The sequence below is a fragment of the Sarcophilus harrisii genome, chromosome 3 (assembly GCF_902635505.1).
Source record: "Sarcophilus harrisii chromosome 3, mSarHar1.11, whole genome shotgun sequence".
Lineage (NCBI taxonomy): Eukaryota > Metazoa > Chordata > Mammalia > Dasyuromorphia > Dasyuridae > Sarcophilus > Sarcophilus harrisii.
Genome location: NC_045428.1, coordinates 269,493,297 through 269,637,475, shown reverse-complemented (window position 1 = coordinate 269,637,475; position 144,179 = coordinate 269,493,297). Strand labels below are relative to the sequence as shown.

The window sequence follows — 144,179 nt, the reverse complement described above, 5'->3', positions numbered from 1 at the left end:
CTATTTAGATTATCTCCTACCCAGTTTATTGCTGTTGTTTGTCCTTTGTTCTCAGAGATGGCCATGACATCAGGGAGATGATGACATGACATGCAAATGAAATGGATTTAAGTGAGGGAGGGCTGTGCAAGGTCATCTGCCTCACCTTCTCCTCCAGAGCCATCTAGGTCCAATGGCCAGATAAAGTACAAGATCCAATCCATTTAACATATCACCATTAAAATAATTCTTAATGTCTGATCAGAGATATGTTGGGATGCCATAAACCTCCCACTGTCAGATCCCTTAAAGAAAGAGGTGATATTATCTCTACACTTAGAACCCAGTATCTTAAAAATAATCAGAATGTGATCATGCATTACTTGAAATAAGGAAGAGAATCCTTAACTGAGTTAATTTACTCTTAACTGAGTGAGGATTGAGGAAAGAATAAAAAGAATAATACATGAGTATTTGTTGACCATAATCCAAACAGGAAATTTATTTGAAGTCACTGACAACATAATTATCAGGAAATATAGTACAAAACTATTCATAGAGCTTATCTGATAAACCACTTTAAAAAGGACAGGGACCAACAAGTTGAGTTCAAAACCATTTTATTAATTTATTCACACTCCTTATAAGAATATAAAGTTGAAAACCACACAGGTTTAGCCAAGCAAGAACAAGTTTAAAAAAAAAAAAAAACCCAAACCAAATCTGTCACATCATCTTCTTACTAGAAGAATTCCTTTTGGAACCTGTCACACCCCTTCTCAAAAGCTTTTGGTGGCTCCATGGATCTTAGATATTGAGCCTTTAGGATCTGAGCTATCCCCTAGACAATGCTTCTCTCATTTTGCAGATGAGGAAACTGAGACCAAAGGAGATGAAACAACTTGCTCAAAGTCACACAAATAGTTTCTGTCTCTGCTAGAATTTGAACCATTATTTGAATGAAGCAGCTGATGACATAATGAATATAGCTGTAGTCCTGAAATTCAGGAAGATCTAAATTCAAATTCAGCCTCAGATCCAAACTAGCCATATAACCCTGGACAAATTTCTTTTTTTTTTTCTTTTTTTTTATTATTAAAACTTTTTATTTACAAAGCATATGCATGGGTAATTTTTCCAATATTGACCCTTGCATAACCTTTTGTTCCAAATGTTCCCCTCTTTTCCCTCATCCCCTCCCCTAGCTGACAGATAGTCCAATACATGCTAAATATATTGAAATCCAATATATGTATACATATTTATACATCTTGTTGCACAAGAAAAATTAGATCAAGAAGGAAGAAAAAGAAAAACTGAGAAAGAAAACAATTCCCACAGTCCTCTCTCTAGGTGTAAAAGGCTATCTTTGTCTTTGGACAAGTAGAACTGGTTTGAATCATCTCATTGTTGAAGAGAGCCATGTCCATCAGAGTTGATTGTCATGTAGTCTTGTTGTTGCCGTGTATAATTTCACTTAGCATCAATTCATGTAAGTCTCTCCAGGCTTCTCTGAAAACATCCTGTTGGTCGTTTCTTACAGAACAATAATATTCCATAGCATTCATATACCATAACTTATTCAGCCATTCTCCAACTGATGGGCATCCACTCAGTTTCCAGTTTCTTGCCACTACAAAGAGGGCTGCTACAAACATTTATGCACTTGTGGCTCTCTTTCCCTCCTTTAGGATCTCTTTGGGATATAATCCCAATAAAGCTTTTTGAGCATAGTTCCAAATTGCTCTCCAGAATGGTTGGATTCATTCACAGTTCTACCAACAATATAGTAGTGTCCCAGTTTTCCCACATCCCCTCCAAAAGTCGTCATTATCTTTTCCTGTCATCTTAGCCAATCTGACAGATGTGTAGTGGTATCTCAGAGATGCCAGGACAAATTTCTTTTTTTTAAAATTATAGCTTTTTATTTACAAGATATATGCATAGGTAATTTTTCAGCTTTGACAATTGCAAATCCTTTTGTTCCAACTTTTTCCCTCCTTCTCTCCACCCCTTCCCCCAGATGGCAGGTTGACCAATACATGTTAAATATGTTAAAGTATAAGTTAAATGCAATATATGTATACATGTCCAAACAATTATTTTGCTGTACAAAAAGAGTCGGTCTTTGAAATAGTATACCATTAGCCTGTGAAGGAAATCCAAAATGCAGGTGGACAAAAATAGAGGGAGTGGGAATTCTATGTTGTGGTTCATAATCATCTCCCAGAGTTCTTTCCCTGGGTGTAGCTGGTTCAGTTCACTACTACTCTATTGGAATTGATTTGGTTCATCTCATTGTTGAAGAGGGCCATGCAGGACAAATTTCTTAACCTCATTTTCCTCAACTGTAAAATAAGGACAATAGCAGCTCCTACCTTGAAGGGTTGTTGTGAGGTTTAAAGGAAATAATATTTAGCAAGTGCTTAGCATGGTATCTTGCATGTGGTATACACATACACACACACACACATACACACACACAAATATATGTATAAATGCTTGTTCCCTTCTGAATCATCTGACTTCAAATCCAGTTTCAATGTCTTCTAAAGAGAAAGTAGGAGCAAGTTGTTTAGTTTCTTAGAGGTGACAAAATGTGATCCTTCATACTTAAAATGAAAAAAAAAATGAAAATATGATAGATTTTAAACTAAGGCAAGTAGCCTGAAACAATGTTTTCAGACTGACCTTTAAGTTAGTTCAATGGTATACTCTACCTCCTATACCTCCCATTAGGAAACAGCTACATAATATTTTTTAAATTGCTTACTGTGTTCAATTATATATTCAAAATGTGTTTTGAAGTTTTAGAAAAAAAAATGAAAGGATTGGCTTTCTTTCAGAACTTCAGTAAAGAGGGAAAAAAGAGTCAGAAGTGGAGAAGTAATAAAATGTTAAATGGCTTACTGATTAAAAGGAAAACTTTAAAGCAGGTATGCAGCGGCAGGGAGACTTACCAGAAATCCCAAGGTGAAATTGTTTTTATGTCTTTTCAGATGAGACCTGAGTTGAGCTGATTTTATAGCTGCCTTCTTCAGAGAAAATGGAACCTAATAAAAAAGAGGGAGATACATAAAATTTAGCAGCTGGACCTTGGGGAAAGGATCAGAGTTCATATTAACAGCCAGTTAAAGCCCTTTTGTTGTTTAGTTGTTTTTCAGTTTGTTATTTCCTTCTTCAGCTCATTTTTTTAACAAATGAGGAAACTGAGGCAAAGAGAGTTAATGCACAGGATCACATAGCTAATAAGTATATGAGCCTGCATTTGAACTCAGATCTTTCTGATTTGATGCCCAGCATTTTATCTACTAAGCCATCCAGCTGACAAAGCTTTTGATAAAGTGTCATCAGCTATTGATTGAGGACTTCTGGTTTTAAGCAGAGCTATATACATTAGGAAAACTACCTTCAGAGTAATGTGCCAGATGGATTGGATGGGAGGAGATTTTGGAAGTAAGGTGACTGTTTTGGATGTCATAGATGGAATTTCTGTTCAGAGAGGGTTGGACTAGATGAATTCTGATGTTCTTTCCAGCTCTGAAATTTTGTTTCCGGGGAGCCTTAATAGAGGATGTGAATTAAATTAAAGGTATTGGAATAGACAGGAATGGATATTAGAGATCCTAGGTATAGAACTGGAAGTAAATTAATCTAATTTCCTCTTAACCAGAAGTCCTTAATCAATAGCTGATGATTAATTTGTCAAAAAAAATATGATAGAAGGAATTCTTATTCAGGTCTGAATTGGAGTAATAGGCAGCTGGATGGCTCAATGAATAAAATGCTGGACATGAATATATAGCATACTGTTCAGAGTCCTGACAGTTATCAAGTTTAGAAAAGGTATAACATCTTTTTTGGAACTTACAATCTTTTTGAAGAATAAGATATATAGATACAAAAAACTATAACACACAAATAAGTGTTAAACTTATTAGAAAGTTATAAAGCAAAGTGCAAAGTTTTAAAACATGAAAGCCAAGCAGAAAGGTATTTACTGACCAGAAGAATGAGACAGACTTTCTAGAAAAAAATGGCATTTGAGTGGGCTTTAAAGGTTGGACAAAAATTCAGCACATAAAGATGGTAAGGCATAGAGAACAGTAAAGGCATGGAGGAAGGAGAATATAGGGCATATCTGAGAGCCAGAGAAGTATCCATGAAGGAGACCAATAGGAAATTTGGGTACATATACTATATTGCAGAAAAGCTTGAATCCAAGGCATAAGAATTTGAATTACTTCCAGTAAGCAATAAGAAACTATTCAAGTTTTTGAGCAGAGAGGTCTGTGTGTGCCTAATATTTATCAGTCTGTATGGGCATGTTTTCCTTATATATTTATTGTCTTTCCAGGAACATACACAAATGGCAATATTTTTAGTGTAGAGTACTGGATTTAGAATCAAGTTGCCTTCTGAATGATGTCCACCTCATTATTTTTTTTTCTTTTAATCCTGCCCCTTAGGGGCAGCAAGGTGGTGCAGTGGGTAGAGCACTGGCCCTGAAGTCAGGAGGACCTGAATTCCAATCTGGTCCCAGACAGTTAATACTTCCTAGCTGGGCAAGTCACGTAACCCCAATTGCCTCAGGGGGAAAAAATCCTGCCCCTGACATTTATAAGATGTGTGATCCTGGCTATGTCATTTCACTTTCTTTGAAAAATTAATTTTCATGACTTAAAAAATATTTTCCAGTCTTTCTCCCTTTTCTTCCTTCCAGAGTCATCCCATGTAAGAAATCATTTTTTTTTTTTTTAAAGAAAAAAGAAATAAAAAAATCAGGAAAACTGATTGGGGATTGGAAGTAAGGGGACATAATACATGGGGTGGGGGTGGGAAGGAAATATGTGCAATGTATCACAGCCATGGATTTCACAGTTCTGCAAAAGAGTAAGAGTAAAAGTTATCTTTTATATCTTCTTTGGCGACATGCCCATTCTTTGTAATTGTGTAATCTTCCTTTTTACTTGTTTGTGATTGTTCTTTGCAGTTACATTGTTATAATCATTGTATATATTGTTTTCTCGGCTGTGCTTGTTTTATTTGGCTTTAGATGGAAAAAATCTTTCAATGCAGTCAATTCACTCAACCTTCATGTATTTCAAGTCTTACCTATTAAATCATCAGGTTGGATCTGGGCTGCGATTTGCCTTTATGGTAGAAGTTCTCACACTGGGAATCAGTAAAGAAACTTTGCATGTTCTTTTCACTCACCCACACCTTCACCTCAAAATAATTCTATGCACCTGACCTTATCAGCGATATGTGAAATCAGAGCCCCATATGTCGGGAAGGTGGGGGAGGCAGGGAAAAATAAAGAGAAAGAAGAAGACATTCTTATCCCTCCACCAGGTTGTAAAAACAAATGCAAGCCCAATTCTTCTGATCATTTTGCTATAGAAATTTTGCTGTAGACATTTTCTTTCCTGTGGACTTTTTTCCTTATTGTAGACACTTCCCCAATAAGATGGCATTCTAGCTATTCTTCCTGTCTGGGAAATGTTATCCTCCAAACTCAGATAAACTTGTGCCCTGATCATGTAGGAAATTTTAACAATATCATTTTAAAAACCACTGCAAAGAAGACATCCTCTATCCATATTGTGGGAGTCATAAAATGTTTTCAATTCTTTAATACAATCCTCCTTTGGTGCCTGAATGAGTGGAGGTAGCCCAGGAAATGTAATCACTATGCCATTTATTACACAAGCTCTGGCAGAAACTACCAGGTTGGAATGGCTTCAAATAGGAACCTGGCAGTGGATTCTGTGAGTCTGTTGTCTGAAAATCAGCCCCAAATTTAGAGAAGCTCAACATCATAATGTTGGCCACCAGATGAAGGCTTGGTTTTTTGTTTTTGCTTTTTTTGCCATAGTAACTGTTTAGTTAGAGTCATTATTTACAGGTACTTGGAAAAGTTTCAGGGAGAGGTCAGGCAAGTCCCTGCCTTTATTCTGCCATCTTGCTATTAAATTATATACAAAGGCATACATGAGTTGAATTTGGGGTCAGTAATGTTAATAGCCATCAAAGGATGTCAACATAATGCCAAAGTATATTTTCAACTTAAAAGTTCTTACAATGAAGCTTGAACAGATTTTTCTTTTAATTTTGAAAATACTATTGTCAATGCTATTAATGTAAAAGCTACTGATTTCTACAGCTGACTTACCATGATTATGAAATCAGAAATGTTTTTAGTCAGAAAGAAACTCAGCAACCATGTAGTCCATCCATAACTGGAAAGGAATCCCCATTACAACTTACTTAAGTGGCCATCCAATCTCTGATCAAGAAGTTCGAGGCTTCACATACAATTCTATTTTTAGTTCTTAGTGTATTGGGGTGTTTGTGCTTGATGATGGTTGTTAAGTTTGTGATTAAAAAAAAATAAAAAATTTTAAAACCCTCTAAGACTTCTAGTGAAGGAGTATGTACTAACTGAAAAAACAATTCACTCTACTTTTGACACAGTTCTAATTAGTGAAAAGTTTTTCTTTACATCCAACCTAAATTTTCTACTTTTTCCCTCTTTTTTCCATTCTTTTTTAAATGGTTAAATAAAAAAAGTCAAATCCCTCTTCCATGTGACAGTTTTCATGTACTTTTCATGTCATTTTATTCAAGCTAAACATAGTTTCCTCCTTCCTCAATACCTTTAATTGAACTCATATGACATAGACAAGCTGATGGTCCTTCACTATGCTGGAAGCCTTCTTCTGAATTTTTATTCAGTCATTTCATTCATGTCTGATGCTATATATAGACTTCATTTGGGCTCTTCTTGGCAAAGATATTGGAGTGTTTTGCCATTTCCTTCTCCAGCTCATTTTACAGGTGAGGAAACTGAAGCAAGCAGGATTAAATAACTTGCCCAGGATCACACAGCTAATAACTGTCTGACAGCAGATTTGAACTCAAGAAGATGCCTTTCTGACTCCAGGCCTGGCAATCTATGCACTATGGCACCATTTAGCTGTCCTCCTCTGGATATTTTCTGGTTTATCAGTGCCTTTCTTAAACTCTGGTACCCTGGAGTTAGCAGAATCCTTCAAATTTTTGTAAAAAAAAAAAAACAAAAACTTTTATTTGTAAAAAAAAAAAAAAAAAAAAAAAAAAGCTTTTTAATTTTGTATCATCCTAATTTTGGGGTTTTGTAATTTCCTCTGTGTCTGGTAACAAATTCTTTCCCTGGCTATAGGAAAAGTAAATATGCCTTTTTATTCCCTTCTGATTTTTTTCAGGACTTGATTTTTTTTTTTGGGGGGGGGGGAGGAGGGATATCTATTTGGAATTTGTTGTGGTATATGGCAGTCAAGTGTTTGCATAAATAATAATAATAGCTAATAATTATGCAGTATTACAATTTGCCAGACACTGTTCTAAGATTGATTGTTTTACAAAGATTTTTTTTCAATGATTTTTTTTTTATCCTCGCCACATCCTTGGGAAGTAGGTGTTATTATTATTCCCATTTTACAGAGGAAATTGAGGCAAATAGCAGTTAAGTGACTTCCTGAGGACCACTAGTAAGGGTCTGAGGCCAAATTTGAATTCATTTCTTCCTGACTCCAAGTCTAGCACTCTTATCATTGTGCCACTACCTATATTACTGATTCATGTTGTGGCTTGTACCCTAGAGGGCAGATAAGGTTTAAGGGTAGAAAAGGTTTGTTTGGAGTTTCCAAGCACTATAAACCCTGGTGGGGAGATGATTTAAATCTTCTTGATGAATCCTTATCCACATGACACGAGTTCTTTTAGTGTTATTTATGACAAGAATCTGGATTTGGGGATTGATGGGGGAAACAGTAAATAGAGCACTGGCCCTCAGAAGATCCTGAGTTCAAATTCAGCCTCAGATACTTAGTATCACTAGCCAAATCACTCAAGAAAAAAGAAAGGAATTTGGATTTGTTGATTTTAGAAAAGGGCCAAGGCAAAGGGTTTGGACATTAATCCAACAAGATGAAACAAATTAAAAGGAAGGGAAAGGATGTTTATACAGGAGTTATATATGGGGGTGAGAGAAAATAAAAGAGAAAAGGTAGAGAAGAAAGTAGGGAAAGTGTACTGCCTCACCCATTCCTCATCACTTATGGTATTCAAATGTTGGCTTGAGACCCCCTATAAAATCGAAATTTTCCTGTACAACCCTTAGAGCTCTTCATGCTGCAGTTTTAGCCTATCTTTCTATACCTTTGCTCCAGTCATGCTGGTCTACTTGCTCTTCTTCCTTCCCATGCTGTGTCCCATTCATGATGTTGGATCAGGACTTCAGAGATTAGTTTCTTCTGGCAGATGTAAAGATGTAAAGTAGCCTGGCTGGCTATTTGAACCTCAGGGGAATCTAGGAACAGTGTGAATCTTAAAGAGACAATGTTGCCTTCCCCATTGGCCTAGAAGGAAAATATCCCTTAAAATGTACATGTTGGCCTAGGTTGAGTGGAGTTAGATTTGAGAGAGTACAAGAGCCTAGAGACAGGTTTGGCCTGGTGACTAAGCAGCAACCAGGGCTGTCAGATGGAAACTAGATAGGTTTTTAGAAGGGTGTAAACCTTCCTTCATCTTGTTTTGAACATTCATCTCCACTTCTCTCATAAGTCCAAAGCCAAGAGATTGGCTCCATAGACTTATACTGATTTTTCCCCTCTGAGAGACTTGATACAATATAGTAATAACTACCTCCAACTCCTCCACTATCTCCTCAAAAATATGTTAAATCTAAGGTTTATCTGTGCATTAAAATTTGTTTACTATTTGTTTAATTAATACTGAATGCTAGCTCCTGATTTATACATGGTTTGCTCTTGAAAATAAGGATCCAGAAAGAAGAATAGTAACAGGGTAACACAGAGAAAAAGATAAAAAGAGAGAAAAATAGACTGTAATTTTTGGTGTTTTTTGACTGAGGGTTCTGGAGGTAAATGAAAGAGAATTGTATTAATTTTTAATATTTCATGCCTCTCACCCAAAACAAAAAAAGTGTCAAGAGATGAATAATCTAATTTCTTCCTTGCTGGCATAGTGTGTGTGTGTGTGTGTGGGGGGGGATTGCTAATGTTTTTTTTTTTTTTTCTAATTGGGGTTAAGTGACTTGCCCAGGGTCACAGAGCTAGGAAGTGTTAAGTGTCTGAGGTCACATTTGAACTCAGGTCCTCCTGACTTCAGAGCTGATACTCTATCCACTGCATCACCTAGGTCTCCTAGAGAGAGTTAGTCTTGAAACCAGAAAGACCTGGGAGCATTTCTGGTAGGCTGTATGATCCTGGGCAAATCAGTTAAATCCTTGGCATTTACACAGAACCCAGAAATTATGCTAGTGAAATATAAATCCACACCTATATACCTATGATATACCTATCTTATAGGATATATCTATCCTATCTAATATGTGAGCACAGTGACTTTAGGAGGGAAAAATTTACTTCATAGGTAGAGAAAAAAGCCAACTGCTTCCCTTAGTGGGAAATTAGGCCCAAGAGATGAAATGACTTGCCCAGTGAAACAGATAGTTACAAAATTATGAACCAGAGGCAGGCTTTATCACTGCCAACTAGATTTACTATAATATGCTTGCTGTCTCTCTTACTTTTTCTGTTATTCAAATCCTATTCATTCTTCAAGGAAAATCCTCAAAATTCTCTCTAGTCTTCACTCTCTTATGTGAAACCCCTTATCATTTTCTGTCCATTAAATTCATTTTTAGTACTTAATAAATATTTATTAGCATCTATTATGTAGTAGGAAGGGGGCTATACAAAAGCAGAAATGAAACAGTTCTTACCCTCAAGAAACTTACAGTCTTCACAGACACAGCCTTCTATACTATTTATTTCAAGTGTATTTTTGTCCTATTGCCCTAAGGATAAACTCCTTAAAGAAAGAGACATCTTCCCTCAGTGCCTAGCAATGTGCAAAGTACACGTAATAGATATTTGTTAGACATCATTTTTTTTTCTGTAAAGAGAATATAAAAACCCATGCTGTGTTTTTTTTTAATTAGCAATAATAGCAACACCTTCCTGCTACAAAAATAGCAAAGTATATATAGCATAGCCTACTAGGAAGGGCCCTATACTGGCACTGTTTGTTACTAACTAGTCCTGTGACTTTGAGAAGTCCCAGTCTCTTGAGACTTCTGTTTCTTTTTCTGTAGAATGGAGTCAAACTATGTGATATGCTTTCCAAACCTTAGAACACTGTATAAATGTGATTTATTATTACGAAAGGCTCTTTTCAGCTATAATGGTCTATGATTCTATTTTGTTTCCCTTTCTCCCCATCTCATTTCACATCCTCTCTAAAATTAACCAAGCACATACCCAGCAGGCTTACGCAGTGCTTAGACACAAACCCTGTTTCAATTTGGTTAGACGAATTTCCGGGCATCAGAAGCATGTGATTCAGCACAGGAAGACTGTCTACTCATTCATAACCTCATTCAGTAGATTTAAAAACAGCTCTTCCTCTCTGAAGCCTTCTTCCGCAGGAACTTCTTTTATGGGCAAATATTCATCCAGAATGATGCAGCAGACTTAGCTGAGCTGGAGTTTTTATTTCTTTAGACTATTTTGGCATTTTATATTGGAAGATTGCAAACAAACGTGAATAAGCTATGGTTTACAGTAAAGGCAGAAGGGACAGGGGAAGCTAATAGTAAATAAGAGGCTAGGTATTCCAACAAGCCCAAAAGGGTGAGTGAGCAGCACAAGAGTTTTATGAAACTCTGAACTTGTCTTATCTTAGCTTGTACTGAAGTTTTAGGGGAGTATTGCTTTTGTCTTCTTGCTAGATTGTAAATTCTTTCTCTTCATTCACATAGTCATCATTTTAGCTCAGTCTCACCTTTTCTTGCTTGGACTAGTATAATAGCTCACTTATTGGGTCCTCCACTTAAAGCCTCTCTCCTGTCCAATCCATTCTCTATATAGCTACCAAAGTAATATTTCTAAAGTTTGACTCTGATTTTGTCACTCAACACAAAAAGTTCTAGTGTTGCCCTATTGTCTCTAGGATAAAAATACAAATTTTTGCACCATTTAGAACTCTCTACAATCTGGCTCCAGTCTATCTTTATAGACTTATTACACATGATTGTCCTTTATGCATTCTATGTTTCTGCCAGACTAATCCACTTACTGTTTTTCATACATAATATTAGGCTTCCCAACTGCATATCTTAGCAGAGGTTGTCTTTCAATACAGAAACACCTTCTTTCCTCACCTTGATTTCTTTAAATTCTGAGCTTCCTTCAAAGCTGGCTTCCAAATGAAGCTTTTTCTATTTTGTTCAGCTCTACTGTCTCCTTCTCATTAAAAATTACTTTGAATATCCTTTCTATATCTAACACAGAGACTGGCCAGGTACCACTTGTTGACTGAGGTCTGTCTTTTACTCCTGTTTGTGGTTTGACCTGGGTTCAGGGGTGAGTTGGAGCCAAATCCTACTAGTTTACAAGGATAATTGTTAAATTTCCAGTGGGAGTATTTATACCTTGGAAAAAGCTGAACATTGCAAATTAGGGTTTGATTCATTTTATAATTGATTTTCCAAACTTAAGAAAGTGATGGGAAAATATGTTAATATGCAGATTAAATTGAAATGCTTCCTGCAAGCCTGCTTCCCCTTCCCCACCATCCTAAGAATTGATTGTTAAATATTTTCTAGAACATCCCTTTCTGGTTTCACTTTTCTGGAGCAGCCTATCTCCTCAATAGGAGGGGAACTAAGCTCCTGTTCTGTCCTATTTCAAAATCCTGAGGAAAAAAAAATTATTTTTGGATTTACAGTAGTTCTAAGAGGAATGAGGACAAGGAAGATGATGGTGGGGTGGGATTAAGAAGTCAACCAGAATAGAGATATAACCCAGGTATTATATCATCAAACATGAATTGATTTTGTGAGCCCAAAAGATTTAAAACTGGAAAAAACCTTAGGGCTAATATAATCTAACTAAAACCTCATTTTACAGAGAAATACACTGGAGGAGGAAACTAAGGCATAGATAGTGACAGTAAGATAGTGACAGTACAAGGATTTGAGCCCCTATTCCCCAACTTCAAAATCCAGTGTTCTCTCCATTACAATACAGACATAAATGTATGAATAAATCCCACTGACTAACATTTATATTATGTTTTTTATCTGAAGGATATGTGATTTAGGGGAGTTCTGCTTCTAAAAACAAGAACTAAGGGTGCTAAGGGCAAGATGGGTACTCTGAGAAGGAGCATCCCCTAATGCCCCAAAGCCATTTTTCATGAGTCTGGACAAAGATAGACTGGCTTAGAATGTTCCCTTCATGAGGCTTGTTTTGCTAAGGCTCTCATTTGTCTCGAGGGTTTATCTACATTGTTGTTGTTTGTCCTTCAATTATAGGCACTGGGAGGCAGCCAAGTGCTGAACTTGGAATCAAGAAGACTCATCTTTATGAGTTCAAATCTGGTCTCTGACACTTACTAGCTATGTGACAAGTCACTTAATTCTGTTTACCTCAATTCCTCATCTATAAAATGATCTGGAGAAGGAAGTAGCAAACTCTTCCAGTATCTTTGCCAAAAAACCTCCAAATGGGGTCACATAGAGTCAGACATAACTGAAAAACAATTGAATAACAATAAATGAGTATATAAAGAATACTATCTGCTTATATATTCTCCTGTTATAGAAAACTTTCATCTGCCTAAGGGTATGATTATAGTATGTCTCCCTTACTCCCAGTCTTTCCTTTTTTTTTTTTTTTATCTCAGCTGTTGCTGAGAAAAGTATCCTGTATCCCTTTAAAAGGAATAAAATCAGAGGCAGATAGGTGGTGCAGTGGACAGAGCATGGGCCCTGAGACCAGGAGGACCTGAGTTTAAATCTGGCCTCAGACACTTAATACTTACTAGCTATGTGATCCTGGGCAAGTCACTTAACCCCAATTACTTCAAAGGGGGGAGGGGAAGAATCAGAATCTCTTCTCAAATCTCAATTCTTGCATCAAAGAATTTCTTCAGACTTCACAGAAGGATACATAACAGAAACTGGCCTTTGATGGTATCTCCCCATAGAGAAGGGCCTACTTCTGGCAGTCATAATGACATATAAATGGAAGTGCATTGGAGAGATGTTGAAGCATCTGTAGACATTAATTGGGTCTAGCCTGCTAATCATATAATGAATGGTAGATATCCAGTCAGAAGTAGGGAAGTTTTCAAAAGGTCCTAGTCTGCCTCAGCCTCTCAATTTGGCAGCTCTTTTGGTTTGACTTCTCTGATTGAATCAGAATATGAGCTGACCACAGGCTGAGCAAAGATTGATTGAGCTCTGGGTCTTCTTTAAAAGCTAAATATTACCCAACCCAGAAGAAGTTCAAGATATTTGAGGCAGGAAGAATCATCATGACCCCTGTGCCTCTGTCAGATGGCTGTAAGGTCAGAGAGAAGATTTTCTCCTATCTTCCCAATAAGAGCAATTCATCTAGTAGGATATCATGAAACCAGTTGGGAGCAGAGAGAGACATATTACAGGCACAGAGTCAGAACCAAGCTTCAGGAACTGAGGATTTTGGCAGAAAAAAAGGTGATTAGAAAGTCAATATGAAGAAAGTAGTAAATCCAAGGAACCCATGAGCAACTGACTCAGAAGAGGATGACCCAGGTGGTCATGGAACAAGGATACTATTCCAAAAGGGAAGACATTAGGACCTTGAAGTATCATAAAAATTAGTTTTTTTGGTTATTTGTGTTCTCCACATTTATGCCTCACTACTAGTGGACTTTGTACTAATAATAATGGATACTGCATTTATTTGTGGGAGAGTACATCCCAAGCCATTGGAGGGGGTAGGGTGCAGTTCTAACCATATCATATTAGTAAATGTCTTTGTTCTAATTCTGATTGTTAAAGTGAGAATTTGTGAGATTTGGTTTTAGGGGTACAAACCTAGAGAGTACCTTTACATCTAGGAATATCGCTGTCCTTTGGGAGTAATAGCCACCCTCCTGGGAACTCATGAGTGTTGATGTGGGAAGGTTGCTAGCTCCCATAGCTATCCATATGCTACCCTTTAAAGTGGGATGCAGGTAACCTCCAGAGGTTTTATTTGTAATCCTGCACAGAGACACACAGAATAATTCAAGGGAGAACCTGATCATGAGGTAAACAACACAAATGAGTATTAGCTGCCTTTGCCTAACAGCCAGGAGGGTTAGGCCTTTATTTTTCCTTCTGTCTCTTTCTTCCTTAATGGAATGGGAAGAAAGGTAAGTCTAAAAATGAGCATCCCCTCAATTTCAATGACCACAATCTTGTTAAGTAACATCCTGATAAAAGTCTAAGAGGAATGGAACAAGGGATTAGACATAAAAGTCAGACAGAATACTCAACCCTGCCAACCTCATTTTTATTTGCATCATTCATGAGAAGAACATGCCCTTCTGGTTTCTTTCTCCCACACATCTCCAAGGCCATCTTCAAAAAGAAGTTACCAAATAACTGAATTCTTGGAGAGTCTTCCATTTCTGGAAGCTATAGCAGTGCTTTGTGGGAAGTAATCTAAGGTTATGCTTACATAGTATTTATTTTATCTTTCCAAAGGAAAGAAAGTTCCTTGAGGAAAATTACTACTTGTTTGAGATTTGCATGTTTCTGTTTATTTATTTGCTACTCTATTTTTCAGCTCTTAAAATGGGCCATGAACTGCCCCGTGGCATTGAAGCTTTAATAGAAAAGGGGTTATTTGCAATTAATTGTCTACATACAAAAGAGAAATACTTCATGGAAGCATTTTAAAAGGTGCAAAGCACTTTACAAATATTATATTTTATTCTTTTGACAACCTACAGAGTAGGTGCTATTATTATTCCCAACTTATGGATGAGGAAACTGAGTCAAAAAGCGTTTAAGTAACTTGCCCAGGATCACACAGTTAGTAAGTGTCAAAGGCAAGATTTCAACTGTAAGTTTGACATGCACCTAACTGGAATGGTTAGGAAGACCTGTGTTCAAATCCAGCCTCAGACATTTACTTTGTTGGTCCTGAGCAAGTCATTTTACCTTTAGGATTTTCAATTTCTCCATATTTAAAATAGGAATGATAACTTCTCAAATAGCTATTTCATGGGGTTGTTGTAAGGCTTAAGTTGGATAATTTATGTAAAAGTGTTTTTACTAATTCTGAATTTTTATATTAATGCTGCTTGTTATTTAAAATTTCTGGTGCCCAACTTTAAAAAATGGGAATTTCCTATCCTTCCTTTTTTAGTAGCCTGGGACAGTAGCCTGAGAAAGAGAGGAGATATCTCAGAGATACCTGTGAACCAGGCATAAAAGGAAATCCTATTATACATCCCTTTGCTGCAGTACCTTCACAACAGATAGCATCTGCCCTTGGCTCAGGCTGCCAGCTTCATCAAAGAAAACAAGTAAAACCAGATTATTCAACACAAAGTTTCTTCAAGGCCAATTTTTCATCATTTAAAAAAAAATTTTTTAAAGGCAATGAGCCCTTTCATCTGATAATTATATCAATTCCAGGCAATGTGTATGCCTTATCTGGAATAATACTATTTTATCATGATGAACATAAGTATGATACAGGTCATGTTGGTAGTCAGCCAATACACATTTATAAAGTGCTTAATCTGTGCCAGGCATTGTGCTAAGTGCTAGGATTTAAAGAAAAGGTAAAAGACACAGAGGACTTCAGATGCAACTCATGATGTACAAATACACTATAGATAGGATCAATAGGAAATGACTGACAGATGAAAGAATTAAGAAGAATTGGAAGGAGCTTCATGGGTAAGGTGAAACTGAGGTAGAGATTAGAATGAAAAATATGAGAAAGGCATGGGGAACAGCCCAGTCAGGGGAAAATGCTGGATATTATTAGGAGTATATTATATCTAGTTGGAGAAGTGGCAAGGAGTCAGTCTTATTGAATTACTCAGTATGAGTATGAGGTGGAGGGATGTAAGGATATAAGGAATAAGCCTGAAAAGTTCTATGAGGAGCAAAGAAAGAAGTTCCATGAAGGCCTTTGAATGTTAAACTGAGGATTTTATATTTGATCTTGGAAGTTATAGGGAGCCACCATGGTTCATTTAATAAGAGAATGATGTGATCAAACCTACATGTTAGGAAAATCACTTTGACAGCTGAGTGAAAAATATACTAAAGTAGGGAGAAACCTGTGGCAGGAAGGCCAGCCAGTAGGTTATTGTGAGAATCTGGATTCTCATGAGGTGAAGAGGGTCTGTACCAGGGTGCTATCAGCAGCAGAGGAGAAAAGGGGGCATAAGGGAAGAGATTTTACAAGGTAAAATGAACACGCCTTGGTCACAGTTTAGCCCAATCACAAACAAGAAGCACATTGTTAAGTATGATTCATTTTAGACATTTAAGTGATTATATAATTACAGTGGGCCTGGAACAGTTTTGATTTTTATCATATTTTATTTTCTCTGCCCTTCTACTAAATGAAATTTGAAGACAGGAGAAAATAAAGCCATGATCCTTCTTCACAAGGGAAAAATTCATTTTATGGAAGAAGAGATGCACAAAGTCGGCAGGAATTTGTAAAGATCACAACTGGAGAAGTGTTTCAGTTAATTTTGTTTCTTGTTCCAAAAGGAAACTGACTCTCTAATGACTTGTACCACCATTCTGATAAATGCAAGCTTAAATTAAACTTCTTGGAAAACTATTTGAGAGGTTCCCCCTTCCCCAGTTAGTTATACTACAACATGCCAGATTCTCTTTGCTATATGAGATATTTCATTCATTTGCAAATATACCAGGTTGGGACTTTATTATTTTTAAGGGAAAAGAGAAGTCTTAAAAATTTGAGAAGCATGTACGCTGATACCTAAAAAAGGAAACAAACAGTCACGTTATTTCAGATGACAACACAATAAAAGGCAGAAGAGAAGTAGACTCACCCCTCCCCAAGGACTTTCCTTTGTGGTTTGTGTGTTTTGATTTAAGTGAACTCAAGGTTGCATGAGTCAGGTTTCATTGTATAGGGCAATGGTCCTTCTTTGGTGGGAAATCAAAACAAATTGATTCAGAATGAATTTTTTTTAATGTTACACAAAGAGAAATAATAATATAGACTGTGAGAACTTAAGTGGAACCCAAATCTCAGCTGGAAAGGAATTGCTCATGAGAACAATGGATAATAATTCTGATATTAAATAATTTATTCTCAGCTCAAAATGCTGGTCAGATTAGGCAGCTGTAGTCAAATGGGAAGAGTTTCTCAGAAAAAAAAAGAGAGAGAGTGAGAGAATATGGAGTGTTAGGTGAATGGAAATCAGCGAGAAATTGTGGAAAGAACAATGGATGACTTTGAATCAAGAGGCCCGAGTTTGAATCCAAGTACTGATAACTGCTAGCTAATCATCTGGTTGTTCTTCCCATTTGAGATAGTATTCCACTTCCATGTCTTTTTACAGGCCTCTATACATGGAGTACACTCCCTCTTCACCTCTGCCTCCAAAAATTCCAACATCAAAACTCAGTTCAAGAACCATCTCCTACATGAAGTATTTCCTGATCTTTCCAACTGGTAATACCCTACTCCTCTAACTAAATTGTCTTATATTTACTCTATATATACTTATGCATAAATAAAATTTACTCTGAAAAATGTTGTATTTCTCTATTAGATCATAGCTTTAGACAAACATCTCATGTCATGTTCCACAATAAATTCCAAATAATTATATGATCTAAAGAAGGAAAAAGAAGAGGGAAGAGAAGAAAGAAGAAAGGGAGGAGGGGAAAAAAAGAGGAGAAAGATGAGGAGGAGGAAGAAAAGGAGGAAGAAGAGGAGAAAAAGAACAAGAAGAAAATGATGATGATGATGATGAAGAAGAAAAGAGGAGGAAAAATTTATTAACCACTTATATATAAGGCATTTAGTAACCACTTATTATGTGTGGAATTTATTAAACATTATATATAAGGCATTTATTAAACACTATTTTAAAAAACTATATATAAGGTACTTGACTATATATAAAATTTAAAAGAATGACATAATCCCTACCCTTAAGGATTTTACATCCTTCTCTTAATATTTAGGTTTGAAGTGAGGAAGGACAGAAATCTCTACAATGTCCAATTCCAAATTTTTCCTTTTAAGCTAATAATGACTTAGGTAATTAATAAAACCCCAGAGTTGGAGGAGGGCCAAAAAGTATCAGTACAAAATTCCCTAAACAATTTTGTTGTTTTTATTATTAATCTAGCATTTAGCACAGTGCCTGACACTTAACAATAGGTACTTAATAGATGTTTGTTGACTTCATTAAGAAAGCTAGACTTTCTAAATTCTAAGGACAGGCAAAATTATTAATTAAATGTTTAATATTTGTTGTAGTCATCATACCAATTTTGGATTAAATTTATGATAACGTAAAATATATTTTATATGCTTTGTAGCACATTGAAGACTCATAAAGGCTTGGCATACAACATACATATATCTATTTTATTTATTATTTTAAATAACATGGAGATTTACACACGGTTTAGCTTTGCCTTTACTGAATAATGTTGGTCATTGCTATAATGTTTTAGTTGTTATTGCAGCTGAATTCTAGGTTAGGGATATGGCCCTCAATTATAACATTGCTACTCTAAGTAAATATGGTCCACTTTCTGTGTTTTCCCCAAAAAAGCAGGAAAGTAGGGCTTAATATACAGTTAATCCTGAAACTGAGTTCATTCTTGTTGCCAAGGGGCAGCAAACATCACTAACTTTCTCTTTTCAGTGACTCCTTCTTTGCTATCCCTCCAATTGGGGATCCTGTGGCATCAAAGGAAGAAGGGGAAATGACTTCCCTTTACTGATACTTTGAAAGCATCATGGCATTGGTCTTTCCTCCCTAGTATGAGTCACTAAGTAGTTAGTGTTGCAACTGAACGAAATAAACCTAATTTGAGGTGAATGGATTCCTAGCAACACCTAGCATTTACCTTCTGTCACCACTTAGTTTTTCCTTTGGAAGAATAGCTGTTCTCTTTGTGACTGATGGTCTATACTCCATTGATCATTCTGCATGATCTACATCACTACTCATTTATCATCATCATGGAAAAAGATTTGACAGAGATATAGTTGATGCTTTTATCTAAGTTTTGTCTTCAGTTTGCATATACTGATAAGTCTGTTTTTACTTTCCCCTTCTGAATAATTGTCTCTCCCCCCTTAAAAAAAGAGGTTAAAATATAGGCAGGAATATTAGATATTGATGTTTGATTTAATATTAATCAGTAAATACTGATTAAGCACCCTATTGTCAACAAAACTGTAGTAGATGGCCATGGGAGATGAGGAGGAAAAAAATAATAAGACACAAACAGACAGAAAAGACAAAGAGAAACAGACACACACACACAAACAGAAACAGAAAAACACACATATACACACACACACACACACACACACAGAAAAAGAGACAGTGAGAGAGAGAGTGAGAGAGAGAGTGAGAGAGAGAGAAAGAGAGAGAGAAAGAGAGAGAGAGAGAGAGAGAGAGAGAGAGAGAGAGAGAGAGAGAGAGAGAAAGTATTTGGCTCCCATTCTTAAGGATCTTAAAATTTAATTAGGAAGACAATGCAAAACACTTAAAATGCATTTTAAAAAACAGTATCACATTTCCACATGTAATGCAACGTACAAATTAGCTAGATTTGACAGAACCTGGGTTTGGACATTCAGTGATTCTAAAGTACCTGAGAACAAATATTTGAATTTAGTGTATCTAAGATAAGAAGTCTTTTAATTTTTGGTTGTATATTAGATTTTTTCCTTTCATCCCTTCTCTTTACCCTCATGGAAAACTAGGTCTCCTTTGAAGATACAATCTTGACCACACTCTGCAGTACCACATGTACTTTCTGTACTTTCTATCCCACTGTAATATTGGACCAGAAGGGGGAATAAATATGTTTTTTGCTCCTTGTTGCCACTTCCAGTTCTGTTCCACTTCCCTTCAATTAGTGACTTTTCTTTGCCACTATGCTTCTATAATTCCCCCCCCACCCCCCACCCCTCTGCCTCATCTTTGACCTAGAACTTTAAGAACTTACCTTGGGATTCTGGTAAAACTGAAGAGCATTCACCATACATGCTTTGTTCCCATCAGAATACTGTCCCATCATCTTCGTGCCATTGTACCCTGAATATACTTTTCTTGTTACTCCCACACTCTACTTTTCTCCTCTTGCTGTGAGAATACTCACCAAATCAACACCACCAAAATGCTACTTCCTGGCCACCATTACCTTACATGTATTTTATTTACTATTAAAATATAATCATCTTGAAAATGACTGAATAGAGAAAGCTTTACAGCTGAACACTCCCAACATACCTCTCCAAACAACTATAAAATAACATTTCTAATTGAATTCTGGAGCAGAAAAGACAACAAAAGTTTGGAATGGGACATTTTTCCAATCCAAGACAAGTTGAGAGGTCAGAAGGAGAGGTCCATGACCTTGGAATTGGAGCTGATCCAGAGCACATAAGGCCAACTGTGGATCTTGGAGGCAGCTGTGACAATAGCAACAGGAGTTTGGGGAATTTTCAGTACAAAGATGGAAAAGTGTTTGAGCAACTGGTCAGAAAGAGATTACAGAGGACCCCAGTATTAGCAGTGGGTTGTTTGGAAACTCCATTGCCCATACCCACTTTACGTCATAGTTCCAGAAAAGAAAGGAGTCTCATGGTCAAAAGGGATCAAGGATTCTTTCTGGGTTGAAACCAGAGTATAGATCAAAAGAGCAGTTACCATACCTCTCCTAGATCATAACATCTTAGAAGCACTGAAAATTTCCAAAACCCCAGAACTAGCTCCAAAAACAGTAATACAAAAATTTTGAAGATTAGATTAGCCCTGTTTCCCCTCCCCCTGTAGGTAAACAGAATCCGATTTCAACATAAAAGTTCAAAGCCAAGAAACAGTTTCACAAAATCGATAAACAATTACAATAGAACTTGAGCATAAAAAGCTATTATGGTAACAAGAAAGATCAAGACAAACTCAGAAGGCAATGAAGTCAAAACATTTACTAACAAAGCCTTAAAGAAAAATGAAAATTGAAATAAACCCAAAAAGAATTCCTAAAAAAGCTTTAAAAAAAAAAGAACAAACAAAAAAATTTAAATCAAATAAAAATGATAGAGGAAAAATTGGGGGAAAATGATAATGATGCAATAAAATTATGAAAAATAATTAACAGCTTGGTAAAAGAGGCACCATAAAACACTGAAGAAAATAACATCTTAAAATTAGAATTGAATACATAAGACATCAAGAAAGAATAAAACAAAGTCAAAGAATGAAAAAAATAAGAGAAATGTAAAGTATTGGAAAAAACAACTGACTTAGAAAATAGCTAATTTAAAAATTATTAAGCTATCTTAAAGTTATGATTAAAAAAAGAACATAGACATATTTCAAGATATTTAAAGGAAAAAAAAAAAACTGCCTTGATCTTTTAGAAACCAGAAGATAGAATAGAAATTAATACAACACAAGGCAGCTATATGGCACAGTGGATAGAGAACCAGTCCTAAAATCAGGAGAAACTGAGTTCAAGTCTGAGGCCAGATTTGGCCTTCCTATCTGTGTGACTCTGGGCAAGTCCACAACTGACAAAAAAAGAAAAGAAAAGAAATGGATGCAACAGATACACATACACACACATCACTGATCACCTCCTAAAAGAGATCTCAAAAACTCCCAGGAATATTCTAGCCAAATTCCAGATTTGCCAGGTCAAAGAAACAATATTGCCAGCAGCCAGAAAGAAATCATTTAAATATTATAGAGTCACAGTCAGGATTACACAAGATTTAGCAGCTATCACATTAAAGGAATGGAGGGCTTGCAACATGATATCCAGAAGGCAAAGGAGCTAAGATTACACTCAAAGATAACTTACCCAGCAAAACAAAGTATAATTTTTCAGGGAGAAAATGTATATTTAATGAAATAGAAGACTTTCAACTTTCCCTGATTAAAATACCAGAAATGCATAGAAAATATGACTTTCAAATACAAGATACATAAAAAGAAATCATTAATTATCCACGATTTATTAGCATCATCACACTTTGAAAATCTCCACTCACTGGGATCAGGGAATTATTTACTGGTTGGATTAGTAGCTATTGTTATTCAACCTGGATGTACCCTGAATAAAAGGAAAAGAAAAAACTTGGAATGTTTATCATGTAGAAGTTACCACACTGTAGAAATACAAATATTAATATACACACTTCATTCTGTTTTTTAAAATGCTCCAAGTTTTCTTTTACTTTTGAAATCTTGTTATACTTGCCCTTATAAGTTGATTTTCAAGTATGATTAATAAATACCAAAAATGAAAACAAAAAAGAACTGTGGGTATCTGGAAATTGAATCCTATGCTTTGTTTTTTTTAAAAATATATATATTTATTTTTAATACACATTGCTTTATTAATCATGTTGGGAGAGAAAAATCAGAGCAAAAGTGGAAAACCATGGGAGAGAAGAAAAAAAAAAAACAGAAAAAAAGAAGTGAACATAGTATGTGTTGATTTACATTTAATCTCCATAGTTCTTTTTCTGGATGCAGATCCATTTTCTGTTCAAAGTCTATTGGGATTGCTTTGAATCACTGAACCACTGAGAAGAGCCAAGTATTTCATAGTTGATCATTGCACATTCTTACTGTTAATTGTGTACAATGTATTCCTAGTTCTGCTTGATTGGCTCAGCATCAGTTTGTGTAAATCATTCCAGTCCTTTCTAAAATTAGCTTGTTCATCATTTTTTAATAGAAAAATAATATTTCATTATCTTCACATACCACAACTTATTCAGCCATTCTCCAGTTGATGGGCATCAACTCATTTTCCAATTCTTCGCCACCACAAAAAGAGCTTCTACAAACATTTTAATACATTTTCCCCTCTTTTAAGATTCCCTTGGATTACAGACCCAGTAGTGCCCACTGCACTTGGATATACACAGTTTGATATTCCTTTGGGAATAGTTCCAGATTGCTCTCCAGAATGGTTGGATCATTTCACAACCCCAACAACAATGCATTAATATCCCAGTTTTCCTAAATCCCCTCCTACATGTATCATTTTCTTTTCCTATCATCTTAGCCAATCTGAGAGGTGTGAGGTGGTACCTTAGAATTTTTTGAGTCTCTAATCAATAGTGATTTAGAGCATTTAAAAAAAATTATACAACAAAATATTTATAGGCTAATAACTTTTAGGAGTTGGTTAACATCAATACTGTACATTTTTACATTTTTATCAAATATATAATTTGAGTTACAAAATAAGAGCATGCATTATTACCTCCAAGAACACCATGTACAAGCTTTTTTTAAAAAAAATCTCCAATGTCATAGGATGTTAAGTGGGAATAGTTTTATGTACAAACATTAAATCCATCAAACAAAAATCCAGTTTCTTTTGGCTGTTAATAATTCAAAGAAAATTCTCAAATGACTAAGTCTAATCCATGAAATTTTTCTAAGTCAGTTTATGGGCTTGAAAGGGTTTGCCCAGAATGTGTTTTGTGTGTCTGTGTGTGTGTGCATGTGTGTGTGCGTGTTTTAAGATGCTTAACTTCCTGTACAAGAAGAAATAACATTTCTCAATCAAGTTACATAATTTGGAATAGGAAATTCTCTAAATGTTCATTTTCTACTTTCGTCATTTCTTTTGGTTAGCAGTAATAACATTTTCAAAACCTATTTTCATTTAAGTTAGAACTTGACTTTAAGATCTATTGTGTTTGAATGGCAGAAAATTAGATCATTTTTAAACTATGACTATAGATGGCTTTAATTTTTTCATCTGAATATTGTCTGTTTATATCCTTTGACCATTTATTAATTGGGAATGACTTGTATGAATTTGACACAGTTCTTTATATATTTTAGAAATAAGAGCTTTATCAGAAACACTGGCTGTAAAGATTTTTTTCCCAGTCTTGTATTCCCTTTTAATCTTGTTTCTATTGGTTTTGTTTGTGAAAAACCTTTTTAATTTCATGTAATCAAAGTTGTCCATTTTGTCTTTTTTAATGTTCTCTAGTTCTTTCTTCATAAATCCCTCCCTTCCCCAAAGATCTGATAGGTAAATTATCGTTTGTTCTCCTAATTTGTTTATGGCATTATCCTTTATGCCCAAATCATGTGCCTAAATCCTGTTTTCTTCTCTTTTCTGAGCCCTCTACTCTCACTTTAATTTAGTTAATTAAATTAGTTAATTAGTTGCCCAGGGCAATTTTCCCCACCTTTCAGGAGAGCAATAACTCTATATTGTTTCTTATGTGAAACTGTCAATAAAAAAAAAGATAAAATGAATTTTACATTGCTGACAGCATGTAAGAAATGGGCTAAATCACCCTCCCTTCTAAATGAACTGATAATTCCTTTGGAATGAATTGACTTAGAAAATACAGTTCAATCTTAGATATTTTAGGACATTCTTCCTCTCTTTTCCTCTCAGTATTAACTTATCCCTTGCAAATCACCAAAAAGATCACTATCACCAAATCACAAGACTGAGTCAGATGAGATAATATTTCCTTAAGAAGAGATATATGTTCCTCAGCCACAGTACTGGTTTCTTCTGGAAAAGTAGCCATTCAAGCCAAATGACCCCATTTAAAAATTATTTAATATACAAAATTTTCAGTCCTCTCTGGTTAGAAAAGTTAATCAAGTAAATAGAGAGTCCTACTACTCCCAAATCTAAAAGCTATAGTTGATCAAAATAGAGGATGAATCTGGTTTCTTCTCTAAACAGAGATTCGAGATTTAAGTTTCAATAGAACCTAGGCCAATAAAAACTGAGAAATTTTGCTGCACAAGCAAAACTGTGGCACAGGAAAGGTTAAAGTTTCCTTTTCTTTGAAATTACAAGTTTTATTTATTAATTTATATACATCAGACATATTGGAAGAAATAGTAGCAAGAATGCATTATTTTGTGAGCTTTATAGTGGAGTTTTATTTGCATCTAAAGGAGAAGAGGATAAATTTTGAAATATTTAATGATTATTTTTTTAAAGATTCTATTTGTCAAAAATAAAATGATAAATTCTAAATAATGTATGACATTAATGCCACATTATTCTCTATATTTAATTTATGTTCAAATGACCCTGTTTTTTCCATATATTATGTAACATTTCCTTGATTACTGAGATAAAATACTACTAAGCTTTTTTTTTTTAGTTTAAGTTTTCTTTTGCTTTTGAAATAAAAAAAAAAAAAAAAAAGAATGCATCTCAACCCACTCTCAGAGAAAGAGACAGAGACAGAGACAGAGACAATGAGAGAGGGAGGGGGAGAATGTTTTTTTAAAAGAATATAAACACTTTGATGTCAGGGTTTGCTTTGCTTGATTGTATTTCTCTTCCTAGAACTTGGTAAAGTGCTTGTCACTGGTTAGTGCTTAACAGATGTTTTTTTCACTCATTCATCAATTTGTGTAACAATGTGCTTAGAATTATTTTACATAGGTTAAACATGACCCTATAATTTTGTTTACATTGATTTATCAAACCATTTCTTCCTGCATAATAAAAAGGAAAAATTTAACTCACATAATTATTATAGATTCCAAATATTAATGAAGTTTATCATAAGTAACTCAAATTAGAACCTTATGTGTGTTAATATTGATTTTTTTGGATCTTATTTATACAATTAGATAATCTTATAGGAAATTTGTCCTTGTTTTGCAGGTACCATATTGAATGAATGAATGAAGGATTTATTAAGTATTACTATACATGAAGCCCTGAACTAAGCTCTGGATATACAGGTACCAAAGAAAAATAGTCCTTCCCTCTTCTCAAGGAGCTCCCATTCTTATAAGGGAAACAGGAAGGGGGAGAGAAAACATACATGGAAAGTTACAGCTGCAAATGAGAAAGATCCCATAGTTTTGAGCAAAGGTATCAAAAATGTTGATATATGCTGCCCATAGCACTCCCCAGTGCAGCCTGAACCAGATTAAAGGGTAACTGGGAATTGTTTAACAATATAAATAAAAATACAAGAGGACAGAGAAAACATTTATATGTGGTTCTCTAAGTCTATGTGCCCCCAGAGGGATTCTCATGTATGGTTTAGTGGCACTACATTTCTATTTGAGTTTGCCTTGCCAAGGCAATGACAAAGCAGATGTTAATGCCTCTTTGTTAATGTCATTTCCACTGATAAAATCATAACAATTTCTTTATAAAGTGATGCCAAATTATTTCATTAGTTCATCAAAAATAAAGAATTTTATAAAAAGTTGTATATTAAATTCTTCACACAAAATATAAAACAATGAGAAAACATTTTCCTCTTTTTTTTTAAGCAGTGGTTTCCCAAAACTACAGAAATGTCAAGTTCCTTTGTTTAAACAAACTAAATAATTTCTTTGTCCCTTGTACTCACAGCAAACAAATTTTTCTGCCTTCCCTCCTGTTCCTGGAGGAAAACTGCTGGAGGTGCTTCCTAAGTAAATAGGCCTTAGTATGAACTCTGTTCAAAATGATGTGCTTCTGAAAGCATTTATTTTTCCTCCAAGTATCAGCTGACTCATTTTAGATGATTTTCTCAGCCTGAATACTCAGAATGCTAAAGATATGACATCTATAATAACTGATTTTTAAACCCAATGAAAAAAGACAGCAATGCACTAGAATAGCAGAACTGACAAACTTTCACTGGAGAATACTGACAGAGTGATATCCTCCAGTGGGTCTCTCCTAGGAGTCAGTCTACTGTGACCTATAAAATTCCCAAATATTGCCTACAGTTCTGAATTATTCTCTGCTATATATATTTTGAGCTGAGTGAAGTGAGTGACTTTGGCAAAGATGTCAAAATAGGAATAAATCTATAAAGGATTTAGAGGGGTATTTGTTTGAGTCTATAGTCATCATGTTGCACCTTAATTTTTTTTTCCATTTGGGAGTTGTCAGTTGGTTTTGGCCCAAATATTCAGTCCTTTATTTCTTCTTTTCCTTCACCCACCTATTTCCAAGAAACCAAGAAAGATTAAGGATGAGATTTGTATCTGATAAGACATTAGGTCAGAACTCTTTATATTCATTTTTTCCTGAGTTTGTGATTAAGGAGGCTGTCATAGGCAACTAAAACCTTGACAGTGGCCAAAAATTTGGTAGTATGACCTACCTTTGTTTTGTGGCCTATTTTTTTCCCACAAAGAGAGTTTTTGTATAGACTACAGTAAGCTCTTCCTAGGGAAAGCCATGACAATGGAAGAGAATAGAACTTGATTTCTCTTTATATTATTTGCTACTGGAAATGAGAAAGGGTGGTAGAATAATCTAGTCAAACCAATTTTTAGATGATTGGTATTGGGGGGTAGAAGGAAGGGTGCTAACAATATAGGGAAGTCCACTTGCTGAGAGTGAAAGTGGGATAGAAGTACTGATATCTTTTAACCCTCAACAATTCCTGGTTTGTCTATCAATTTGGTCCTAAATTTACTCTGCAAGAAAAATGGAAGTCACACCAGTCAGCTTAAATACAGATGCATGATAAATTGAGAATAGAAGGTTGAACCTGCAAATATTCCCTAATTCTAGTCCTCTACTGATATTCTGTCATGGGCTCTCTCCTCTTCTCTCTTTTTATTCTCCTTGAGATAATCTATCTCATCTATTTCTATGGGCTTCATTACCACCTCAGCAACATGCTATACCTCTGACTGGGTCCACCACAAATAACCTCAACTGGGCCCTCATTGCTAATAGGCAATCATACTATAACTCCCTTATCAATTCACTATCCCATTCTTCATAAAAATTCTTCCAAAACTTTTTATCCCTCTTCAAACCTCCTATGGTATACTCATTCCTTAGTCTCTCAGCTGAGAACTTTTACTCATATTTTACAGAAAAAAAAATTGAGGGATTTTGCTATAAACTCCCTCTTCTCCCCCTTTCATCTCCCATAACTCAGATACCTTTTGCCACTTTCTTCTCCTTTACCCCTGTTTCACATGATAAAATGTCCTCACTTCTTACAAGGCTAATTACCATCTGCTTCTTTAATCAATCCCTTTCCATTTTCTCCTCCAATAGGAATCTTCCCTGTTATCCCCCATCTTTCAACTTATTTTAAAATCTTTCTCCTTCTCTACTGGCTCATTTCTTTCTGCTTATAAACATACCTATGTCTTCCTTATTTTGAAATAGATCTTTTTATTGCCACTATCAAACCATATTCTTCTGCCCTTTTCAGCAAAATTCCTAGAAAAGGTCATCAACAATAGCTTCCAGTTTCTGTCTTTTTAAATTCTTCTAATTTCTCACAATCTGGCTTCTGACCCTATTCTCCTGAAACTTCTCTCTCCAAAGTTGCTAAAGATCTCTTACTTGTCAATTCCAATGTTCTTTTTTCAATCCTCACTCTCTGTGACTTCTATGAAATTTTTCACATTATTAATCATTGTCCTTGATACATCTCCTAGGTTTTCAGGACATCACTCTCTCCCAATTTCTCCCATATATCTGATTGTTCTATTTCTGTTTTCTTTGCTGGATAGGACTCTGTCCTGGGCCCTCTTCTTTCACTCTCTAGATTACTTCACTTAATGATCTCATCAGATCCCATGAATTTAATTATCATATCTATGTTGATGATTCTTAAATCTACCCCAATTCTGCCCCTGTTTCCCTGATGACCTCTAGTCTCACATCTCTAATTGCCTTTTAGATATCTCAAACCAGATGTCCAATAAACATTGTAAACTCAATATGGCCAAAATGAAACTCATTCTCTTTCCCCTGTTAGAAATCCCATACCAGAACCACTCCTCTCTTTTCACTCTTTTCTTATTATGAGGAGACACCTTGTTTTCCAGAGCTAAGGCCCAGTAAACAAACTGTGCTCTGAGCCTGGCATAAAACTGTTATTTGAGCTCATCCAGAGGATGAGTTCTGCTGCAGCTAAATCAAACCAGCCTCCGGCAGTCCCTAAGCTTAGGCAAGCACCTGCAGGAACCACATTCCAGTCATGAAGCCCTGCTATGAAAAGAATTTGTGTCACTAGGAAAACTTGCCATATAGCTGCCATTACACCTCACAGTTGCTGTTATGCTTTATTCCTTGATTCTGTGTCTTGCCATCTCTCTATATTTCAATGGCTCACTATCATGGGTCTCTTTGGTTCTAGACCAGGCTGGTATAAATATCTTGTTTCTTTTCTGCAGTGGAATAAAGAAGCCTTTTTTCTTTTTTCTTTTTTTGCTTATAACTATCATGAGCTCTTTGGTATTTTCTTTTATTTTTCAGAGTTGACACCTATAATCTTCCCCCTCACCTTCCCTATTCTTATAGAAAACATCTCCATCTTCCCAGTCTCATAGGGTTTCAATCTAAGAATTATCCTGGATTCCTCAATATTTGTCACCCCCTCATTTTCTTTTTTTTTCTTTTTTAATATAGCTTTTTATTTACAAGTTATATGCATGGGTAATTTTACAGCATTGACAATTGCCAAACCTTTTGTTCCAATTTTTCCCCTCCTTCCCCCCACCCCCTCCCCTAGATGGCAGGATGACCAATACATGTTAAATATATTAAAGTATAAATTAAATACAAAATAAGTATTCATGACCAAACCATTATTTCACCCCTCATTTTCAATTTGTTCCCAAGGTCCATCAACTTCACCTCTGAAACATTTCTTGAATATACCTCCTTTCTTCTTCTGACATTGACACCACTCTATTACAGGCCCTCATCATCACATATCTGGATTACTGCACTATCCTGGCCTACTTGGAGGCTCTCCTCCATTATGATCTAGGCTCTATTCATCCATTGAAATGACTTCCTAAAGTATAAGTCCAATCGTATCATTTCTCTACTCAATGAACTCCAGGGGCATCCTATTATTTATGGGATCAAATACAAAATGCTGTTTTTTATCATTCAAAGAACTTCATTATCTAGCCCTCTTTTATCTTTCCAGTTTTTTTTTTGTTTTTTTTTTTAACATATTCCTCCCTGGCTAATAACTTTCCCATCTACTGATACTGCAGTTTTGACTATTCCACAAAAAAATACTCCATCTCTTGGCTCTGGGCATTTTCTCTAGCTGTTCCCCTTGCTTAGAATACTCTCCTTTCTTTGTTCTGACTACTGATCTCTCTGGCTTCCTTTAAGAACCAAACAAAATACCACCTTCTATAGGAAGCCTTCTACAACACCTCTTTTTTTATGCTTCAATCTGTATTCAGACACAGTCAGTTTCTTCTCTGGGTATGGACAGGATTTTTCATCATTAGGTCCTTCAGAGTAGTCATGAATCATTATACTGGTGAGAATAACAAAATCATTTGCAAGCTGGCCAACCTTAACATTGCTATTACTTTCTATACAGTACATTTCACTTTGCTCGAGTTCATGGAGGACTTTCCAGATTTTGTTGTTGTCATTGTTTTTTCTAAAAGCATCCTGCTCATCATTTCCCAATATTCCAATAATATTCCATGACAATCACATAACACAATTTATTCAGCCATTCATTGATGGGCATTCCCTCAGTTTCCAATTTTTTTTGCCCCAAGAAGAGAGTTGTTACAAATATTTTTGTACAAAAAGGTCCTTTTCCCTTTTTAAAAAAAAAAGTCTCTTTTGGTATTCACACCTGGTAAGGGTATTGTTAAGTCAAAGGATATGCATTTTTAGCCCTTTGGGTATAGATCATCTTTTGATCATTTCTCAACTGGGGCATGGCTCTTATTTTTATAAATTAGACTCAGTTCCCTCTTTGAAAAATAAGGCCTTATCAGGCTTCACAATTCTAACAGTTACTATTGCTAATTGTATTTCACTCCATTTATTCTATTCTCTTTTCCCTTTCACCTTGTCCATCCTCCAAAGTGTTTTGCTACTCACCATTTCCTCCCCCAATATGCCCTCTCTTTTGTCACCCACCCTCCTTCATGTATCTCATTTCTCCTCCTATCTTCCTGCAGGATAAAATAGATTTCTTTACCCATATTGAGTGTGTATATTATTTCCTCTTTAAGCTAATTTTGATGAGAGTAAGGTTCACTCATTTACTCTCTCCTCCCCTTTTTTCCTCCATTGGAAAAGCTTTTTCTTGCCTTTTTTTAAAAATAGCAAATAATTTACACCATTCCCCTTCTCCCTTTCCCTTTCTCCCAGTACATTCCTCTTTCATCCTTTAATTTCATCTTTTTTTTTTTAAAGGATATTATCCCTTTATATTCAACTCATACTTAAGTTCTCTCTGTGAATATATATATGGCAGTAGGATATATATATATATATATATCCTACTGCCACAATAATGAGAAAATTCTAATGAGTTACAAGTATCATCCTTCCATGTAGGAAAGAAGACAGAGAAACTTTATTAAGTCACTTATGCTTCTTGAGTCCTGTATTTAAAAATCAAATTTTTCACTCAGTTATGGTCGTGTCTTCACAAATGCTTGGAAATCCTCTATTTCACTGAATTTTCACCTTTTCCCCTAAAGAATTATAATTACTTTTGCTAGGTAGGTGATTCTTGCTTATAATCCTAGTTCCATTGCTTTCCAGAATATCATATTCCAAGTCCTCCAGTCCTTTAATGAAGAAGCTGCTAAATCTTGTGTTATCCTGATTTTGGCTCCACTATACTTGAATTGTTTCTTTCTAGATGCTTGCAATATTATCTCCTCGATCTGTGAGTTCCAGTATTTGGCTATAATATTCCTGGGAGTTTTTATTCTGGGATCTTTCAGGAGGTGGTTGGTGAACCTTTCTATTTTACCCTCTGGTTCTAGAATATTAGAAGTTTTCCTTGATAATTTCTTGAAAGATGATGTCCAGGTTCCATTTCAATCATGACTTTCTGGTAGATGAATAATTTTTAAGTTATCTCTCCTGGGTTTATTTTCTAGATCAATTGTTTTTTTCCAATGATATATTTCACATTTTTTTTGTTTTCCCCCCATTTTTTAGTTTTGCTTTATTGTATTTTGATTTCTCATAAAATCATTAGCTTTCATTTTCTCAATTTTAATTTTTAAGAAATTATTTTCCTCAATGAGCATTTGTACTTCCTTTCTTAATTGGCCAATTTTGCTTTTTTAAGGCATTCTTCTCCTTATTAGCTTTTTGTAATTCCTTTTGCACCACTCTCAATCATTTTCCTAATTTTTCCTCTATCCCTCTTACTTAATATTTAATATCTCTTTTGAGCTCTTCCATGGTGAGTCCAATTCTTATTTGTCTTGGAGGCTTTGGTGTAGGAGTTTTGACTGTTATCTTCTGAGTGTGTTTTGATCTTCCTTGTCACCATAGAAACTTTGTGGTTAAAATTTTTGTTGTTGTCTGCTAATTTTCCTAGTCCGATACTGACTTTTTAACTTTGTTTAAGTAGGGCTCTGTTTCCAGGCTAGAGGGTGCATTGTCCCAGGCTTCAGCGACTTTGTGCAATTGTTTTCAGGGATACTTCTGGATCTCTTAGAGATCTGACCACAAATTTTCTTTCCTGCCTTGGAGTTGTTAGGAGTGTCCCCACCCTACAATAGCTGCAAGATCTAAGACAACAGATCCTGCTTTTCTGGCTCTGGGGCTAGGGCTACTCTAACATAGCCTTTGCTGGGATTGCAGGCTGGACTCCCACTCCATTTCCACAGATCTTTTTTGCTGACCTTCCAGGTCCTTGTAAATGTCTCTGGGCTAAAAGGTCTGAAGACACCAATATTGCTGTTGATTCAGAGGTCCTACTTTGCTGACATGGAGTTGGGGCTGGGACCAACACTAGGGCTGTGCTGTTGCAGCCTGTACTAGAACTGCACACTGGACTCTTACCCTGGTAACCTTCTAAGTTGCCTTCCTCTGGAAAAAGTTCTACTCTATCTTTTTGGGTGTTCTGATGCTCTAAAATTTATTTAATAATTATTTAAAGGAATTTGGAAACATTTGGGGGAGAAGTTGGACTTTTACTTAGGCATCTTGGCTCCACCTCCCTCTGTTAATCATTTCCTATTTATTCTGTATACATCTTGGTTTGTATATATTTGTTTGCATATTGCTGACACTACTACTCCCATTAGATTGTAAGCTCCTTGAGGGCAGGAAATGACTTTTTGCCTCTTTTTGTATCCTCATTTAGCACAGGGCCTGGAACATAGTAAGCAATCAATAAGTATATATCGCTTGATCCCCAAATTTAGACATGTTGCCTTAATCTCTCCTAAACTCCAGTCCCACATGATCAACTGTCTGCTGATAGTCCTTGTTATCTCAACTTGTTTCAAACAAAATTGATCATCTTTCTTCCTAAACTTAATTTAAAATCAAATCTTTAAATTACTATAACCTTCCAAAAGTATTTAATACCTTCAATTTCCCTCCCTTTTAAAAGTCATATCTCTGTATAGTTAAGATAAAAAAAAGAACAAAAGTAGAAAGTAAGTTGCATTACTTTTGCTCACATGATTCTATAGAATTGAATTCATGTGCCCCTTAAAGCAGTCTACTAAAGTGTGGAGAGAATAGAATCAAGCTCATATACATATACTCTTAGTTCTTGTAGATGCAGAGATTTTTTTGTATTGTTTTGAATCTGTTGAATGTCTCCTAGGAAGGTGATGGTGCAGTAGAAAGTGCTGGGTCTTCAATAAGAAAAACCTGAGCTTCAGACACTAAATAGTTATGTGACCCTATAGACAAGTCACTTAACTTCTGCCTGCCGGTTAGCTCAACTATAAAATGGGGATAACAATAGCATCTACTTTGGAGGGTTTTAAACTTCTTTCCACACTTGTCATGTTGTTCAAGAAAAAAAATCAGACCATGTTGTCCAAGAAAAAAATCAGACCAAAAAGGGAAAATCTGGTAAAAACTTTGAGACTTTGGTGGCAAAGAAAGCAAGATAATTCCTGTCAAGATGAAAATGTTGAATGGGCTGAATCAACTGAGAAACTAGTCTGAGTATCATCTCATTATAGAGAAACTTATCTCCTGAAGGCTGGCCACAGGAATTTAAGAAGGTCCTATCTGCCAAGTAAAGGAAAGGTTGTGGTACTTTAATGGAGGTTGTATCTATAGAAAATGAAATACTGAGGTTCCTTTCTTAGGACTTATATGGGAATTTTTCAGTAAAAAATAGATTGAAGATTATTTGTCCAACACAAATCTAAACATTTGCAGAGACAAGAATGGGGATACTTTGTTTTTCTTTTAGAATCCAGCTTAGTCCCTTTGTCTTTGAAAAATCACTGGGAAGTTATTGAACCTGTAACATTGTCACCTACATGTATGATTTTTAAAGCTAGAGAAAACTTTGAGCACAGATAAAAGTCGGAAGAATATGTTTTCAATAATACACCACTATGAAAAGATCCAAAGATCTATGAAATCATAGACATAGAATCTAATGACTTTTCTTTTCCACTTTGCACAGTTGATGAGCCTTCTGGGTCAGGATTCTTTCAGAGTACCAAATTCTTCTTCCAGACTCCTGTGACTCTTGATCAGATTTTTATACATAAGATTTTATGTGTAGCAGTCACTAAGTAGGAAACTCTGAAGGCTCGCTATAATCATATGTACACTGTAGTCATATACTCCTATGTATACATGGCCACCATAGTCCCTGAGTAATTATCTTTTTAGAGTTGAGGTATCAGGAATTCCAGCATCTGTTCATCATTTATGCAGAGAGCTGGAGATTATGGTCCAAGAGAACAAAGGGCTTGTTTCACTAATTCATTTGGATTAACAAGCTGTTCTTTTAAAATGTAAAGAATGGAGGTCAGATAACCATTACTTAATGTGCTGAAGAGGTGATATGTGCATTGAGCCCCCTTAATTTTATTTCCCTTTACACTTTACTGCTGTATTCTTCATAATACCAACATAGTACCAAAGTATGCAATAAATACTTGTTAAATTGTGTATAAAGTAGGGGAGTATGGAATTAAGACAAGATGTAAAATTAGTTATAAAAATATATAGTCAAGAATTATGCCATGAATCTAAAAAAACTGACATGAAATGATGTTGCCTAAAGTGAGCAGAACTAGAATATTGTATATAGTAATAGCAAAGTTGTGCAATAAGCAACTATGAGGGTCTTAATTCTCAGCAATGCAATAATCCAAGATAATTCTAAGAGATTTGTGATGGGAAATGCTGACCACATCCAGAGAAAGAACTATGGAGTTTGAATACAGAGAGAAGCATACTGTTTTCACAATTTTTTGTTTTGTTCTTTCTCATGGTTTTTTTCTCTTTTGTTCTGAGTTTTCTCTCACAACATAACTGATTTTAAAATGTTCAACATGATTGTACATGTATTGCCCATATTAGATTGCTTGCTGTCTTGGGGAGTAGGGAAGGGATGGAGGGAGAGAGAAAATAATGGAGCTCAAAATCTTATAAAAATGAATGTTGAAAACTATTTTTACATTGTAATTGGGAGGAAAAAACTATTAAGTTTTTTAAAAAAATATGCCGAACTTTGTTGTACTAAGAACTGATTAGATTGTTAGAACACCATGTTCTATTCTGTTCCATAACTTCAAGAGGAATAAGAAGAACCTGGAGGATGTTAAAGAAAAAAAAAAAGTGACAGAAGGCTAAAGATTTTTTTTAAAAAAGGCATAAGAGAAACTATTATTTATTTAGTATTATTTCTTCAGGAGAAAAAGGATTAGAGTATGACTGTTTTATCATTTACGAGTGGATCCTGAGGATCTCCAATGTTAACAGAAATAGAAGAAATGTTTCATAGTATTAGGAATTGCAATGAAAAATAACGAAAAATTTCATGACAGTAAACAAATTTATGGGATCTCCTTTTTTGGAGGTCTCTATCAGTTTTTAAATTGTGAGGATATTCCTCTGGTTTATGTGTGCTTTATGCTGAGGTGATATACTAGATGATTTTGTGTCTACATAAAAAATTTATAATTCTATGGGTTTAAGAAAAATGTAACCCCAAAATAAGATTTATTCATTTTCTTCAAGAGCACTCTGAAAGAACAATGTGTGTATAATAGTATAAATTTGGCACTACTTTAATACAAATTTTAGATATGAGGCTTACAATAAAGTCTTTATAAATTACATGAATAAATAGTTTTATGATGATGTAAAAATATTTCTGCTTCAAAGAAACTAAATGAAAAGGAAATGCCAAGCGACAAGTGAGAATATTTTAAGGGCCAATTTGTACCAACTCTTTAAGATGCTAATGAAGTTGGCAAAATTCCTGGTATTCTGGGTATTTTGATTTGGAAATAATTAGCAAGTATAGTATTTAATCTAAAACTGTACATGGCATTAAGTATTGATATTTTACCAACTGGTATCAAAAAGCAGAAAAATCAGGAATTAAAATGAAAATTAACACTACAAAATGGGATCTATTTTTAACTCCATTTAAAACCATGGAAATCTTTCAGCAATCCTTTTGTGTCATAGTTTGGTCTTCCTGTCTGATTGAGAATGACTGAGTCCCAGATGATGCTATAGCTGTTCCCACCAACACAAAACTTGCATTTGCAAATGAGCTGTGCATTCAGACAAAAAAGAACAAACATAAATGACCATCTTCCCATGCATCTGCAGGAAGGGAACACAGAGATACTTCATTTTATATCTCTCAGTGGCACTAATGAGGCAGAAGATTTGTATAAAATGGAAGGGAATCCTGGACAAAACATAGCATCATCATGATTGTTTTCATATGCAAATCTTCTGATCATGACAGAAAAAGACCTGGACATTATTTATATGTGTCTTAAGCTATTCCTGTCAGAAAAGAATGTTAAATTTAAGACTTGTTCACTGCTTCCTGAAAATAAACAAAATAAAATAAAACCCCTCAAATTTTCTAATAGAAAAATCAGGAGAAGAAAAACAATTTACTTTGTATTTACTTGAATTTTAATTATGTACATGAGTAGCAACAAAAGTACAAGGAGTTCAGGGACTTATAAATTATCTCTAGGTAAAAGAATATCAAACCAGTACATTCAGAAATATGGCATCACCAGAGATAACAAAGAGGACAAATGTAGGTTTTTCATGAAAAAGAAAGATACTTTATTGCATTCAATATCAACATCTCTGGCATCTTTCTTTATCTGTTCAAAATACTGGTTTCTGCATGAAGTCTTTGGAGTACATCTAAAAAAAGAGAGAGAGAAGGAAAAGAAGAAAAACATGAGCAAGACTAGTTCTGAAAAACAATGGCTACTATAAAAATTGAGGGTGTTTTTAAAATAGATGCTTCATATTTAAATAATTAGAGAAACTATAGAATAAAGGAAAAACAATGATGTTACTACAAGACTAATGTATTCTAGGCCAGGAAAAGGGCAATTATTCTCTTTTTACATATGAAAAGCTGAAGCTCAGAAAGGTTAAAGTTCATTTAGCATACTTCTGATTTTTTTTTTGATCTCACACAAAAAAAATTCTTTCATTTATTTTAAGACACATACACACAACCCAGAAGAAGTTATAACAAAAAAAAATTTCTCTATATTAGTTTACTTCATAAAATTTTTTTAAATTGAGGAATAGAGAAATATTACAGACTATTCATTAGCTATGTCTAGTACAGCGAATACCTAGACTCTAATCAATATCTCATCTTTCTTATGATACCTAATGAATCTCTTCTGGATCTTCCTCTTAAGTGTATAGAAATTACATGTAGAGTGAAATGAGGCTACAATTCAGGGTATTATGGAAAGGTTTCATACAACTAAATGTAAAAAAACAACAAAAAAAGCATGGTTTTTTTTAAGTTCTAAAGAAATGATTTCTGAGCATTTCTAAACTAAAATAGCCAGATATGATTCTCAAAAGGGACTATGACTTCAAAGAGTAGGAAAAATAAAAGGGAAAATGAATCTTCTTAAAAACAATATTGCTCTTTAATCCTTTTTATTTCAGAAGATGACAGTCATTTTTTTAAAGTTCATCATATAGTTCTATTGTGTCATTTACTATACTGGAAGTTGCTGAGTGATTCAAAACTTTCTGTAGTTATTTTCTATGTAGTAATAACTTGGGGGAAAAATATACATCTATAAAATCCACATAGTAATAACTTGGGGGAAAATAGTTCTAGTATCTTTTTAAAAATATTCAACATTCCAATTGGCAAAATTATTTTTTAAACAAATTTTGTTATCCTCTATAATTGTGCTAAGCAAACAATCTGCATACATATGTAATTATAATGTTTTTTTATTAGAACCATCTACTTAAAGATTTCAAAGTACAAAAAATACTAAATATTTAAAGCAAAAGCTCAACATACCTCTGTAACTATCTGTAAATCATTTGACATTATGTGCACAGGTAGAATAATGTTAATAACTAGTGTGGTTGACATGTATTCAGCATAAACTATCGCATAGGGAAAGGGGCAAATAATTTATTAAGAGTCTATTATATGACATAAGGAAACAGAAAAAAGTTCACAAGGGGAACATAGATAAGCAGTTTTGGAACTACCATATAAAAATTTCAAAAACCAAGTTGTACATAATGGAGAGTCATTATTTCATATTCAGTGTCTTTTTCTGTTCTTTGTTTGTCAAGTTCATAATGATAAAAAAGAAAAATAAAATGTTTTAAAGACTCTATTTTTGCCAGGCACTGTGCTAAGCATTTTACATGTATCATTTTATTTGATTCTCCACAACAATCCTCTGAAGTAGATGCTACTATTATCCTCTTTTTATAGTTGAGCAAACTGAGGCAGGTAGAAGTTGAGTGACTTGTCTGGGGTCACATAACTATTTAGTCTGAGGCCACATTTGAACTCAAGTTTTCCAGATTGAAGGCCCACCATTCTATCTACTGGATCATCAGATGCCTACAAAGGATTCAGTAGATTAAAAACAAAACAAAAACAAAAACAAAAAAACCTTTGCGTGGTTAACTGAGCAGCAGATAAAGAAAATACCGTTGATTTCTTTAAACCTGACCTGTTTATCCTCAGCTTACCCATTTGTAAAATGGGAATAATTATAGCTATATTACCTTTCTCTTTTAAAATGTACTACAGGCATAATAGTAATCAGCAATATAACCAAGTAAGATTGCTTTGTAATTATTTATATTTAAATGAATGACATTTGAGGCATAAATTATCAAAAACTTTTCAGTCACTCCCCTTAAGCATCCAATAAATTTCTTTGTCCATTCACTCCCATTTGCTTTTTCTTTTATGTAGTCAGTTGGCAGGACCAATTGTTCTGTTTCTACTTTTTTTCATTTTTCATAAAGTTCCCTTGAGATTGTTTTATCCTATTATTCTAATACATCAACACACAAGAATTTAACAACTCCTCTATTGTTAGATTTAAACTGAATCTAAATTTCTTTTTTTAGTACCAAATAATGTTATAAAAATCTTTAACCACATAGTTACTTTTTTGTTCTGTTTTTGATAATATTCCCAACAAGAGAATTATTAGGCCAAATGGCATGGTAGTTTTGGTAACTTTAATTGGATAAATGCTTTCATTTTACTATTTTGCAACTTTAGCAGCAGTGATAAAAATGGGAACCTATTTCTTCACAACTATGTCAAAATTCAATTTCATTGACTTTAATTGGTTTTTGTCAGTTTTATGAGTGTGAAATAGTGCTTTGAGTTATTTTAATGCTTAACTCTATTCCTGAGATTGAACATTCTCTAAATGTTTGTTAACAATTTGCACTTATTCTTTTGTAAATTTTCTGTTTATATATATATACCTTACATATTTATCTATTATGAGTGAAGAGTTTTGCCTTGGTAAATTTTTTTTAAAGAGTTCCTTGTATATAATTATATCAAATTCATATCTATTGTATTATATTGGCCATAAATATTTTCCTAATCGATTGTTTTTCTTTTATTGACTGTTTTATGAAATCTAAGATCTAAGCCTCTCTATATAAGTACTTATAGCTGAATTAAATTTCTTTTTTTAAGTGTTACAAAAAACTTTATTATTTTTTTATTAAAGCTTTTTATTTTCAAAACATATGCATGGGTAAATTTTTCAACATTAAACCTCGTAAAGCCTTGTGTTCCAGTTTTCCCTCCCCTAGATGGCAAGTAATCCAATATATGTTAAACATGGTATATTAAGTATACATGCTAAATCCAATATATGCATACATATTTATACAATTATCTTGCTGCACAAGAAAAATCAGAACAGGAAAAAAATGAGAAAGAAAATAAAATGCAAGCAAACAACAACAAAAAGAGTGAAAATGCTATGGTCTGAACTATACTCAGTTCCTATACTCCTCTTCTTGGGTGTAGATGGCTCTCTTCATCATAAGATCATTGGAATTGGTCTGAATCATTTCATTGTTGAAGAGAGTCATGTCCATCAGAATTGATCATTATATAATCTTGTCGTTGCTGTGTAAAATGACCTCTTGGTTCTGCTCATTTCACTTAGCATCAGCAGTCTTGAATTTCTCAATGGCACATTGTAAATAATCACAAAGGTTAAAGTATCATGTATTCAAAGTTATCATCCCAAATTATTACTTTTTTATTAACTAAAATCAACAGTGCTATTTTAGCTTGCCAAGAAAAACAAATTTAGTTAAGTAATTCATATCATTTGAGCACAAGAATTACATACAAATTGGCTATAACATTACCCCATCTCCCAATTTTCCCTATCAACCTGGAATAGTTGTAAACAAATTCTTTAAAATTGGCTAAGATTATAGTTAGCAGGGGCAGCTAGGTGTCCCAGTAGATAGAACACCAGCCCTGAAGTCAGGAGAACCTGAGTTCAAAGGTGACCTCAGACACTTAACACTTCCTAGATGTGTGATCCTGGGCAAGTCACTTCACTCCAATTGCTTCAGCAAAAAAAAAAGAAAAAGAAAGAAAAAGAAAAAGATTATAGTTAGCAAAAAATATACACAAAAGTCTTGCTTACCTGTTGAAAATGGGCAGCAGTAGAACCATTCTATTTATTTCTTTGTTTAGATGACTGCTTCACATCTTCAACCTTATAAAACAAAAATACAGAATTAATGCAGAGACTAAGCAAGTTCCGCAAAGAACCAAAATTCAAAATCTGACTTAAAAACAAATCTTAAGTATTGTAAGAATATTTCTTCTATTAAAAAAAAAAGTAAATTGTTATTTACAGGCTTCACTTAATAGGTTAGCTTTTTAAAGTATCTGCATAATAGTGCATAACTTTTACTAATCCTGAAAAACCTCTATATAGGACTACACCTTGACTTTTCCCCTTAAACAGGTTATAACTGAACCACACCCATTGTGCCTCTCCCTAGTCCTGGAAAACATAATTAGAGTACACCATGAAAGAAATGTGATCTGGGAAAATTACTTGTAACTAAGATATGGACTCAACTGTAGCCAACAAAAATGCATCACACATAAAACGTGTGTGTAGTATGGAGGGAAAAATTCATGTTCCCGAAGGCCAAAGCCTTTTTATTTTCATCTAGTTTGCAATTCTGAAAAACCACATTTGTCAATTTGCTAGTCTAGAATCTCATTAGCTTTTCTTGACGATTAGTATTTTATCCTATTCATACTTCTAGGACATTCAAGGATTTCCCATCTGCAAATCATATCATGATACCTTCTTCTCTCCCCCTATGACCTTGAAATCACATTTTAGGCTGCCAGGTCCTCTAACTTATACTCCTTAACTGAGAGAAGTTATAAAGATTTCTGAGATGTAAAGAGTTTAATATGAATATGTTCTATCCTATAAACAGTCAAAGGGATGCCCCTAAATCCACTCATTGTAAAGGTTCTAGGTCCACAATAGCTTTCAGGTTATTTCAGGAAACCCTAAGGGACTCTGGTTTAGTTTAGAATCTTGGATCTTTTATGAATCGTCATCAGCATTATCATAACTTACATACATACATAACTTACTACAAGGATTTTCCTCAAGATTGCATTATCACTCTCATCTTTATAGAATAAGAAACTCAGGCTCAGAGAGTTACACTGCCAGGAAATATCAGAGCTGGGAATCAGTACCAGGTCCCTTGACTATCCAGTTAGTACATCAGGCTGCCTCTCTAGGCACCTGACTTAGGAAAATGACCAAGTCTGAATGGCAGCTGGAGCCTTGAGAAGGTTCCCAGAGTACTTACTAGGGTCTACTCCACTACATATACAAGCCAGGGATTTCAGAGGCAAATACAAGGCTTTGTTGTTTTTTGAACAGAAAATTCTCACCAATATTAAAGTGAAACAAAGGACATGGGAATGGTGAGGAGGGAAGGAAGCCCCCCGGCTCCCCCCCCCCCACATACTCGGGAAGTAATTTGTGCATTGTTCCCCATATCTAGTCACACTTCCCCTCTTCCCTGTTTGGACAATGCATCAAATAAGGCTCTGGTGACTTTGGGACCAATAATATGTAGCTGCAAGAGTAACAGAGAAAACACTTGATGTTTTAAAGTATAATTCAAAAGGAAGCTGTAGTACAAAAAAAAAAAAAATGTATCTATCCACTTCCCTATATACCTTGGTTGGAAAAATAGTGATTAACTAATCTAATAATCTTACATATGTCACTTAGTTCTCAGTTTCAGTTACTTCATCTGCAAAATAAGGGGCTGAACTCTGATCTCTAAGAACCCTTCCTACTTCTAAATCTACTACACTTAATGATCGCCAACACTAGTAATGTTAATCACAACAGGACTTTGGAAGAGGACCCTTGACTTCCTTCCTGGCCATTTAGCTGTCCTATTCTCAAGACTAAATTCATGAGCCATACTCAAGAACAGAGGAGCCCAGAGGGAATGACAGGAGTATTGCTTTGGTAATTACAGCAAAAGATTTTTATGTAGTTTTAGGGCCTGGATGCTGCACAGGACAAGAAACTGATGACATGCTAATATACTGTTGGGTTTTATCAATATTATAGAAACATAAAAGAATTAAGAAAACCTGGAAAATTAGAGGGAAAAATAATTGGTTGTGAGAAAGGATGGGAACAGCCTGAAAAAATAAAGTACAAATTGAAGCTTATCTCCAAGGCTATTGTGGTCCAAATTATTTTTGAATAATGTTTTCAGCATTCTCAATATAACATGATCATTACTGAAATATTAGTAGTCATGGAAGTATGTCAGCCTTTCAAATGAACTATCCACCAGCCTTTTCATTTCTAGGGCCCTGGCTCGAACCTAGAAAACAACCACATGAAAACACACTTCTGATTTAAGAAAACAACTCTTGTTAGGAACACTTAGACTATTTAGACTTCAAAGGATAACTGCCTGGTCTAGCCAGAAACTTGTAACTGTAATTTCTGCATTTCCATATGACAATCACTTCTGCATAAAACCAGTTTCTAATATCTTTCTTAAATGTGACTTTTCATGGTAAGTGATCTTCTGTATAGATTTAATTTTGTTTTCCAATTTGTCTTAGTTATGTCTACACTATAGAAAACAAGGCATTTCAATAAGAAATACATTAAGCATGTAGGATAATTTTCCGCATTTTATTCTTAGGAAATGAGGATTGGAAGAAAATATGGGTGACCAAAACCTTTCAGTTTTGTTGCCTGTAATGTGGGCTAGTTTAGTCATAAGAAAGCAAAGTTTTGAGGGCCAAACTAGAGCCCTTTGAACATGGGAGAGTTATCATCACATCATGAGGAGATTCTGGAGGATCAATCTAGCTGAATATTAAGAGACATGTCACCAGTAGGGTAGCCACCTAATGATGAAATGCTTTCATGTAAATGAAGGAAAGAAAAATTTTAAATTGCCCTCAATCGCAACTGATAAATGGTCAAAGGATGTGAACAGGCAGTTTTCAGACAAAGAAATCAAAGCTACCTCTAATCATATTAAAAAGTGCTCTGACTCACTACTGATTAAAAAAAGAAGCAAATTAAAACAACTATGAGGTATTACTTTATACAAATCCAAATAACTAATATGGCAGGAAAAGATGATAAATGTTGGAGGGAATATGGAAAAACAGGCATGCTAATGCACTATTGGTAGAATTGTGAATTGATTTAATAATTCTGGAGAATAATTTGGAACTATGTTCAAAGGGATATAAAACTATGCAAATAGCCTTTGATCCAGACATACCATTGCTCAGTCTATATTTCAAAGATATTATGAAAAGAGAAAAGGACCTTATTTATACAAAAATGTTTATAGCGACTCTTTTTATAGGGGCTAAGAATTGAAAATCGAAAGGATGCACATCAATTGGGGAAAGGTTTTAAATAAGCTGTGGCATTTAATTATGATAGAATACTATTGTGCTATAAGAAATGACAAGCAGTGCCATCTAGGGAAGGGGTGGAGGGAGAGAGGGGAAAAATCGAAACAGAAGTGAGGGCATGGAATAATGTTGTAAAAAATTACCCTGGTGACACTGATACATTGTTGGTGGAATTGTGAACACATCCAGCCATTCTGGAGAACAATTTGAAACTATGCTCAAAAAGTTATTAAACTGTGCATACCCTTTGATCCAGCAGTGTCTCTACTGGGCTTATACCCCAAAGAGATACTAAAGAAGGGAAAGGGACCTGTATGTGCCAAAATGTTTGTGGCAGCCCTGTTTGTAGTGGCTAGAAGCTGGAAAATGAATGGATGCCCATCAATTGGAGAATGGCTGGGTAAATTGTGGTATATGAATGTTATGGAATATTATTGTTCTGTAAGAAATGACCAGCAGGATGATTTCAGAAAGGTCTGGAAAGACTTATAGGAACTGATGCTGAGTGAAATGAGCAGAACCAAGAGATCATTCATTATATACCTCAACAACAATACTGTATGAGGATGTATTCTGATGGAAGTGGATTTCTTCAACAAAGACAAGATCTAACTTAGTTTCAATTGATCAAGGATGGACAGAAGCAGCTACACCCAAAGAAAGAACACTAGGAAATGAATGTAAACTGCTTGCATTTTTGTTCTTCTTCCCGGGTTATTGATACCTTCTAAATCCAATTTTCCCTGAGCAACAAGAGAACTGTTCGGTTCTGCACACATATATTGTATCCAAGATCTACTGTAACCTATTTAACATGTATAGGACTGCTTGCCATCTGGGGGAGGGGGTGGAGAGAGGGGCATGGGTTCTGTCAATAAAAGTTATTAAAGACTTAAACAAAAATTGATATTGTTTAAATATATACTGATGCATGCCATTTTTCATTTTCTTTTATTCTTTTTCTTTTATTTGAGTCTTCTTGTAAGAAATGACTAATATGGAAAAGTTTTACATGATTGTACGTGTATAACTTATATGTGATTGCTTACCATTCTTGGGGAGGAGGGAGAAAAGTTGGAACTCAAAACTTTTCTTAAAAATGTTAAAAAAAAAAAACTGTTTTAACATGTAGCTAGGGAAAAATAAAATGTAGCTAAATATTAAAAAATAAAATAAAATTGCCCTCACTTATGCTTATTTGGTGTGGCAGCAAAGTAGTGATAAAAGGAATAGAAAATGGTTAGATTCACACAATTTTTGGAGAGACAACAAATGCCAATTTTACTTTCAATCATCTAAATCTGAGATCCTTGACCAGTGATCAACAAGTGCCTATTTTGTTAGAAGAGCTAAATCATATCAATATTAACCATTCTTGCTATAATGAAAGCCAATAGAAAGAAGGAAATTTAATGGGAGAATGGCTCATAAGTATTATTTGGAACAATGAAGAAAGGAATTGATGGCGTACATTTTATTATACATCTAAAAGTTTCAGTAGACACAATTTTATAGGACATTAGATTATCACATATTACAGTACTGATGAAAAATATTTGCTAAAAGACCAACATGAAAATAGTTGCAACTTTATGTGGCAACACTGGTTGCTAAGGATGAGCCATCAGAGAAGTTCTATGAAGAACTTGATAAGATTCTTCAATCAAATCAAATCAATATTTACTCTGATGCTGTGTGAATTCAATGAAAAAGTGACACTGGATAGAAAACACATACAAATATAGTTCAGGAAAAAGAAATGAGAGAAATCAAAGACTTGCCAATTATATAAAAATCTCATATCACCAGATCATGAATACCTTATTAAAAAAAAAAATGGTAGACTCTGTACAAAGAGAGCTCTTCCACCAATATATGGAAAAGATGTTTTAATATATGAGTATCTTTGAGGTAACTATCTATGTATAATCAGATCAATGAATTGAAAGAGCAAAAATAAACTTTATCGAAATAAAAGCAAAACTCAATAAAAACAAAAATGAGAAAAAGAAAAGTGTAATTAAAATGACAGAACCTTGAAATTATTTGTGAAAGTAACTGAAAAGCAAAAATGGGAAAATGGTGACAGAATTGACATCAACAATGACTAAAATTTAATCAAAATAAATTAATTGCTACAAGGACACCAGAAGAGTCCAGAAAAAGTGCTTTGGTCATCAAATGACTGACTTACATGCCAAGTAGAAAGACATAACTGGGGAATTCTGGGTTAAAATATAAATTTATCTTTAGATCTTACAAAGGATGATGGACAATTATAGTCAGTATGGTCTTGTAAAGCACAGAAAAGCAATGGAGGATAAAACTAGTTTAAAGGAAATATGGAAAGATATTTAGCTAAGACCTTAAGACATCTAAGGATGAAAATGAAAAGGACAGACTATAAACAAAAGAAAAAATTGGAAAAGATCTGTAAAAGCCACTTTAACTAAATGATTTCCTCAACAAGAAGAATGGAATGACCAAATTTGCAAGGTGCTTAGAGGGAGGTAGAAATGAGATTAAAGAGAACATACATGAAAAAAATAGCCAAATAGGACCAAGTGTGTATATATAGAAGAGACCCCATGCTTGGGATGATTTAATTGTGAAGGCATTGATGGACCAATAATCCAAGGTATCTGAAGGAGAACAAGATGCTAAAGGGGGGAAAAAGTCTCAAACTTTGTTAATACATATATATATTTTTTTAAAAAGCTGACCTAGAGAACATCAAGGTGTTAGTAAAAACAAAATTCTGGTAAATAATATTTGACAATGGACCATATCTTTTACTACTTCACAATTAGCTCAAATGAGTAAAGAATATAAAATCCCATGAGTTTGTTAATTATAAAAAAGCCTTTAATAAAATGGACCAAAATACTGACTTACAAGACCTTATACAGCAAAGCACTTCCCATCCATAAATCAAGATCCATATTCTTGGAATCTTCATGTACTTAATTAGTATTGTTTTAGCAATAGTCTACATGCAGCATTAGGAGAAAGGAAAAATTATAAAAGTGGGCTTTGGCAGTATACATTTTAAGGCTCATTTAAATTTCCATTGTACAAAAAAGAAGAGAAAGGAAAAAGGAAGAAAAAGCTCCCAAAAAGAGCCTACATGTAATTTTTTTTAAAAGGTTCAGATCAAAATATGAGTAAATTTTATATATAATTTATGCAAATAGTTAACAGAAACCAGTTCTGTTGTAATATATGAATTACTCAAGGAAGACAGAGTTCTGCCTCTGTTACCAAGAGAAGTATGTTATTGCTTTCTGGTTTCTGGTACTTACCTGCTCACATTTATCCTATAAACTGAAGAGTCCTGAATGGTAATTTAATCCCATTTTCTAAATTTCCTTAGATCTCCTAGTTTCTGAAGTTTTCTTATTTACAATCTTCTATACTATCCAACAGTACAGATTAGCTGAGATTTTTTAAATGGAAAAACAAGATAAGAAAAATAAATTATATAGAAATAAAAGGCCTTTATCTTCAGGTGTTTAGTATTTCAGAAGGGGTTGTCAAATGAAACTTGATATAATTAGAATTTCTTACTTCAAGAATTCATTCCAACAGGCCCCCAAACAACTACTGCTTAAATCCAAGCAGGGTCAAAAGTCAATAAAGTACTTCACTGAAATGGTACAAGAAATTATATATGTGGACAATATGGAAGGATTTGGGACTTTATTTTATTAATGACTTCAAAATCTTAATTGTTATTATACATCTGAATGCTTTTTTGGAAAACAGTTTATTGTAAAGGTTTTGGTGTCAACAATGAAGCTTCTTTTCCCTCTATCTGTAATAAAGAAGTCTGCTTATGAACTTAATGAAAGCTAGATCTGCATTCTCCTGTGTGCCAAGTTACTCTGTTCCCTGTTCATTCTTCTCAGAGGTAGACCACAATAGCAATCTTTTATACTACTGTGGATGCCGGGCCACAAGGAGAACTATGTTTAATATGAGCTAAGTATATAGTTTTCTCCCTATGAAAGTTGCCAGATAGCATCCCAGGTCAAAGAAAAAGAGTCATCTATGATGAATAGAAATAAGTACACATGTATGCACATACATACACATCCTGCGTAGGATTTTTATACATATAAACAAGAATTTTGCATACATACATATGTACATGTACACATATTGTTCACAAAACATTCTAACTATGTCATCCTCATGACCAGGATGTGAAGTTGGGGGTTGTTTGGATGTAGATGTGCCACAATATAGGGTTTCCCTTTTAGAAGAGGTGGGAGGGAACCCCCCCTTATTCCTTTTGCCAGTTTTATAAGGAATATTACATAAAGTATTCTTCCATGAGCACACTTCCTTGTAGTCCAGGGAAATGGAGTTCATTTCTGGAAATAGCTTTGTACATAATAACTAAAAGCAGTAACACAGATGAATTATGATTCTTACAAATCATAAATACAAAAAAGTAAAAACTGAGAGTGAGATCATAGCAGGACATAAAGACATCACTAATTCAGGATTGCTGAGAATGTCCAAATGTTAAAGTGGTTTTGCATTTAGCCACGCTCCTTCCAATCCCCACCAGAACTATAAGGATATGAAGTTTTATGTTCTTTTTTGAAACTCTGAACAAAGAGATAAATTTTTATTAATAAATTATGAAAGTCATTTCTTACCTTCTGATTTGCATCCGTTTGAAAGTATGTCTTCCACACATCTTCTAGGATTATGAATACTCGCAGGCCCCAATCATACAATTTCTCCCCATTGACCTTGAAACAAAAATTGAAGATTAATATAAAGGCAATATAAATATAAAACAAAGGTAATATTAAATAACAATGATTTTCCTTTTTTTTTGTTAAAAGTTTTAAAAAAATCATTATCTTCACAAATCTTATAGAGATACATTAAATACATACACATTAAAAACAGTGTCAAGTAAGCAAAAATTAGGATAATAAGAATGATTCAAAGAGTAAAAAAAGATGACAAGGGAAGCCTGTGATCAATTGCAAATATTTTAAAACTTTATTTGCAATAAATAAAGAGAAAATACCAAAAATTTAGGCACACCAATCATTTCTACTCCATCCTTATCTTCTAATGCCACACATGTCGCATAAAAAAAAAAAAAAAAACTAAACAAAACAAAAAACTAGAAGATTACACCCAGCAATACTTTTTTTTTCTTTTTTAGTAAGATGATCTTAAAAAAAAAAAAAAAAACTTATTAGAAGAACTACTTAATTTTTAAGGCCCCCCCCCCCCCAAATCACTGAATATCTTTTTTTTCTTTTTCTTTTTGCTAAGGCAATTGGAGTTAAGTGACTTGCCCAGGGTCACACAGATAGGAAGTGTTAAGTGCCTGAGATCAGATTTGAACTCAGGTCCTCCTGACTTCAGGGCTGGTGCTCTATCCACTGGGCCATCTAGCTGCCCTTCATTGAAGGTCTTTTTAGTCCAACTTTCCATACAATGCTGTAATATTCTCTATAACATACATAACATAATTATTTCCTCTCTTTAAAAAAATTCTAACGACAAAGAGCTCACTATTTCATAACCATCTCATTTTTGAACACTTCAAATAGTTTTAAAGTTTTTTCTTATGTCAAGTTAAAACCTATCTTCTAACTTGTTCTGATTTATCCTCATTCTGCTCTCTAATGAGACACCAAACTGCTTCCTCTTTCACCTGATAATTCTTCAAATATTTGGAAATATTTGAAGTCTTCTCCTTCCCTTCCCCCACTGCCATGACTCATTTTTCCCATCCCCAGGTTTTTCTTTGCCAGATTAAAAATACTTAGTTTCTTCATAGTTCCTCCAATTATTCCTAATGGGAGACAGTTTCCAGATTTTTCATAATCTTAGTAGTACTTTCAAACTTTGAATGGATATGAAAAAGCATGCTTTAACAATTCTTATTATCTCCAAGTATCTAATAAGCATTTGTTAAGTAGTGCTATATGCTAGGCCCTGGGAATTCAAGGACAAAAATGAAATGATCCCTGCTCTTAGAAGCTTATAGTGTATTAGAGTTGAAAATAGCATGTACAAATATAAATTTTTTACAAAATTACATAATTCTGGGTGATAGGCACTACTAGGAAATAGACACTCTTTAGATTAAATGCTTGCCTAAACTACAAAAAGAAGTCATATAACAGTAATTTGATCTGAAAATGTCATCATGATCCCAAAGTTATTATTTTAAAATATGCCCCAAATAATAATTTATTAATATTTTAATATGAAAAGATAAAATCATTTTTGTTAGTTTACTGAACAGGTAAAATAATTTAATATTCTCTCCCCATATGTGTATGTAATCCTATCTCTGAAATGAAAAATAAATTATATTTTGGGTGGGGATTAGAAAAGAGGGAGATTAGATAAGAGAAAATAGCAAAAGAATATTATTTTTTGAATTTGAGAAGAACAAGTTTGGATAGAAATGCTTATTACATCTAATTGACAGCTGTATTTCATAAACATCTACCCAAAAACCCTATATTGGAAAGATAATTTGTATGACTATGGTTAACTTCCTTCAAATTTGTATTAAGGTCTATTTAACATGCTAAACTTTTCCTAAATGATTATAATTAAAGAAATATTATCCCCCCAAAATTCTGTCACAACAAATAATTTAATTGCCCATCCTTAAGGAATTCTAATATTCATTTCAGAGAACATTTTGCATATAGTTATAGTTATTCTGTTCTATGGACTCAACTAATTTACCTAATCATTCTAAAAAGTCAGTTAAATAAATAATCCACATGAATTTTGGACATTTACTTAAAAAGTGTACTTTTACAAACCAATAAGGAATTTCTTATAAATTTGGACCTAAAGTAATTGTTTAGGAATCTGATTAGAATTCTATAGGCCAAATATCTCTTCCATCTCCAAATAGATACATATTCCAAAGAAAAAAGTTAAAGAAAATATTTATTCAACACTTCATAGGACCAAATTTAGTATCGCATCTTCTAAATGTCTGACCTAATAAAATAAAAGTATAATGAAATGTTTCACCATTAAGAAGTCAAATTCAGATATTCATTAGTCAGAAGAATGTAAATGTCTAAATTTTATAAAAGCAACAAAATCTGAAATACAGAATATTAATACTAAATTCTAAATACAATTTTCATATGCAAACATGCACCAGGAGAGACATAGAGGAAGGTCAACAATGAAGACATGGGTTAACATAATTAAAATGCATAATATCATCAGATACTTCTGAGGCTTTAAGTGTAACTTGTTATTGCTGAATGGCCAGCAGATTTAGGATTGAGCAAAATAAATGCTAAAATGAAAATCTGTAGCTCTAAAAAAAGTATCTTTCATGTCTTTGGAAAACTGTTATAGATAAATATTCTTATTAAATGATGAAAATAAATAAGTGTAATAAAAAATATACTACCCACCAACTAAATTAGCTAAAGAAACGATATTTCATCATGAAAGAATGGTTTTTTTTCCCCCTGTAATTCATACCTCTACTGAAATTTGATGTCAATGCCTCACTTAGTGTGGAAGAGTCCCTGAGTTTGTGAAGGCAATGACAGAATACAAGCTCTGGCATGTCTTATTAAAGTATAAAGGCTCTGAGTCCACACCTCTAATATTGGCTAAAATGACAGGAAAAAATAATGATGACTGTTGGAGGAGATGTAGGAAAACTGGGACACTGATGCATTGTTGGTGGAATTGTGAACAAGTCTAACCAATCTGGAGAGCAATTTGGAACTATGCTCAAAAAGTTATCAAATTGTGCATAACCTTTGACCCAGCAATGCTAAATCCTAAAGAGATTTTAAAGGAGGGAAAGGGCCCCACCTGTGCAAAAATGTTTGTGGCAGCTCTTTGTGTAGTGGCAAGAAGTTGGAAACTGAGTGGATGGCCATCAGTTGGAGAATGGTTGAATAAATTATGGTATATAAATGTTAAGGAATATTATTGTTTTTATAAGAAATGACCAACAGGATGATTTCAGAGATGCCTGGAGAGACTTACATAAACTGATGCTAAGTGAAATGAGCAGAACCAGATCATTATACACAGCAACAAGATTATACGATGATCAACTCTGATGGACGTGGCTCTCTTCCAACAATGAGATGATTCATACCAGTTCCAATTGTTCAGTAATGAAGAGAGTCATCTACACCCAGAGAGAGAACTATAGGAACTGAGTGTGGACCACAATATAGCATTTTCACTCTTTCTGTTATTGTTTGCTTTCATTTTTGTTTTCCTTCTCAGGTTTTTTCCTTTCTTTCTAGATCCGATTTTTTTTGTGCAGCAAGTGTATAAATATGTACACATATATTGGATTTAACATATACTTTAATATATTTAACATGTATTGGACTACCTGCCATCTAGGGGAGGGGAAAGGGGTAGGGAGGAGGGGAAATTTTGATACAGAAGATTTTGCAAGGGTCAATGTTGAAAAATTACCTGTGCATATGTTATGTAAATAAAAAGCGATAATAATAATAATTTTTAAAAATAAAATAAAGGCTCCAAATATGGGCCCAGAGAAGATTATGTATTTGTTGTCCAAGATCTAACCTTGCAGAGAGTCTCAGAGAGATTCACCACCAGTTTAGTTTCAGGGTGATGGGATTTTTTGACAATAGCAACTCTCAAAGACTGATTAGGTGTACTAAATGATTGATCTAATAATAATGGCCTCTTTGAATTTCATGAGCAAAATATTAAGGTGATTCAAGACTTCAGACTTTTCAGGTTATCATATCCCTCTGCTGAATGAGTCAGTCAATAAGCACTTATTAAGTACCTACAAAATGCCAGACACCATGCTATGAGCTAGTGATATATAATTAATAAAGTTCCTGCCTTCTTCCTGCTCACAATCTAACAGGGGAGATAACATGCAAACAAGAACAAGTAAACTATACAAAGGTTACATAGAAAATACAAGTTTTGAAATTGTATCTTCTCAACTCATCCTCAGTTGCCTCTCTCCTCAGTTTAGAGGGCAGAATGTTAAACTTTCCCCAAAGCCTTCTTTACAGAGAGCTCACAACCTAGCAGTAACTCTCTTTTCCATCAGCATACCTCTGAGTAGCTCCTTCCTCTGGTGTATGTTTTTCCTTCATTAGATTTGATTGTAAGTTCTTCAGGGGCAGGGATTGTTTTTTTTCTTAGTTACATCCCCAGCCTTTAGCACAGTGTAAGGCACATAGAAGTAGGTGTTTTAATATTTAAATTATTTGAACTGAGATTGTTTGGCTTTCACAATTTCTTTAGGCAGTCCTCCAGGCCTTGAATGTTCTCCTTTCTCATCTCTGCCTCCTGGCTTCCTGAGTTTCCTTAAGCCCCAGCCAAAATCCCATCTCCTACAGAAAGCCTTTCCCAATCCCTCTCAGCTTCAGTGTTTTTCCTCTTTTATTTCCTATTTATCCTGCAAATAACTTGTAGTACATATTTATTTGCTTGTGGTCTCCCCCATAAGAGTGTGAACCTTTTCTGACCCTTCTAAATTTTAGCTCCTTTCCTCTGGTTGATTATCTCCAATTTTCCTAAATATATAGCTTGTTTATTCATCTTTATTTGCATGCTATCTCCTAACTTAGATTATGAACTTCTTTAAGGAAGAGACTGTCTTTTGTTTTTCTTTGTAACCCCAGGGCTTAGCATAGTACCTGGCACACAGCAGACAGTAAATATATGCTTCTTGACCAACTGACACTCAGCAGAGGGAAATGATGGTCATAAAACACTGAGGGTGGTAGGTCAGATCCAGGTGTTTTGGAGAAGGGAGGAGAGAGCCCCTCTCATTACAATGTTTGTCTGAAATAAGACATAATTGTTCTATGCTAGTTCTAGCTTTGCTCAAAACTCAATAACTGTGATAACAAGACTCATATTTAAGTTGCTTTCATATATCACAGTGATGTGAATTCTGAAACTCTCCTCTTGACAGGAAATGCTAAAATGCTCATCCTAGGAACTTAGTTTTCCAAACTGTATTATTACTATAATTAAGGCAACCATGATGTACCTATAGCATCTTTAAAATACCTATTATAGGAATTATTTTGTTTTGCTCTGATGGAAACCAAGTTTTCCCAGAATATCTTTAACACAGCCTCAATATCTCAATACCCATACTTTATCTCCCCAATTCTTCCCTGGTACTTGCCCTGAGAAAACCCATAGTTATTTTCCCCCTATTTAAGATGTGCTTATGATGAAGATTTTTGCCAAGTCCTTTTCAGGACTAATCCCACTATGAGGTACTCTCTTCCTCCTCATAATGCCTTCCATCTAATGGAGTCTTTCTTCTTATTATAGCTAACTCTTTTAGGGTGGTACATCTTTTTTGGGATAGCCCATCATGTAATACATGGGGGTCTCTCTTCTCACTTCCTTCTCCCCTTTGTCTCATGGTTCCTTTCCCTCTATTATAGCTAACTCTTATGGATTTAACCTGCCAGTCAATGATGTATTTCCACCTCATGGTATAGTTCTTTAATGACATCTTCCAAATCCCTTTCCTATATAACTATAATATTCTTTCTATTGCTCTCCCAAATCTATTTCATATTTACCACTCCTGTTAGCTATTTTGTTTCTTGATTTTGTCTGTAATTTCTTTATATAGGATACACAGAATATAAGGATAAAAGACTCCCAAAGAGGAAGATTCACACAAAACTATGTTAGCAACAGAGCCCAACTTCAATTTAGTTCGATTTCCAACAAAATACTAAGTGCAAATGTGAGGACCACACCTAAGTGTGAAATCCAGAAAGCTTGTAAAGGGTTAAAGGAGACTGTACCATTAAGGAGCAGGTCGGTTCTCTGAAAGACCCCACAGCTGTGAATCATAACACACCTGAAGGAATTGCAAATAGGCCTTTACTGATACAAATGTTGCTTGTGAATTATGAATGAAATAAATCAGAGGCAAGAGGGAAGAGAAGAGAGGCCAGAGAATGCAACTGCCTCTCAGTCTCCTTGTATTGTTATCATCTTGTTACAATGAAGTGATCTCTTCTGCTGGTCAGAATTAGATCTTCAGCAAGCACTAGCAGCTAACTCCCATAGCATCAAAGATAAGCACTGATGATACAATAATAGATATAAAATATACCCTGATCTCAAGGAGTTTATTATCAATGATAAGGGAAATAAATCAATATCTAGCTAATATTTGGGGAAAGGCTAAAACAATCATGGTATATGAATATAATGCACTATTATTGCATTAACAAATTACTAAAGGGCCAGACTTAGAGAAACTAGGAGGGACTTGTATTAACTAATGCAGAGCCAAGTGACTGGAAGCAGAATAATTTTACATAATCTACAACACTGTAAAGGAAAACAACTGTTAAAGGACTATATGCATAAGAATTATGATTAATGCAATGTCTAAATGATGTAGCACAAGATTTTTAATCAGTCCATTCTGGCTCTATTGTCAGAAATGATATAGAACTTTAAATTAAGCCCATTCTGTTCCCACTGTCACATAAAAAGGGAGGTCAACTCCAGAAACTGTCATGTTAGCATATCTAAAAGCATACTTAACTTCTGTGGTTTCATTTTGCAGTAGCTCACCACATAGATAGAATGAGTTCAAGTTTGTTTTCGTCTAGGACCTACCCTTACTTCTCTCTGATTTCCTAAACCCCACTCTTCTCTCTCACTCTTCCCTCTGAACCCTAAAAAGTCCACTTTATCACAACATGTGGCAAACTAATTTTTATTTTGCCCATTAGTCTTTTCATGTCAATAAAGGGCCTTTGTGACTATAATAAACACCTGCTGTGAATTTTTCACATTTTTTACTGCTCTCCCATGACCTAGTATCTGTTACTTCTTCACATATACAGTTCTAGAAAGCTGATAATGAATCATGCTTCCTATCTGAGGGGAGAAAAAAACTAGAGGTGAAGAATGAAACATACATTTTAGACACAACTATATTTCTCAAAAAAGATGACTTATTTTTATTAGGGTTGTGAAGAGAAGGGAGGGGAAGGGAGTGGTATTGATACCTTGCTCTCCAAAAGGGAGAAGAAAAGCAAGAAAACATCATTTATGAAACATAAAGAAAGAGAAAGGAAATTCAGTTAAGGGATAGAGATGTGCAAGGCAGTGTTGAAACTACAGTGTTAAATTTAAGATATATTTAAAGTAAGTTGCATTATTAGAAATTCGGCATCCTATATAATCCTCTTTTCCTATTCTTTTGTTTAAGAAAATGTCTAAATTTGCCGAGTTCCTTAAGGAGCCTAAAAAATTCAAGGCTCCTTAATGGCAACTACATTATGCTCAATGATGACTGTCACTGATGAAGAATATATGGGTAAGTGAAGCTGAAACTTAGATTTCAAACCTGAGTGTCTAAGGTTATTCATCAATGATAATTTCCAAATCATTTCTAAGCTTAAACTGCATAAAAAACTGTTGTCAATCAAAAAGAATGGTATTCTATGGTATTCTATGGTATTTCACTTTCTCCTCACCTTCTCCACCTTGTCCCCTAGATGCTTAAATTACAACAAATTTTGAAAATGTCTCCCTATTTGTATTACCTAATTAGAATTGAATAAATAAACTAGACCAATATTATTTACTATACATATGGTTATGGAGGGGGTCGGCAACATTAATTATCTGCCACACACAATCCGTTTATATTTGTTATGGCAAGCAGTAAGAAAGAATATAAAGGAAAGCAATTCTGTGATGAGTATATGTAGAGGGCTGAAACTATTGAATTCAATGCAATGAAGTCAGGACTGACAAGGGCTTTGAGGCCAACTACTGATTGGACGATACTCTATGGGCATATGCTTGGAAAATGGTCCTTTCCACTATCCGTACTGGCTCAATGATTGGTGTATAGAGAATTGTAGGAGGGACTAGGGGGTGGAGTAAAGCTAGCCAGGGACACAATCTTGGCCGTAGATGAGAGGGAAGGTGGTGGCAGAGATTTTGCTTCCATCCTATTCAATCCTGAGTCTAAGACTAAGAATAAAAGGGACTTTTGCTTATCCTGACTCTGGCTGATTCTGGGGTATCCTGGGTGCTAGCACGGTCGTTATAAGAATATGGGAAAATTTTCTTAAACTCAGCCCAAATAACAAACTATGTGAAGTTCTAAAGTAGCTCAGTGAATACTAAAAAGGTTTATGTTCCCTTTTTGGTAGAAATGAAACAATACTACAAAACAATATATATATAGGTCATGTAAGCATGTTAAACTACTTCAAATCTTGTTGTATGCTTCTCTATATACTTCTACTGCAGGGCACACTCAAAAACTGTTTATTAAAAATTTTTATTAATATTTATTATATTATTATATATTATATATGTACATATACATTATTACATATTATATAATATATATTATTAATAAACATATTATTATGTGTAAGATGCTTAAAAAACAAAAATGACAAATGCTTCTTCCCATCTCAAAATCTTTTCCAAGTATCTTCAAGGATGAAACGTACACAATTACAACAAAACAGAATGAGAAAATGAATAAAAGAGGTAAGAGGATGGGAGATTGAAGACTACTAATAAGCACATTAAAAAGAAAAGAATAGCTCACACCAGCTGTCTCTATTTTCTCAACTTACTCTTCAAGCCCTGCCATGACTCCCAGCCCCACCACTCCTCAAAAAAGTTTCACTCCAGTGGCTCTTTCTCAGATGTTACCCTCTTTGGCAACAGTGAATCCTATTGCCAGCTCCTTCCTTTTATATATATTTTCCTCTCTTTGGCTTCCATGGACCTGGTCCTTTCCTGGTCCTCTTATCTCTCTTGCTGCTCCATATTTGGCCTCTACTTGAGGAAATTATTCCCTTCCTTCAAGATCCAGCTAAGGTGCTACCTCCTCTAATTCTTCAATCCCACTTTCCACCAGAGATAAATTTTCTATCTCAGTGTCTTTGTACTTCAATTTCTTTGCACTTCATCTATTCTAATTATTTCTGTGTCTTACTCTTCCAACCAATCCACTAGTCTGAATTCCTTGTAGTCAGGGACTCTATTTACATGTTATCTTTTTATCGTTGGCACAGAGAAGCATCCATAAAATGTATGCTGCATAATACCAAAGGAGTTGTACTAACAGAACTTACTAAAATTCTTTTAAAATTCTGAATAGTCCTCCAAATTGCCTGTATGGAATAACACATAGCCATTCTTTTCCTCTGAAATAACTTCAAAGCTTATCCATGAAATAAAAATTCATTTTCCATGTAATTCTGAAGGTTGCATTATGATTGTATGCAGTGAAAAATTGTCAGAAATTTATTTACTATTGTGCTAGAAAAAAATAATGATGAGGATGATTTCAGAAAAACCTGGAAAGACTTCCCTTACATATAGTGATACTAAATTAAGTGAGCACAACCAGGAGAATATTATCTATAGTAACTATTGTTATCAACTATGATAGACTTTGCTCTTCCCAGCAATACAGTGATTCAAGACAATTTCAAAAGATCCATGATAAAAAATGCTATCCACATCCAGAGAAAGAACTATGGAATCCAAATGCAAATCTTAGCAAACTGTATATTTTCACCTTTTTTCCTTTTTTGTGATTTTTCCTCTTGTTGAGATTCTTCTTTCATAACATGACTAAAATGAAAATATGTTCAACATGGTTGTACACGTACAACCTATATCAGATTGTTTACTGTCTTGGGGAGGAATGAAGGGAAGAAAGGAGAGAGAAAAATTTGGAATTCAAATTCTTATAAAATGAATACTGAAAATTATGGCAACTCGGGTACCACTTCATACCTTTCAGGTTGGCTAAGATGACAGGAAAAGATAATGATAAATGCTGAAGGGAATATGGGAAAACCGAGACACTAATACATTGTTGGTGGAATTGTGAGCTGATCCAATCACTCTGGAGAGCAATTTGGAACTATGACCAAAGGGCCATCAAATTCTATATACCCTTTGATCCAATAGAAGAGATCATAAAAAAAAGGGAAAGGGACTCACATGTACAAAAATGTTTGCAGCAGCCCTTTTTGTGGTAGCAAGGAACAAAAATTGGGTGGATGCTTATCAGCTAGGAAATGGTGAATAAGTTATGGTACATATGGTACAATACTGTGGAATATTATTGTTCTAAAAGAACTATCAGTAAGATGATTTCAGAGAGGCCAGGAGAGACTTACATGAACTGATGCTAAGTGAAGTGAATAGAACCAAGAGAACATTGTACACAGCAACAAGAAGATTATGTGATGATCAACTGTGATAGACTTCGCTCTTTTTCAACAATGGACAATTCTAATACACTTGTGATGGAGAGAGCCATTCACATCCAGAGAAAAGACTATGGGGACTGAATGTGGATAACCACATAGTATTTTCACCTTTTTTGTTGTTGTTGTTTGTTGATTTGTTTTTCTTTCTCATTTTTCCCCTTTTTGATCTGATTTTTCTTGTGCAGGATGATAAATGTGGAAATATATTTAGAAGAACTGTACATAAAATGTAGCAGCTTTTTCTGTGGTAGCAAAGAATTGGAAAAGGAGTGGATGTTCATCAATTGGAGAATGGCTGAACAAGCTATAGTACATGAAAGTAATGGAATATTATTTACTATCTAGGGGGAGGAGGAAACAAGGAGGGAAGGAGAAAATTTTGGAACACAAGATTTTGCAGGGGTCAATGATGAAAACTATCTTTCCGTGTATCTTGAAAAATAAAGCTATTATTTTTAGATAACTTTTTATTTTTATTGTATTTAGTTTATTATCTTTCCATGTAATTGGAAATAAATAAAATATTACAAAGGGAAAAAAGGACAGAACTTTAGACTTTCCCAAATTATTGATTATTAATAATCATTTTCCTTAAATAGGGAAAAAAATTATTTTGAAGTTTGGAAGCATCTTTAATTTATAAAGCTATCCTCTAGAACTCTGATATTCACAAATTGTCCATGAGCCCAAATAGCCTGAATGAAGCCTGGCTTATTTGATTTGTGTCCTAAATATTAAGAGATGAGGGAAGGGGGAGAAGTAGCAAAAGATGTAAAGGGGTGGGTGGGTGTGCCAACAGTTCCTTTAAAAATATTACTCTGCCAATCTCTCTGGCATATACTTTAAGCCACAAGAGATAAGCAGGACCCTAACTACAAAGGTCAGTTCTGACATGGGACAAGGTTTGACCTACACATTGAATAGAGATCCAAAACTAATTTTAGGATAAAAAATTCAGATTTGCCTAATGTAAAAGATCTAGGTAAATTTATGTTTAATTCAATAAGTATTATTATACACATTACTATGTACAAAGCAAGGTGTTAGGTACTGAGAATACAAAGACAAGAAAATAAATAGTTCTTTTGTCTTTGTGTAGCTGACATTCAACTAGGGATAGATATGCCAGGTTAACAAGTAAATAAACATAAAATAATTTGCGGAGGAAGAGACCAATTAATTACTGGAGCTAGGAAAGCGTTCCTTCAGGAAGGGATATCTGAGGCAAGAAAGGAAACTAAGGATTTGAAAGCTTTGTCAAGATATATAATATCTGGGAGAATTGCAATTTGTTTTTGGATATAGCTTATCACAACCTTATCAAAAACCATTCAGACTGAAACCCCTAAAAAGAGACAGAGGATGGAGGTAAGGAGATGGGGGATGGGAAATTCTTCCAAAACATTTGAATGTTATATCATTTTAGAAATGAAATGAGGAACTTCAGTGTTCTGTTAAAACAAATGGACAGGGAAAGAAAAACCTACTTTTCAGAATTGGAGATTCCTAAAGTCCCCCAAGTTATACCCATCAATTGGAGAATGGTTGGGTAAACTGTGGCATATGAATGTTATGGAATATTACTGTTCTATAAGAAATGACCAGCAGGATGATTTCAGAAAGGCCTGGAGTGACTTACATGAACTGATGCTGAGTGAAATGAGCAGAACCAAGAGATCATTATATACGTCAACAATGATACTATATGATGATCAATTCTGATGGACGTGGCTCTCTTCAACAATGAAATGAACCAAATCAGTTCCAATAGAGCAGTAATGAATTGAACCAGCTACACCCAGTGAAAGAACTCTGGGAGATAGTTATAGCCCAGATGACTATGAACCACTACATAGAATTCCCAATCTCTCTATTTTTGTCCGCCTGCATTTTTGATTTCCTTCTCATGTTATTTTTACCTTTTGTCTAAGTCTGATTTTTCTTGTGCAGCAAAATAACTATCGATATGTAAACATATATTATATTTAACATATACTTTAACATATTTAACATGTATGGGTATACCTGCCATCTAGGAGAGGGAGTGGGGGGAAGGAGGGGAAAAGTTGGAACAGAAAGTTTTGCAAGGGTCAATGCTGAAAAATTACCTATGTATAGATCTTCTAAATAAAAGTTATAATAAAAAAAAAATCACAAAATCTAGGGAAAAAAAGGGGGGGGTGTTAGAATTGTAGATAAAATTAAACTTGCAGATTTTAAAAATTCAGTTATGTAAATCAGATTATAACCAGCAAAAGGGCCTGGAGAGCCCTTTATGAAGTAACTAATAAAGGACAGGTAAATGGTGCAGTGGATAGAATACTGGTCCTGGAGTTAGGATGACTTGAGTTCAAATCCATTCTCAGACATTTAACACTTTCTAGCTGTGTGACTCTGGACAAGTCATTTAACCTCAATTGCCTCACCCCGCACCCCCCCCCCCAAAACAATAATAATGACTAATAACTGAAAGTATGAAGTCATTTAGTGGAAGGGACAGTCAGTAAATTGCTTCTGGCAATAATGTAATCAGTGTGTTACATCTCACTCACTGAGGTATGTCATTATAGCTCCGAATCATCACAAAAGGTTATTGAAGGTCACCGAACTCTCTTTAGAAAAGAAGGGAAGTGTTTAAAGAAATTCCATAAAATACTAGTTAACAAAAATGTGTCTTCATTCTCAAACTTTTCAGGGAAATCTTCCTTCAGAGAATAAAACCTTGTCTTTTAATAGCCAAAAAGCTAAAGAACTAAGAGGCTAAATTACTTTTACAAGGGCATGAAGTCACTGGCAGAGTGGGGACTGGAATCTAGATTTCAGGGTAAGCTCTCCTACAATCCCTTTGAAATAAGAAAAGGGCAGAAACCTGTCTGCATTTTATCTAAGTAGATAGCTCATCTATGGCAGAGATCTTGGCTTTTTTTTCCCTATAACTCACTTAGTACAATATTTGACATTCATTTCCTGCTGCTGAAATCCTTCTTGTCCATCTTTCAGTTTAGATTTTATACTTCAATTCAATTCAACATTTACTAAGTATCTAACTATGGCCTGGATCCAAAGACAAAATTAAAGGAGTCTTCTCTCAAAGGCAAAGGTAAGTGTAGTACCAGGATAGGGAATGGATGGAGGAAAGAAGAGAGATCAGATAAAAATTCTAGAAATATTTAAGAAAAGAGTGAGGATGAAAAGCTAGAGGAGGAGGAGGAAGAGGAGGAGGAAGAACAAGAAAGGCTTCACAGAACAGGTGACACGTAGCCTCAACCTTGAAAAAGATTCTGAAAGGCAGAGATGACCAGAAAATGCACTAGGCATTGGGGATAAACTGGGTGAATACATTGAGGTAAGAGATGACAGCATGTTGAGCACAGGAATGAGAAAATATAGCTCAGTTTGAATGAAACATCAAGCACAGAAAGAGAAATAATGTGAAACAAAGCAGAAGAAGTCAACTAATTATAGCTAGAAATTGACAGTCTCTTGCAGGGAAGAATCTCCACAAGCAATGCAGTTTGGGTATCTTCTCTGCTCCAAGTTTCAGGATGTTGTTGCCTGGGGGCACTGAGAAATTGAGAGAGCTGCCTCAGGGTCATAGAGCCAATCAATCAGAGTTGGCCTTGAACTAAGGAGTTCCCAACTTCCACAAGTAGCTCTCTATCCATACTCCCTGTCAATCTGAAAATAATAGGTGCTTCATATTTGCTGAATTAGCATACAGCAGATACTCAATAAGTACATGCTGAAAAAAGCCAAAATGGTTAGTTGCACACACCTATGGCCTGAATTCGAATTCTACTTCATTTAATGACTAATTTACTGAGTCAGAAACAATCACTTAAAATATATGCCTCATCTATAAAAATAATAATATAACTTACTCTACCTACCTGAGAACCTTATCTCTTACTTTACTATGAAAATTAAGGCCATTCAAAATGAACTCCTTCTTTTTCTCTTTCCCTTCATCTCAAAAAACCTTGATATAATTCTTATTATGATAGGTGACCCTTCATAGACCTCCAGTCTATGATAGATGACCCTTCATAAGGAAATCAACTCTTTTAAATGTGCCCCCAATTCCATCCTCATCTCAAAAAACCTTGATATAATCTTTCATTCACATTAAGCTTGAAAAAGGTCTTTTGGGTGGTGTGTGATTCCTTTTTATAGTTCAAGTCTCTGACCTCATTAATTGTAATAGCCTCCTAAATGTCCTTATCTAAAACTGCTCCCCTTCATTCTATTCTGCATATTGTTACCAAAGTAATTCCTTAAAAGGAATCTCACACACACACACACACACACACACACACACACAAAAGACCCTTTTCAAGCAATGTGAAAACTGCTAAAACTGATAAGAAATCAAATATTATAACTGTTAAAAAAAATTACATGAAGAAAACACAGACTATTTTGGCTTGGTAAGTGTTAACTGACCTGTGCAAATTCAAAAGCTTCTTGTGGATAATAGACAGATGCAGTAATGCTCATGAAACCAACTGGATACAGGAGCTTCTTTAATTTTGAACCTGTTAAAACAAAGTCCCCCCATATTCCCCAGCTAGTGAATCTTATTACTCTCTTTATCACATAATTTACAATCCACCATTAATATTGATAGGGTACAATGGATTTAAATCTTAACTCTACTATTTACTGTTTATGTATTTTGGGGTAAATTCATCTCTTAGGGCCTTAGTTTCCTCATCTGTAAAATGGGAGAGGAAAGCAAATGATCTCTAAATTCTCTTTAAGCTCTAAATCCGAGGAACTATGATAAAGACTGGAAATAACATTATTATGTTCACTGGCTGAGATACCTCCTTTCTAACATATGGGCTCTAAGGTGCACAGAACAGTTAATATTATAATATGTGGCTCTATTGTTATTTCTAAGCTTTAGATTTTTTTTTAATTAAAAAAAAAAAAAGATTTCTTACTATGGTATTTCTCTATGAAAATGGGCCTCAACTTCTTCATCTGCAAAATGAGGGGATGGGCTAAATAATTACTAAATCTCATGAACAACAAACTCACATTTATGTAGCAATTTAAAGTGTTTTTATTTTCTAAGTGATGGAGTCTTTTAACAACACAATATATTGTTTCTAATTAATAAGACAATTCACTAGCCTAACACTAGCAAAGCTTTACAAGTTAGCATTTCTCTAGTAGCACCAAGATTAATTTAATATAAGCATTGTAAAAGCATTTTTCAACTTTATTTGTAATAGCTGTAATAAATCTTCAATAATTCTACTGAACAGGTAGTTTCCATTTAAATTGACACACCAAAAAATCTTACAGTGTGTGTGTGTGTGTGTGTGTGTGTGTATATAATTTACATTTAATGTCATAAAAACTTTATAACATATTAGGAAGTGAAAATTATATACAATAGTAATGAATTCACTTTTCTAATGTTTATAATCCTACTAGTAAAAAGAATAGAACACTTATCATGCAGAGATATAATAGTTTTGAGTGACAAAAGTACTTCTATCATGTACAGAAAGAGACTTCAGCTGAGAAAGTGTCCAAAATGTGATCAATTTCGTTTTTCACAAGTAGGATCTGGATTAACATAAGGTACATCATAACGTAAACAATCATTATATGTCCCTAAACTCAAACTTAGTGGAAAGAAAGCTACTCCTAGCACTGTGACCTTTTAAAGAATGCTTCTTTCTTATAATGGCCAGAATTTTGTGCAATTCAAAATTGAATTATGTATGCCTTAGCTAAATATTAATATATCTTAAAAGAATTAATAATTCATTATTAATTATATGATTCCATTTGAAAATAGGACCTACCTTTAGCAAAAAAGTATCCCAAAATTCCAGAAAATCCAATCACACCAAGTCTTGGCAAAAATCCTGGAGGTGGATTTTGAAAAAATTCGCAGCTGGCTAGAATGAAGTCAGATCACAGAATGTTTACATAAAGTGTTTTAAATAATAACAAAAATACCTTTGATGACTAATTTCAACAATATTAAATATTACTGAATAAACAGTATTTAATTGTTTGATTTTGCTGATCTTCCTGTCTACAGACAATATATAAATTTGAACCAATATAATATAATTTAAAGGTCCCTTTCCCTAACATGCTGAGTTGGTTTAGTATGAAACATAAACTTGTTGAGTCTCAAGTGTGTTTTGCTACTTAACATTGAGGAAAGATTCTCAAACAAAGCAAAAAAGGCTGTAAGGCAAAATCCTACCATGTACCAGTACAAGAGAACATCATAAACAAAACTAATAAAAGATAACTAAGAGTGGGAGAAACTCTATAAGACAATGATAGCTGCCATGGTGGTAGCTGCAGCCAGAAATGATCATCACACATTGCCCATAAACATTTTATTTTTCAATCACCCACAAAAATTAAAAATCACCCCTAGGCAAAGAGGGTTAACAGTGTAAGTACTCCTTCCATTGATGTTTCTAACCATGACTATATACTACAGTCATACTACATGACTCCTGCTATATTTTCCTTGCATTCTCCAATCAAACTCTCTGTTCTTTCTCCCACTTTTCCCTATTATCTGGAATGATTTCTCTGCCATTCTACCTGAATTTTTATTCTTTTTTTTTTTAAATAAAAATCTGTGATGTGATATTCCATTTTTAAGATCCAATGAAAATTCTCTCTCTTACACAAAGCTTTGCTGGTTCTCCTTTGGCTAATAACTTCCTCCCTTGGAATTAAGATTAGTTACAAATAAAAGTTTACTTCTATAAATATACTTACCATATACTATTGAATACCAGTTTTCCATTACATTCTTTATTTCCCTAATAGCATTATAAGTTCCAGAAGAGAGGTTATATAAGATCTACACATGGCAGGTATACGATATATGTTTACTGCATAGAAAGATAGCAGAACTAGTTTTTAATCAATCAACAAGCATCAATTAAGTACCAATTATGGGCTAGGGACTGAGCTAGATGGAGGGAAGGAGTAGCAATTAGAGAGGAAGTAGGGAAAAAAGAACAAGAAAGAAGACATTAAGTATTTAAATTGTACTTTAAAGGAAGCTAGGGATTATGAGAAGCAGAGATGTGCAGTAAATACATTCCAGATGTGACAGTCTACATAAATACAGAGATGGGAGAATGGGTATCATGTATGAGGAATAATTAGGAGGCCAAGTTGGCTTGAAAACATAGGATATACAGGAGAGTAATATGAAATAAGACTGTAAAAGCAAGCTAGAACTAAATTGTGACAGGTTTCAAATGGCAAAGAAAAGAATTTTTGTGCAACTGTAGCTTTGTAAGATGAGGAATGATATGATCAAATGTGTTTTAAGAATGTCACTAGCAACTCTGAATAATAATAGGGGATATATTCAAGACAAAGAGACCAATCAGGAAGCTACTACAATAATCCAGGTAAGAGATAATGAGAGCTTGAAGTAGGGGATTGGCCCTGTAAGTGGAAAAAAAAAAAAACAAGGGACAAACAAGACTTATTCTGTATATAAAACTGACAAGGCTGGGATCTGATTTTATATTGGAGGTAAATAAGTATAGAGACAAGCCTGGGTAACTGAAGAATAACAGTTCCCTCCACAACAGAGATTTATTTAATCCTATGTAACTCAGGACTGGAAGGATTCCTAGATGTGGAAATCTCTCATCCTACAATGAGAAACCTGAAATCCAAAAAAAAGTAAGTGTTTGACCACACAATTATACAAATTCTCCAGCTAATCAGCTCAATCAAAAAATTTTATACCTATGGGCTAGAACAATTAAATATAATGTAAAAGTGTTTTGTGTAAATTCTAATGATTACTAGAGTTATTAATTATAAATCAACTTACCTATCCCTTGTTGAATGGCACCATCTATTGTGGGCTTAGTTTTGTCATAAGCAACCTGAATAAGGGGAAGAAAAAGACTATCACCAAATAGTATTAATACTAAAGTAAGAAAAAAACTACATCTAAACAGAATGAAATGCTCACATTCTACAGTTTGTTTTTTTGCTCAAACCTTTTAAAATAAGGTTCTACTGTTGCCACTAGAAGAAAAAACCCCAAACCAAGCCAAACTTTCAACTCACAATCTTTTCAGTGTTTCATGTAAAATTAAGAAAAGTTGCAGTCTAATAAAGATTTTTTTTTTGATCATCAAAACCAACTTAATGCTACAAAATGAGTGGTAATGTTTTCTCCCACTTTATCAAGTCAGTTTCTTTCATAAAAGGAATATGTATTAATGTGATAGTATATTATAGCTCACTTTAATAAAAATAACTATCCGCAGATGAGCAGCTCTATCTTCTAATGAAAAAAACTATTCTGTCCCAGTTTAAAAAACAACTTGGAACTATTACAAATTAAATTAAGCCAGTCTTTTTTTTTTTTTTATGATGAGATATTATTAATGGATCACCAACTATTAAGCAACAAGCCCATTTAGAAAATATTATTTAAAACACCTCTTATCTAGATTATTATAATAATCTCCCAATTATTATTCGGCTTCATCTGTCCCCACTTCAATGTATTTGCCACAAAGCAATCAATGTCACTTTGTCAAGTGCATTTCTACGACATCCTTTTACTCATAAACTTCCAATTACCTTTATGTTCAAATATAAACTCCTACTTTAATCTTTTAAGGCTCTTCACAATTTGCCCTCTTTTTTTATCTGTCTAGTTTTTTTTCATCTTATAGCCCCTAGATATATATTTACAGTCCAGCAATAGAGGATTCCAAGCTGTCTTTCTCATCTCTCATCTTCATACCTTTGCACAAGCTAAGAGAATTCTATTCTAAAGTTTAACCTCATTAGTGGCTTTATATGTTTGTATTTTTCTATGTATATATTCCTCCCTTATTAAAATATAAGTTTCTGCAAGATTACAGATACTGAACTGTATCAGGAATCAGCCAGGCTACCTAGTCTAATACCTTCATTTTATAAGTGAGGAAGAAGAATTAATGATTTGCCCTAGAAAATAATAAATATCAGAGGCAGAATTTGAACCCAGTTCTTCTGAATCTACAACCAGTGTTCTTTCTTATTCCCTTGTCTTATCATCTTTCTGGTGTGTGTGTGTGTGTGTGTGTGTGTGTGTGTGTGTTTGTATTGTTTTGTACCATAAAGTCTTTCACATAGTGTGTATTCATAGGTATTCATCAACGTGATGGAACCTATAATATAAGGGATAGGTGTGAACAGTATGGACAAATGGTCAATTTATGTTTATATTTACATATAAATAATTCTTACTTATCTGCAGGTTCTGATTTATTTTAAAATATAATTATGTATATGTGTTCATAAATAATCCATGCCTTAACTTTCATTCTCCTGTCTCTACATTGTGTATTTGCTATTTAAAGCATTATTTTATGTCACACTGAGATAGTACCAAAGTTAAATTGAAATGCTGAGCTGTACACTTTTGCTTTTAGAAAGGTGACAATTTGCATTCCCTGATGTTTGTAAGATTTAAAATACTCTAAGGAAAGATTGTTCATGAGTGTAAAGTATTTTGGGTATTTTAATAGCCCAATGCTAAAATAAAATGTTAGCACTTTAAAAAAAAAAAATCTGTGTGCAATAAATTTTTTAAAGTGGTTTTTCTCTTTTTGTCTTCCTCCCTTTCTTCCCATCACTGTCACTATTGAAATACTATACCCTTTCCTATAAGGAACTGTTCTTTATAAAGCATAACTAGTCAAACCAAACATGACACTGGCTATTTATTTCTGAAAATGTATGTCTCATTCCATGACCAGAGTCAAATACTCTACTGATGGAGATACATTTCACCATTAGCTTTACTGACTGTGGTCTGAAGTCATAATAGGATACCTAATTAGTCTAATAGATATCTTTAGATATCTAATGGTGTCTTACCTATCAATGTGATCCTGTTGGCAAATTGTTCTACTTCAATTTACTTGACTCTGCATCAATTCATAAATATTCCAAAACTTTCCTAAATTACTCATATTTGTCATTCCTTATCATGAATATCATATAATATTCATATCCCATAATCAGTTTATGAACATTCATTTCCTCCTAATTCTTTGCTACTATAAAAGTGCTTCTATTATTATTAATTATTGAACTTTTGTTTCTGTCACTGATCTCCCTGAAGTATATAACTAAAAGTAGCAAATCTAAGTCAAAGGGTTTGTAAATTGACTTTTTTTTTTTTTTTAACAATTCCAACTGTTTTCTAAAATGGTTGCATCGATTCATAGTTCAATTCTAGTTGGACCAATTCATAGGTCTTCCAAGAGCTTCTTTTCCACAATATGTCCAAATGTTTATTGTTACCTTTTATCAGTCCTGAGGTAAAACTTACAAGACATAAAGAAAGCAGTAGAATGAGTTGATCCTTGCCTTTCACATATTTGGAAGGAGAGATCTCTACATCTATGTATGTGTGTATGCGCGTGTATGGTATGTATGTGCATTGATGTGTGTGTTTAGATAAGTATATGTGGTAAAGTATAATAACAGATCCTGAAGGACCAATTTCCCAAACAATGTTGAAGAACATGGTCCTACCTCCTGATTCCAATGCTGTTATTCTTACATTTTCTATGTCACATATATCATAGAACACTAAGGAACCTTTAAGCTTAAAAAATATTCCCAAATTGGTCTTGACTTTTATACAACATATACTGTAATCTACACATCTACCTTAGCACCAAGTTTGGACACATCTTGTTTTGAACTGTTAAACACAAACTTCAGAAAGATCTCAATACAAGATCAACTCAGATATTGCAACATATAGTGCTTTCCTTACCATGTGAAGGACTTTCCTCTCAACATAAAAGTTCAATAATCTGTAAAATGTAAATTTTCAAATACATATATGTCTCCACTTAAAAACATGGATGTTTTCTAAGCCAAGATATCCCTTGAAAAACTGGTGAAACTAGGGAGCAGAGAGAACAGAAGAACATTTTTTTCACACTCTCACGACCAAGACCAATGAACATTAGTCTTGACTTTGTTTTTTGTAGGGTATTCTCAAGCCTAAAACTAGAAACAAATTTAGAAATTAAAATTCAGAAAGTTCTGAATGTACAGAATAGTCTGTGTTCCAAAAACTTATTTATAAGTTAGTTGTATGGAAGTTGGAATACATCACTCCACAAATAGAATGAATAAATAATATATATGTGATATATGTATAATATATAAATAATGATTAGGTAATTGAGCTAGTACAAAAAGCCTATTTAGCCAATATCCAAAACACATTGTACAATTGCAATGAAAAAACAATAGAAAGCACTGATTACAAAACTGGAAAAAAAAAAAACTGAATAAAATGGCTGTTGCAGGTTTCCTTCTACCCAGGTAATAAGGTGTAGGCTTAGCTAGAAGAGTATACCCATTGCCTACCTGTTGTAATTGTTTTCTGTCCAGAAATAACCTGTAGCCTCAGCAGTAAACTAAATCCTACTACACAGATTCCTAACCTGAGCAATAGTTGCTTCTTCCTGAGAGGAGAATAATGGTAGTGATCCCAAAGACAGAAAACCAAAATATATCTAGCTAATTATTTGCTAACAGTAAGCTTCTTTGCCTATAAAATGACTAGATGACTGACATTGGCTGACTAACCATTCTTGTGTATAGCACATTATGAGAATCTCAAGCATCTATTTGCAGTCCAAAAAACTTATACATGTAGTATTAATAATTCACTTGAACAAACTCCAAATGGATACCTGATTTATATATAAAGGGTGACATAAACATCAAGGGAGCTTAGAAGATCTATGTCTTGTCAGATCTATGGGTAAAGAAAGGATTCAGGACCAAACAAGAGATACAGAGGTTCATAAGAGATAAAATAAACAGTTTTGATTACATAAAATTTAAAATTTTTTGTGAAAGCAAAATCAATACAGCTAAAATCAGAAAAGAAGTAAGAAACAGAACAAATCTTTGCAGCAAGTTTCTCTGTTAAAAATCTAATTTCGAAGACATATAAAAGAAGTAAGATATTTATGAGTAGAGACATTCTCTAACTGATATATGCTCAAAGGATATGGATAGAGAATCTTCAAATGAAGATGTCAAAGTGAAAAATTTTTTTTTCTAAATCACTAATACTTGGAGAAATATAAATTAAAACAACCCCAAGATACTACCTCACATCCATCAAATGAGTTAAATTGACACAAAAAAAGAAAGAAAAAAGGAAAATGACAGGCATTGGAGGAGTTGTGGGAAAATGGAGGGCTTTTCAAATGATCTATTGGTGGCACTGTGAATAAATCCAACCATTCTGGAAAGTAATTTGGAATTATGCCCCCAAATTATCCTCTAGGTCCATAGCCCAAAGAAATTAAAGAGGAGAAAGGATCTATATGAACAAAAATATTTATAGTAGCTCATTTCACAGTGGCTAAGAACAGAATTGAGAAAATGTAGCCCAACAACTAGGGAAAGGCTGAACAACTAATGGTATATGAATGATGGAATACTGTTATGCTGTATGAAATAATGGAGTATTTTAAGAAAAGCTGGCAAAGAATTATATTAATTGATGTAAAATGAGCAAAGCAGGACAACAATTTATGCAGTAACAACAATATTGCAAAGTAACAACCTTGAAAGACTTAGAAACTCTGATCAATTCAATAACCAACCATAATTCTAAAGGATTCATGATGAGAGAGCTGTTATCCACTTCCAGTACAGAGGCGATGGATTCAGTATAAATGGAGGCACATATTTATTTGGACATGGCTAATGCAGAAATTGATTTTTCTTGATTTGCAATAGGTTTTGTTATTTACAAGTTTAATTCTTCCCTTCTCAATGTAGGAGAGGTAGAAGTGAGAGAAAGAGAATTCAGAGCTGACAATAAAATAGAATTTTAAAATTTTATTTGAACTTTTATTTACTTTAATTCATTTGAAAAAGTGTTATACCTGAAACCAATATGCATATGGTACAGCATACTTTCTAAGTTGTGAAATGCCTTCCTCCAAGGGGCTTCTTGGTTCCTCCACATATTTGGACTCAAAGCTTGGAATTGAGTAGAGTGAAAGCTGTAAGAATAAAAGAAAATTAGATAAAAGTTATGTCAACTCTTCATTATAACTTTTTACAATGACCTTAATCTTCTATTCATAAAGTATATAAATTTTCAGTTACAAATCCAAAATAATTTTACATTACTTCACCTCTTTACAGATTACTTCCTTCCTATAGAGCAAACATTGTCTGAGGCACTTAATTCAATAGTGAAAAAAGATCACTTGATTTGAAGTCAGAGGACTTTAGTTCAAATTCTAATACTATCATTTATTTTTAGGATTCTTTCTCTGGAGAGATCATAATCTCTCTGGACCTTAATTTCTACCTCTACAAATTTAAAATAATAATACTTGCACTATGCCTACCTTTTAGGATTATAAAAAAAATGAGGTAATATTAATGTTAAAACTAACTTTAAAAAAAAAAACTCCTTTAAATATTTTACTACATCTCTGTAGCACTATACAAAAATGAACAGTAAGTGGAAATATTAAAAAATTTTATGCAAAGCATATTTTTGAAAATCAATATTAATTTTCATCATGAAAAATGAGGTCACTCATGAAAATCTCATGAGCAAACTAGAGTATATTTGCTAGAAATAAAGTTTTTAAGATTCTCTAGAAGCCAAATATAATATTTCATTATTCAGGACTTCATTCCAACTACATTTCATCTGGATGGATCAGATTTGGGGGAAAAGTAAGAAAAACAAAAGTAGCTAGAAAAGGAGTCTAACACCTAACTAAAAATCCTTAGTATAGTATAGTCAAGAGTACATATTTGAGGGCTCTGACAAAAGGTCAGCTGTCTTAAGTCCACTTTGAATATATACTTGTCTAAAAAGACAGACATTCATTAGCTCAGTCAGATTCTGAGGAATTTGACTTACAGATTTCTTTTTTATTCTGACAAAGTAAACTAATGACTGAACATATTTAATGAGATACTACAGTCTACATTCTCATTTCTGATCCTCATTCTTCACACAAAAAAGTATTTCAGCATAAATCTGAATCCTAGTTAAAATCCCAGAGAAAACTTAAGTTTTAAGAAAACTGGTAAAAACCACTTTTTTAAGGTTTTCAAAAAGAGGAAAAGTTGTACTTTTACCTGTTATGTTTTTTAATAAAAAAAATCCTTTAAAACAATAATCTAATGCTAATTTATTAAAAATTCAAGTAAACAAATATCAAGTCCTACGTGCCAGAAATAAATAGATCAATTTAGATCTGAGATCTAATCACTAGTCTCTTCAATCAACTGTAACCTTTCCAAATTGTGCAAATGTCATCTAGATGCTCCCTGAATCCTTTTATATTTTGTGGTTATTTTTGATTGATGTCTTTTTCCAGACATACATTTCTTTTAGGATAATCCTTAACTTCATTTTTTGAATATAGGTTGTTCTTGGAAATGTTACATAGTTTACTTTTGCCTTTTTATTGGACCTCTCCAGTAAGTTCTGTGTCATTTACCACTTTAGTCCCTTAGAGATTGTGGTGTTCACAAGATTTGTAATCAAACAACACTATAGGAAGAACAAAAAACCATTTTTTTTTTTGTAATTAAAAAAAATTATTTTTGTATTGAAGAGCTGTTTTAGATCAATGAAAATGAAAATTGCTTTTTTCCTATTGAATTCTGTGACGAATTCAATGTCTATCCAGAGTGCCTGTATTATGTATTGTACATCAATGGATTTGCTGTCCCATTGACAGAATTTGGATTATATTTCAATTAATTTTCATTTACAATATGGATTAAAAGGCCCCTTCCTTTTCAGTAATGACGGATCTCATTGAAGAGACTTGAGAATGATCAAAAGTTTAATATAATAAGCAAAATATCAGCTGTAATCACAAATATATGGAGAATCTCATCATTTACTGGGAATCCTTCCATTTGGACTCTGTGTAGGACATCCTCCTCATTAATGGTGAACTTTTGGCAAGTATATAACTTCTTAATCCAAAGCTTATTATTAATAATCACAAAGTCATCCAAAAGTTATCTCTTTAGCTGCATTTATTAAGGAATCTTATATGATCTAGGCATAAACATGAAAAACTTGTTAGGGGAAAAAATTCAGGCTGCATTCTGCTCTATTTAGTCAAATATATTTTTGTATCAACAGATAACAAAAGGCATTTATATCTTGAATTCACTACACTTTTCAGTTAATTGTATGACTATAAAGATGTGCTCAGCTATGGAAAATTATTTATCAGATTTCCATCAAAGACACTTCCTTATAATATAGATTCTTCTCTTGAAGATAAGAAAATAGTTGTTTAAGTCCTCTTAATTACCTTTTTAGGATAAAAACAAAATTTGCGATTTTTTCAGTTCTTCTGATCGCTTTCCTTTCCTGAGATATATATAATAAATCAATCTCTCAAGATCCCTTGCAAACTGCTGATTCCAGACCATACTTCCTTGGTATGTGTTAAACAAAGAAACAAAAGTTCTTTCCTTTACATTGAAGAAAATGAAGTCTGAGAAATGGAATAAACCAAATAAAGAAAGGTACTCTGGCAATTGGCATAATGGAAAGAGAGCGAAACTGGAAGCCAGATTTGATTTCTACTTTTGGTTTTATGATATTGGACAAGTAAGCCATTTAACCTCTCACTTTCTAAGCAATTTTCCAAAACTATAAATTGCAGAGAAGATGCTAATTGCATTGGTAGAAGTAGTATCTTCTCCAGAAGTTCCCTGAATGAAATTCCTATCCTACCAACTATTTAAAATGTTAAGAATCTAAACATGGTAGTTTCAAAAGTCACTGATGATTAAGAAATACTGGACAATTTGTTGTATTTTATGTTTCTTTGTCTTGTCAATCTCCTTTCAAACAAATTGTCTTAGAATGATATTCTTTAGTTTAGTCTCCTGCCAAGTTTCTGTGGGTTTATTTTTGTCTTCATAGATTTTTTGTTTGTTTTTTGTTTGTTTGTTTGTCTGGGTTGTTTGTTTTTGGGTTGGTTTTTGTTTTGTTTTGTTTTGTTTTGTTTCTCCATTCTCCATACGGTTTTACAAAATGAGTTTGTGTTCTAAATTGGAGATGCTTTTGTTGCCAGTCCTCTCTGTTTGGCAAAGAGATCAAGTACTTGCTGGTCAAAATGATTTCTGGGCTCCTTTAGTCTCCTTACTGCAGCAGCTGTTTTACTCTCATTAAACTTTTGCAGAAAAGAGTAATGATTAAGTCACTTCCTTTGCCTTTTTCCATTTCCTATTTTTTTCAAACATCAATAGCTTATTTAATTAGTTTAAGAGAAAACTATTTCAACTGTATGAATTATCTTTTCATCTTTTTTCTTTCTTCTAATTTGTGGTTTATTTTTGGCCTTTGCTCTAACAAGCTGATGTTCTGATTGTACAAAGATAGTAGATTCTTAAATTCATTTTATTTGTCTAGCCAGCTATTTCCTCTCTGCTAGGAAAGAGACAATTTAATTTTTTAAAAAAATATTATTCAGTGTTTGACATGTTCATTATCCTCTGTCTTCTGGGAGAAAATGTTCAAGATACTTCTAAGTTCTAATGTTCAAGAAGCTTCTAAGTATTTTTTAAGCTTCTGTCTTTTTTCGTTTTTTAAATCTAAATTCTTTTTCAACATTGCTACTCACAGTATTTAAATATCTGATGACATCTTAAAGAAGCTGTTGTCAAGTTAGTCCCCTTCCCCTCTTATTTCTTGATCTGCACAAGAGTCCTTCTCTTCTAATTCCTTGCCCTCTATTGTTCTGTACACTGACATGCCCTTCTAGATGTATATGTTATTCCCTCTTTAACCCAGTTCTAACTGGAATGGTTCTAGCACTACCAGTCTTCCATTCATGCCTTATTTGTAGGAAATAATAACTCCATTTTACCCAATTTTATTCTTTAGGATCATATTCAATTCAACTCTAAGCCTTCTACCTATGTTTTTAAAAAACTACTTGATCTTTTCCCAAATATGACTGAGGAAAAAGGAAAGAACCCATATGCTCTAGAGCTCTAGACTCTCTTTGTGGTGGCAAAGAATTAGAAAATTGCAGGGATGCCCATCATCTCAGGAATGACTGAAAAAGTTGTGTTTTATAATTATGATGGAATACTACTATTTTAGAAAAAATGATGAGCTGATTGACTTTAGAAAAACATGGAGAGATCTGCACAAAATAATGAAGAGTGAAATGAGAAGAATCAAGAGAATGTATATTGTTTTAATTGTTTTAAGAATGACTGAGTAAATAAAATATTTTGTCTATTATAAACACCCAAATTAACTACAAAGGACCTAAGAAGACATAATCTGCATCCAGAGAAACATAAAATTTTCAGAGCTACCTTGCTTTTCTGTACTTCCTTCTAAGATTTCTTTTATTTTCTACTATGTATTTTTTTTTCACCTTCCTTCTCCATCCTACCCTAGAGAAGGCTACTATTACACACAAATGCATGTGTGTATGTATGTAAATCATACTATACATGCTTTTATTTATCAGTTTTCTCTTTAAATAGAATCATGCTTCATAGGTTCTTTGTAATTGATTTGAATATTTATAATTCTGAAAATGACTTAGTCATTCAAAGTTGTTTTAGAAGAATACTGCTGTTACTATTATTTTGTGCAGATCTTTCAATGTTTTTCTAAAATCAATCAGCTCATCATTTCTTCTAGAACAGTATCATTCTATCACAATCATATACTGCAACTTTTTCAGCCATTCCCGAGATGTCGGGCATCCCCTCAATTTCTAATTCTTTGCCATACATAAATTATTTGTGGTTGTAAACTCAATTCTTTTGTTCTTTGAAATATCATCCTTCAGTCTTTTAATATGCAAGCTGCTAAATCTTGCATTACCCCGATTGTAGCTCAGCAATATTTAAATAGTTTCTTTCTAGTTGTTTGCAATATATTCTCATTGATATAGGAGCTTCAAAACTTAGCTATGATGTTCCTATGAGATTTTAACTTGGCATCTCTTTTAGGTGGTGATCAATGGATTTTTAAAATTTCTATTTTATTCTCTAGTTCTGCAATTTCAGATAGTTTTCCTTAATAATTTCTTGACATATAGTGCCTATATTTTAAATAACTTTGATTAACTTTTTTTTGCCTTTTTTTGATTAACTTCCAGATACTCCAATAATTTTTATAGTATCTCTCCTTGATCTCATTTCCACATAAATTATTTTTCTAATGAGATGTTTTGTATTTTTTTTAACTCTTTTGATTTAGTTTTATTATTTCTTGGTGTCTTAAAGGTCAGCTTCCATATACCAGTTCTAATTTCTAAGAAGTTATTTTATTCTTTAGATTTTGGAATCTTTTTTTTTTTATTTTTTTCCTTTTTATTTTTTAAAATTTAATAGCCTTTTATTTACAGGTTATATGTATGGGTAACTTTACAGCATTGACAATTGCCAAACCTCTTGTTCCAATTTTTCCCCTTTTACCCCCTACTCCCTCCCCCAGATGGCAGGATGACCAGTAGATGTTAAATATATTAAAATATAAATTAGATACACAATAAGTATTCATGACCAAATTGTTATTTTGCTGTACAAAAAGAATCAAACTCTGAAATATTGTATAATTAGCTTATGAAGGAAATAAAAAATGCAGGTGAGCAAAAATATAGGGATTGGGAATTCAATGTAATGGTTTTTAGTCATCTCCCAGAGTTCTTTTGCTGGGCATAGCAGGTTCAGTTCATTACTGATCCATTCGAAATGATTTGGTTGATCTCATTGCTGAGGATGGCCAGGTCCATCAAAACTGGTCATCATATAGTATTGTTGTTGAAGTATATAATGATTTCTTGGCCCTGCTCGTTTCACTCAGCATCTGTTCGTGTAAGTCACTCCAGGCCTTTCTGAAATCATCCTGTTGGTCATTTCTAACAGAACAATAATATTCCATAATATTCATATACCACAATTTATTCAGCCATTCTCCAACTGATGGGCATCCACTCAGTTTCCAGTTTCTAGCCACTACAAAAAGGACTGCCACAAACGGAATCTCTTTTTTTCTAGTTGGTTGACTTTCTTTTCATAAATTTAACCTTGATTCACTTAAATTTTGTAATGTATTACATGATCTAGTACAGTGTCTTTTCTCTGTATTTTACTCTTCTTTTCCATATATATTCCTTTAATTTTCTTATCTAAAATGAGGAGAGCTAAACAAAAATGATCTCTAAAATTTCTTCTAGCTCATGGATCTAGACTATGATTCCCTAGTTGTTCCATTTAGGTAAATTTTCATTTTTTACATTATTCTTTGTCTACAATTTTTACATTACCACGTGCCTTTTCTAATCTCATCTCCCTCCCTTTTCCTTTCTTTTGAGCCAGAGCGCAACCATCGCATATCAACAGCTGTTCTTCAGTTTATGTTATCTAATACCTTCCCTAGAGTACCAGGAAGGTTTGCCCAGGATTACCTAGGAAATTTATGGCAAAGACAGGACTAGAGCTTCCTGACACCAGGCCCATTATCCTCATTGATAATATTCTTAATAAATATAAATCAATGAGAATTAAGTGATATTGAAAATTTAGAGCATAAAACTACTTCCTTGGGACTAATCTACACAGTTTAAATTAATGATTCTTTAATGAACTTTTTTTTTAAATAAAGGACTTAAAAAAAAAAACTTTCAAAAAAAATGTTTTACATTTAAATTGAAAACCTTAATACTATACTTTCAAGGGGGCTTTTTGTTTTTGTTTTTTTCCTTTTTAAAGACTGACATTGTAAAAGGCTGAAACTCCAAAAAGGTATACTTGAATCAGACAACCCAGCACTTAAGGCTAATTACCTATTTGCTATGAGACAATGCCTCTATTAGCATATGTTTGGAAAAATGGCTCTTCTCACCATTGGTGTTGGCTCAATGTTTGACTTCAATCTTAGGCAAGGATTAGAGTGTGGGGTGAGAAAAGCTAGATATCAGAAGAGGAGGAGAAAGATGGAGATTCTGGACTCCAGAATTGAGAAGAGATCTTTGGCTAAACTCCTGGCAATTTGCCTTCTTCTTCCCCTAAAGACCAAGGACTTTTACTTATCCTGACTCTGGCTGTTCCTGAGGCCTGCAGGAAGCTAGTCCAGACTTTACATGACATCAACAGAAAAACTTGAATTTTTACTGTGACTAGAAAATGCTTTCCAACATTATAACTATTATTATTTATCCATATAGTACTCGTATGTTTTGTAATATGTTATTTGTATATCAGTGTTAATAGTGTATTAACTATTAACTATTGATAGTAAGCTCTATAAAGGTAGTAGTCACATCTTTTAATTTATTTTTAATTCTTCTCATTATTAGTGCTGTAAATTTTCAAGATTATTTTTTTTAGGCTGACTAGTTACTGCTTGATAAAAATGACCAATATTTTATAGGAAAATCTATTTTGAAATGAGGACTTTTAGGAAAAAGTGATCCTCTGGACTACTAGTCATCAACTATAAGTGGTTCTCTCCATTTTTAGTTTTCCTCTACAATTCAGGAACCAGTTCCTGCAAAAATTTTGTGAAAGCTTGTTTTGCCACTTTCAAGTTAATTTTCATATATATTCTTTTAAAAATTTAATCTTTAAAAAAAGGAAGAAGGACTTTAATTTGGTGAGGACATATATATGAAGTTAGCAGAAACATGATATAGAACTAAGTGATAAATTGGGGACAGGTAAGTTTCCATTATATTAAAAGGATAACTACACTATTACACAGAAAAACACATTACTTCAATCAGCAGCCCAAACTGTTTAATATAATTCTCTAAACATAAGAGGCCTTCAATGTATGTTGTAATTTCAAGCTTGTTACAGAAATGAATATTCATTCCTTTTCTGCACCCAACCCTTAATTTACCAAGTTCCTAACTATACATAACAGGGACAATTTATTTCTGCTGGCAGGCTTACAAAGTCAAAATTATCCAAAGGAAACTATAGTGTTCAATAAATAATTGCACAGTAAAGTCTTACAGTAACAAATGTTATTTTTCTTTCTTCTCCTCATTCTTCAGAGGCATTTAAGCTTATATTCAAAAATCTTTATTTTAGAAGGGTATAAAATGTTGGCAATTTTTTATTGCACAAACTTTTAAGTATGACGTATTTAAACATATCACTGAGAAACAGATAACAGAGTAGATAAAGGGCTGCTGGCCCTGAGGTCAAGAAGCTCTAGGTTCAAGTCCTGACTAGACTACATAGTCCCTAGGTCATCCTGGGTAACCTCCTGGTATTCTAGGAAAAGCTCTAATACTCTAAGCTGAAGAATAGCTGGTGATCTGTACTGGTATAACTCTGGATCAAAAAAAGAAAAGGAAAAGGAAAAGGAGAGAGATGAAAATAGAGAAGGTACATAGTAGTATAAAAACTATAGACAAAAGAATATCAGTGAAAAATGAAAATTTACTTTAATGGATCAAAAAGAGAATCATGTCACAGGTTATGAGCTAAAAGAAATCTTAGAAATATTTTTTGTCCAGTCTTCCTCATTTTAAATAAGGAAATTGTATATGGAAAAGAAGAATGAAATACAGAGAAAAGAAACTGTACTAGATTATTCCAAAACTTTAAGAGAATGAAGATTAAATTTCATTCTTTGGAAAAATAGTAAGAAAGTTAAACAAGAAACATGAGATCATACTTTTTGACAAGCTATTTTATGCCTTTAAACAATTTCTTATAGGTTTCCTATGGGAGAAGACAAAAGTTAGAAAATTTAAATACTATTTATCTAGAACTTTTAAAATGTCAAAATTATCTGGATAGCTTATAATGTTCCATGCTGGCTCAGAAAAAGGGATATTTCAGTTGTTTTGTTTTCTCAACTTTTAAATAATTTAATTTAATAAAGTGATGGTTTGTTAATTCACATAATTTAAAATATTTAGGAGATTCTAATACTTCTTTTACTGATTCTAATCTTACTGATTCTAATATTTCATTTACCTAAATATAATAAATTTATTTTTAGAACAGGTACAATTTTGAAGCAAACTGTGTATCTACTAAGTAGAATTTTAAAACTGCTTTTAAGAAGAAACATGTTCTATAACAAGAATATCTTCCTCCTCACTTTGGCTATTATATTCTTACACATCCTTTAAAGTCCAATTCAAATACCACCTGTTCTGTGAAAGATTCTGACACAATTCCCCTGTAGACCTACTTGAGACTTTGCTTGTCCAATTTATTTATAATATATTACTGTTATATATAATATATAATAAATGTCCAATTTATTTATAATAAATTACTGAATAGTATATTCATTTTAGGTTATATCTTAATGTCCTTCCTGGGTCTAAGTTATATGAGTGGAAAGAACTATGTTTTATTTAAACTTAATAAATCCTCCTATATCTAGCACAGTATTTTGTACACAGAAGTTGCTAAATGTTTGTTACAAGTGTGAGGAATAACAACCATTTTAGATTTAAATAAATGGGTTTCCAACCAAAAAATATCTAAATTAGGTACACTCAGATTCCAAATTAATTGTCTCACTCTATTTTTTTAAAATATACTTTAACTAAATGTTCAATTAGCATTCTTGATAAACTATTTAAAAAATATATTTTATCCATGTTATATTTGTGGATGATACAAAGCAGCTAACTTCGCAAAATTAAAAGAATTTCTCCTCTTCCCTCTGCTTCTTCCAAAACAAGCTGTCTAACCTGTATAACTTATCCTAGGCACAAGAGGGTGGATAAGGCTGATTCCTCTGCTCATTTTTTATATGTGTGTTAGGATCATAGAATCAAACTATTTATATGAATAAGAATAGATTATATAAATGAGGAAAGGAAGGCCCAATAGGGTTAAATAAATTACCATAGGTATTATGCCTTAGAGGCAAGATTTGAAATCAGGACTTCAGATTTCTATTTTCCCATACTGCCATCTAATACTAATGATATATGTTCAGCCTGAAAATTATACAAGCTTCAATTTTAAAAGATGGGGAAAAAAACAAGCTAGAATGCCTCCAATCAGAATTCTTTTTATAAAACAATTTTCATTATGTAATAAAGCATATCTCTGAGATTCATTTCTTGGACTGTTAAATAAATTTAATTTTGCAAGTTAATATGTATCAAAATGACAAAAGCTTAAGGCATTTCTGAGAGAAGACTTTTTGAAGACCAAATTGTTGGAAACAACTTACATGAGTATAAAAGGTTTAGAGCTAAATTAATAGAATATGCACAACAAGCTGATACTACAGGGGTTGGTTAGAATTTTGAGAAAGATGCCCCATAATATTGTATCCAAAATTTTTAAAAGAAAGCACTGATTTCAAGCTTTTGAAATTTTTAATCAAACATTATCAAGTTATGAATATATAAGACAGAACAAAACCAAAACCAGCCCCAAACTTTATGTTCATGTATCCAAAGGTTCTAACCTGGGACTCTTCTAATTCTCTCCAAGATTATTTTAGCAATCTTTTCAGTTACCATGGGTTCAACAATCAGTTCTACGCAAATGACTCACATATAAGACCTCAACAGAACCAAAGTTCACAAACATAAAAATTAAACAGTTTAATCATTTTTAATTTCAGCTTTAATGTGGATACAACAAAGAATGAAACTTTTTCCATGTGTGATCTGTGTATTATATTGACAAGAAGAATTTAAAAATTCATTGAAAATGATAGATCTTTGCATATCCAGTTGCTAACATATACACATAGTATGCACTTAATAAATGCAATTTTAAAATACAAATGTCATCACAGTTGAAAATATTTCAAGTGTACCTTAACCTATCATTAACCCTTTCTCAATTACACCAGATTGCTCACCAGAAAGTGATCTATTGCAAATCTTTGTAGCTTATCTCAACTCAGAATGAACTGTGAACAGTAATTCTTTTATTTATATTTCACTGATCTTCTATCATACTGATCATAATATAAAAACAAATCATTTTGAAGTACATTAAAAGCTCTCCAACAATCTACTCCAGGATTTTTTCCCCTATATTTTCTAAAGGCAAATCACTTTGGTTTTCAAAACAAAATATCAAAAACAAAACAATGCAATACAAAAATCACAAAGGAGTAGTTGAGCACAGTTTGAGCACCTATTATGAGAGCAAAGCAAGAAAATCTATTTCTAAACTGAACAACTTCTTGATCAAGAATTATGTCTTCTAATATTTATTTTATAAATATTCTACAGTGTTAAAATAAATTCCAAAGGAAATTGTATATTACCTCATCAACTTTGACTGAACATTTGTCCCTTTTCTCCTTTTTATGAGATGCATAGACTTTGAAGGAAAGAAGACTCAGACTGGCAGAACCTGCTGACCATTGAATTACCTGAAAAATAGAAGAGCCGTACATCTTAATGTTATAAATTCTTATTTCAAAGGTAAACTCATCAGTAATCTCATTCACTAGCAAGTATCTTTCAAGATAAGTTCCTAAAACCATTAAGTAAATATCTAGTATATATAATTATAATTTTTTATTTATATTTCAGAGATGCTTTATCTTCATTTCTGATTAATTTTCAGTGGACACCAATCCTAAAACTTTACTTTATCTAACCAGTTAAATAATAACAGATTTTTAAATTTTTTATCTTATTTTTATATTTTCTAATATATTCTCATCCCTTTTCCTCCCAGTCTTCCCTTATAATAAAGAATTAAAAGAAAAAAAATTTTTAGCAAAACTAATCAATTTAGTTTTACAGTACTTGTAAATTCTCTTGCAAAGAAAATTTCTCTCTTCTCTCTGACCATATCATTCAATTGAAACTATTCTCTCCAAGGTTACCAATAATGTCTTTAACTCCACCAAATCCAAACTTCCTGATCTCAACTTATTTGACTCTGATAATAATCCTTTCCTCTTGAATACTTTCTTATTTCAGGATTTTTATTTTGGTCCTCCTGTCTGGTTACCTAATAGTTTCCTGTACTGGATCAACCTTAATCCATGTCCAGCCCCAACTATGTGTGGATGTACCCAAAAGTTCTATCCTGGGACTGTTCTTTTTCTAAGATTGTTTTAGTGATCTTTTCAGTTACTATAGGTTCAACAATCATTTCTATGGAAGTGACTGACATAGCTACCCATCCAACCATATTATCTCTACCGAACTCCAGCCATGTGTCGCTAAAGGTCCATTAGATTGGATACTATCTCCCATAAGCCATCTGAAACTCAACATATAAAAAACAACTCTTTTGGGAGGGACTGAATCTTCATCCTTGTCCAAGAAGCGAACTCCCAATGAGGAAACTCCCTCTACTAATGTAATTTTTATTGATATATTTTTATTTTATTACATTAATTTTTATACATGTCCCACTTTCCCCTACCCAGAAGGTTATCTTTGTAAGAAAATTAAGAAGAGAATAACAATAGTTTAGCAAAACAATCCAATATATCAACTGCATATGACAAAATAGGCAACGTTCCACACTCAGAATTTGCTACCTCTCCAAAGAAGGGGAACTGCATTTTCTCCTCCATTTACCAAGGTCAGAATAGTCATTATAATTATGCTATATGTGTGTGTACACACACACACACACACACATATACACACATACACATACACACACACATATGCATACTATATACATACATATATATGTTCAGTTTTGTCTTACTGGTTTTTTTTTTTTCATGCTGTTGTCGTTACACACATTGTTAATTCCTGTACATGTCACTCTGAATTAGTTCATCTAAGGTTTCTAAGGTTTAGAGAGCTGCCAAACCTTGTTATTTCTAGCTCTATAGCATTTCTTGTATTATATCTCTTCTTCTCCATTCACACAACTACCACTCTTGGTTCAAATCTTCAATGCAATGCAGACAGCAAGATGGCCCAGTAAATAGCACACTGGTATCCAGAACACCTGAGGTTAAATCAAGCTTTAGATATAGCTACTTGTATGACCTGGGCTAGTCACTCAATAACTGTTAGCTTTAAGTTTTCCCACATGTAAAATGGGAATAGTAATAGGAACCACCTATCCAGGGTTGTTGTAAAGATTAAATGAGATTGTCTTTGTAAAGCACACTATATAAATATTAACCTGTCATAAGTCTCTCCCCACTCTAATCTATTCTCAACCTAGCTATCAAGGTGATATTCCTAAAGCACAGGTTAGATCTTCAGAGATCAACGTTTTAAACCTTTTTATGGCCCTTTAGAGCAACTGATTAGGGCTCCGGACCTCACCTGAGAAAAATGTCTTTAAATTTATAGAATAAAGTTCACAAGACTACAAAGGATGTCATAGATTAGAGGAAATCAAGATGTATTTTTTTTTCTCATCTAAATTTACAGACCTCTTGAAATATATCTCAAGGAACTCATAAGAGATGAAGTCAACAATTTTGGTTTATCGTTATAAAATGAACATGCAACCAATATGCCCTAATGATTTTTTTCTATTTTAATATTTCCCAAACACATAAACTTGAGTTCTAATACTACTTTACTTATGGTTGATAAGGCATTAAGTAGGATAACGGTTTCTCAATTTTTCAACTATAAAATGAGGATAATGGCAGTCTATTTTCCAAATGGCATTACTGAACCTTAGAAATTAAATGATATGTTCAATATCATACAAGAAATTACATTAAAATAGCACTAAAACCAGAAATCAGATTTCCTGATTCTAGGTCCTGAACTTTACTCCATAATGTCTAATTCGAAAGCTCATTACCTTCTCCTTTTCTTTTGACTGCTTTGGGTATCTCTTTAAAAAAAAGGATTCAGTAATAATGTAAGTCTGTCTCAGGAAAAGCATAAGAGTGAATGAAATGAACATTTCCTATATAAAATTATTCATAGTTTGTTAATAACATGAGTACTATGTAACATAAGATAACAAATCAGACAAGATAACAAATCAGACTTAAGATAAATTTGTAAAAAAAATTAATAAAACTAAAAATGAATGAAATGTGTTGTGGAACTCATTCAGTCAACAGGATATTATTTTACAGAGCTCAGGAACTATAGAATGAAATTTGGTATTTTTTTGTAACAAACTTGGAAATATCTGGGTTTTTTTTTTATCATATGATGCTCAAATACACAAATGTTATTGTTAATTGCATCACTATGAAAATAATAATCCTCAATGAAATACACAGCACCTCATCCAAGTCTTCCATCCTATGGGACTCTGCTCATGTCCTTCCAAAAATCTGCAATAAAAGGGCCAGCAAACTCATTGTGCAAGCTGCCTTTTTCCATTCTTCTTGACATTATGCAGGCAGCAAAGGAATACACAGGTGATTCATCAGTTATCCCTGATATTAGCTACATCATAAGTTCATCTGCTTTCATATATGTGGATCTGGAAAGGCCTTCAGAGGTCACAGTGAAACCTAATCATTTTACATTCTACAAACGAGAAAAATTTCCCAGATTTATAGGATTATAGACTTAAAAGGAACTTTCAGAGGTCACTGAGTCCAATTCCTTCACTTTCTAAGTAAGAAAAGAGCCATTATGATGTCTTATGTAACAAACCTAAAGTCAGTTAATAATGTGAGGTGAGATTCTAATCCAGTCCTTCAGTTCACATGAAGCCTCCCTTTTCTTACATTTCCAACCAAGCTTTCACCTACTTCAACTTTTCAGCTTTTCCTAGAAGGAGACATTCTTGTCACACTGCACCTAATTTTAATGTCTTAAGAAATTGTATGATATACTAAACATACTTGGACTTGTACTTCCCAAGAATGTAACTCAGAAAGCTTTTTTTTTTTTTTTTTTTTTTTTTTTTAAATAAGAGGAAATTAGGAAGGGATGAAAAGTAGGAGGATCCTAGACACATCCAAGAGTTTTCTTCACAATTTTGCAAAGAAGACTGATCATCCCTTCACTTTCTTTTTCTAAGACAATAAGACAAAAGAGACTCTGGAAAATCTGAGACTTTCCTTAAAGTTTTTGTTATAAAAAAGATTCAATTTGGGTACATATTGGAGAAAATGGCGGTAATGTCCCCTCCAAAAAAAGAGAGCATAACAAACTTAATCAAAAGGTTAATGATTATGGTTGCAAAACTCACCTATGAAATATGGACATATATTTTATTTTCTTTTGAAATTAAGCAAAAACTTCTTGCTAACTATTCAAACTAGCATATTTATATAAATGAGTAACCCAAATTATTGCTACATACCATATAATTTTTATGAGAGATACCTGACAAGACCAGAAGCACTTTTACTTGGGGTGCTTCCAAAACTAATAAAAATGTAGTCATGGACTTATAAATTATCGTTTACAAATTACTGTCCTTTAAAGCCATAGCAAAAGTAATAAAAGGTTGCAAATATAAATAATCATCTACAAAATGGACACTGAAGGATATTATATCTTTGTAGGATGGTGTATTATCACATTCACTATTTGTGATTAAAGAATATCTTAGTGACATTCTATAAAAAATGGACTGAACATAGATCTGATAAAGTATACTTACCTCAAAGATCAGACTTTATAACATGCAATATTATTAAGTAGGAGCAGGTAGGTGGCACCATGGATGGAACGCTGGGCCTAGAGTCAAAAAAGATTCATCTTCCTGATTTCAAATCTAGCCTTAAGACATTTAACTGTGTGATTCTCGGGAAGTCACTTAATCTGTCTGCCTCAGTTTCCTCATCTGTAAAAATTTTCATCTAGGAAAGAAACTCACAAACCACTCCAGTATCTTTGCCAAGAAAACCCCAAATGGGATCATGGACATGACTGGAAAAAAATGATTGAACAACAACAAACCCTGTGAATCATGCTTAATTACATAATTTTAACTAAAATTGTGGACTGAGTACACAAAATTATTACATATATTACATACATAATACATAATTAAAAAATTAATTCCTACCCACCCCCAAATTATACAAAGAATAAGATGAAAGTTACTTCACTGTTTAAGAATGAGGCATAATTTTTTTAAAAAATGAAAAGATATATGGCAATATATTAATACAAATATGTAGAATTTTTTTTTAATTTTAAAAATTAAAATAAACCATCCAATAAGCTAATCTAAACCCTAGCTCCTATCAACCTCATTGTCATTAACCTATTCAACCAATCTTGATATTACACAGAAAGATATAATTTTGTGAAAAGAACTAGTTAATATGAATATATTAACTAGTTTTCAAAAATCGTTAAAAAAAAAAAATACCACATATCCAGAAGTACTAATAACTATTTGCTTATTCTTCCCTTTATGTTACTCTACTTGGTGTTCCCCATGGGGGTTCAGCTATCATCTCTAAATTGGAGGTAATTTAAAAAAGAAACTCAAACCTGTGCGAAGATTTTGAAATTAGTCAGGCAATAGTATCTCTAGAACTTATATTTTTCACTAAATTCACACCCAACAAAGTTTATAGTCTAGTATTTTTTTAAACTTTTCATGATTTATTTGAAAGGAAATGGAGAGAAATGGCAAGACAATTTCTATCATTAGTACTAGAGTATGGGACAGAAAGGTAAGGAAGAAGGAAAAAATGCTTGCTTTTCTCCCTAGTAATGTGTTCATCATTTTCTGAATATGTACAAAAATATAGCTTCCTATTTTAAAATTTAAAAGACAAAGTTATTCTTTTACAGTAAAAATAATTAGGTAAAATTATCTGTATATTACTGTAACTTAAAAATTCCAACCTAAAAAATATCTTAAGGTTTATGTATCAGAGATCTGAAAACTTACTTCATTTGTAGTTTCCATTATTCTGGTGATAAGAATCAGAAAAAGAAGACGTATTTGGCTTTGTTATCTACATTTCTGTCCCATGACATACTAAATAGTAATAATTATTGGGGCTCCTTGTTTCAAGTCTTATACCTCTTCAAATCAACTCAACTGTAAAAACTGGCTTAGCATGTTTCCTAGGGTAATGTGGATAAGTAGGTCAGCTAAACATTTAATTTTCAAAAAATACACATCAATTTAAAAAGGAAGAGATGTCAAACATTTTCTGAATAAAATTGTTCATATTTTAATAACTTATTATATAACATAAGATTACAACATAGGATTAACCAAGATAAAATTATAAACACAATTAAGAAAACTAAGAATGAATAAAAAAATGTAGAATTCAGTCAACAGGATTTTATTTTGTAAGGCTGATGAACAATAGCTAGAATAAATTTTGTACTTTAAAATTTTTTTCTTGTGATTATGAATTTGAGAAACTTCAACAAACAAAATTTCCTCATAAAAGAGAAAAAGAAGCCTGTATAAAGCAAAAATGTATACCTTCCCCTGCCCTTTTAAGTATATATGTTAAATGTAACATGGGAATTTTAATTTGTTCTTGTCTGTGTTCCTATCTGAATATCATTATGCTGTTTTGTGTATTTAAAAAAACATTTCCGACAATTTTCTAGTAATTCACTAGTACTGTCACTGTGCTTTTAATCCACTCAATAACCTGCTCTCTCACCATGCAAAAATTTTCAATTGCACAAAATTATGGTAGTCAAGCAAAACAAATCAATGCACTGGCCATGTCTGAAAATATGGATCTTGTCCTATCTCTAGTCAAACACACCTCTGCCAAGAATCAGTGAAACTCATCAGTCTTCTAGAATCATGATTGTTCACTGCATTTATTTCATATTTGTTTTCTCAATCCTTACTTTATTTAACCTTTTTTTAAAACGCTGATAGCTTTGACATCATTGACCACCTTCTCCTGGATACTCTCTCATTTTTAGTTTTCATGACAAAGTTCTCTTGGGGCTCTTCTTACCTGTCACTCCACTGTCATCAATATCCCTTTAACATTCTATTCTGGGTCTTTTATTTCTTCTATTACCTCTCATAGGTTCAATTATCTTTTTTGAGAAGATCCTCAGATTCATATAGTTAGACCTAAGATATACTAAATTTCAGTCCCATCTTTTGGACTTCTTGAACTGAATAACCTGTAGACATCTTATATCAACACATCAAAAACAGAACATATTACTTCTCCTCACCCTTACTTCCAAACGTTCCTTTTCCAAACCAACTTTCCAAACCAACTTTAAACCAACTATAAAATAAGCTGGAGAAGGAAATGACAAATCAATACAGTATCTTTGCCAAGAAAACTCCAAATAGGTTCACAAACAGTATCAAATGACTGAATATGACCCAAACACAATTAAGATCTCTACTATTTAAGTCTATATTTCTGTAAAGAAATCGGTAAAGAAAGGTTCACAAAAGAAAGTTGTATTCATTTATTTCATAAGTCTTAGAAGGTGCAATACCAGACTATTTTATTAATTTTGCAGTTATTTACAAAGGATTTTTCCTATCTCTTCCCTCTATAGTATTATGCATTTAATAAATATTTTTAGACTTATTCCACCATATTTGAAATTTTTGCTTTTGCTAAATTTGGTTCATCAAAAGAGATGACCAAATAAGAAAGAAAACTTTTGGTGTTCCTGATTCAGGTCAATATGTAAGAGTCTATTACAATTTGTTTTAAATGTTTATACAAGTCTTCCTACCCATTATTTTTGTGCTCATATTTTGAAAAAAAAAAAAGTCTTCCCCAGCCTTCCTTAATCTTTTTTTTTTTTGGTCATCTTTTTAAAAAATTATCTCTAATTTATCCTGTCTAAACAGTTTTGCTTTAACTTGACATGTATTCTCAAAAGGAGCAGCTAGGTGGCACAGAGAATAGAGCACTGGGCCTGGAATCAGGAAGACCTGAGTTCAAATGATTTCTCAGGTACTAATCTGTGTTACCCTGGCCAAATGACTAAACTCTGACTCAGTTTTCTTATCTGTAAAATGAGCTGTTGAAGAAAATGGCAAACCACCCCAGGATCCTTGCCAAATGGGGTCAAAAAGCACTGTACTTATGCGAAATTGTACAATAAAAATCACAGGGCTTAAAGGGGAAAAAAAGATTTAGGTTACAATGCTTAAAAATCTTGTCAGTGACATTAAAAAAAAAAAAAAAAAAGGAACATAATAAACGGTAGCAGTTTCCTAAATGTTAAATAATTTTAAAGTACATAAATACTACAATAAATAGGGGGAATGTCCACAGCCTCAAGTTATCCATAGCCAGGGCTAAGGTTTGACCTGCATTCTATTCCCCATGACCTGGGTTAGCAAAAGTTCTGAATATGATGGGCAGGCCCTACAGTTCCTATTGTAAGACAAGATACACAATACATAGCTTTTTTACCTTGACAAAGAACTAAAATTTGCTTGAAGAAGTGGGCATCAGAAGGCTTATAGCTTTTGAATTACTGTGAAGTACTGTGATTTTATGCATTCAGTGCTTCTTGTGGAAAAAATCATTAATATACAAACTTGAAATTTGAATAATATTAAGTTGTGTTAGAACAAATTTGCATTCCCAAAATACTTTTTGGCAGAAGTGACCATGTATTCTGGCTTAGACAGATTTATTTGTAAGCTGACTCCTCAGATAGACCTTAGCTTAAAAAGGTCAAGGTCACTTGGTACTTAATAAATGTTTGCTGATTCAAACAGTCTTTTTTTTTTTCTTTTTTGGTCTTTGGGTCACAAAAGCCTAGTCATTATACATATTATTATACCATCATACATACATTATACAGAGTTTATACATTATACATAGATATACATAGAAAATTCCATTTTCCCACTTGAAATAGAAAAGGAAAAAAAGATAAAAGGGTAAAAAATGGAGCAACAAGTATCTAAAATGTTCCTTGACTCTTTCAAATTTCAAATGAATTTCTTTGCAATTTGGCTAGATATATGGTCACACAACAAAAAAATTTCACAACTCAAAGGGATCTTACTCCTCCAAACTCCTCAATTTATAGTAGAGGAAATTAAGAACTACCAGAGGGGTAGAATAACTTAAATTCTCATTGGTAATAAGTATTAGAGTCAAGCCCAGATCCCATGACTTCAAATTCTGAGTTCTTGCTATGCCTTCACCGCTAAAATTGGTTTCTCTGGTGTGAATTTGATGATTATTACCACAACCTAGGGAAAAGGTGAATATATGCTCCAACTTATTCCAGACTTAACTAAACTTATCACTTTGAAAACAAAATCACTTACCTTTTCAACATAGCAACTTTTTAAATCCACCAGTGCCCTCTATCGGTCTATAGATATATATGCATACACATTAACATGTATATAGCTATACATACACCTAAGAGTCAGGATTTGCAGTTTATTCACTCACTATGTAAAGATTATGTCAAAATAAATCAGCATCTACAAACTGCACTTCTCTTGTACAAAAAAAAAAAAAAATCATCATCTAGATATGATGGAACTCTCCTCTTCTTATGTGATCATTGTCCATATTCTAACATGGGCAAGGTTCACAATTCTAAATATTCTAATATGGTTCTTTGAAGATTCTGATGTTCTAAGATTTTTAAATATCTTCAGTGAAATTCACTAGAGTGGGAAGGGCCTAAAAATTCCTGTTAGTGGATGAGACTATGCTGCCTGCATCAAGTTTCAAAACATTATAGAGCCTCCTCAATGAAATCCATGGTTATCAAATGAAAATCCACACTAGAAAAGTTAAATGGATAAAAAATGTTTGGGGATGTTCTAGGAGTACAAATCATGGAATAACATAATTTTCAAATAATCAAAACTTAGGGTTTTTTACAAAGGGCTCTAGAAAAACTGATGCAAACAGTGGTGCATCATCAACCATGAATACATGTGAGATAGGACATAAAAGACATGATTGACATACAGAACTAGAAAAGGAACTGGAATAGTCATGTATTAAGTATGAAAAATAACAGGCCACATGTACTGCACACTAAAAGTGTAAGAAGTTCAATGAGTTGTATGTGTCATCATAAATGTTTTTTGTGAAAAGCATGGGGTGACATGGAGGGGCCCTAATTAAACTATGGGAAGCAATAATTACACACGAGATCATAGATATATAGAACTCAATTCAATATTAAGTACCTAATATGGGTACTTATCACTTTTAGTGAGACACCCTGTGAGTTGTGAGAACTATGACAAAAACAAAACAAATCTCTGTCCTCAAGAAGCATACTAAGTAAAAATAACATGGATAAGTGAAGGTTGTGGGTCTTGAGTCGAATCTTTAAGGAAACAGAGGAACAAAAGAGTATTCGGGTACATTGGACAAACTTTGACAAGGGACCTCTAAGACATCTCAGATCTGAATTTCTTGGAGCTGGGAATAGTAAACAGCTCAGTCTGAAGGGGACTCTAAGACATGTCAGTCCTGAGCTTCAGAAACCCAAAATATTGTGAATGCCTTTGTTTTTAAGGGACTCAGAATTGAGTAGAGTGAGAAAGGCAAGAGAAGTAACCATCACTTTGTTCTGGGGTCCCAGAAACTTAAGAAATATTAGTCCTCTGGGAATCAGGGACAGTGAGAGATCACACTTAGTCATTTAAGAGTCCTACAAGGTAGTTAACTACTATCAACTGAACATTCCCCAAGTTAAGTAAAATAAATTCACAGCTTCTCCATGTTTTAGAACCAGTATCTGTTGAGATCAAAAAGTTTTAATCCCCCACCAAATTCCTAACCTTCCAAGATCCTTCTAGAATCACCAACTGTTAAAAGTCTGCTGAAACCTTGGTTTTTCCAGAAAAATGGAATCCTTGGCCACTTTTTCCAATGCCATCTCTCAGGTCTCCTGACCCAAGGGACCAGGAAAAGGAATAGGTGCAATCTTGCATACTATTTCTAATCTGTCCTCCTACCTTCATCACTCTGTAGTATTGTAGGGATATAGTGCACTGTCCTTGGATTAAGAAATGCCTAGGAACATTTTTGCCCTCTTCAGAAAAGGTATTTAACTATGCCTCAGTGAAGACAATACCTGCATCACAGGTACATATTGTACAAAGGTACAATACCTGTACCACAGATCTTTGTAAAGCTCATGTGTGAGACAATTGTAAAAGCAATCACAGTGAGCTCACTAGTTTCTGGTCATGTTTCTAGTTCATGAATTTCTAGTCAACTGAGTCCTCACTTACCCTGAAAATCTTTTCATTTCTCCCTGACTCCCAGAAGTAGTTAGTTCAAACCTTCTCTGTTCTAACAACAAAGTCTACATTATCTCCCTTCTCTCTTTTGGAAGAGGACCTCACTCACATTGTTAAGAGAATAGAGAACATCTGTGATAAACTCTTCTTCCCCCAACTCCATGTCCTTCTTCATCATCCCCATTTTCCTCTTTTGCTCCAGTCTCTGGAGAAGTCTTCTTCCAGAAGAAGAAGCAAGTTCTTTTTGCTAAAATTCTCAATCCCATGATCTACCATTTCCTAAAGGCAACTTGATCCCTTAACCTAATCCTTTACCTTCAATCTTTCCAAATCCATTGGTATCTTCCCCTAGCCCTAAACTTTTTCTCCCAATATGCCCCACCTACCTATAAACCCTTCCCATTCTTCAAAAAATCTCATTGGCTACTAATTTCCTCACTAAAATTTCATTTCTCCTACAATTTGGCTTCCAACAGATGCTGGAAGATACAAAAATAAATTGTAAAACACCCTCTGCCATCAAATAGTATACATTTTACTAGAGGGGTGGGTTGTAGGGTACAATATGTTCGTGAATAAGTAAATAATATGTAACTAAGTGGCCAAAGTCCCCAAACTTTGGATTTATGGACTGGAACACTCTCCAAAACTACTTTAAGTTTATTGTGCTTCCACCAACTTGTGTGTAGGTTTTCATATATATGAGTAAAAAAGTCTCAGCTTCTGTTCAAGTACTCAAGTACATCACAGAATAGCTTTTATTCTACACAATAAAATGTGCAGAAAATTCAAAGACTTCACAGGATACCACAAGCAATGCGCAAAACATATAAAAAATGCAATTCTCTTCCATTCCAGCCCTATAAGTCAAATGTTGATTAGAGATTCTAAATTGATTCTTCTGGACTGGAACTTTCATTACTTGAGCAAGAAATTCTTCCCTTCACTGCATGTGTCAAGGATACTATCTTTTCTCTATAAACACTTTTTCTTTTATGACCAAAGCAGAACTAGAGATCATTACTGATCACAAAATAGAAAATTTCGATTACACCAAACTGAAAAGTTTTTGTACAAACAAAACTAATGCAGACAAGATTAGAAGGGAGCAATAAACTGGGAAAATATTTTTACAGTCAAAGGTTCTGATAAAGAGCCTCATTTCCAAAATATATGAAATTAACTCTAATTTATAAAAAAATCAAGCCATTCTCCAATTGAAAAATGGTCAAAAGGATATGAACAGACAATTCTCAGATGAAGAAATTGAAACTATTTCTAGTCATATGAAAAAGATGCTCCAAGTCATTATTAATCAGAGAAATGCAAATTAAGACAACTCTAAGATACCACTACACACCTGTCAGATTGGCTAAGATGACAGGAAAAAATAATGATGATTGTTGGAGGGATGCGGGAAAACTGGGACATTGATGCATTGTTGGTGGAGTTGTGAGCGAGATCCAACCATTTTGGAAAGTAGTTTGGAACTATGCTCAAAAGTTATCAAACTGTGCATACCCTTTGATCCAGCAGTGTTACTGCTGGGATTATATCCAAAGAGATTATAAAGAAGGAAAGGACCTGTATGTACCACGAATATTTGCTGACAGCCCTTTTGTAGTGGCTAAAAACTGGAAACTGAATGGATGTCCATCAGTTGGAGAATAGCTAGAATAAATTGTGGTATATGAATATTATGGAATATTACTGTTCTGTAGAAATGACCAACAGGATAATTTCAGAAAGGCCTGGAGAGACTTATACGAACTGATGCTGAGTGAAATGAGCAGGACCAGGAGATCATTATATGCTTCAACAACAATACTATATGATGACCAGTTCTGATGGACAGGCCATCCTCAACAACGAGATCAACCAAATCATTTCTAATGGAGCAGTAATGAACTGAACCAGCTATGCCCAGAAAAAAGAACTCTGGAGATGACTAAAACCATTACATTGAATTCCCAATCCCTATATTTATGCACACCTGCATTTTGATTTCCTTCACAAGCTAATTGTACAATATTTCAGAGTCTGATTCTTTTTGTACAGCAAAATAACGTTTTGGTCATGTATACTTATTGTGTATCTAATTTATATTTTAATATATTTAACATCTACTGGTCATCCTGCCATCTAGGGGAGGGGTGGGGGGAAAAGAGGTGAAAAATTGGAACAAGAGGTTTGGCAATTGTTAATGCTGTAAAGTTACCCATGCATATATCCTGTAAATAAAAGGCTATTAAATTAAAAAAAATAATAAAATAAAAAAATAAACACTTTTTCTTTAATGAGATTAGCACAGCTTCCATGGCTTCCAGTTATGCTCAGGGCTTTCAAATCCATATAGAGAACCCTAATCTTTCTCCTGAACAGTAGTCCAGTATTACCCACTGCCTGCTGGAAACTCTGGCTCGAGAACATTTTAAAATCATAAATCCAAAATGTTTCTCATATTTCTCTCCAAATGCATCCCTACTTTAAACTTTTCCATTTCTGCTTAATGGTGGCAATATCCTTCCAGTCATCCTAAGACTCATTTACTCTTATCTCTCCCAAATCTCCATTTTCAATTTTGTTGCCAATTCCTATCAATTCTGCCTCTACCTCTGTCAAATCCAACATTTACTCTAATTCAGAGACTCCTTATTTCTCAACTAGACTATTGCAATAGCATCCCATCTCCTTGCTTTCATTCTCTCCTCCCCCAGCCCATCTGCCACATAGCTACTAAATAAGTACTTCTCAAACACAGATCTCACCACATCATTACTCCTACTCAAAAATTTTCTTTTCTTTTTTTTTTTTTTAATTTAATAGCCTTTTATTTACATGATATATACATGGGTAATTTTACAGCATTAACAATTGCCAAACCTCTTTTTCCAATTTTCACCTCTTCCCCACCCCTCCCTAGATGGCAGGATGACCAGTAGATGTTAAATATATTAAAATATAAATTAGATACACAATAAGTATACCCGACCAAAGCGTTATTTGCTGTAGAAAAAGAATCAGACTCTGAAATATTGTACAATTAGCTTGTGAAGGAAATCAAAAATGCAGGTGTGCATAAATATAGGGATTAGAATTCAATGTAATGGTTTTAGTCATCTCCCAGAGTTCTTTTTCTGGGCATAGCTAGTTCAGTTCATTACTGCTCCATTAGAAATGATTTGGTTAATCTCGTTGCTGAGGATGGCCTGATCCATCAGAACTGGTCATCATATAGTATTGTTGTTGAAGTATATAATGATCTCCTGGTCCTGCTCATTTCACTCAGCATCAGTTCATGTAAGTCTAAGATGACAGGAAAAAATAATGATGATTGTTGGAGGGGATGCGTGAAAACTGGGACATTGATGCATTGTTGGTGGAGTTGTGAACGAATCCAACCATTTTGGAGAGTAGTTTGGAACTATGCTCAAAAAGTTATCAAACTGTGCATACCCTTTGATCCAGCAGTGTTACTGCTGGGATTATATCAAAGAGATTATAAAGAAGGAAAGGGACCTGTATGTACCACGAATGTTTGTGGCAGCCCTTTTTGTAGTGGCTAAAAACTGGAAACTGAATGGATGTCCACCAGTTGGAGAATGGTTGAATAAATTGTGGTATATGAAAATTATGGAATATTACTGTTCTGTAAGAAATGACCAACAGGATAATTTCAGAAAGGCCTGGAGAGACTTACTCAAAAATTTTCAATGGCTTCCTTTTACTTCTAGAATGAAATTTAAAACAATGGACTCAAACACAAAAGAACAATTAAAAAAAAAACTAGTATGAAATGGTGAACTAATGAGACAGTTTATCACCTAAAGTGCATATTAAATTTAAAATATTAATAAAATTGTTCAATTTATTTCTCAACTTTATTTTTCTGAACTTTATTTTTTGGTTACAAATGTTCCCTTTTCTGCCATCCCTATTATTTTTCAAAAACTCATTCCTTCTCCCTCAAACTTCCAATAGAGCTTTCCCTTATAATAAGAATTATCAAGTAATAGACAGCATTTAAGGTCCATCACAACCTGATTTCTATCTAACCTTCTAAATTTATCTCCTATTATTCCTATTTACTTACTGTACATTCCAGTAAAATCAGGCTGCTTCAGACATAACTTTCTCTGTGCCTTTGCACGAATAGATCTTTATGTTTGGAATACGTCCTTTCCCATTTCTACCTTGAAAACTATTTTCCTTCAAAGCACAATTTGTCTACTACCTCACAATCTCCCTAATGTTTTGCACTGTGGGCCTCTTGAAATTACTTTATATTTCCTTACTTGTATTCCCATTCTAGGTACCTTTCTCTCGAACCCAACACACTGCCCCACCTAAGGTAAGATAATTGAGAACAAGGCCTGTTTTATTTTTGGATACTCAGCATCTAACAGTGCACTGCACACCACAGCTAATTAATTCATTGAGCTTTTCATTATTTAATTTTATATAATAATTTTTGGAAATTCAGATTTTTTTGTTGTTTTAATTAGAAAAGAAAAAAACAACTGACATGAAAAGGTGGACCAGTCGTAAAGCAAAAGAAATCTAACAATCATTTTCCATCCTCTATGGAAGTTACAGAAAAACAAATAAAAACTGCACACGAGAAGGCAAAGATGTATTCCAATCTGTTTGGTTGGGAAATGAATATAGACATATAAGTATTCAAAGAAATAAATTAGCAACTTTAGGAGATAACAGAAGCTCCTCAAAAGAAGGAATCTGCCCAAAACTAAAAATTGCTACCTCCTCCAAATATGACATCTGATAAGGCAGAAAATTATAGTAACTGGTCTTTTATTTTTTTTTTAAGTTGTCATATTTTGTATTTTACATCACTTAACATTTTTCAAAGGACTGCCTCTCATAACAAGAGAAAAAAAGATCAGCAAAACTAAACAACACACTGAGAGGCTAATTTATGCAACATTTCAAATGCACAATCCTGTATACGTGTAAAAAGAAAAAGGTAAGCCATCCCATCTCTTCTTTGGGTTCAACTGAGTCTAGACATCATAGTTTTTACAGCATTCAGCTTGGAATGTTTTATTATTCTGTCCAATTTCACTGTTGTCATTGGTCCTTTTTTTTCTTCATCAGATACAATCACTGGGCTTGCATCACATTTCTCCATCCTACAATCTACCCTGCACAAAGCTTTCAAGATAATTTTCCTAAAGCACGGCTCTGTTATTGCCATTCCCCTGCTCAAAAAGCACCAATAGGACAAAAAAAAAAATTCCTATTTGGAATTCAAAGCTCTATCCAATCTGACTTCAGTCTGCTTTTCCAGGTATGTTATGTGACTGCCTTTATTGCACAATCTAGTCCAAATATCCTAGTGACTATTCCTCATATATGACATTCCATCTCCTTGCTCAAGCTGTCATCTTTTCCCTGGAATGCAATCCTTCTATACTTTAGAATTCTAAGCTTCTTTCCAACTTGACATGGGGCTTTTCCTCACATGCCCTTCTTGCACCTCTTATTATCCCTTCCCTTCAATGACATTACATATATTTTGTATTTACTTATGTAGGAACAAATTGTTGTCCCTGATAAAATATAATCTCTTTGTAGACAGGGATTGTTTCATTTTTGTTTTTGTAATCCCTGTATTTAAGAAAGTAGACACAATATTTGTTGACTGATTTCTCTACTAAGAGAAATCTACTATTTTCTATCTACTCTTATGCTCTGTAGTGCGATCAAGTGGCTCTCTAGACAAAGAGTATGCTATCCTACTGTATGGGCAAATCTTCAAGTGTGGTCTCAGTAATTGGCCTGGAGATCCATTTTTTTTTGTCAGTGGCTAAGATCTAAAAGTCTTCAGCACAATTTCCTTGAAATTCATGAAGTTATATCATGACCTGGGATCATGACTGAAAAACTACCTGGAAATATTATGGATCCTTCAAGTATTTTTATAAATGTCGACTACAAATCAAATTTGTATAGAACTGTACCATACTTCACAACTTTCTTGAAGTAGTCAGTAAAACCATTTTACACAGGATCAGAAACGTTACAATAACTTTTCTAGTTCACAAAGCTACTAACTAGAACAGGATTTTAACTCATATCTCTGTACTAAGTATTTCAAACTCAGTATACCCCCAACTGAACTTAAATCGCTCCGCTTCCCCAACTTCCCTGTTGTTTTTGTTTCCTAGAACACCACTTTTCCAATCACTTAGGTTCCCTACTTTGGCCTCGTCCTTGACACACTTCCTTCATCCTAAGTGTCAGGAGACCCGTCTTGCCCATTCTGCCTCACCTCACATCTGAACCATTTCATTTTTTTCTACCCAGTCACTCACACGTCACACTAGTTCACTCATACACTTCTCTTGCACTACGATAGTCCTAATTAGTTTGTCTCATTCCTCCACAAAGTCATTTTTCTCAATCAGGCTTGGACCCCTGATCATGCCACTACTCAAACTCCAACGGCTCCCCAATAAAATATAAGCTACTGTTTAGCTTTTAAATACCTTTACAACCACATAAGAAGATTCAGTTTTTCCAACTCAAGTTATACCAATTAAACAAAGTCTTTCCTAATCTCCTCACCCTTGTACTACTCCACTTCCTTCCTCCCCCTTTTGCTTCACACTTACACACACACACACACTTATGTACTTTTCTCCAGATAGAATGTAACCTAGAGGAGAGGTGTTGATTTACTTCCTCTTGTATCCCCCGGTGGAATGCTAAGTGTCTGGAACACAGGCCTTCAATCAGTGCTTGACTGACTCCACAAAGGGGTGAAATACCTTAGTGTATTGTGCCTTAGCATAGTAGAATGGGCTCCTTAAGGACAGGGACCATTTTTCCAGTGGTCTCTGCCTCTACAGAAAAATGCACTAAACAAAGAGTAGATGCTTAATAGTCTTCTTTCAAAAGCTTTCACTACAATGATTTAGAACTGCATCTACAACAATTGCCCTACAGCGAGACAGTGGCCTAACATTTCATCCACATGTTTTACACATACACCACGCATGTATACAAATACATGCTATGTACAACATGTGTAAATATGCGCATGTTATAAAGAAACACGGTATACAAATATATCCACACGCATATTTCTACCAAGGGTTCTTGTGGAGTAATCGTCCCTACTAAACCTAGTGGATGAAGTGAAAGATTTAGTCAGCAGGACCTGACTTGGAATCTAATTTCAATGACTAGATGTTTCTACCCTGTTCAAAGCATATAGCCTCAGTTTGTTCGCTCGCTTATAAATCTGCCTCTATTAAACACCAGGCCCTGGGAATAACGAAGATAAAACTTAAACAGCTCCTTTAAGGGACTTACATTCTAAAGGGAAAAATTGTGAGCCCGATATAATAGCATTTCTCCAGCTCCTTGAGATTTTCAAAGTGCTTTATAAATACGATCTAATTTACTATCATGATACCCCTGTGAAGTACGTGCTATTTATTTTCATCAGAGGTAGCACGACCTGTCCAAGGTCACACGGTCATTAAGGATGAGGAGATGGATTTGAATTCGGGTCTTTCCGACTCCAGGCCCTGGGCTTCAAGCGCCGTAACATCTAAGAGCCCTCGAGGGGGAAAGTCTCCAGCAGTTGAGGGTGAGGAGGGCATGGGAAAGCTGACGTTTAGTCAGGGTCTTGAAAGGACGCGACGCCAGGGAACCGAAGGGGGGCGCCGTGAGAAAGCAAGGATCCCGAGCGGGGGCGGGGGAGCCGGAGATGGAGCATCAGGTAAAAGGTGAGGGAGGCTGCAAGGGCAGGTCCGGGGCGGGTGTTTCGGAGACTACTAATAGCCCCCGGTCTCACAGGGTTGTCTCCGGGCTCGAAGGAAGTAACAGGTGCAGAGTACGTGGCATCCCTTGAGGCGGTGTTGTCTATACGAGGCCATTACTCGAGCTGATCCGGGGCCGGGCCCGGGGCTCGCGCTTCACGCGTCACGCGTGCGCGTGGGGGGGGGAAGGGGCACGGGCGTTAGGCGCTTCGAGGGCTCTGCAGACACGGACTGAACCGCTGCCCCCGGCGCAGCCGGCACCGCGCCGGCACAGTCCCCGGGGATGTCCCAAGCGGGAGCCGCGAAGAAGCTCCGCGCGCCGGAGGCAGGGGCAAGGGGCGGAGGGAGAGACGGCTGCAGCGGGGATCGGCGGGGCTCACCTTGAACATGTTGCTGGCAGCGGCGGCTCCGGCTTGGGGGGGGGGGGGGGGTCACCTCGGTTTAACTCCACCCACCGCAAAAAGGCCTATTACGGCGGCCCAGTCAGGACATTGTTACTCAGAGAGCAATGCGTCCACAGAAAACTAACGGCGATCCGTAGTACAAACTTTATTAATAATCTAGCCGCAACCGCTATCACCCGCAGTGGTATGGGTTGCCAAGAGCAACTGGGGGGGGGAGGGGAGGGAAGGCAGGAACCTCCAGTTTGCTAAGCAACGGGGAAAACGCGCGCGTTAGCCCAGGCTGCTGGCAGTCCGGTTGCAAGGAATTGACGGGGGCTTCGAGGGGCTGCCGGGGCCGGAGGAACACCGGGGTGCTTGCAGTCCAACGTTTGTCCCCATCCGCCCCGGCGCGAGGTCCAGAGGCAGAAGCTGACGCGGGCACGTAGGAGAAACCGTTCGGACTGACACGGTGGACGCCGTTTGTTTTGTTCCCCCGTCGTCATCAGCAACAACTTAGCCTTTTTTGTGTTGATACCTTTGGACTTGTTTTCACTATGAAATAAAAACCTTGCATCCCATCTTCCACCCTCGAGCCCTTGCCTTCTCCCCGAAGTCCAACCTTAAGTCTGCCTTCGTCTTTCCCCCAGCTGCACATGAGTCTCCAGATCCGCGGGCCGGACTTTGGAAAGAAACAAAGAAAGAAAAGAGAAAAAGAAAAAAGAAAAAAAAACAAAGCAGACCAATTCGAGACCCCCGTTTACGGTCACTGGCAGTGAGGACCCAAGGAGAGGGGCACGTTAGAGGCCCCTTCTCAGTTCGGCCAGAAAGTGAGAGGTAAAGCCCAGGAAGCTTGAAAGACTCTACCTCCCCCCCCACCCCTTCCCCCAATCCCCGCCCAAATCCAGCAGCAGACGTTGCCACGTGGAAGAGGGAAGACCCGAGTTCGAATCCAACCCTAGACGACACTCACTGGGCTGGGATTCCTTGCGACTAATCCCTCCTGCGCCAGTGTCCTCAGATGTAAAACCGGAATAATAATAGCCCCTTGTTGGGAAGGTTAAATAAGATAATTGTCAAGCGATTAGCACAGTGCCTGGCCCATAGCAAACGCTATATAAATTTTTGCAATTTCTAGCCATTTATATTACATATATGATCTCAGATGGCCCTAGAAAGCTTGGGATGTAGGTACTACTATTTATCCCCATTTTACAAATAAGAAAACTGAGGCCGAGGCCGACAAGGGGGGAGAGGGAGATCACACTCTCCCCTGATTGGTTTTACCGAAAGAGGGGCTACATTTGTTTTACTATATTCTCAGGGAAGAATTGGAAGCAATCATTGGTGGAAGGAAAATTCAGGGAAATTAGAATTAGGAGGAGTCTTTGAGTCCAGCGCCTTCATTTTATAGATGAATTAACTAAGGCCCACATAAATGTATCGAACTGACTTGACCAAAGTCACAGGTAATGAAATAGCAGAGCTGGATTATATATGGAAATAATATAAGGGGTATAGTGGATAAGAGTCCTGGGTTTGGAGTCATGATGACTGTTACTATGGACAAGTCTCAATCTCTCCCAGTTTACATTTGCTCATCTTAAATTGAGAATTATACTAGCACCTATCTTCCAGGGATTGTTGTGGAAATCGAATGAGATAATTGTCAAAAACTTCACAGATCTTAAAAGTTTATTCAAATACTAGTTCTTCATTTTAATAATAATGTAAAGAAAAATCTATTAAACACTCCAAACAGGTATTCATAACTTTTACTGTGTCAGGGACTCCACCCTGGCAATTGATGGACCCCTTCTCAGAGTAATGTTTTAAAAATATATAGGATACCCAAAGGAACCAGTCATCTTGCTGTCTCTATGCAGATTAATCACAGCTCTGCAAATATTGTTTTGGGTTTTTTTTTTTTTTTTGACAAATAAGTAAACTGAGACTCCAAGAAGTTAAATGACTTTTCCATAGTCACACAACTATTAAATATGATCAAACTTGATCACTAAAAAGTGCTTCAACCTGAAATTGAGACCTAGATCATTTAAGTCTGAGTCTCTTTCCACTATATCATATTCCAGTCATAGAATGTTAGGGCTGGAAAAGGTCTTAAAGCTCATTACTCTTAAGTTCTTCATTTTATAAAAAAATTTTAAAAGCTGAAGATGGGGTTAGTAACTTGTCCAAGGTCACACAATTAAAATTGAACCTAGTAAAAAATTAACTTCAGACTACAGAATCTAGATCCTCTTAACTTCTGTGAAATTCTGTAAACATAAGAGCATCCTAAAAAAATCTTTGCTTTGCTTTTTAAGGGTTTTGAAATTAGCATTATAATCAGTATTTCGTATAAGCTATCTTGATTACAGTTCTAGCAGTGTTTGAAAAATATGGAAAGTATGTTACCTTTTCTTTGCTTTCAGATTTCTTCACTGTGAAAAATGTCATCTGTAAGTTCATCAGATTTGGATGGAGACTCAGATGATCCAGAATTAGCGGCTAAATTAGGGGCTGAATTAGGGACTGAATTTCAAGAAGTAAATTTGTCAGATGTTGTACCACTTGATGACCTTAAAGCGTAAGCACTCAATTGTTAAATATGTATAAATTTTGGCATTTCTACCAATATCTTTATGTCATTATTCCAGATGACATAGTTTAAAGATATCTTGTTTATGGGTCATACATTTATTTTTAAATTAATTTTGAATTCATTTGAACTCTAGTTTTGTGATCAATGACTCCATGAGACTTAAAAAAACAATTCCATACTCTTGCATTTTTCTCATATATAGTAAGATTATGCAACTTGATTCACATATTTGCCGGGTACCTTTTACAAATAGGACACTGTGCTAAAGCAGATTAAAAAAATAAAATTTGACACTTAAATTACATAGAACTCAGTTTACTACTAGGACCATATTTATGACATTGGAACATGCACAAATAGGTAGTTTGTTGGTCACATTTATTATAATTGTGGGTGGCAAGAAGCAGGGATAAAAAGAATATCATAATGCCCTTGCCTTCAAGAAGATCACATTCTACTGGAGAAGACAGCATGCATATGGGTACATGTAAAATTTATACAGAGTAGAGCAAAGATAGTTTCAGAGAGGAAGGCAGTAACTGGAGTTGAGATGAGGGAGGTATTCAATGAAGGCCTCTTGTCAAAGATGAGATTCAAACTGAGTATTGAAGGAAGCCAGAGACCTTCAGAATAGTTAGAAATTGGGAGATTGAAGAGTGTCTGAGTACAAACAGCCTGACCATCCTCCTTCCAGTGCAGTCAAGATTAAAGAAGAACAATATTGGGGCCTTTTTATAAACATTCTCAATTCTGCATCAGAAAACAGTCAAAATGCCTTTCTTCACACAATAAGAGAACAGGAAAATAGTTATAGAATGCCTGTGCATCTTCTGAAGCGCATGTGGGAGTTGCATCAGGCCAAACATGCTGCATAAAATCTTAACGGCCAAACTCTGTGAGTGGCTAGTTCTATTAGAACAAGCTAAATAAACTAAAAACAAGAGCCTAACGAGAGAGAAAAGGGGAAAAAATCCCCACAGAAAATCTGTTAATAAAATAAATACTATGAAATGAAAATGTTAGTAGGAAAATTCCAAAAGAGGAACACAATTTTACAAAAGCTGCACTTATACCCTTCAAAAAATTAGGCCATCAGAACCTCTTTAATGGGGAAGGCTTAAAAAAAGGAAAAAATAAATGAAATTAAAACTCTAAATGAAAAATTCAGAAAAAGAACAGAGGCAACCTTAATCTTAGCAAAGCAGTGGTGTATGACCTAAAATGAAGTCTAGAGAAGATGGAGATCAAAAATTCCATAATACAATTGTTGTCCAAATTTCACTTTTTGAAAAAGACCAATGATGAGTGACTTGCACATGAATTGGATTTAAATGAGGCACAGTAATACAAATTGTCAGCTTCCCTCTCTCTTCCAGCGTTACTGAAGTCCAATGGTAAGACATTAAAGTCATGACAATTAGTAGTGGCCTGGGATGCAATAGGTGATCTTGGCATCTGATGTCTCATTAAGTTCTAAGCACTTCACAGCTTCTGCTTCAGTCACATTCATCACCATTGGAACACACTGTTCTTATTCTCCTATTCCAGCAGGAAAAGTCTTTACATGCACAGGGTAGACAACTCCTTAATTCACTAACAGGTTGGGGGCCTGTTTTCAATCTCGTTTAGCCCACCTGCCAAGATGTTTTCAATAGTGTATGGCCACTGTGCAAGCTAAAGTTTCCTGGAACCATAGGTGATTTGGGTGAAAAGTGGACACTAAAGGTGGATGAGCACCCCTGAAAAGGACTCGGCAAATCCTTACACCAAAAATGATAGTCCTCCATGAAAACCCTATGCACCCTCAATTATAGCCCCCCCCCAAAAAAATTCAAACAAAGCCAAAGGAGAACAAAATTGAGCTATCTAGAAACATTTATCTTCTTTTTGTCCCTTCTTCCCCACCTTTTATCATTTTGTTGCTAAGAATTCTGTCCTTGACCTTCCTTTGTGGTTTCTTTACATTCCTTAACTAGCTTCAATAATCACCTCTTTGCTGACTCCCAATCCATATTTTTAACTTTCATTTCTCTCCAAGTTCAGAACTATATATCTAATTGCCTATAAGATAATCTACATCTGAGTCTTATTAGTATTTAAAATTCAGCATGTCCAAAATACAAATTATTTTCTCCATTAAGCCAGTTCTACCCCTGAATCCCTATTTCTGTCAATGATCATCCATTTCCCCATGTGTAAAATTACTCTGTTATTTTTGATCTTTTATGTTTTTACATATCATATCTAATCAGTTCTTATTGATTGTTCTTCCAAAATAGCTATGTCAGTGCTCTCACATACAGAAAATATATAGAAGGAAAAATTATAAAAGGAGCATGAACAAACAGAACAAATATCAATTAGTTAAAAGTCACTGTTAAAATCCACAATGGGCTTTATGTGCAATTAGGTTTTCTCCCTAATTGTGTGTGTGTGTTTCTGTTGTTACTAAATTTATAATTTAAGAATTATAAACAGAAAAAAAATATCATTAAACTCCCTCACAAAGAATTTTTTGTGTTTTTTCTACACCTATACCTGGAACATCCTTTCTCATTATCCCTAATGAAATCATACCTATCTTTCAAGATCCAAATTAAATTGTACCTTTTCCATGAATATTTTTTCATTCAAATTCAGTTCAGCATTTTAAAAGTATATGTCCAAGACACTACACTAGATGCTAAGATACCTAGCTATGCCCATGCCCCCTATAGATAGAGATGTAACAATTATTGCCAATAAGGAATCTATCCTCCCCTATTCTATTCCTTTTACTGTGTGTGTTTGGAGTCGGGGCGGGGCAGTCAATGGAAGGAATACAAAATGTTCGTATAAAGAAATGCAAGGGTGATTTGAGAAACCTGAGAGCATTAAGTGGAGAATCTGAAGAAGTAGCTTTGATGCTTAAAACTAAGTAGTAAGTGAAGATAGTGATTTGAATAGCAGAGATGATAAATTGGCACATTCCATACATGGTGCATGGCATACACAAATATGGGCCATCTCTTATTCCATTACAATTCAAAAGAATGATGATATAGTACACTTCTTATCTCTCAGGTATAGTTGGAGTAGGTATGGAATGAATGAATGAAAAACATTTATTATTAAACACTCATCATATGCAAAATGCTGGGCTAAAGAAGAGGGATGAAAATGAAAAACAAAATGCTTGGTCTCAAGGATTTCACATTCCAACAGAAGACAATAAATATAGGACGTTTTAGATGAAATATAACACCTGCAAAGGTAGTTGCTGGTTCATATCTCTTTGCAAGGATCATTCCCCTCAATGGCTATAGAAGCATACAGATAAACTGGTAGTTAGAATGTCCAGACGTGGTCCTTAGCATTCTTATTAGCTTTACCTCAGCTTTACCTGAGAATTAAGTTAGAGTGCCCAGGAGGAAAGGTGATCAGCATTGTTAAATGCAAGTCGGAAAATTATGCTGAGTGAAAGATTTCAGTGGTGAATCACAATTCAACATAAAGAAATTTAACAGAATAGCATAGTAAGAAAAATAGCAATAAAGAATTTCCCCACAATCTGAAAATTTTTTTGTACCATCAGTGGGAAGAATACCTACATACTGGTACATGTATATAAAAATATATACATGTAGAAAACATGTGCATGGAAGTACATAGGAAAGATGTAGCCACAGCACAGAGAGAATACTTGTGGCCAACACATATACATGCATGGTCTACTTGCTACTCCAGCTACAGAGTTAGTGATGTCTTTTGGTGATATCATATTGCTCCTCACTGGGCTTGCATGACATTCAGTCTGTGCTTAACTTGGCTAGTCTCATGGCCACTTCTTGACAATGCTTCAGTAATCCACAGCCACTGCTGGGCATTGTCAAGCATGTCTCCCCAGAGCCTAAGGCTGTGGAACAAATTTCTGCTTCTATCTGGCCAAAGCTAAAATCTTCAGCAATAGGTTTAAATGGACTCTATGGGTTGTTCATTTAATATAACTACATCCCAGAGACTTGTCTATAAATAGCTTTAACAAAAAGGGCCACAATACCCAATTATCAGTCTGGTGAATATTTGTTTTATCCCATAAGAAATTTCTCTTTTCTCCCAGTTCTATGTGGAATATGGGTATCAGAGGCCAAGCTCTTTGGATAGACAGCTTTAGAATGAGAGCCATCAATTAAGACCCATTTAGCTTACCCCTATCTTTTTACTTATATTTCCTGATAGCCAAAAACAAAATCTGTCTCAGAAACTTTACCTTAGGGTTAGAAATTTCTTATGGCTTCCCATTTAATTTCTGATGGCTAAATTATACCTAATCAGCATCCATTTGGAAACTTACCAAGGTTTCTCAGGGTTTGAATCTCCATAGTTTCTTGACTTTAAAATGCCTTTGTTCTGTATGTATGACTTGAAGTGACAGGGTAAGGCATAAGAGCAAAACTTATCTTAGGGGTCAATGTCTCCCCTTGCCTGCCGACTTTCCTGTTTATTTGTCTCGTATAGGTGGGTGGGTGGATGTGGCTGTCAGCTCTTTACTGGATTTCAGGTTGCCCTGCAAGTTATGGAAAAGAATGGCTTCTATTAGAGAGGGTTAAAATGGATATGGCAAAAAGAGAGAAAATGCCAAGTTTTAGTCAAATCTAGGAGTGAAGAGAAATTCTCAATGAAAAATCCAAGGATATGGAAAAGATCAGAATTCTTAAGAGTATAAACCTAAGGAAGAAGTAAAGTTAAGCTGAATAGTGATGAGGGTGCCAGAAAGAGTTTATAAAGGGGAGAAAGTAAACAGGATGAGAGGGATGTGAGAATTACATGGGAAGTAGACTAGAGTAGGGAGTAAAGCCTCAGTATATAGACATTAGAGAATAGAAAATCATTACTAACTGATCAAGTTCTAATCATAACTTGGAACATTGGTGTTTGAGACTGTGACCTCATAAATCTTCTATTGCATTCTTTAGATTTGGCTGATGGCATCTCTTGAGCTTCAGGGTGGTCAAGAGGAGCTTCAAGAGCTCTCTGAAAGGTGCCTTCTATTTAGGTGTTATTTGGCTATAGGGGTGGTTGCTCTGAGGCCTCTGGGTGGAAGGAAGGGTATGGAAGTGCAACTTTTAACACATCCCTTCATATGCAATCATGATTGGTAAAGGACTTAGAGGAGGAAACAATATTGCTGTTGTTCGTACTTCCCTACTTAGGAACATCATCAGCTACTTCAGAAACCAGTGGCTAGCACTCAGGTTTAGTTTTCTGCTTTAATCAGGTATCTTCTTCAGAGCGTGTTATAATTCTTTGTAAAGATTTTATACAGATAATTTGTCAACTGCAATTTGAAATTGTCATATAGCAATGGAGTCAAACTCAAATAGAAATGAGGCCATTAAACCATACATAAGGATTGGCAGCATATGATCTTTCAAAGTCAAATTTTAACATTATCTCTGTTGTATTGTATTTTTATATATTGTGTTAAACATTTCTCAATAACATTTTCATCTGGTTAGGCTGTCTTCCAAAGGAGTGTTGTAAGTTTGACACCTTTGTTATATAGCCTGACAACTGGATAGAGAGTTGACCTCGGTGTCAGGAAAAGTCTGGTTCAAGTCATGCTTCTGACATTACATTGGCTGTTATGACCTTGGGTAAAACATTTCTCAGACCCAGCGAGCTCACTGAGTTGCAGAGGAGGTTGTGATCTGCATTGGTAGAAGTTTCACATTAAGGAGTCCTATGAACTGATAAAAATCAAAGGTCTAGCCAAAAAAAGGCCAAAATTTAGAATGACTTCACTTTTTAAAAAACTTTTATTGTTTCTGGTTATACGTAATATAATATGTAACATATAATATACACAACAAATATTATAATATCCTATATTAACTTTTTAATGTACATTTATTAATCATATTGGGAGAGAAAAATCAGAACAAAGGGGAAAAACCACAAGGGAAAAAAAAGCGAATACAGTATATATATTGAGTTAACATTTATTTTCCATAGTTCTCTCTCTGGATGCAGATGGCATTTTCTATGCAAAATTTATTGGGATTGTCTTGAATCACTGAACCACTGAGAAGAACCAAATCTTCCTTAGTTGATCATTGTACAATCTTGCTGTTACTATATACAATATATCCTTGGTTCTGCTTGTTTTGCTTAGCATCAATTTGTGTGATTTTTTCCAGGTCTTTCTAAAATCAATCTGTTCATCATTTTTTGTAGAATAATAACATTCCCTTACTTTCATATGCCATAATTTGTTCAGCCATTCCCCAATTGATGGGCATCTACTCATTTTCCAATTCTTTGGTACAACAAAAAGCTGCTACAAACCTTTTTGCAAATTTTCCCTCTGTTTTCCTTTTCCCTCTATTATGATTTCCTTGGGATACAGACTCAATAATGACGCTGTTAGGTCAAAGAATTACTGTTTTTTTAATCTTCAAAACACTTGTGCTAACTGGATATTATTGTTGGGTTAATAACTAATAATCTATGTCGTTTTTAGGAATTTTTGGAGATGTAGGAAATAGGTTGGGTAAAGATCATTCAGTTACTTTGATTTATTGATTATACATTTTTATAATTTTCTGAACAATGTATTTTGGGGATTAGTGAGGTTAGTAGAGGGAAAAGTTAATTCGAGTCTCTGGTATTCCATTCCCTTTCTCTACTTAGTTCTACAAATGCCAAAGTCAAAAAGCTACTCTGTAAACACTGTATTCTGAGAGGAAAAATAGTAGGAATTCTAATATCTAGTTTCCTAAGTATTTAGGAAAGAATAATGTCTGCTTATGAATATGGAAATATGTTTAAAAGGATTGTACATTTTTAACCTCTATTGGATTGCTTGCTATCTTGGGAAGGGGAGGTTAGAGGGAGAAAAATTTGGAACACAAAGTTTTGCAAAGGTGAATGTTGAAAACTATCTTTGCATGTATTTGGAAAAATAAAAAAAATTTTTTTAAATTAAAAAAAAAGAATAATGTCTCCTTTAAACTTACTCATTTTTTTTCTCTTTAGAATCGAAAAAGGCCATGCTGCTCAAGTGATCCAGAGAGCTTGGTGTTCTCATATGGATAAAATGATGTTTCAGCTCTTAAAACACACAATTTGTGCAGCGGTATGTACCAGTTGTTCCCTCTCATCGTTAGACTTGCAAATGATTTATACCCCAAAGATGTATTTATTGAGGATGTTCATTGTATCCTGGTTTCTGTCAATATGATCCAAAAGCATCAGATTTTTAGTTTATCCCATTAGATACTTCTATTATAATGCATATATGTATATTTATCACTTAACATTTATCATTGTTATTTGTTCTTAAAAGAATACTGAATCTAATAAGTTGGAATCATATTTATTTTTAAATTCTATTCCAAAAGAAATGTGAAACAGCTACAACACAGAGGAAAGAAAATATTGATAGCTTCAGAAGATAATGTTGAAGTCTGAAACATCCACTGTTCAGATAGCCTGTAGGTCTTGAAATTTATTATTAATAAAACATTAGAGGAAGTAGATCCAAGAAATGCTAAAAACTTGGCACTGATTTATTTGCAGTCTAATCTACTAAATAAAACTTTTATTAAATACATTGGACCCATTGTCTTAATGTATGGGGCATTAATTATAATTTAGTGTTACAGGAGCAACCTGCTATTGGCTGCTGGATGTTCTGGGAGCCATCTGCTAGTCACTGCTAGGAATCTAATTCTGACCAGATCCCTTCAAGTGACGGGATGATAATGACACAAGGAGACTGAGAAGCAGTTACATTCTCTAATCTCTCTCCTCTTTCCTCTTGCCTCTGATTTATTTCATTCCTAATTCACAAGCAACAGCTGCATCAATTAAGGCTGATTCCCAGTTCCTTAGAGTGTGTTATACTTCACAGCTGGGGGGCTTTTGGAGAATCTATGTGCCCCTTCACACTTAGTAGGTCCTTAACAATTTAGGTTATGTGAATGTTAACAAATTTAGGAAAATTATGTAACAGATGAAATTCTGGAAAAAGTGTTTACAAAATCTTTTAAAAGTAACATAATGAATTTTCTTTATCACATATTATCATACATAAAGCACAAAGCAGAGGAGGAGAATATATCTCCCTGTCCAAAGAGAAACATAATTACTTATAAACGGTGAGAACAATAAGTCTAACACTACCTAAAGGAAATATCAAATAGATAATAATTGCCAGTTTTGCCTAGAGAATACTATGTCATTAGGTTATCAATGCATTAAGTTAGTACATGAGGGAAGAAGGAAGGAAGGAAGGAAACCCAGAAGAAAAAAGATACCTCCTGACATGAGAATCTTTCTAACACCAGTTTTCTTCCAATAATGCTTTGAAAATTGCAGATCTTGAAACACCACAATTTCTTTAGAAATTTTTTAAAAAGTTATTTTGGTTAACTCAAAAGTCAGTGGAGATACAAATACATGGCAAGTATAAATAAACTGCAAGCTACTTAACTAGCACACAAGAAGTGGCATAAATACTATCACCAGTAGATATATTGTAAAAAGATGAGGCCAGTCAAGTAGTCAGAGAAAAAAATAACAGGTGGACAACTTGAATGTTATAGTGGCACCCATGATAGTGATCCTGGGTAAATCCTCAGTGAAAGATCTGTGGAAGAAAAATGAAGAAGAATCAGATAGAATAAGAAAGGATCCATAAATTATAATTGATGGAAGTACACATATTGATGGATTCCTGGACTGTTATCTAAGATTCTCTTCCATTGCAGAGATCAGATGCCTTAACAATGTAGGGTGGTGATCTTGGCTTTTCAAAGACTATTCTAGTAAAGACTAAGCAATGAAAGGTACTAATCAAGCAGGGAAGCCTTAGCATACGGTCACAGAATGGACCACAAAGATCTAGATTTATATAATCTAGATATATCTGGACAGAGATGTAGAGTTATACATGTATATACATTATATAATATTGTATATTATATAATGTATATTAGTACTTTAATACTCTCTATATAGATATATCTATATCTGAAATAAAGACCAAAAGTTTTATATAATATATATGTACATACATACATTTATACATGCATCACCTTTGGCAAAAGGCTTATCTTGAAGACAAGCATTTAGATGGGTTGCAATGTATATCAGTGGAAGAAATACAGCAATGAAATCAAGAACTTTTAAAATACTGGAGGTATTTAAAGTCATATTTAGTAAATCACATTTAGGATATATGGAAATTATTAATCACACTAATATCTGTTTCAGGAAAATTGTGTAACACATGAAATACTGAAGAAAGTGTGTCCCTTAGAGGCTGCTCTTGTAAGAGATCCTAGTGTGCAGTGTAAGGTTAGATTCAGGTAATGGTTTGTGTGTTCATTAAAATAACAGCCATTAATCTGATACCAATTGACTAACTTTTAGTGTCTTTTCAGATTTGGTGGCAAGAACTTTCCACCTTTTATTGTATTTAAAATTTTCCTTCACACTGGAGGCCATGGAAACAAGTATTTCAGTGGAAAAAATACATTGAGGCCATCAAGTGAGGTGACTTACTAAGATATCCTTTTTTGCTAATATGTCATAGCTTCTTAGAATCATAGGTCATCAGTAAGTCACACTAAGTGTCTGAGGTCATACTAAGTGTCTAATCAAAATGACTAAAAGAATCTTGGAATATATTCTCTCTATATGTGTGTATATGTATCTGTGTGTGTATATGTGTGTGTGTTTTAGAGGTCAAGTCATTTTATCAGTAAAGAAAGTGAGCACCAGAGTAAAGTGACATCTTCAGTGTGGTAGGAACAATATCTTCTATGTAGGCTAAGCAGATTTTTGTTCCTACAAAGCAGAGAAGTTGTCCTAAGGATCAGATATATAAGGATCAAGCTACTGAAGCTTCCATTTAGAAATTCTGATTCTAGCTCACTAGAGACCTTTGTCTCAAATTTGTTACTGCTCTGTTTTGTGACTTTAAGCACATTATCTCTTCAGGTCTGTTTTCTCATTTATAAAACAAAGTGAGCAGATTAGGTGATAATTTGAATGTCTTTCCTTTTGATTTTTTTGTTTGTTGGTTTGTTTTTTGCTGAGGCAATTGGGGTTAAGTGACTTGCCCAGAGTCACATAGCCAGAAGTGTCTGAGGCCATATTTAAACTCGGGTCCTCCTGACTTCAGGGCTGGTGCTCTATCCCCAGCACCACCTAGCTGCCCTACTTTGATTTTTTAAATGTGATACTGCAGAGCAGATATCTCTTACACAGCGATTCTCTAAGAATGCTAGAATTTTTAAGTTGTCCACTAGCTCAACTATGTTGGAGTAACAGTAGAAAAATGATTTTATAAACTGTTCCAAAGATGTTATTTTTCTCTATTAATATTTCAAAAATATTTTCCTTTTGGATAAGTAGCTTTTGGAAGAAAAAGATGGTATGAACTCCCTAAAGCATATGGACACATCATAATTACAAAAAATATTTGTTATTTGTGAACTTTTTATTCACTATTCTCTTTCATAGGCAGTGGTTGATGCTTGCAAACTAATGGGAAATCGGAAATACTATGACCAAATAATTCAGGACCAACTTCAATTCCAGAAGTACAAAGTTGCTGATGAAGTTGATGTTGTTACTATGAAGGATTATATGCATGTAAGGAATATTATCATTATTTTTAAATACTAATGAGAAAAGCTTCCCTTCACTCTATAGTCATATATTATTGAAGTAATTCATATTCTGTGTAAAAGGATAAGACTTTAAAAGAAAACGCATAACTCATTTTTATAATTTCTAAAAACTTCAAGTCTTATTGTAACACCATATTGATATAATTATAAGGTCCCTTATGATGTTGAATACTTCCCCAAAATGAAATTTCTCACAATAAAAAGTTTGTAGGTTTATATAATGAAATATATACTCAAAATGCCTGCATTTTTAAAAAAATGTATCTGTTTGGGGGGAAATTATTTTTCTAAAAGCAAACAGCTATGCTTTTACCAAAGTATAATAATTTATAATACAATATATATAATGTAATATATATAATAAATAATAATAATATTTTAATTAAAGAGAACTAAGAACATGGAAAAAAATTAGAATGACAGAAAACAAGTAAACCTTTACCTATTTTATGAATGTACTACTATCATATACACTACCAACTTTGTGGACACTAAAATCATTAAGCTAATGTTTCTCCTATAACTGGACCCATTAAAAAATCTCTTCCATGTTTGAGAAAGAGTTTTGAATGACAGAACTTATGTAGGTTGTCTGGCACCTGAAGAAGAAGACATCACAACTGGTACAGTCTTGCCTTTTTTCCATCTGGTTCACCCCTCTTTTTCTCTAATATTAAATGCCTCCCCACTCACATACAAGGCCCTTGGAAGTATCGCTGCTCTTTAGAATCTACTACTACTGCTTCTTTCTGCCTCTATTGTCTCTCCCTAACACACACTTTCCTATTTTTCTGCTGTTTGGCATTGAATTCCATAGAGCTACCTATGTTGCTGCAAGAAGGAGCCCCATATTATGTCTCTAAAAATGGGCAGTAGAGCCTCAGGAAAATGTGTATTCCTTATTACATTTTTTGTGCTTCTAAGAATTTCTCTTACACTATTTACTTCTGATAGCTTTCTGTAGTTGTGAGGACACAGGGACATTGTTTATTGCTTTACTTTGTGATCTGTATCTTTAAGTCTGTCTCCCTAACCTTATACCATTCAGAGCTGAATGTGTGTGTGGCCAGTGAAAAAACATTTGCTATTAAGAAAACCAGTTAAGTTTAAGTTGTGTCTATTGTAGTATGCATCTGAAAATAGCTTGTTTGGGATTCTACATGTTAGAGTTGGGGGTGTATAACCTATATTTGGACCAAATCAATATTTTAGATGCAATAATCTTTTTTAAATTTAAATTTTATTATGGTATTGATGATACCTTTTGTCTTTATATCACATTTTTTTATGAATCTGTCCCCTCAATTTTCCCTTACTCAATGAACATCCCTTGTAACTTAAGAAGAGAGACAAAAAAACTCCCAGAAAATCAAAACTTACTAATACCACAATTGTTTCTTATGATACATACAAAATTCTACACTCATATTTTATCATTTTCACAATAAAGGGAATGAGATACATTTTCTCAATTCTACTTCAGAGTTATTTCCAGAGCTCATTTTTGTCATTTACAACATTCACTTTGCTTTTTGTTATTTGTATCTATTGTTTTCATCATGTATACTGTTTTGACGGGTTACTAAGTCTTCATTTCTTCTTTGAACTATTCATATTTGTCATTTCTTATGATACAATAATATCTCATTATGTTTGCATTCCATAGTTCATTTGGTTATTCCTCAATTTATAGGCAGGAGATAAAAAATTATAAACAGAATTGAAGAAATAAAAGACAAAATTTCAAACTCATTTTATCAGTAATGTTAAAACTAAATCAGAATAAACATGAAAATTCATGAAGAATCATACCTTAAGAGTTATTTTAAAATATAGCTAGCACGTACCTTAGAGATCTTCTAGTCAAATCTCTTTGTTTGTTTGCCCCTGTAGAGGAAAAAATGGAGAACCAAAGAGGTTATGTACTATATGTAATTCTTTTCACCATCAATAAATTTTTGTTTTCTCTACATTGCCTTTCTTTCTTCTTCTTCTTTTTTTTTTTTTTTTGTTTGTTTGTTTTTGCAAGGCACTCAGTGTTAAATGACTTGCCCATGGTCACACAGTTAATAAGTATCAAGTATCTGAGGGCAAATTTGAACTCAGGTTCTTCTAACTTCTGGACTAGTGTTCTATGTGTCCCTGTCACCTCGCTGTCCCTATCTATACTGCCTTTACTTAAAACAATATGCCATAAACATATAACTATCAAAACCTTATTGAAGATTAAAAGTTCTATATAATTATCTTTCTCCCTTAATCAACCCACCCTTACCAAAAATCTCTCTTTCTCAAAGTACCATCATCCTTCTAGTCACTGGGGTTGAAAGCCTAAGAGTCATCCTTGAACATCAAATATGTAATAAGACACTATATTAGTGCTAAAAGAAATTTAAAAGAAAACAGGATTCCTGCATTCATGAAGACTGATGATCTTGGTGTATCTGATTTATACAGAGCAGAAATTGTTAAGAACCTTCCACTGAGTCCATCACGTAATTGGTCTTGGTTTTTTGTTTTACAGTTTACCAGTTTTCTAGATGAAACCCCAGCATATCTTGGTGGCAAAAGTAACTGCTGGAGAAGGCTGAGCCTGCAAAACTTCCCAAAGACAATGATAATGTATGACATAATGGATTATGCAACATCTGGAACACTCTCAGATCGTCTGCAAAAAGAATTGAAGTATCTATTGCAAAAACCAAAATCTGAAGAGATGCAACGTGACCAGCTCCGGATTATTTCTCAAATTAGGTAAAAATCTAACTGTGAGAAATGTTTAGTTAATCTAATATTCTTTATTTAAAAGAGTACCAATTCTCTTAATATGAATCTCCTATAATTTATCATTTAGGAGTTACTTCTACCAAATCCAAAAGGTCTCAGCACAAGAATATTGATGATTTATTGAAGTAGCAAAATATTTTAGCCCTTGTCAATTGCTTTTTAAAAAAGCAACATTATTTATGTTATACCAAGATTTTCTTTTTTACAAAAAAGTTATTATAAACTCATTAACCATCAACATAAACAATCACCACACTTCCATCTGTTAGCTTCATTGGCTTCCTTCAAGACTCATCTTTTTAAGTCTCACCGTTTACAGGAAGCTTTCCCACTTCAACCCCTCGGATCTTCCTTCTGAGATTGCTTTCAATCCAAATGATTCAGTCAGAGACAGATAGACATAGTTAATTTGTATGTACACAAGCAATTTATATGTCTTCTCACCCCTTAGAATTTGAACGCATGGAGGAAAGAGGCTGTGTTTTTGCTTTTCTTTGTATCTCCAATATTTAACATAGTACCTGGTACATATAGTAAGTGCATAATAAACGTTTGTTGATTGAATGATTAAATGTGTGCAAGAGGGGTAATAATACATAAAATCCTTAATATTTGACAAGATACAATGAAATAAATCTGTTTTTGTCTTCTCTTCCATATATAAAGTTCTCCTATAATTTTTTCTTATTCTCAGATTATAAGAAACTACCATGTGTTTTTTTAAAATTATTATTGAATAGAAAATCTAAAGGTTTCCTATTCCTCAAAAAATAATTTGCACTTAAAGTACTGCCTTGCATCACCAGTGTGTCTCTAGAAATTGCTACTGAAAGAATATTACCAGAGGCCCCTTTAAAACTCATTGTATTGTCATCAAGTTAATAAGAACAAAAGATGGCAGCTCTAATTTTACATTTTTTTTTCTCCTATGACTGTTAACCCCATCTAATTTACCAGTGGTCAGAGAAGCAGTATAATATAGAAAGGGCCAATCTTGGAGTCAGTGAGATCTTGATTTAAGTCCTGTTTCTAATGTATGCTAGCTTTGTAGCCACGGGCAAGTCACCTAACCTTTCATTGCTTCCTGGGCTACTATAAAAGACTTCAAGTTATCTGTCTTTAACTTTTTAAATTGATTTTATTTTTTGTTGTATTTGGAATTCCAAGTTTTCTCCTTTAATCCCTCCCAACCCCATATTAGAAAAGCCTCCATTTGACATCACCTTATATATGTGGAACCAAACAGTACATCTTACTGGAGACAGATAACATCTTCCTTCATAAGTTTTTCATAGTTTATCTGAGTGATCATATTATTCGGAATAATTTAAGCATTCACAGTTACTCTTAAAAAAATTTTGCTATCACCATGTACAATGTTTTCTTGGTTTTACTTGTTTCACCCTGCATTTTTTCATGCAAGTCTTTCCATGTTTTCCAAAACCATCCTGCTCATCTTCTCTTACAACAAAGTATTTCATCATAGGGAAAGAGAATTAGCCTTTCCCTAATTGATGAGCATCACCTCACTTTTCAGTTCTTTTCCATCACCAAGAGTTGCTATAAATAATTTAGAACACAGAAGATATTTTCCTTTTCCTCTTACTATCTTGGGAAACAGGAGTGGTATTGCTGGGTCAAAGAGTATGCAGCTCCTTAGGCATAATTCCAAATGGCTCTTCAAAACAGTTGGATCACTTCACAACTCTATCAACGGTGTATTAGTGTCCCAATTTTTGCACACCCCTTCTAATTAGCCAGTCTGGTGAGTATGAGTGGGTACTGAAAATTTGTTTTAATTTGCATTTCTCTAATCAATAATGACTTAGAGCTATATAGCATTGATTTCTTCATCCCTACACTTCCTCTTCATATCCTTTGGCCATTTATAAATTAGGGAATGACTCATAGTCTTATAAAATTGGGTCAGTTGTCTGTATATTTGAAATATAAAAACTTTATCTGAGAAACTGACTATAAAAATATTTACCCCAGTTTTCTGCTTTCCTCCCAATCTTGACTATATTGGTTTTATTTATACAAAACCTTTTTAATTTAATGTAATCAAAAATGTTTTGTATCAATACTCCTTTATTCATAAATTTTTCTCTTAGCTGTAAATCTAATAGGTAAATTTCAATATTTTAAGTTCTTCTAATTTAACTTGGTTAATTTAATCTTCTGCCAAGACCGCCTTTCAGTTTTTCCAGAAAATTTACCAAGTAGTGAATTCTTATCAAATATAAGATTACTATAATCATTTACTACTATGTATTGTATATCTACTCTATTCCACTGACCCACCATTCTTTCTTAGCTAGTAGTAGATAGTTTGGATAATTAATTCTTTATACTACAGTTTAAACATCTGATATTACTAGAGTCCTTTCTTTGCTTTTAAAAATTAATTTCCTTGATATTCTTGGCCTTTTTTTATTATTATTTTTTCTAGCTCAATAACTTTTTGATAGCTTAATTGAGATGGCACTAAATAAGTAGATAAGTTTAGGTATAATTGTCATTTCAATTAAATTGGTTCAGCCAATCATAATTTTTTCAATTATTTAAATCTGATTTTATTTGTATAAAATTTTTTATATATGTTATTGCCTACAGTTATTTTAAATGAGATATTTCTTACTATATTTTCTTGCAGGGCTTATAGAAATGCTGGTAATTTATGTGGCTTTATTTATATCCTGCTACTTTGCTCAAATTATTGTTTCAACTTGGATTTTCCAACTACATTATCATATCACTTGAAAAAAGACATTTATTACCTTATTTCTCATTCTTGTTCCTTTGATTTCTTTTTCTTCTATTATTGCTATTGCTGGCATTTCTAATAAGATATTGAATAATATTGGTGATACTGGGATACTTTGTTCCATTTCTGATCTTACTGGGAAGGCGTCTAGCTTATCATCATTAAAAATAATGCTTGCTCATATTTTTAGGTAGATGTTTCATATTATTTTAAGAAAAAAAATCCACTTAAATCTACACTGTTAAGTGTTTTTAATAGAAATGAGGGCTGTATTTTCTGTATCTGTTGACATGATTTTTGTTACTATTGTTATTGACATAATGTTATGTGAATAGTTTTTTTGTTAAACCATCCCTGCATTCCTAGTATAAATCCCACTTGGTCACAGAATATAATTTTTGTGATATATTGTTGTAGTTTCCTGGCTAATATTTTATTTAATATGTTTGTATCAATACTTATTAGTGAAATTGGCATATAATTTTCTTCCTCTGATTCTGCTGTTCCTGGTTTAATTATAAGCACAATATTTGTTTCATAAAAGAAATGTGAATAGGACTTTGCCTATTATTCTAAATAATTTGTTTAATAATGAAATGAATTGGTCTTTAACTGATTAGTAGAATTCCCATACAAATCCATCTGGTCCTGAAACTTTTTTCTTAGAAAGCTTATTTATTTATGGCCAATCCACTTCCGTTAATATGGACAGTATGTATTTTTGTAAATATTCTTCCATTCAACTTAAATTGTTAAATATATTGTCACATAATCAGGCAAAATAAAAAAAAATGTTTTAATTTCATCTATATTAGTAGTGTATTCACTCTTTTTGTTTTTGACATTAATGATTTGGTTTTCTTCTCTTTTTAAAAATCATATTAATCAATGGTTTGTCTATTTTAATATTAATTTTTCTTTCATAAAACCAGTTCCTACTTTTATTTATTAATTCAGTGGTTTTCTTATATTCAGTTTTATTAATCTCATCTTTCATTTTTGGGATTTGCAATTTGGTGTTTGAGAATTCTTAATTGTTCTTTTTTGTCATTTTGTTATTGCATATCCAATTTCTATTTTTATTGATGTAAGCATTTAAAGACATAAAATGTCCTCTGTTGCTTTTACTTCATCCCATACATTTTGGCATTTTTTTTCATTATCATTTTCTTTAATAAAATTATTTTTTCTTTAACTCACTCATTCTTTAAGATTAGATTATTTTGTTATTAATTTTTAATCTCTGTTTTTGTGGTACTTAATTAAATGTAATTTTTATTGCATTATGATTTGACAACCTAATGTTTCTGCTTTCCTTCATTTGATTATAAAGTTTTTGTGCTCTAATATATAATCAATATTTGTAAAGATGCCACATACCACTGAAGAAAGGTACATTCCTTTTTATTTCCATTTATTTATCTCTAGATGTCATACATAATATATATATGATATCATATATAAATTCTATTCATTTCCTTTACTATTTATTTATTTTTGAGTTAGGTTTATCTAAGTCTAAGAGGAAAGTTGAAGTCCCCCACTATTACAGTTTTGCTATCCATTTGTAATTCATTTACCTTTTCCTTCATAAATTTGGATTTATTTATTTATAAGTCCTATAGTATGTGGTGCATACAGATTTAGTATTGATGTTACTTTATTATTTTGATACATTTTAACATAATATAATTTCCCTTATCTCTTTTAATTAAATCTGTTTTAGTTGGGTTTACAACCAAGAATATTTTATCCAGAAAAGATAAGTGTAATCTTGTAAGGGAAAAAAGATATTTAATGAATTAAAGGACATTGAGACATTCTTGAAGACCAGAAGTGAACAGAAAGTTCGACTTTTAAATACAAGAATCAGAAAATTGACCAAATGGAAAAAGGTGTACAAAAATTCACTGAAGAACATAACTCCATACAAAGTAGAATTTAGCCAAATGGAGGAACAAAAGTTCACTAAAAAAAAAAAAAAATTCCTCAAAAATTAAATTTGGTTTCAAAGAAATTAAAGCCATCTCTAGTTACATGAAGAAATTCTCTTAAATCATTATTGATTAGAGAAATACAAATAAGACAACTCAAAGGTACCACTTCACAATTCTTAGATTGATTAAGATGATAGGAAAAGATAATGATAAATGTTGGAGGGGATGTGAGAAAACTGGAACACTAATGCATTGTTGGTGGAGTTGTGAAATGATCCAAACATTCTGGAGAGCAACTTGGAACTATGCCCAAAGGGCTATCCAACTGTGCATACTCTTTGATCCAGTAGTGTCTACTGGGCCTGTATCTCAGAGATCATTAAAAAAAGGGAAAGGATCCAGATGTGCAAAAATGTTTGTAGCGGTCCCTTTCATAATAGCAAGGAAGTGGAAACTGAGTAGATGCCCATCAATTGGAGAATGGCTGAATAAATTATGGTATATGAATGTTATGGAATATTATTGTTCTTATAAGAAATGATTCAGAAAGTTCTTCAGAGACTGTTGCCAAATGAATTGAGTAGAACTGAGAGAACACTGTACACAGCAACAAGATTATGTGATGACCAACTGTGATGGTCTTGGCTCTTTTCAGCAATGCAGGCAATTCCAATAAACTTGTAATGGAAATTGCCATTCAAAGAGAAAAATATTGAGACTAAATGTGGATCAAAGCATAGTATTTTCATCTTTTTTTTATTGTTGTTATTGTTTGTTTTTTCTTCCTCATATTTTTTCCCTTTTGATCTGATTTGCATAGTATGATGAATATGGAAATATGTTCAGAAGAATTGCTTGTGTTTAACCTTTATCAGATTGCTTACTATCTTGGGGAGGGGAGTGTAGGAAAGAAAGGGAGAAAAATTTGGAAAACAGAAGTGAATGTTTGCATGTATTTGGAAAAATTAGATTTTTATGTAGCATTTATCATTTAAACTATCATGGACAAGTGGAAGCTAATGATTCCATGAGTTATCAAGAAACAATAAAAACAAAATCAAAAGAATAAAAAAAAGGACAAAATGTGAAATAGCTCATTACAAAAACCATTGACCTGTAAAATAGATCAAGAGGAGGAAAATTTAAGAATTATGGCGCTCCTGAAAAACCATGGTCAAAAAAAGAGCCTGTATATCCTCTTTCAAGAAATAATTTAGGAAAACTGCTCTGCAATTCTAGAACCACAAGTAAAATAGAAATTGAAAGAATCTACCAATAACCATCTGAAAGAGATCTCAAAATGAAAACTCACAGGAATATTATAACCAACTTTCAGAACTCTCACAGATCAAGGAGAAAATATTATAAGCAGTCAGTCAGAATAATACAAAATTTAGCAGCTTCCACACTAAATGATTAAAAATCTTAAAATATGATATTCCCTAGGGCAAAAGAGCTAGGATTACAGCCAAAATCATGCATCACCAAAATTGAGTTTTCTTCCTTCTGGAGAAGGAAGTTCTTGTTATTCAGTTAACTGAGGACTTTTTAAGCATTGATGAAAAGAGTAGAGCTGAATAGAAAATATGACTTACATTATTTTCTTTTTGTGTGTGTGAGGCCAAGTTTGATAAGTTCACCTGACTCCAGAAGTGTTCTATCAAATGTATCATCTAGCTGCCCCCAAAATTTGACTTTCAACTACATCAGGATCATAAATAGATAAACAGGAAAGAGAAATTATAAATGTTTCAATAGGTTAAATTGTTTATATTCCTACATGCAAAGATGATTTATGTAAGTAAGAAGAACTTAATTATCAAGAAAATTAGAAGAAATATACACAAAAAGAAGATAGGAGTGTGAATTATCTCACAAAAAGGAGACATGAAAGAGTTTTTGCAGTGGAGAAGAATGGATGGCATAAAGTGTTAATAGGCAGTGCTTGAAACTCATTCTCATTGGAACTGACATAAAAAAAATTAACATGTACACTAAATTAGGTATAGAAATTTATCTTAACCTATAAGAGAGTTAAAGGGTAGAAAATGTGTATACAGCAACAGCAAGATTATATGATGTTCGATTCTGATGGATGTGGCTCTCTTCCACAGTGAGATGATTCAAGGCCAATTCCAATGCGAGCCATCTACACCCAGAGAGACTGTGGGAACTGAGTGTAGTTCACAACATGGCATTTTCACTCTTTTTGTTGTTTGCTTGCATTTTATTTTCTTATTTTTTTTCCTGTTTGATTTGATTTTTCTTGTGCAATAAGATAATTAAATATATATGCATATATTGGATTTAACACATATTTCTACCACATTTAACATATAGGAGAGGGAGTGGGGGAAGGAGAGGGAAAATTGGAACACATGGTTTTTCAAGAGTTAGTGTTGAAAAATTATCCATGCATAATGTTTTTTTTTTTATTACAGCTTTTTATTTACAAGATATATTCATGGGTAATTTTTCAGCATTGACAATTGCAAAACTTGTTCCAATTTTTCCCCTCCTTCCTCCCACCCTCTCCCCCAGATGGCAGGTTGACCAATACATGTTAAATATGTTAAAGTATATATTAAATACAATATATGTATACATGTCCATACAGTTATTTTGCTGTACAAAAAGAATCAGACTTTGAAAAAGTGTACAATTAACCTGTGAAAGAAATCAAAAATGCTTTCCCTCCTCAAAAATCTATTTTGCTTTTCACCATTACCTCCCTTAATTTGTCCTTTTATCATTCCTATCCTTTTCCTTCAGTTTTATATACAATTGAGTGTGATGTATATGTATGTATGTGTGTGTGTATGCATGTGTGTGTGTGTGTGTGTGTATATATATATATATATGTATATATATATATATATATATATATATATATATATATATATTCTTTACTCTGAACCAATTGCCATAAAAGAGTTTAAGCACTGACCGCCACCCTCTTCATTTCCCCCTCATTTTTCCTTGAATGCTGCTTTCCCCTCTTGTCTCAGTGCATCTTTTTTTTTTTTTTTAAATCATTCCAACACAATTATTTTTCTGAGGATGGATAGCTCTCTTTTTTTTTTTTTAAACTGAGGCACTTGGGGTAAAGTGACTTGCCCAGAGTCACACATTAGGAAGTAATAAGTGTTCTGACATCAAATTTGAACTCAGGTCAGGGTTGTTAATCTATCCACTGCGCCACCTAGCTGCCACAATAGCATTTTTTATCATAAGTTAAGAATTGTTTTGAATCACTATGTATTATTCTAATAATATAGTAATTAGCTAATTGTAGCTAATCACATTGCAGTTACTTTGAACACATTTTATTTTATCTCAGCTCATGTAAGTCTAGGTTTTTCAGAGAACATCTTGTTCATTTTTATAGCACACTAATATTCCATTACAATCAATTGCACAATTTTTTTAGTCATTCCCCATTTGATGGTCCATCCCTCAATTTTCAATTCTTTGCCACCAAAAAAGAGCTGCTACAAATATTGTTGTACATAAAGCTTTTCAAATCTCTTTTTGTACATAAAGTTTTTCAAATCTCTTTTGGGATATAAGCCTAGTAAAATTGCTGGGTCAAAGGGTCAAAAGATCATGGTTCTTTGGGAATAGTCCAAATTGCATTTCAGAATGGTTGATTCAGTTTACAACTCCACCAACTGTACATTAATGTCTCATTTTTCCCACATCCCTTCCAACCTTCCAACATTGGTTATTTTTCATAATTTTCCTTTCCTGTCCCATTTGCCAATCTAATAGCTAAGAGGTCGCTCCTCAAATTGTTTTAATTTTCATTTCTCCAATCAGTAGTGATTTAGAGCATTTTCATCATATGGTTATAGACAGCTTTGATGATTTCACCTGAAAATTGTTCATAGCTTTTGATAATTTATCATTTGGGGAACTGCTCTTATTTTTATAAATTTGGTTCAGTTCTCATTTGAGAAATGAGATCTTTATCAGAGAAATTTGTTTCAAATTTTTTTTCACAATTACAATCATTAAATGTATTTCCCCTTCATCCTAATTCTTCCTTGTATATATTCCTTCTCCTTTCATCCTATCCCCCCTCAAAAATGTTTTGCTTCTAGCTACTGTCTCCCCCAATCTCCTCTCTCCTATTACCCTCCACCACCTTTCTTTATCCTCCTTTCCCTGTATGACAAAGTAGATTTCTATGCCAACTAAATGTGTTATTTCCTCTTTCAGCCAATTCTGATAAAAGGTTCATTCACATAGCTCTCCCACCCACCTCCCTTACTTCCTCTTACACTTTAATAGTTTTTTCTTGCCTCTTTTATGAGAATTTACCCCGTTCTTATCTCTCCCTTTCATTTTGTCCCAGTGCACTCCTTTATCACCTTTCATCCCTTCATATTCAATTCAAATCTATGTCATTATATATATATATATATATATATATATATATATATATATATATTCCTTCTAACTGCCTTGATAAAATTATATAATACTTAGGAGTTACAAGTATCATCTTCCCATGTAAAAATTTAAACAGTTTACCCCATAAGTCCCTTATGATTTTCCTTTTCATCTTTTTGTCCTTATGTTTGAAAGTTAGATTTTCCATTCATCTTTGGAGTTTTCATCAAGAATACTTTAAAGTCATCTATTTCACTCAATATTCATTTTTGAAGTATTATACTCAGTTTTATTGGATAGGTGATTTTTGGTTGTAATCTTACCTCTCTTGCACTCCAGAAAAATCATATTCCAAGCCTTCCAATCCTTTAATGTAGAAACTCCCAAAACTTGTGTTATCCTATTCATGACTTCATAATATTGAATTATTTCTTGCTTCTTTCAATATTTTCTCCTTGAATTTGGGAGCTCTGGAATTTGATTATAATATTTCATTTTGGGATCTCTTTTAGGAGATGATTGGTGGATTCTTTTAATTTCTATTTTACCCTCTGACTCTCAGGGCAGTTTTTCTTGAAAGATTATTTATGTCCAGGCTCTTTTTTTGATCATAGCTTGCAGGTAACCCAATAAATTTAAAAATTATCTCCCCTGGAACCATTTTCCAGGTTAGTTCTTTTTCCGATGAGATATTTACATTGTCTTCTATTTTTCCATTTCTTTGGTTTTGTTTTTATTGTTTCTTTATTTCTTATAAAGTCATTAGCTTCCATTTACTCAATTCTCATTTTTAAGAATGTGTCAAGACAGGCCCCCACCCTCGTGTCACAGATTGCTCTGGTTGACTGCTTAAGTTTTTTACTCCAACCTTTTAGTGACTCTACTTCTCCAAAATTTGATTTGAGGAATTATTTTAAAGTTGGTTGTGAATACTAAGAGAGTTCAGATGAATGGTTGCCCCTAATTTGCCATTTTGGTTCTGCCTCCTCAAGTGCTTTCATAAGTGATTTTGTGAGTTGTGAAATCCCACTTATTGTGTAGCTAGCTACAGTGTTTCAAGTAATCATGTATGTTCACAGGATCATAAATTTAGGACTGGAAAGGACCTTGGGGGCCATATAATATAACCCCTTTATTTTTACAGATGAAAAAAACTGAGTCCCAGAGATGGAAAGTAGCACTGGGGTTTAAAACAAGGGCCTTAAATTCCAAGTTCAATACTCTTTCCACTGTGTCATGCCTCTAGAAACCCGAAACAGGATGGTGGTTATTGATTTATTTACTAATTCAGATGGTTGTTATAAAGTATTTACAACATAACTGTTTCACCCTCATTTCATTTCATTTTACCATTAGGCACTTGTTTGTATAGAGCACCAAGCATTATGCCACGTCATTAATTTTATCTCTGTTTTCTAGAATTCTATTTTGGGGGGGTCAGGGAAAGGGGGGGCTGAAAGATGAAATGACAAAGGAAGACAAAGATTCAATTATCCTAGCATATTTATATCTTCCTAGCATATTTATTAAGCAATGCATGCTAGTTGCCCAACAAATCAGATCAGAATCCTCCTCAACTTGGACCTGTACCCCAAATACAGCGGGAAATAAATTTGTATTTATACATTAAAAACAAAAAAGGACCAATTTATTAAAAGGAAACAATTCAACATTAGGTAATCTGATTTCTAATTGGATGAAAAGGTAGGGACTTTCTAAGTTGGGAAGGGGAAGGAGAAGGAGGTGTCTCCCTCCACAAGTATCTATAAACAAGGGAACATGGAAACAATAACTGATCACTACAAGGCCAATTTTCAGATAAGACATATAGGTCTCTAGAGATGTACAATTGTAAAACAAAACCAAAAATAAACTCTACACTTCAGTCTTTTGATCTAGTTGCATTTCTACTCAATACAACCTAGGTCCTTGGTTAAGATAACCGTCTCAAGCAATAGTCTAAGTGTTCCAGCTTCCCAGTCACACATGACTGGGTTCAAACAACGCAATAAAGATTTTCTCCTAATTCTCACAATTGAATAAACTCTTCCCCCAAGAACAGAATTTGAACTAGACCCATAATTGAATAGAAAATGGAACTGAGCTAGCTCCAGAATTGAGTCACAAGATGGATTCAATATGGTTCACTCAATTCCCACAAACCTTTTGCTGTCCTAATCCCCTAAATTTTTGTATATATATTAAATGGATTATCCTCTGTTCTCTAAACAGATTTTGTGATTGGCCAATCATTAAAATAAATTTTTGACACATAATTTTTGCAGGACTTCTCCTTCATCCTCTTCTATAAGTGTCTCCTCTTTACAACAATATTATCAACAACTAGTAAAGCCCAAGCATTCAGGCCGTCGCTCAAAGCAAGCACGAATGAAGATTGCAAAAATGAGAAGAACTTTTAAGAAGGAAAAGGAGAAAAAAATGGAAGTAAGTCCAAAGTACAGAGTGAGTCAGAAAAATGTTTAATCTGCTTGTACATACAATTGCACAGGAAATACTATTCATTTTCTTAACTGATTTAATTAGAAGCATTTATATGGTGAGTATCTTTGACAATATTGAAAGCTATTTTCATTTTGGTTAAAAATAAATTTTTAAAACTATTAAATTGTTAATTATTTTAATTATTTAACTTTACAATAGAAACTCCTTCACTGAGAATACATCCTCTTTTTGATATGTTGCTACTATGAAATATGTTGCTACTATGAAGTCCACTCATTACAGTCTACTATTGGCAAGAAAAGAATGTTTTTTGAACTGAAAAGCAATGTCCTGGTTTTATCTCAATATTGTGATTATTCAGCATATCACTGTTCATATTCTTCTCAAGATGCAAGAAACTTCTATCTGAATTTATTTTAAGACTGCAGTCTATTTAATCACAGTAATATCACAGTAATAATAAAAGCAATGTCTCACTTTTATTTCTAATTTTAACCAGGAGCCAAATATGCAAAAAAGAAATGAAAAAAATCAGCATCAAATCGTTATCATTACTCCATCTTATGAAATTTTGGGAATTAACTCACCTCCTTCTGATGATGAATTGGAGCAAGAAGCAAAGGAATTATTTACTTGGACCAGAGATCTATGTCTTGATAACTCATAATTAATTAATAAAATAATCAATATATAAATGATTAATACAAGTATTAACAAATACAGGTATGTAGATTTTGCTCCTAACCCAATATAAGTGGTTAAAGTTTTCTTAAAAAGCAGTAGTACTTTGATGTGTGTTAAAGAGAAATATTCCTTCCATCAGAATTTGAATAAAAATACTTTAACGAATGTGATAAAATGTTGCTTGGTTTTATATGATTAATGATGAATGATTCATTTCTTAGAATCTTAAATCAGTTTTGTGGTTCTTTTTCTTATCCTAAGCATTCTTTGGTTTGCATAAAGAAAAGAATTCACAGAATATAAAACTTATATTCTAGTTAGCTTCCAAAATATTTTCTATTTCTCTGCAATATCATTACTGAAAATTTTTATCATGAACACAAAATAGAATGTTTAATACTATTAAATATTCTCTTGGGGTTTTTCAAATACAAAATCTAAAACTGTTTTGAACGATTAATCTACTTAAGGTTTTAAACTTTTGAATTCAAGTATCTAACTTAAGGAATTGTTGACAATGATGTAATATATCTATTTTTCCCAATAGAATTTCCCAATTCATTAATACCAGCTTCAGTATTTCAATAACTTGCCATTCATAATAATGAATCAGAAATAATTATATAATAGTCATTTCTGAAATAACAGGATTTAATTTCCATTTTGATGAACATTAGAGGTTTTGGTCAAAAAAAGCTAGTTGCATAGACACATAAAAAATTTCATCTGCTGCTAAAAATATCCTGTTAATAATAATGCTATTAACTGGTATTCTTTCCATGGGCACATGCTATGGAAATTTAATGACAATTCATACTCATTTCATATCCACAAAGGTAATACACTATCCCATGGGTTTTAGAACTGCATCAGATAAAATTTGAAATCGAATAAGTTTTTTCTTGTCTCTCTTTATCATATATTACTTCATTAAACTAAGTACCCCTATTATCCAAACCAATTAAAAATAAAAATCAATAGTCAGATGCAGTAAAATAAAGCCCAGAAACAGAACTGTTATAATTAAATAAATCTCACTTGCCATTCAATTCAGTAAGCAGTTATTATTAAATACCAAATACTAATTGGTTTAATCATAACATCTTTAAAAACCATACCCTTGCTACCTTAATGTATAGGCCATCTCTTACCAGAATATTGGAATAGACTTCTAGTTGGTTTCCCAGCTTCCCTTCTCCCCCTTGTTCCAATTCGTCCTTCACATAGCTGCTAAAATAATCTTTGTTAAGCACAAGTCTTACACATTTGCTATATGTAAAAATCTACAGTAGCTTACTAATAAAATAACTCAGACACAGGAGTCTTATTATAGTAGCCACAGGAGACTTTCTTTATTCCAATATCAGGACTTCTGTTTTGATGGCTTACTCATTTAAAAGATAAAGAAAATGTGGGCAATTATTGTGCTGAGTCAGTCTGAAAGACTCCATTTAAAAAAAAAAACCAACTTGTTTAATGGCTTAATTAAAATCCTGAGCCTTTTGGCATATTCACTGATATCTGAATCTATAACAGGTAGCCTATGTGGTGGTGGTTCATATTCACTAACTCTATCTCATTTGAAACATGGACCAATCAAAACTGTAGCAGCACTAATTTTACCTCCCCATGATTACATGATCGAATCAAAATATCTTTGTTTTTATATGGAAGACATTTGGCCCCTTCTATAAAAAGCTAGATCCAGCTCATGAAACTGGCCTCCCAAGTATTTTTTACCATGATGTTGAATAAATACCATCTAAATTGCAAATTTTGCTTCTTAAATCAAGGTGAAATCCTGAAACAATGATTTCTGAGATTGAACAAAGGACATTCTCACATCAGCTGGGAGGAATTCTTTGCTAGAGTTAAAATGACTGGAATGTTGTAAACAAGTGACTACCCCATCTCAGAGAATAAATTAAAAATAATCATTTTCCTTAAGAGTCAAGAACAACAGGTTTCAGAGGATGCATAAGGAAGATAGGATACAGGAAAAGTTGGTCCAAAAAGATAGGAAGTTCTCAAGAATGAAATTCTAAAGAGACAAAGCGAAAACCACTGAGGAAAAAAAGTGAGTGGTGTGAATAAAATGAAGTGGCTATATGGATAGATGAATGAATGAATGAAAAAACACTAATTATGAGTCAGGCACTATTCTAGAGATTGGAAGTCCCAAATACAAAAATGCCATCAAGGAGCTTTCATTCTAGCCAGGAAAGATGACATATGTCATACTTATAACCATTCTTAGAGCTGGGGGCAGTGGATATGGGGAAAGACAGAAGAATACAAGAATGACAATATAACAAAGATGGCTAGAAAGCAGCAAAGTGGGTTCTGGGACTAGACATAAGGGAGATTCTTAGCAATCAGGAGCCCAGGACCCCAAGACAGGAGTTAGTGTGCTGGGGCAGGAGCCAGAGCCATGAATCTTGGTTTAAAGATGGCTACAACAGTCTGGAATAGGAAAAAAAAAAAAAAAAACACTCACCCACCCAAAGGTACTTGGTGCAGAGACACGATGAAGTCAAAGGAGTACATCTTTCTGGGAAATAAGATGGCTGACTTGGTCACCTTTCTTAAATGTAGGTTCTGTGATGAGCTCTCCGCTCTCTAAAGGGTATGTGATGAAACGTGAGCTTTAAAACTGACGTGAACTGATGAAGAGGTTCTTGGAGGCCTGAGAACTCGAGGTGGCTAAGAGATGAATGCCCAGGGTAGGCAACGCAGAGCAAGGGGGTGTTTGATAGTTTTAAATGCATAGGATCTTCAAGTTGGGTGATATAGGCTGGAACCAGCAGCAGAAGCCTGGCAAATCAGGATCAGGAATTTATAAAACTGAGATAAGATTTAATCTTAGATCAGATTGCAGGTCCCCAGCCTGAGCTACCCTGGGATCTGTGAAGAACACATCCTGCCCAGAGAGAGCAGCAGCAGCAACACATTAGAGATACAAATCGGAACCAAGTAAGAACTGCTTATTCCTTCCAGAACTCTCAATATGACATCTCAACTTCTTGTAAGACTGGAAGAATGAGAAAGCAAAGATTTTTATGATAAAATGTTACTAAGGTGCCAGGACTCAAAGCCAGAAGAGAATTATTCCAAAGCATGTTTAAAAAACCCAGCTTTCCCACAAGCTCAACTAGAATTCTTAGAAAGAATGAAAAATAATAAAGAAATGGGCTACTTTATATCTCTTTGCTTCAATTTCCTGACCTTTATAATGGGGATAACATCATACAGGGGTTTGTGGAAAACAGCTTGTACCAGCTTATGAGAACCAAATATTAAATTCTTAGTGTAATGGCAACCTTAGCAACTGGCAACCACTATGAATCAGGCCTTGGTTTGTTTTTCTGGTTTTAAGAAAGTAATGGATAAAATATTACTAATACAAATTAAATTTTAACCTGTGTTGTGTATATTCTGGAGAGACAATTGTTAAATATTTTATCAGCATATCATGCAATCTACCTATCAGGTTGTTGCGAGGATCAAGTGACATAACATAGGCATAAAATTTAAAGTGCTATATAATTGCTATTGGTGTGATTATGAAATAAAGAATACTAGAACAAAGAATTGGGAAAGACATAAAAGCTTTGAAGGAAATACTTGTAATTAACTGGACAAGGAAATAAAAACTTTCCCAGTTAACATACATCCTGAAAATTAAAATTGATGAAATAAAAGTTAACACTATGAGAAAAATATTAAAGTTAAAAGACTGAAAAAAATTTTATTAGAAAGTGTAAGGTAACTCAAATCCAAAACAACTTACCTGGAAAACCAAGGATTTGAGAATCATTGGGCTTTCCTGAAAACTGGAAGAAAAAGTCTGGATACACTGAAAGAAATTATGAAAAAAAACTGTCCACATCTATTAGAAACAACTGGCAAAGTAAAAATAAAATCCATCTATCAGATACCCTAAGAAACCCTAAAATGAAAACTCTGAGAACTGGTTCCCAAAGGAAAAAAAATTATTGCAGAATTAAAAAGTTCAGCTCCTAAGAATTACAGTAAGGATCACACAAGATATAACAGCCAACCTATAAAAGAAAAGAGAACTTGGTTGTTCCAAGTATAACTTATATAGCAAAACAACATACTATAAGGGGGAAATGGATTTTTAATGAAAGGCATAATTTTCCAAGTAATCCTGAAAAGATCAAAGCTGAGTAGAAACTTTGACACACACACAAGAAACAAAAACAAAGGCAGTAATTAATTGTAAGATACTATATAAGGATGAAATTTTTTTTCTACTAAGAGATATTTGTCCTGATAAAAGCTGATTATCCTCAGGAGGTATAAAAGAAATGAAATAGAAGAGCTGGGGTGGTGGTGTTCAATGAACTTTCCTAAGAAAGGGAGAATAAAAAGCAATAGGGGAAAAAATGGAGGAAGTAGAAAACTTACACAATAGGGGTACACAAGTATAAGTTTATGCAAATAGGAAGTGGTAGGAAGAGGAGTGGGATTCATTTAAACATGTCACCTAAGGTCAAAAAGGAGTAAAATACCTTATTTTCTCCCTTTTCATGCACATTTGCCATCAAAATATAACAAACAAGGAAAAAATGTACAAATAAGAAAATGATATTTTGGAGGTATTAGTTATAACCAAACTAATAAAATAAAGGACTCCATTGAATCCCTTTAAGAAATAAACAATCAAAATTAGATTCTGATTAGAATTTTAGATAAGTTAAATAGGAGCAGCTGGGTGGTCTAGTGGCTAGAGCAATGGGCCTAGAATCAGGAGGACCTGAGTTCAAATTTGATTTCAGACATTATCTGTGTGATCCTGGTCAAGTTACTCAACCCTATTTTACATCAATTTCCTCACCTGTAAAATGAGTTAGAGAAGGAAATGTATCCAGTATCTCTGACAAAAAACCACAAATGTATCACAAAGAATCAGAAATGACTGAACAACAAGAAAAAGATAGTGCATATTTCTACTGGTTATTAAATGGGAATTTAAAAGAATATACATATTCTTTTCTAACATTTCTAACAAAAATGATCATATTCAGCATTAAAAGATAACAGAATAGAAATATTAAAATATATCCTTTGTTGACCACAATGCAATAAATGCAACAAAATTATACTAAATAAAAGGACTTTGAAAAAAGGATTTTAAATGATTGGAGATTAAATCTTATCCTAAATTGGTGTAGTAAAAAAAAAAATAGAAATAATTTTTCATAATTGGGGTAAGGAAAGGAGGTCATGAGAAAGGAGTCATTGGAACCAGAATCTCATGAATATCTTATGAAAAGAAGTAAATACACATACTCACAGAACCTGTTAATGCAAAACAAAATTTAACAGGGAAATAGAAGCATGTCAGAAGTGGTAGAGAGTGATTGGATCATATAGTTTAGATGGAAGAGTGCTCAGAGGTCATCTATTTCAATTCTCTCATTTTATAAAAAAAGGAAACTGAAGTCTTGAGGGGGTCAAGTGAGAGCCCAAATCATGCAGATAAGTAATGGGAATGTCAGGGTTTGAACCAGGTCCTTTGATTCTCAATCCATTGCTCTTGTCATTTTATTAGATTACAAATTTAGATATACTACAATCCCTGTCATTTTTCAAAAGAGAAAACTGAGGCCCATAAAGATTAAGTGATTTGTCTAAAGTCACACTGAAAGTAGCAGAGCCCAGATTGAAACCCAGGGCGCCTCTGACTCCCAAACCAGGACTTTTTTTCCATTCTGTACAGCCCCAATACTGACACATGCATGCACTTGGAATCAAACCCAGATCTCCCACGTGACAGGCAAGAATACTACGACTATGTTGTGAAAGAATCACAGGAAAACAAACTTCAACCTCAGAGAGGAGAGGATAAAGAGATTAAAAAGAAAAGAAATAGAAGAACCCCTGATTTGGCTAGATGAAGAGTACAGTGAAGGATCAAGAGAAAAAAGCAAAAGAGAACAAGCAAGAAAAAGATCTTTTTTAAAAAAATATGAATAAGAATGGCATGAACTCATCCATATAAAAAGGACAGGAAAATGTATTAAAAAGTAGGAACTAATGTGTTGTTTATGAGAGAAATACAAAATGAAAGACAAAATAAATTGGAAGAGAATGATCATGTCTTGGGTTACATAGCAGAAGTAGCAATCATCTTATTTACAACAGTAAAAATAGATGTGGCTAAAAGAAATAAAGATAAGTTTAAAGGCACCATTAATAATGAAATATCAACAGTAATGATATCAACTTAATATATGTGCACCAAATGGTTTAACATATAAATATTTAAAGGAAACCTAACAAAATAACAGGAAAAATAAATGAACTTATAATAGTTGAGTACCTCAATGTACTCCCTTTTCAAGTCTAAACAAAGATAGTGATGAAAAAAATTTTAGAGTTTTATATAATAAATATGACATATTACAATTATGTATTGTTATATACATAATTTTAATAAATATTAATTAAAAGGATTATGCATGTTTTTCAGCTGTATATTGTGTCTTTATTAAAAAAAAATATGAGCTAGAGCACTGAAACTTCATAAACAAATGCAGAACCACAAAAATGCTAAAAATATTTATCTTTTACTGGCCACAAAACACATAGAAAAATATAATCAACAAAGGTCAGGAATAGGGAGATAATAATCACACTTTTCACTATCCTCATCAGACCTTATCTAAAGTATTATGTTCAGTTTTGGCAAATATGGTTTAAACTAGTTGGAAAATATGTGGTGGAGGACAACCAGTATGATGAAGAGCCTTGAATCCATGACATAAAAATCAGTTGAGGAAAATAGATATGTTTGTCCTAGAGAATAAAGCACTCACAGAGCCAAGGGGAACAATAAGATGGGGGAAACACAATAACCATCTTCAAGTATTGGAAGGACTATCATGTAGAGAAGGGATTAAGTCTGTTCTGTTTGGCTTCAGGAATAATAAGTGGAAGCTGCAATGAGGAAAATTTAAGCTAGATGTCAAGAAAAGCTTCCTAACAATTCAAACTGTCCAAAAGTGTAATCACCTGTTGTTAAGGGATAGGTCAATTCTCCAAGAGCCTCCACAGCTGTGGATCATAGCATCTGAAGAAGCTGCAGGGCAACCTTTGCTGACACAAGTGTTGCAGACTGGGAATGAGATAAATTAAAGGCAGAGGGAAGAGGAGAGAGGTCAGACAACAGCAACTGCCTATTATTCTCCTTGTATCATACTCTCACAAGAGGAGATCCATTCTGGGTTGGATCTCCAACAGCCACTGTCAAGTGGTTCCCATGTACTTCAGCAGGTCTCCCATGTATTCCAACAACCTGTTTTGAGAGGCGATCAGTTCCTATTCCTTGGAAGTCTCTAAACAGACTCCAGGTAATCATTTGTCAAGTATCATTTGGTGTGGATCTACCAAAATTTTAGGGACAAAATCGAAGTAATTCTTAGTTAAAATATGTATTTCTAAATATTTTTACCAACAATGGAGAAAAGGAAAAGAACAATGAATTGGGCATGAATTTACAAAACAAACACAAAAACAGAAATTTTGAAAATAAAAGATGAAAATTAAAAGCAAATTAAAAATAAAAATTGAATAAAGCAAGAGGCTATTTTTAAATAAAAATATTATGATAAATGTGGAAATATGTATAGAAGAATTGCACATGTTTAACATATATTGGATTACCTGCTGTCTAGGAGAAGGGGGTAGAGGGAGAGAGAAAAATTTGGAATATAAGGTTCTGCAAAGGTGAATGCTGAAGATTCTTTGCATGTATTTTGAAAATAAAGAGCTATTAAAATAAAATAAAAATAATGCTAGCCGATTTTATTTTTAAGAGGAAAAAAACCACATTTCCAAAACCAAAAAAATTTTGAATTCACAATAAAGAAGAAACATAAACTTATTAGAAATAATTTCACCCAGTTGTAGATGCTTTACAATGCTGTTATTATACAGGTTGTCTTTCTGGTTCTGCTCACTTCACTCTACATTAATTCATACAAATCTCAGGTTTCTCTGAAATTAACCTTTTTATCATTTTATGGCACAATAATATTGCATAATATTTATATATTGTAATTACTTCAACCAATGCCATTTTAGAAATTTATTTATTTAAAAATTAAATAGAAAAAAAGAAGACCAAAAAACTCCATACTGCCATGTGCACAGAACATATGAGAAAATAAATTTCCATTTCAAGAAAGCCCATATAATAAACTATACATTATATTCAGAGCTGTCCATCTTTTCTTTGCTTCCTTATGGATTTTCTTCTGTTTTTAGCTGTGTACTTTTTACTTTATTCTTCTTTCCCCCTTTGCTCCCTTGGGAAAGCTATAATTAAGTGGGGATATGTTTATGTGTGTGTATATACACACATTCACAGACATCTATGTAAAGCCACCTTATATGCTTGTTTATCCTGTTTCTCTGAAAGCGGATAACATTATTCTTCCCCACCCCCATCCCCACCCTCGAAGCAACTGGGGTTAAGTGACTTGCTCAGGGTCACACAATACTCTTTTTACCTTTTTAATGTGGTTTTGCTTTTTAGAATTACATCTTACTCAGCTCTATCCCAATCTTTCTTTAAATTACTAATTGACAATTACTAATGACAATCTTAGATTTCCACTCATAAAAAATAAACATTTGTCCTTATTGAGCTCCTTGAAATTAGTCTTTGATGTTGATTTATATTTTCCTTAGATCTTATATGTTAAATTTTCTATTAAGTTCAAGATTTGGGGGTTATTTTTTGGGGGAAGGTTAGCAAAAGAACCCCAAAAGTCTGGAAACTCGAAGAATGCTAGATTTTATGTGATGTAATCGTGGCTTGCCATATTTGAATTTTTTTATTATTTGTATTATTTTCTCCTTGATCTGGGGATTTCAGAATTTGGCTGATTTTCCTGTTGATTTTCCTCATGGATCTCTTTTGGAAGGTGATCGGTGGGTCTTTTTTATTTCTACTTGCATTATGCTTATTAAAATATGTGATTAATTTATCTGCATTTATTTATGAGATTTTTATGTCCAGCATGATCAATTTTTGTAAAGTGTGGAAAGATTTTATTGCATTGTTTGAATGTAGTTCTGATATGGCTAAAATACCAGAGTTGTTGCTTAGAGACAAGATTTTAATGTTTAACTTAGGACATGGAATTATTCTGACCCCCCAAACCTTTAAGGAATACAAAGATTGATACAAGAAAAAAGGAATTTCCTCTTGTTATACATCTCAAGAAATCTACAGATTTCATCTGAAAACTACCTCCAAGCTTGTCAGGTAGCTATTGTCTCCCTGCATTTCTGAATCCTATATAATGTGTAACTTCTAGAGGCTCAGGGGGAACAGGTCACCTATTTCAGCTCTCCCCTTCATCAGATGATTTAATAAACTCCTTTCTAAAACTTATTTTTAGTTCTAGGCTTATTTGACAATCCTGTTCATAATTTCTGACAATTTGACAATTGATATTTGACTATTAACCTCAGAAACCCAAAGGCTTACCTAGACCAAAGATGTTGAGTAATTCATGATCTCAGGGTCAAGACAAGGGGGCAGGACCAGCCTATATAGGTTTACTCTGTACAGCAAGAACCTGATGAGTAATGTTAGGATTTGGGTAGAACACAATCAAAACTGGGGGTCCACTACTTGAACCATGCTGCAAGAGAATCTTTTATTAGATGTGTTTTATATCTTGTCTTGTCCTGGTACCTGTTTAGCTGATTGAGTGACCTTAACAAACCAGTCACTTAACATCAGCCCTACCCTCATTCACATACATTAATCATATAAACTATTAAATAGAGTTGAGCATTAGCAAGTTGAACACTCATATCCAATAGAAAGGAACTCCACTTTTAGTCTCTCAGAAAAATTTTTCTTGTGTCATCTTTAACATTGTTCATAAACTTTGCTGCCTTAGAGATTTCCCAGCTAAAGCCAGCCAAACCCATAAAAATTACTATAAAAAATCCCAAAGAGTTTAGGATGATAGGTAACATTAATGAAGTTTCATGCTTAAAAGTGTTCTCCCAGCTATTTATAATCTGATGTTAAAGTCTCCTTCACAATTAGCAAGGACTTATTCCCATTGATCTTTTGATATCTTTAGTGAGTGATAAAAGTTTTAGAATTGGCACAGAAAAAAAATACAACCTTGTAAGATACTTTCTTTTTGTAATTTCAGCCCTGGTCAAGATGGAGTTACAGAGACAAAAGATAGATAAACAAAGAAAGAAATTTTTTTTCCTAATTTATGGCATTATAAACTATTTAGAGAATATATTTGTAAATGAAATATAACAATTTTGATATAAGTTTCCAAATTATACTTTGAAGATTTTTGTGAATGCTAAAATATCTTAAGAAGGAGATGAGCTTGCAAAATTGCCACCATAAATCAATCTTTGGAAATAAGCTAAATGAAAGTAGTGTGCTCTATAATTTATATGTATTTTATATATTTATTAATATAATTTATATAATATTTATTATTTATGTTTATATAATACAAGTCCAGCACTCTTAGGGAAAACTGAGATTTTTAGTGATACCATTTGTGATTGCAAATTGAGATTTGATCTGATTTAATTTGTCCTAAAACTAAATTACAGTGAAATCTCATTTAAAATGAAATGTGTTCTCCTACCTATATAATTGTGATGTCTGAGTCTCTCAAGAATAGAGCACATTTTAATGGAAAAATACACTTAATATTTGTCAATAAGACAATATATTTAGAAACTAAATGACTAAAAACTTGTAAGTATGATTGTTTCAAAAGCACTCTATACTAGTTTTTTTTTTTTTTTTTGGTTGTATAAAATATTTTTTTAAGTTTTTAAACAAAATCAATGCAATTATAATTATCAGGGAAACAATTAACAGGGGAAATATCTTTGTAGCAAATTTCTCTGTAAAGAGAACACACACGCACACACACACACACACACACACACACACACACACGAGTTATGCCCCATTAAAAATACTCAAAGGATTTGAGCACCATTTTTTAAAAGAAAAAAACTATCAACTACATTTAAAAAAATGGTTCAAATCATTCATTATAAGACAAATAAAAATTTAAAACTAAGTAATTGAGAGGAGAAAGTGCTAGGCCTGGAGTTGAGATTTCCTGACTTCAAATTCAATATCAAACATTTAATGGCTATATGACCTTGGGCAAGTCACTTAACACTTTGTCAGTTTCCTCAATTCTAAAATGGAGATAATAATGGTGCCTACTTTCCAGTTTTGTTGTGAAGATTAAAAAAGATATCAATAAGGAGCTTTGCACATTGCCTGGCACACAATAGATGCTTAATAAATGCTTATTTTTTCCCTCCTTAAACAACTCTGAGTCTGATAGACCTGGCCATCTTCAGCAATGAGATGAACCAAATCATTTCTAATGGAGCAGTAATGAACTGAACCAGCTACACCCAGCAAAAGAACTCTGGGAGATGACTAAGAACCATTACATCGATTCCCAATCCCTTTATTTTTGCCTGCCTGCATTTTTTATTTCCTTCACAGGCTAATTGTACAATATTTTGGAGTCCGATTCTTTTTTCTACAGCAAAATAATGGTTTGGACATGGATACTTATTTTGCATTTAATTTATACTCTAATATATTTAATATGTATTGGTCATCCTGCCATCTGGGGGAGTGGGTGGGGGAAAGGAGGGGGAAAATTGGAACAAAAGGTTTGGCAATTGTCAATGCTGTAAAATTACCCATGCATATAACTTGTAAATAAAAAGCTATTAAAATCTAAAAAAACAAAAAACAACAACAACAACAACAAAAAACAACTCTGAGATTTTATCTCCCATCCATCAGACTACAAAGAAAATTTTTTACAAAAAGGAGATGCTATATAATAAGATGCACAATGATAATTCTTCACATTCATATACCATAATTTATTTAACCATTCCCCAAATTGATGTAGGCTCCCTTTGTTTCCACTTCTTTGTTACAATTAAAATACTGCTTTAAAATTTTTTAAAATCTCAATTTGTGTTTCTATTACAATATCTCTCCTTTTTTTAAACTTCTCTACTTTACAACCTTGTTGTCTTTCTGGCTTTTCATTCCTACTATATGTAATCCATTGCCAGATCTTATAACTTCGACTTTACAATATCTCTCACATTCTCATATATCCTTTCCCTCCACTCACATAACCATTAACCTGATATAGGATAGCATTACCTCAAGTCTGGACTACTACAATAGCCTTCTAGTTGGTCTCCCTACTTCAAGTTTTTCCTCACTCTATTCTGTCCATTCAAATGCCATTTTTTTTTTTTTTTACTCATAACTCAAGATTCAAGCCTGGCACATTTGCAGGAAACTCTTCATTAATGAAGTAGATAATGACTTGATGCATACCTAACATTAGGAGTGAAATTGATATGAGAGTTTGAGGAAAAAATGATATTTTTCTTTCTTTATTCTCTGAATGAGGAGACTTGTGATTCCATATTCTTATGGAATCTGGAGAAAAAGAGAAAAACAATTTTGGGAAGCAGAACACATATAGAGAAGTCAGTACCTCCACATGTCCCTGATTTCCAGCTTATTTCCCTAAAGATTTCAGAGAATTTCTGCTTGGGTTAGAAAGGAAACTTTCTCTCAATTGAGCTCTTAATAAATACAGCATTGTCTTCATAGAGTTTTAGGTAAAGAGGGAATAAAAGGGATAGAGAGAAGAGTATGCTGACTTTTTATGCACTTGTGGAATGGAAAAAAGTTACTATAATTTCTTCCTTCTTTCCACCCTTATTTTTACATATTAACATCATTTTAATCCATTCCCTTTTAAAATATCACAATACATTCTCGATGATAAATTCTTATTCTCTTCTCTTCCATCCCTTTTCTCCTTCTTCCCTCCCTTCCCTTTTCTTCCTTTTGACATTACTACTACTTATTTC

General features: G+C 33.8%; 2 protein-coding genes across 6 annotated transcripts; one reads left to right on the top strand and one right to left on the bottom strand.

Moving 5' to 3' along the window:
- Positions 1-36,931: 36,931 nt before the first annotated feature.
- APOO (apolipoprotein O) lies at positions 36,932-105,375 on the bottom strand. 2 transcript variants are annotated; one of them, XM_031959484.1, is made up of 9 exons: positions 105,306-105,375; positions 83,907-84,014; positions 72,547-72,666; positions 67,440-67,494; positions 65,413-65,508; positions 64,034-64,125; positions 48,959-49,054; positions 40,981-41,052; positions 36,932-37,192 (listed from the first exon to the last, which is right to left on the bottom strand). In XM_031959484.1, the coding sequence occupies exons 1-8, from the start codon at positions 105,357-105,359 to the stop codon at positions 41,011-41,013; spliced, it is 663 nt and encodes a 220-aa protein (XP_031815344.1). In that variant the 5' UTR covers positions 105,360-105,375; the 3' UTR covers positions 36,932-37,192; positions 40,981-41,010. The 2 variants fall into 2 exon arrangements, with proteins under 2 accessions (XP_031815344.1, XP_031815345.1); XM_031959485.1 differs by lacking the exon at positions 105,306-105,375 and adding an exon at positions 102,888-103,033.
- Positions 103,503-131,372, top strand: C3HXorf58 (chromosome 3 CXorf58 homolog). 4 transcript variants are annotated; one of them, XM_031959480.1, is made up of 9 exons: positions 103,503-103,724; positions 105,323-105,477; positions 112,510-112,609; positions 114,751-114,845; positions 114,921-115,032; positions 116,005-116,136; positions 118,699-118,928; positions 130,346-130,505; positions 131,023-131,190. In XM_031959480.1, exons 2-9 carry the CDS (start codon positions 105,341-105,343, stop codon positions 131,188-131,190), a joined length of 1,134 nt encoding a protein of 377 aa, XP_031815340.1. In that variant the 5' UTR covers positions 103,503-103,724; positions 105,323-105,340. The 4 variants fall into 4 exon arrangements, with proteins under 4 accessions (XP_031815340.1, XP_031815343.1, XP_031815341.1 ...); XM_012544455.1 differs by lacking the exon at positions 103,503-103,724 and adding an exon at positions 110,448-110,512 and having other exon boundaries at positions 105,368-105,477; positions 131,023-131,242; XM_031959481.1 differs by lacking the exon at positions 103,503-103,724 and having other exon boundaries at positions 105,341-105,477; positions 131,023-131,372.
- Positions 131,373-144,179: the final 12,807 nt, after the last annotated feature.

Coding starts and splice junctions, on each gene's coding strand:
- C3HXorf58 (XM_031959481.1), top strand. CDS start 105,341: ATGTCATCTGTAAGTTCATCAGATTTGGATGGAGACTCAGATGATCCA. Junction 112,610..114,750: donor AACACACAATTTGTGCAGCG/GTATGTACCAGT, acceptor TATCTGTTTCAG/GAAAATTGTGTAACACATGA. Junction 118,929..130,345: donor CGGATTATTTCTCAAATTAG/GTAAAAATCTAA, acceptor TAATTTTTGCAG/GACTTCTCCTTCATCCTCTT.
- APOO (XM_031959484.1), bottom strand. CDS start 105,359: ATGAACTTACAGATGACATTTTTCACAGTGAAGAAATCTGAAAGCAAA. Junction 84,015..105,305: donor AATCTGAAAGCAAAGAAAAG/GTAACATACTTT, acceptor TCTATTTTTCAG/GTAATTCAATGGTCAGCAGG. Junction 65,509..67,439: donor TGCCATTCAACAAGGGATAG/GTAAGTTGATTT, acceptor ACTTCATTCTAG/CCAGCTGCGAATTTTTTCAA.